Here is a 119,233-nt window from a genome sequence, read left to right on the forward strand (position 1 = left end):
TGCTCCAGCCACTTGGTTGCAAGAGTGCCTGTTTCTTTTTTATTTTTTTCTTCTTTTCCTTCTTTTTTTTTTCTTTTTTAAATTTTTCTCTTTTTTTTTTGGACATCTAAGACAGAAAAAAAACAAACCAAGCACCTTCCCAAAAAGAGGTTGTTCTTTTTTTTTTCTTTTTTTTTCTTTTACAGATTGTCCCACATTTCTATGGCTGGTAAAACACAGACAGGTCAGTGTAGCAGTTAATGGATGATGCCACTTCCACTTAAGTACACAGAAATGGTGGTTTGGGGTTTATTTTTCCCCCCAAACCAGAACAGACTTGTTTGATTTGTCCCCCTGAGTTGCCTAGAGGCGAGAAGATGCATATAGGTGGGGTAAGCAAGCTCGTGTCACTGTGAGCAGGAATCTCTCCCATTAAGACTGAATGAACAGCTCCAATGCTGTCTTTTATCCTTCCCTTCGTGCACAGGCTCCACTTCATTTCTCACTGAAGTCAGCAGCAAAAATAAAAGCCCCTTCAGCTGGCGTTAGGGCAGAGCTGGGGAGGGGGTGCAGCTCAGGCCGGCCCCCCCAGCACCCCGGGGTGGCAGAGACAGGGGAAGGGCCTGGGGGGGCCACAGGCAGCTGGGGCTGCAGCAGAGATTCCCTTGTCACCTGTGAGCCAAGGTTTGGGTACATTAAGACATCCTGGGCCAAATCCTCCCTGTGGGGTGGGCTGGGTCCAGCAGCCGTGGGCACCAGCTGAGCCTTTTGCATGGCAAGAGATGCTGGATCTGTAATTCTTTTTGTTTTGTTTTTTTTCCTTTTTAAATAACTGGGTTACTTAAGACTTACCTATTAAAAACAGCTACACTTTATGCTGTAAGAGTAATTTTCCCAACAATTTCACAAGCAATACAAGATAGGCATTGGAGAGATTGATGTAAAGACAGCTTTCCGTTATGCAGAAGATCATTTTTCCTCTCCAGTTATTTAAGCTAACCTCCTTTAACAATCTCAGAATAAATTAATAAATACTAGTTAAATTAGAAACAGTACATCAGGTCTGACTATCAACAGAAAACAGTTCTAAGGATCCCAGTTGGGAGAAGAAAAATGATCTTATGAAATATGTGCAGTAAGAACTGGCCATGAAGACACACGGAGCCTTTGATTTCCCAGCATTATGTGACATTCAAGTTAAGATCATTAGCAATGGTTTCTAATTGTCAGCTATCTAGCCTGGCCTCCTCCTCCTCCAAGCTAAAAGGTGAGTCTGTGTCCCTCCAGAAGAAGATTCAGTTGGCTACTGGTGGTGTATGAAATGCTCCAGTTCGTATCATCAGGTCTGAGTGGAATTTGTGGTAAGGGATGGGTGACAGTCAGAGGCTGAGCTGCTTCTGCTGTTGCTGTTGTCAGTATTTATGGATCAGTTGGACTTTTACCTATGCTTGTTATCAGGAAAGCAAGTGTGCATCACATCTTCATGCTAGACAGAAGTTATTCTTATGTGACTATCCGTATTTTCTATGGAGCTTTCCATTGTTGGTTAAAAAAATTCTGTCTAATATTTAAAAAAAAAATTGTCGGTAGCAACTGTTCACATTTAAAATTTCACATTCCCTTTAGAATGGAGTTTTAAAACGTGGAGCAGAGCTGACATTTCCCCCAGCCTTACACCGAGTACATTAGATGGAGAAGGAACAGGGCTTTTTATACCACGCTGTCAGAGCCTTTTCCTGAATTTTCTGCTTTTCCAATATCCATGTCTATAAAGTCATCTGGTAGTTCTGGTGGTGGCCCTGCCAGGCTCTCCTCCACCTGCTGCTGCTGTTGCTGCTGCTGCTGGTGGTGGTGGCAGAGCCCAGTCTTGCACGGCCTCACCAGGGCCAGGAACACGGCCCCCAGGACCATGCCAGCAGCACAGGAGTAGAAGGCTGAGCTGTAGTTCTTTGTCGTATCCACTAAGACACCTGGAAAAAAAAAACATTTACAGCAGTTAGCCACAGCCCACTCCCCCCCCGCCCTGCCCTGCCCTCCTGTAGGGCTTTAATCTGCATTTTATCTGCGGCCAAAACTCGGTGACAATCGGATGCCACGTTAAAAAAACAAACCCCATTGTGTTCTGGGGTACACAGTGTCACCTCCAGTGCTCCCCTGGGCACTGCAGGGATGCTGAGCCCGAGATGCAGCAGGCATCTGTTTGTTCTGCCAGCCTTCACCTTTCTGCAGAGCGTGGCACAGGCACAGCGAGAGGGATTCGCCTCTGCTTGTGCCTGAAGTGGTGCCAGCTTTGGGTTTCTAACAGGATCAGGGGAGCACTGCAGTATTTCCCTTCCCTCTGAGGTTCCTCAGTGCCTCATCCGTGGGACTCTGCAGAGCTGCATTGCAGTCTTCTGGCTCTGGGAGACTCCCAGTAGTGGTTGCAGGGCTGTGATTAGTGCTGCCAGAATACCTTCTAGACAGAGATCAGCACCCACAGCTGTCAAACACCTCCAAAACAAAACCAAGACCAAAGTCTGTGTTACCTGCGAGGGGTGGTCCAGCCAACCCAGCTAAGCTTTGAATGAAGACATAGACTCCAGCTGCAGAGGACATCCTCTCAATGCCAACCACGTCGTCTTCAGCCAGGAGGGGAATATGTGTGCCCGCCACCGTGCCGAGCATGAACCCAAAATAAACGCTACATATCATCAAGCCCCAGAATCCAGAGGCAAAAGGGAAGGCAACCAAGGCTACAGACAGCAGGATGACGCAGATGAGCTCGATGTAGATCTTGCGGATGGGCTTCTTGTTGAGGAGCCAGCCTGCAAAAATCCTCCCGAAGACCTCGGCGATGGCCATGGCCGACAGGATGTAGGCAGAGTGGTCCTTGCTGATGCCCAGGCTGCGGCTCAGGGGGATGATGTAGAGGGAGGGAGCGAAGAAGCCCAGGGTTGCAAACAGGCCAAAGAATGCATAACAGATAAAGCTATAGTCTCTCATCACAGAGAAGTCCAGTAGTTTGGTTTTTGGTTCTGGAGGGGTGCTGTTATTGTCAACGGGGTTCTGTCCGTGTTGCTTTGGTTCTTCACTTTTCGGCTCTGCTTTGGTTTTTCCAGGCACATTGCTGGGTGAGGTAGTTATATCGACTCCTGAGTCTATGGACTCTATTGAGGTGCATGTTTGTTCGTTTTCAAGCATGTACTTTGTCTCTGTGGACTCCTCTGGAGGCTGTGCTTTCACTTCTGGCTGCTCTCTGATGACGATGGGGCGCAGCAGCGAGCCGCAGGCCGTGATGCCCAGCTGCAGCACCCCGACAGAAAGCATGCTGTACCTCCAGCCAATCTGCTCCTTCAGGGCCGTGATTGCTGAGGGAAGAGGAGAAGTGTAACTGGGAAAGCCTGTAGTCACACCAAGGAACTGAATTTACAGCCAGGGAAGGGAGTGGAGATTCTCCACTGGAGGGTTCCTCTCAAAAAGGCTGAGCAGGGGTCTCTCTACCCAGGGGTCTGGCACCCACCTTCCTCCCCTCTGCTGCAGCAGACAGAAGCTAAGAGCTGCGGCTTTCACCACCTGCTAGCAGATGCCACCCTCTAGGTAAGTTTTTTGAGGTCTCAGCAGGTCTGGGGACAAAGGGGGTGTTGTTCACAGTGAAGGAGGGCAACCTCAGTGCTTGAGTGTCCTTTCTCAGCTGCCCCCACCCTGAAACCAGCTAGCAGAGGAAGTCTCTCAGCTCTGCTCAAAGGTGCACGTCACTGCCTAATTACCAGCCTTCCTTTGCACCCAAAGCAGCTTTGCAGCGGGGATTAGCCCAGAGCACACGAGCACAGCAGACCACAGAAACCTCCAAGGGCAGAGGTGACAGGGCTGTGACGCCTGGGCACAGCTCCCCAAAACGCTGGAGCACTTTGGCAGCCCGTGCTGAGCACAAGCCCAGTAACCTTTAGGAGCAGTTCTGGGCACTGTGTGTTTTAAATAGCTGAAGTTTCTCGGGCTTATTTTTAGCCTGCCAGATCTATATAGGGAGCCTGGCGGGCTGCATATCAGCCAGGCATGTCCTGCACTGGCACATGGCACCGGGGGGGCTCGGCAGTGTCACACCCGTCCCTGGCACTGTCACTCTGCCTGCTGGGTGCCACGGGCATGTGAGCAACCACTTGTGGGCACTGAGTTGGCCTCTGGCTGTCTGCTTGGGGAAAGGATTTGTGCCTTTGGCCCTCCCAGCACGCGGGCACCGTACCTGGTGCGAAGGAGAAGACGGCGAAACATTCCCCTGTGGATGCCACCGCTGTGACCAGCGAGCGCCTTTTGTCAAAATACTGTGATAAAATGGTGACAGTCGGGAGGAAGGAGAGGCAGTATCCGAGGCCTGTGAATAAATGCCAAAAATTGCCATAACAACAAGTAAAGGAGGGGGAAACACCGATGCAAGAACACGTTAAGTCGGCTTTCCCGGTGGTCATTACAGTATCATTTCGGCCAACTCAGCAAGTCACCCTGGAAGAAAATCATTGGGGAAACCAGAATGTTATTTTTTTGTAATTTGGAAGGGGGAAAAGAAAAGAAGAAAAAAGAAAAAAGGAGAGTAGAAACCCAAACCAAAAGACCCAGCCTCCCCAACCTGCTAGATAATGCCTTCTGCTCCCAAACAGCCAGTGGGGTCCACTTTGAGGACCTCATCTGCTTAAAGCATTTGAGCCTGTAGCAACTGCTCCCTTAAGCAAGGCAAGCTCCTGGCCATGGACATGAGCAGAACACCCAGGCCAGGCTGGAGAGAGGAAAAGCATCAGGAGAAGAAACCAGAGACAGAGGGAGCATTAGAGGATTTGATCCCGGGTGCAGCTTTGTTCTTCTCTGAGCTTTGTTCAGCTCATCAGAAGCCACCGGTGCCGCTGCACGAGCTCAGGGCCGAGCCCAGGGCGGTGCCCGGGGTGGCACAGGCACAAAGCCAAGCCTGGGGCCCATCCTCGCTGCGGGATCAGCTCAGGAGGGGCAGCAGCAGGGAGCAGGGGACAGGAGGGTGGCTCACCGGAGACGATGCCGATGGTGACGTACATGTGCACCACGCTGTGGGCGAAGGAGGCGATGACCATGCCAGCGCTGACCAGCAGCCCCCCGGCCATCACCACCAGCCGGTGGCCAAAGCGGTTGCTCAGGACCGTCGACAGAGGAGCTGCAGAGGGAGAGAGCTGTGGTCAGCACCCACCTCACCAACTTCACAGCCACCATCTCCTGCAGAGCTCTGCTCATGCTCCTGCCCAGGTTCCTCGAGGTGCCACCTCCCTGCACAGCGCAGCATCACCCTGGAGCCACGCTGGGGCACAGCTCACAGCGTTTAGGACGTGCTACAAAATCACCAGAAGGCACACGGCAGCCTGGGACAAATCTCCAGCCACATGTCCGGATACCACTGGATTTCAGCAAGGCTCAAGTTATTTCTAATCCTTTTCTAACTGCAGAGTTTGGTTTGAACACTCTGGGTTTTACCCCTTGCTGGTGAGACCTGAACAACTGGGTCAGGCTCAGTGACATGGACCCTGTCCCTGCACCACCCACAGACTCAAAGGGCTCAAAGGGACTGCCAGGCTGAGACAGACATTTCTTGGCATTTGAGGAGCAGCCTCTGAGCTTTATGGCCATGATTTAATTTATAATGGAGCCATTAGAGGCACAAAAGTCACAGGTGCCAGGTCCTTGCATGCTGAGTCAGCAGCAGGACTGCCCCTTGCACCTGGGCCGAGCGCCCGCTCCTCTTACCTGTGAAGGTCTGTACAAACACACATATGGATATTATCCAGGATATCCTGCTGTTGGTTTCATCAAAGCTTTCCATCAGGTCGTTGAAGAAGACTCCAAAGGATTTTATGATGCCGTATGTCAGGGCTTCCACAACAAAGAACGCAAAGGCGACCGTCCAGCCCCATCCTCCGTCAGGCACTTTAGTATAAACGTTTGCAGAGGTGCACGGCATCTTTACAGCTTTGACCGTCATTTTGGATCTGGGAAAAGAGGGGAGAGGCAGCCAGGCATCAGTTTAAACTGAATTCTGCTGGAAGAGGCACAGCCTGGGAGCTGTAGCACCCCTAAGGCACCGTGAGCAGGACCAAGTGTGGGAGCTGGGCTGGTGTTTCTGCCTCTGTCCCTCCGTGGGCTCCTTCCTGCTGCTGCCTTGTGAGCCCAGCACCAGAAACTCCCAGCTCAGCACCGGGGCGAGCTGTTCCCAGCAGCCAAGCCCGGGAGCTGGGAGCTGTCATCTGCCTGGCGGTGCACGGGGGTGGATGGATGCGGTTCGTGAAAGATCCACCGCGGGCTGGTGGAGCCGCAGGAGCCCCGGGGCACCCATGGTCCCCAGCCTGGCCGGCCCCAGAACGGCAGCTCAGGGCTGCCCACACCTCAGAACCAGGGGTGGGGACACCCCCAATATCACCAGCTCCTCTGCAGCCCTTGGCACCATTACCATCCCCCGGGGCAGGGGGGCTGGATGGGATCACCCCATACGATACAGGGTGTTCTCAGCCCTGCCCCGTGTCACCCGGGGGTGTGGGGGTGGCTTTGGTCCCCCATGGAACTCCCCATGGAACCCCAGCACTGCACAGGGGGGACAGCACCAGAGTCACAGTCGGGGGAGGACACTGTGCTGGGGTCACTGCCACACAGGGGGGACAATGTCAGGGTTACAGTCCTGGGCTTGCTGCCACACCTACAGGGGGGTCTACTGTGCCACAGTCACCGCCACACCTGTGCAGGGGGACAGTGCCAGGGGTGATCACCATATCTGTGTGGGGGGACAATCCTGGGGTCACTGCCACACCTGTGCAGGGGGACAGTGCCGGGGGTGATCATCATATCTGTGTGGGGGGACAGTCCTGGGGTCACTGCCACACCTGTGCAGGGGGACAGTGCCAGGGTCACCGCCACACCTGTGCAGGGCACAGTGCCGGGGTCACCGCCGCACGTGCGCTGCGGGGGACAGTGCCGGGGTCACCGCCCCACCCGCGTGGGGGTGCCAGTGCCGGGCTCAGCGCCGTGGGACACAGCGCCGGCTCCCGCAGCCGCCCGGCAGGACACGGAGCGGTGGCCGCGGTGGCCGCCCCGTCCCGCCCGGACCTGCGGCTCCCCCCGCGCCGCCGTCCCCGGCAGCCACCCGGCATTTCCCTCCTCCATTTTAGACTCGGCTCCTCGGCCCCGCGCTCCGAGCCCACCGCGGAACTTCGCCCGGCGGAGCAGGCGAGTGCGCGGGAGCCCGGCCGGGCTGCGAGCCCACGCCGGGGGTCCCCGAGCGGGGCGGGGGGGGGTCCCCAGGCCGGGCAGCCCCTCCTGCGGTGCCGCATGGCTCCCGGGGGATCCGCTCGGCAGGGATGGAGCGAGGCGGGGGCTCCCGCATCCCTCCCTGCGCTGCTGCCCGCGCCGGGCTCTGCCGCAGCCGGGCAGGGCGAGGGGCACGGGCGGGACCCCCGAACTTTGCGGGAAGTGCCTGGAGACCCCCGAGAGAGGGGATGGGGCTGCCGCGAATTCCTGTGTCACTGCAAGGGGGGAAAAAGCAGATCGGGAGAAAGCACGCTTAGGGAGCAGAAAAAAAAATGATAAGGAAAAACAACCCAGCGAACCCGCAAACCTGGGCGTGTGTTTTGTACATTTAAAGATTAAAAGAAATAATGGTGGTCGGGGAAAAAAATTGAAAATGAAGAAGCCGGAGCGCAGGGGCCCGGCGTGGCCCCCCCTTCCCTGCATCACTTTCCCAACATTTCAGCCCTGATTCCTGCATCGCCGGGGCCGCGGGCTAAAAATACAGGGATGCGGGCGAGGGGAGGTGGGGAAGGAAAACGCTGGAAAAAACGAAAAAATAACGTTAAAAAGCGCCCCAAAAGAAGGGGAAAAATTTTAAAAAGGGAAACAAAGCCCTCCCCCACCCATGTCCCCCGGAATCCCCGGGCGGGAGCCCCACTCACCGGTGCTGCGGCGGGGTCAGGGGCTGCCCATGGCCCGGGAGGGCGAGCGGGCGACCCTCGGCGAGGAGGCGGCCCCGCTGCCCGCCGGCCTCCGGCCGCTGCTGCTCCCGCTGCCCGCGGCGGCGGCTGCTGCTGCTCGGTGCTCGCTCGCAGCCCTTTTATACCGGCTGGAGCCGGTCTCCGCCGGCGGCTCCGCAGCGCCCATGTGCGCGGCGCCGGGCCCGGCTCGCCCAGCGGCGGCACCGCGTGTGCGGGAGGGGCGGTGCAGGGGCGGCCCCGCGGGGTCCCGAGCATCCCCGGCAGCACCGCAGCCCCCGCAGCCCCCGGCCCGCACTTGCCCCGCACGGGGCGCTCCGGCAGGTGCGGGGTCCGGAGCATCCCCAGGTGCGGGGTCTGGAGCATCCCCGGGGTGCGCGGTCTGGGGTCCGGTGCATCCCCCGGGGTGTGGGGTCCGGGGTATTCCCGGGGTCCGGAGCAACCCCAGGGTGCGGGGTCCGGAGCATCCCCGCGATTCGGGGTCCGGAGCATTCCTGGGGTGCAGGGTCCGGAACATCCCCATGATTCGGGGTCCGGAGCATCCCCACGATGCAGGGTCCGCATCATCCCCATGATTCAGGGTCCGCATCATCCCCATGATTTGGGGTCTGGAGCATCCCCGGGGTGTGGGGTCCGGAGCATCCCCACGATGCGGGGTCCGCATCATCCCCGCGATTTGGGGTCCGGAGCATCCCCCATGTGTGGGGTCCGCATCATCCCCGTGATTTGGGGTCCGGAGCATCCCCGGGTGCGGGTGGGATGCGGGGAGCACATGCTGGAGCCCCCTCGCCCCCCGTTTTTTTTGTCCCCTCCGAGGTTTGGGTGCTGCCCATATTTTCCCTAACGAGGAAATATGCCCCTTGTTTGTATTTTCCAGTACAAAACATCTCCTTTAGTTGTGTTTCTAGGGAAAAGCATTGTATTTTTAGGGGAAGCCACTTCCTTTAGTTGCATCTTTAGGGAAAACCTCCTTTCCTTTAGGGAAAATCTGGTTTTGTTGCAATTTTAGGGGAAAAAACATCTCCCTTGGTTGCATTTTTAGGGCAAACATTTTCCTTGCTTGAATTTTTAGGGGGAACCATCTCTCGTGGTTGTATTTTTAGAGGAAAACATCTCCCTTAGTTGCTTTTTTTTTTTTATTTTGGGGGGGGGGAACCCCTTCCCTTAGTTGTATTTTTATGGAATACATTTCCTTTAGTTGCATTCCTGGGGAAAAAACATCTCCCTCAGTTAAATTTTTAGGGGGAACTGTCTCTGTCAGTTGCATTTTTGGGGGAAACATCTCCCTTGGCTGTATTTTTTTTTGGGGGGGGGAAATCATCTCCTTTAGCTGGACTTTTAGGGACTTTTAGGGAAAAACATGCTCTTTTGTTGCATTTTTAGGGAAAAACATCTCATTTCATTGCATTTTTTTAGGGAAAAACATGTCCCTTGGTTGAATTATAAGGGGAAAACATTTGCATTGGTTGCATTTCCTAGGGGAAACCAACTCCTTAGCTGGATTTTTAAGGGAAAACATGTCCTTTATGTAGGGAGCTTAAAAAGTAGGGATTTGTGAGTCAAGCAGAGCAGGAGAGACCAGCTCACCACTTACAGGCATGGGGAAGGAAGGAGCAGGGATTCAGTCATCCTAAAATCACAGAACATCCTGAGCTGCAAGGGACCCACAGGGATCATTGAGTCCAACCCCTGGCTGTGCACAGACACCCCAGAAATCCCCCAGTGTCCTTGAGAGCGTTGTCCAAGCTCTCTTGGAGCTCTGGCAGCCTCAGAGCTGCTGCTGCTCCTGCTCTCCGTGTGCTGGGCACAGATGGATGCTGCCAGGAGGATTTGGAGTCTTGCACCATTCCTTGTGGGCCAGTGGCTTCTGCCTGCAGGGAACAGCAGAGGGGTCAGGGCGGGTGGGTGACCGCACTTTTCACCTCTCCTCACCTGGGATCTGCCCCCTGTGCTGGCCCAGGAGCCCACCACAGTGTGCTGGGTTACTGTGGAACCCGCTGCTCCTGGTTCATACCCCTGGAAAAAGCAGCCAGGTTAAAATATCCCTGCACTGCAGGGGCTGCTGTGTTTGGCTTGGCCACAGTCCCTTCTGCTGCTTTTCCCTTCCTTTGTCCCAGTGGGATTGCTGGTGGGACAACACAGCCAAGGGCAGCAGGTAGCTGGGGCAAAATTCTCCAGATTGCCCCAAATGAGGCAAATTGTTGGGAAAGCTGCTGCTGGTTTCTCTTGGCAATGCTGGCCCAACAGCAAGTGCTAGTGCTGTCAGGGGGGTTTCTGCAGTCCTCTCCTGAACCAGCTGAAATCCTTCTGAAATCCATCAGAAATCCATCAGAAATCTGGGTCCTCAGCCATGGGGGTGACCCTGTGTGTCCTTAAGAGCCTCCCATCTCCCTGTCCCGAAGGAAAACCCTTCCTCTGAGGGAGCCTTTGAGGTGGGCGCCCTTTACCCCTGCCCTGCCTTTCAGGGGTACAGATAAAGGGTGACCACCCTTTATGTGGCCCTGCAGAGCCAAGATCCCGTTATCCAAGCTTTTCCTTGGGAATGGGGCACCCTCCCCGTGCTGAAATTCTTCCTGGTAACGACAGTGCGAGTGCTTGTGGGACAACAAAAGAGGTTTGTGCCTCCAGGGGAGAAATAAGGACGCAAATATCTTTGGCATGAAAAACCCCAAAGCGATTTGCTCCTCGGTATTTCTTGTCAGTGCTCTGCATCTGTCTCTGCCTCACCTTGCCATTCCTTTCCTTTGGGCTTTCCAAGAGCAATAAGGCTCTGGGGAGCCAAGGGGGCTGCAGGGGCCCTGTGGGGGGACAGGGATGGTGGTTGTAGCTTCTCCAGCCTCACTGTAAAACCCTTTTCACCCCATATTTTTGGGGAATTTCCCTGCTGCTGGCTTGGCTTGGGATCCTTTTCCCTGGCACATCCATCCTGGGTCAGTCCCGTGCCTGGCAGCGCTCACAGCAGGACGTGCCTCTCCATCATCCCAGCAACTCCAGCAGCAGGGCTGGGGTAAAACCCTTTTCCCCCCATATTTTTGGGGTAATTTCTCAAATTTCCCAATTTGCTGCTTGGCTTGGCTGGGATCCTTTTCCCTGGCACATCCATCCTGGGTCAGTCCCGTGCCTGGCAGCGCTCACAGCAGGACGTGCCTCTCCATCATCCCAGCAACTCCAGCAGCGGGGCTGGGGGCTCTGTGGGGGGACAGGGATGGTGGCTGCAGCCTCTCCAGCCCCACTGTAAAACCCTTTTTCCCCCATATTTTTGGGGATTTTCCCCGCTGGTAGTTTGGCTGGGATCCTTTTCCATCCTGGGTCAGTCCCGTGCCTGGCAGCGCTCACAGCAGGACGTGCCTCTCCATCATCCCAGCAGCTCCAGCAGCAGGGCTGGGGGCTCTGAAATCCCCAGGGAAGCAGAGCAGGAGTGCTGGCTGTGGGCATAAATCAGAGAAATCAGCCAGGAGCTGGGAAAGAGGGCGGGCTGGGCAGAGAGGGGAGCGCGGGCCCCTGGCCGGGTGGCTCCGGCACTTCCAGTTCATTTATTCTGCCGGGGTTTGCCCAGCCCTGCTCGGCATGTGAAATGTTTGCTCTGAAAGACCCAGCAGTGAGATGGGTGAAAAACATTCTCCTGTCCCGGGAGCTGGCAGAAATCCTGGTAAATCTGCAGAAGTATGTTTTTGTCGGTGCTGCTTGTTCTGTGAGGAGAGCTAGTATAAACTATGCCAGCAGAAAACCTTTTTTTCCTGGAATGAAGTCCTGACTGTGTTCAGAGCATTGTCAGCACGGTTGTGCTGGGAATGGAGCTTTGCTGGTAAACATGTCAGCACCAGGGAGGCCCAAGGGGGCAGACACAGAGCTCCTGCCCCATGGGCAGACCCCTCACCAGGTACCTGCTGCCCTTCTCTGCTCAAATTAAAAATCTCTGGAATCTTAAACTGCAAAAAACAAAGCATAGATTTATTTTTCTGCCCCCTGAAAGCCCGTCTGCCCTGCCACCCATCCCCCCAGGCTGTGGTTGGGCATCCCCCAGTGGGGTCAGCACCATGGGGATATGTCCCCATCCCACAGCACTCAGCACAGCTGAGCCATCACTCCTGCTTGCCTGCCTCAGTTTCCCTGACCCCTGCTGGCACAAGGGGTGGCGCTGGGAGCTCCTGGATGACAGCAGGTACCCACTTCAGTCTGAATTGCTCATCCTTTGCTGTGTCCTTTCCTCCCTGCTCCTCGTGGCCGGGATGGGGGATCCTGCTGGGACTTTCAGCAGGGGCACTGGGTGGGTTTGGGCTGGAGATCAGAGCTGGGACCCCCCGGGTGGGTTGTGAGCCCCAGGAGCTGGCAGGGGGTAGCTCAGCACAGCTGGGTGTGCTTCAAAGGGCCGCAGGTTTTTCTGGGCTCCAGCCGCTGCTTTGCTCTCCAGGCAGGCGTGAAAATGTGAAAGAATGTGAAAAATGTGAAAATGATCATGCTGGCCCCAAGATTTGTGAACTTTCTGGTTAATGTGTAATAAATACATGACAGATAATGCCAGCACAGTGAGGGTGACCCCTCCGTGGTGGCACTGCCAGGGGTGCCATCCCAGAGAGGCATCTCCCCTCTTCTCCCCAGGGACGTGCTTGGAGAGGCTTTGGGGCTTTTCTAAACTGGTTTATCTGGTTTGGACTTCTCCAGGCTCCTGTGAGCTGCGTGCCTGGCTTGCAGAAGGCAGGTTGTTTGTTTGTTCAGGGCTGCCCTGGTCCAAGGTGCGTGCTGTGCCACCAGGTGTGCCGTGTCCAGCGCTGCCAACCCCACTCATCCCCAGGCCAGCGATCCCTCCCTGCCACTCCTCCAGCTGCAGCCACCTGGGCAGCATTTCCTGCTTGGCACAGGTGCCACGGTGTTCCTGCCAGCCTGGGGAATCTCTCCTGAGTCATTTGGATTTTTGCAGAAAGAGCTGAAAGTTGGTGGGGTCAGCTCTGGAGGCAGCAAAGCTGCAGGGGAGCAGAGGGGGGATCCCAGGGGGATGTGCACAGCCTGGTCTCACCGGGAATTGGAGCTGGAAAGGGTCAGAGAGGGCTCAGAGGGCAGAGTTGATGCCAGGGATGGCCTCACACTCATGGATGTGGTCTGGATGTGGGCATCCCACAGGCTGTGTTCCACCTCGCCTTCAAACAGCTCTGAGCATCAGGGATCAGCAAGTTTTGTTTGATGCTAATGCATGAATTTGAGCCCTGAAAGACCTTCCCTGTAATTTAGGGAGGAGAGAGTGTCCTTTGAAAATCGTTTGGGTTGTTTTTGTTCGCTGTGTCATCCTGGCATCCCTCCCCAGAGCAAATGGAAGGGACCGAGGTTTGTGGGTTCGGCTGCTTTGAGGTGGGCTGGGTTTTTCTGTGGGGCTGCAGGTGCAGCTGGGGGGGCCCGGGGCACTCTGGGGGTGCAGGGCAGCCCCTCAGGAGTGGGGCTGGGATGGGGCTGCCGGGAGGATGCTTGGAGAGGCTGGGATTTGGCACAGAGAGCAGCTCAGCCTGGGAGGGGCTGGGAGCTGCTGGATGCCAGTGGAGGTGCCAGAGGGCAGGATTAGCTGGTGTGTCTTCCCAGAAAGCCTGAACACCACCTGCCTGAGGAGATCAGCTCCACTTCTGGTGCTTTGCTTTTTGCCAAACCCCAGATCTGGCACAGGGTGATCGATGTCAGTGTGATTGATATCTCTGTTGTGGAGAGTCCCAAAGAGGGAACTGGGATGGGGCTGGGAAGGGGCTGGGAGGGGCTGGGATGGGGTTGGGATGGGGCTGGGATGGGGCTGGGATGGGGTTGGGATGGGGCTGGGATGGGGCTGGGATGAAGCTGGGATGGAGTTGGGATGAAGCTGGGATGGGGCTGGGATGGGGCTGGGATGAGGCTGGGATGGGGCTGGGATGGGGCTGGGATGGGGCTGGGATGGGGCGGGATGGGTTGGGATGGGGCTGGGATGGAGTTGGGATGGGGCTGGGATGGGGCTGGGATGAAGCTGGGATGGAGTTGGGATGAAGCTGGGATGGAGTTGGGATGGTGGGATGGGTGGGTGAGGCTGGGGGCTGGGATGGGGCTGGGATGGGGCTGGGAAGGGGCTGGGATGAAGCTGGGATGAAGCTTGGATGGAGTTGGGATGGGGCTGGGGTGGGCTGAGGTCCCCCTGACCGCTGTGAAGTTGGTGGCTCAGTTCTGTGCTGTCCTTGGCCCAGCTGGGCTCAGCCCCTGGGCAAGGGGTGCTGGAGCCAAGCAGAGCTGCTGCTCCTTTCAGGTCCCCATCCATGAGGATATCCAAGGAAATTGCAAAGGAATGTTTGTTTTGAAAGTAAAGGCAACTTAGCTGCCATCAAACATGTCCAGAGACCTGATCTGGATTGTTGGAGCTGCGGGGATGCAGAGGGTGCAGAACAGGACCTGAGCTTGTGGCTTTGTTGGGGCAGGGCTGAGCAGCCTTTCCCAGAGCTGAGCCCCCTCCCACAGCTCAGCCCCATTAGCTGATGTACTGAGAGCCTCCAGCCTCCAGAAATTAACACTCTGGGCTATGAATTATGAATGGAGCCACATCTCTGATCACTGCAATGCTCTGCTGACAGCCCAGGAGCTGCTGATCCAAGTGACAGCCCAAAGCTTTTAAAGATGTGAACAGCAAAACCTGGGAATAATTCCCTTTGCAAGCTACAAACCACTTGGCCTACAGATAGGGCTCATCCTATTCCCTCTCCTGCCTCCTCCTGTCCTGTTCTTCTCTTCTGATTCCCAGTATTGTCTTCTCTACTCTCCCTCTCTGTGTTAATGGGTGTTGAACTGCTTGGCCATCCCATGGGAGCTGCGTCCCTCCTGCCACGTTCCTGGTACCTCTGGGGACAGCTGGTCCTGGCCATCCCAGCCCAGCCCAGATCCCCACAGCCAGTGCAGAGCTCCTGGTGCAGGACCCAGCAGGATTTTGGCAGATCTCTGCAGCTCCATCCCCCTTTGGCCATAACTTCGTGTTCAAGACATTGTATTCCATATCTCCATCTGCTCCATGGAGCTCTGCCACAGCTCCCTCTCTGCCATCGCTCCTTGGAGGCTTTGTCCTTCAACCTTTCCATCTCTGGAGGCCAAATCCTGCCCTAAGCAGCTGGATGTGCTTAATCCTGGCTGTTCCTGGGGGTTTTTGCCTTCTGGATCTGGATTCCTGCCTCCTCACCGCTGGGGCAGCTCCCTCCAGCAGCCGGGCTGTGCTCCTGCTCTGGCAGCTGTGGGGCAGAGGGAGCGAGAACTAAATTCAGACAACGAGCTTCAGACACCTGCCAGTTGTCACAAACGAAGGCAGGGCCCTGTATGAACCCTTTGTGGGGCTGCAGCACTCGGGAGAAAGCCCTTGGTAAGCAGGAGGGAGCAGGGGATGGCAGGAGCGGGGCATGGCAGGAGCAGGGCATGGCAGGAACATGGGATGGCAGGAGCAGGGGATGGTAGGAACAGGGGATGGCAGGAGCTGGGTGGCGGCGGGCGCCAAGGGGATGCAGGACAGAATGTAAAGGGGATGGCGGGCGGGGCGGCAGGAGCGCACGGACGGGCTGCAGAATGGATGGAGAAGGGGATGGCAGGAGCACAGGAAACCATCCCAGTCTGAGCAGCGGGTGCAGGGAAGGGGCACTCTGCATTCCCATCCTTTCCAGTTGAGCCATTGTGAACCAGGCAGCAGAACAACTTCAAAGGCAAAGCCTTGGTGTCTGAGAACCTGCCCTGCCCTGGTCTCTGCAGAAGCTGCTCTGCCCTGGGCTGGGGTGCAGGAGCACTCCCCTGTCCTGACTATTTTCTTTCCCTTGCACAGGGGATGCTGTAACCAGGTGAAGGATGGGCTGACAGAGCCCCAGCAGTTTCTTCTCCACCCAAGGCTGAGGGGCTCAGCCTGCAGGGAAGGAGCCAGTTTTGGACACAAACATCGCTCGGGCTGCGGCGAGGGGAGAGGAGCTGAGAGGAGCTGCTGCGGATCGAACCCGCTCCTGGAGGGGAAAATACCGCTTTGGTTTGGTGTCTAATTAGATATTTACCAGGAAGGAAGGAAAGATATAAATAGGGTGACAGTGACTTCAAAGGGTGTTTTTTGACTTCTAAGAATAACACCTTTGCTGGCGCCGGTTTCGGGAATATCGGCTGTGCCTGGGTGTGAAAGGCGGAGGAGGTGTCGCAGCTCAGTCGGCAGCCAAGGGAGCAAACCCAGACCCCAGCCCTGCTCCAAACCCAGACCCCAGCCCTGCTCCAGCCCCACAGACCAGCTGAGGAAGGGACAGAGCCCCTGGAAAGCTCAGCTGCATCCGCAGGGACACAGCAGGGGCAGTTTGGGGAAGACCGACGGTGCTGCAACGCGGGCAGGAGGGGACGTGTGGCACCATGGGGACCCCACCCCTGTCCCCGTGGGCAGTGCTGGTGCCCACCCTGGTGCTGGTGGGGCTCTGGGCTCCCTGTGTGGTGAGCAGGCAGCCCAACTTCATCATCATCCTGGCTGATGATGTGGGCTGGGGGGATCTGGGCGCCAACTGGGCAGAGACGAAGGAGACCCCGCATTTGGATCAGTTGGCTGCTGAAGGAACAAGGTAATGTCTGTGCCCCTTCCCTGCCCTCACCCTGCACCCCTGGTTGCTCTGTCCTGCAGCACAGGGGATTCAGCCCTGTGGGACTGGCAGGTGAGGGATTTTTGTTGGTGTGGGTTTGGGTGCATGGGGAGGGCAGCCAGAGCCTGGCGTATTGGGGTGCAGCTCCATCCATCCCTGCTGGAGCCTTCATCTGCCACTCCTCACCCTCATCCACAGAGCAAAAGGGGGAGTGTCCAGGGGAGCAGGGAGGGGCAGGGCACACAGGATGTCATGAGTTGAAGGGTTTTTCATTTTGCAGGTTTGTGGATTTCCACTCAGCTGCCTCCACGTGCTCCCCGTCCCGCGCCTCGCTGCTCACGGGGCGCCTGGGGCTGCGCAACGGGGTCACCCACAACTTCGCCATCTCCTCTCTTGGGGGCCTCCCCCGCAACGAGACCACCCTGGCCGAGGTCCTGAGGGAGGCTGGCTACAGCACAGGGGCCATAGGTAATGCCCAGAGTGCCAGGGGCAGCTGGGGAGGTGCCAGGGGTGCTTGGCTGCAATGCTGGCAGTGAAAGGGAAATCTAAAGGATCACGTGAGAGAGATTTCACACATCCCCCCTGCATTTTGCAATGCCAAGCTTAAAATCTTCCTTTTCAAGGGTGCTGCCGGAAATCCAGACTTCTCCATTTAATCTCTCATTGCTTTATCTCCTGAGGAATGTGCTGGGTGTTCCTTAGCAAACAGGATTGGCTCTGCCATCCTGCATCCCGCACCACGGGCAGTGCTGCTGGCCCGGTGGCTTTGGGCACCCTCCTGTCACTGTGGGTCCCCCTCAGCCTGCACAAACCCTTTGCATCTGCAGCTCCTGCTGTTGTGCTGGCAGACATTCCCTCTGTTTCTCTACTCCCCCCCAGTTTTTGCAGTTTTCCCTCTTGGATCAGCGTGTTTGGTGGGAGCAAGCGCGTGCTGGAGGTCAGGGGATGAAGCTGGGTTTAGGGAGGGCTGAGGGAGCTGTCTGCTCAGAACACAAACACATGAAAGAGCCTTTTAAGGCTGGAAACACTCGCTTTGCACAGCCATGAGATACCTTATGCATTTTTTGCTGGGTTTTCTGCAAAAATAGATGGCATTCTGGAACGGCAGCCAGCACAAACAAGGAACCTTTTTTGTAGGTTGATTAAAGCCCCCAGCGCTGCGGGCACCTTGTGGGTGAGGGCTGCTGGTGGCTGTGCCACCTCTGAAATGATGTTCTGTGGCTTCCATGCAGGCAAATGGCACCTGGGACACCACGGCCACCATCACCCCAACTCCCGTGGTAAGGGCTGTGCCAGAGGGGATGGGCTGAGGGCCCTGTGGCCACCTGGACCCTGCTGACCCTCTCACTTTCCTCTCAGGCTTCGACTACTACTTTGGGATCCCCTACAGCCACGACATGGGCTGCACAGACACGCCTGGCTACAACCTGCCCCCCTGCCCGCCCTGCCCACAGCACAGCACCGCTGCCAGGTACGGGCACGGGGAGCTGGGTGTCTGCAGCAGTGTCCCCTGCCCTGGGCTGTGTCTGCAGCAGTGTCTCCTGCCCTGGGCTGTGTCTGCAGCAGTGTCCCCAGCCCTGGGCTGTGTCTGCAGCAGTGTCCCCTGCCCTGGGCTGTGTCTGCAGCAGTGCCCCCAGCCCTTAGCACTGCCCTGGCCTGTGGTCACCTCCCCTCATGCTCTGTGCACCCCCTTTCCCCCCGTGCCATGGGGACATTGGCACCACTCCCCTTGTTCTCCCTGCCTCCCTTGGCTTTCTGGAAGGCAGGAGATCAGCCAGGCTCTGTGCCTGCTCTGTGACAAGCCTGGGGTGGCTTTTCCCAGCAGGGTGGCGAGGAAGGACTGTTACACAGAGGTTGCCCTGCCTCTCTTGGAGAACGTCACCATCGTCCAGCAGCCCGTGGAGCTCGGCAGCCTGGCCAGGCGCTACGCAGAGGAGGCAGAGAGGTTCATCCAGAGGGCCAGGTGAGGCCACCCACTGTCCCCTGTCTGTCCCCTTAGCTAGGACAGCTCCTGGGTCACTGCAGGGCTCCTCTGCATCACCCTGGTGCAGTGCCAGGGGAGATGGGTGTTGCCCCATGGTTCAGATTTGGGGTGTCCATGGCTTGGCTTCCTGCTGGAGGAGGCACTGAGGCTCTTCTGGTGTCCTCTAAAGGGTTGCGTGTTTTTAAAACCATCGTTTTGGGGCAAAGTCAAAGCCTTTGAGTGGGGCTGTGCCTCCCTCCCGGGGGGAATGTGCACCAAGGTCTGTCCATCCCTGCATCCTGTGGATGGGGTGGCAATGGGGTGGTGGAGGTGCCTCCATGGGGGTGAAGTGCTGGCAGGGGCTGTCAACAGGCGCTGAGTGGTGTCAGGGTGGGACCAGAACAGCACCCAGAGGTGTTTGAACACGCCCCGTGTGTGAGATTGGATCCATTTTGGGGATAAAGCACCCAGAGATCGCTGGGCTTCAGGATCTGCCTCCCCCAGGCTCAGAGCACAGTGCCCGGCTCTGTTTGTCCCTGAGGAGCAAAGTGGCTCCTCCGAACGAGGCCCCCGAGCCCTGCTGACGGCTTGTGTAATTTTAATCCCCATTATTGGCGGATTACGAGCTGTGACTTTGCAAAATGCCTCCCTGCAGAGCGAGGAGAGGAAGCGCTGCCGGGCAGCCCTGCCCGAGCCCATCCCTGCCTGCATCCCGGGATAACGCAGGCCCGGGGAAGGCGGGTCCTGGGGTAAGGTTTGTGTAACACAGGTGAAAGAAGGGCTGGGCAGGGAGCAGCCCATGGGCAAATGGCTCTTTATAAACCTGGGCGCTGTTTTGTTGCATAAAACATGTGGTTTGTCCCTTTGGATACCAAGGGTTGGCCATGGGGTGGCTTGGCCACGTTTGGGATGCTGAGGATACCCAGGCTCTGGGCTGTGGGGCAGCACCAGCCCCTTCTCCTGCCAAACCCCCACCCCTCTGGACTGCCAGGGCTCTCTGTGGCTGTGAAACCCAGTGTGTAAGCTCCGGGTTAATAGGAAAAACCTTTAAACTCCCAGAAGTGTGCTGGGGTTATCTGTGTTCATGGAGAACAGGATTAGGCAGGTGCCTGCCTTTTCTTCCCTTCCCTTTGATGGCTTATTCCAGTTTTCCCCTGCCTGACTCACTCATTACAGGGCAACAAAAGAACACCGGATTTGCCATCTCGGTGTTTTTTTCACCAGTCAAGGTTGAGCAATGTGTGACAGTGAGACGTGGCACTGCTCAGCACAAGCCAGCGTGGGAGCAAAAGTCAGGGACTGCTGTCTTCAGTTATTGATTAAACGTTCGCCTGATCTTCAGGACAATTCCGAGGTGTCTGTGTGGCAAACGAGAGGGATGTTCAGCCGGGCATCACTGCCACGAGTCCATCTGGATGCTGGGGCCAGGGGAAGCAGCTTTCCCTGCTCCAGGGGCTCTGGCATCCTTTGGGAAGAGGTCTCACAGCGGCCGTTTGCAAGGGGCACATGAGCTCTCCTGACCCCCACGTCCTGCAGGGACAGGCAGGGTGCCAGGGGAGATGCCAAGGGAGATGCCAGGGGAGATAGATGCTGCCCCATGGCTCAGATTTGGGGTATCCATGGCTTGGCTTCCTGCTGGAGGAGGCACTGAGGCTCTTCTGGTGTCCCCTAAAAGGGTCGTGGTGTTTTTAAAATATCGTTTTTGAGGAAAGCCGGAGCGGGGGTTTTGAGAAAACCCTTCATGGGGCTCCAGCCCCCAGCAGCTCTGGGCAGGATGGGGTTTTTTACTCATTTTCCAGGCCAGGTGGGTGCCGGGCAGAGGAAGGAAGCGCAGACACGCACTGGGCAGGGCCGCAGAGCTGGCAGGAGGCAGAGATGGGGCCGGGCGCGTGCACGGCCGGGACACGGCCCCGGGATCCGGCCCCTCCTCAGCGCTGGCCATCCCACCCTTCCCCTCCGAGCTCCCTGAGGAAGAGCAGGCTCGTTGGAGCAGATAAATATAGCTGTAAACAAGCAAACAGGACGTGTCCTGTGCTGGTGCAGGGCAGTGCAGGGTGGTGAATGTGCTGCAGGGCTGGTGGCGCTGCCCGGGCTGTGCTGGGCTGTGTGCGTGCCCTGCTGTGCCACATCCTCTGCCCGCAGCACCACCAGGCTGGGCACCTGCTGGGGAGGGGGAAAAAGGGCCAAAATGGGCCCTCGGAGAGAGGGGAGGGACGTGTGTGGGTGCAGCAGTGTGGAAAGTTTGGAGATGGAGGAAGGGACAAATCCACCCCAAATGGGGGCACGGTTGACAGCAGGGGCACGGTGGGGAGAGGTTTAAGCAGCAGCAGGGGAGAAATGGCTCAGCTCAGCCAAGCTTCCTCCCTGTAAGGAGAGGGGTGCCCGGAGCTGGGTGATGTACGTGGGGTGGTTTTCCAGAGGCAGGAGTGGAAGGGTTTGTGTCCCCAGGCTCAGCAGTGCCACCACCCCAGTGACCTCCTGGAGGCTGAACACTGTCTGTCTGTCCCCTGTGCAGTGCCAAAGGACAGCCCTTCTTCCTGTACCTGGCTCTGGCCCATATGCACGTCCCGCTGGTGCCCCCGCTGCCCCCCGCCCCGGGCAGGGGCGTCTACGGAGCCTCCCTGGGGGAGATGGATGCGCTGGTGGGACGGGTGAAGGAGGCGGCTGACAGCCTGGGCAGGGGCAGCACGCTGCTCTGGTTCACAGGTACTGCAGGGACGCTGCAGGGCGGGGGGGTGTGGGGTTCTCTGTCCGGGAGGGGAGCAGTGAGAGAGGCAGAGGAAAGAATGATGGAAACAGTTGTGATCTCACTCGCTGCTCCTGTGTTGTGCCAAAGGGGGGTGACACTGGGGGCTGCACCTGGAGGTGGGGGCAGGATCTGTGCTTGTCCCCTGCCCTCGGTGTCCCCTGCCCTCGGTGTCCCCTGCTTTGATGTCCCCTGTCCTTGGTGTCCCCCTGCCCTCGGTGTCCTCTGCCCTCAATATCCCCTGCTTTGATGTCCCCTACCCTCGGTGTCCCCTGCCCTTGGTGTCCCCTGCCTTGATGTCCCCTGTCCTCCATGTCCCCCGTCCTTAGTGTGCCCTGCCCTCGTCCCCTTCCCTCGATGTCCCCTGCTCTCAATGTCCCCTGCTCTCAATGTCCCCTGCCCTCGGTGTCCCCTGCCCTCGGTGTCCCCCGCCCTCGGTGCTCCCACTGCTCGGTGGGTGGGGAGTGGTCCCACCGCGGGGCTGGGTGGGGGTCCCAGGCTGCCGTGCCCACCCTGCCATGGTGCCCACCCTGCCATGGTGCCCACCCTGCCGCGGGGCCCCGCTGACACTCCGGCTGGGGGCCGTGACTAATTAAGGCACAAATCCTCGTTCGTTAAGAAGCCCAAATCCGCTCTGTGTCGCCGAGCAGCCTCCCTAATGAGGATGTCTTGCTCCTGATGACAGGAACCGCTCGGCCGCTCATTAACACCCGGAGCTGGCGGCACCGAGCCCCCCCTGCCCTGCCCTGGCTGCCCTCCAGCCCCTGCAAACAAACTGCTAAAAACCAAAACCCATCAACCCTGCAAACAAACTGCTAAAAACCAAAACCCATCAACCAGCTGCTCCTGCTCGCTGGGGAGGCATCACAGGGGTGGCAGAGAGGGATGGAAGGGTCACTTGTCCTTGCCTACCCCATCACTCTGGGTGTCCCCTGTGGTCCTGGTGTCCCTCATGGGGACATTTCTTTCTCTTGCAGGTGACAATGGCCCCTGGACACAGAAGTGTGAGCTGGCAGGACGCCTAGGGCCATTCGTGGGTGCCTGGCAGAGGCAGAGAGGTAACCTGGCAGCGTGGGGGGGTCCCAGTTCCCGGGGGGCACAGGGGGGGCTGCTCCACAAAGCCCTCATTGCCCACCGAGGGGACACGGGCAGCATTCCATCAACCCCAGCCTCTCCCTGGCTGCTGCCCTGGGCTTGAACACACCCCAGCGCTAATTTTTTTCTTTCAAACAGTCAAATTTCCCCCAAAACTGCTGTGGGGGGGGTAAGTTTGGGTCCCCATTACCCCGGAGCTTGGGGTGACTGTGCTGGTTTGGAGATGGGATGTTGCTATCCGCCCCATCAGGGTCTCACAGCCCCCAGAGCAGAGCACCCACCACCCTCCCCACACCCCGGGACTTTGCTTTTCTTTCTCTCCACCGTTTTGTTGGGTTTTTATTTTGTTTTGTTTGGGTTTGTTTTTTTTTTTCACTCTTTCCTCCTTTTCCGGCCAAGCCATCTGCTTGGTGGGTTTATTTCGGCCGGGGCAGCCAGAAACATCCATGAGTCAGGCGTTTCCCACTTCTGCTTGTATTACGCGGAGTTAACGTGCCAGTCCCGGGGTCAGCACTGAGGCTCATCCTCCTCCTCTTCCTGACACCCTGGCCACGCCGCCGTGGCCATTCCCTGGGCAAACAGCTCTGGCTCAGTCCCATTCCCAGAGCCCTTCCTTCTCCTGGCCCCGGGGATGGAATCGTAACCTCAATTTTCTAGTAAACAAACCCCGCTGCCGGCCCCGGGTTGTTGCTCTTGAGCAACCCCCGGTCACAAGCCCGAGCAGATGGTGCAGAACAGGACGAGCAGAACTCAAACCACGGCCCCTTCCCGCCCCTGTGCCCTGCAGAGCCCCTGGCAGGGAGGGAGGAACTAGTATTTAAATTCCATTTTACGCATCCTTTTTTTTTTTTTTGTCAAATAATTAAACCATATATCCCTCCATTATCCAAATCACTTGTCATCAATACTTTCAATTAACCTTCCTCTGTATTTCCTAGTATCAAAAACAATAACCAACTGTCATCATCACTCCACAACCACCCCCAAACAAACACAGAATTAACCCCAGAACTTACCCCCAAAAAAAAACCCAAACAAAAATACAAACCGTGATGATAAATCATCAACCAATCACCCACCAAATTTTACGTTCTTGTAGCTTATAAAAAGCATGACACTGAAGATGTCAAGGTGGCTGCCAAACACACCCAAGGACAAAAGACTCAGTCCTAACCTTACTGTCAGTTTTTGCTGGGTATGTACATGCAAGTATCTGCATGGGGCTGGCAGAGCGCTCCGAGCTGGCTGCAAACACCCCGGGGCCAGGGTGGGTTGGAAATCCCTGTGCTGGTGGCTGCAGGATGTTTGCAGAGCTGGCCTGGGGATGCCAGGCTGGGCTGGCACTGCCCAGGGATGCCAGGCTGGGCTGGCACTGCCCAGGGATGCCAGGCTGGGATGCTCAGCCCTCCCAACCCAGGGGATTGTTCCTGGGCAGGGAAAAGCCCCTGAGGGGTGGGAGGGCAGGCAAGACAGGCTGCTCCCTGGCTAAAAAACCCCAAAAAGCCAGAAAACCAACCAAACCTATTTATTTCTATGTTTTCATGTGTTTCCATATGTTTCCATATGTCTCTATATGTTTCTATTTGTTTCTATGTTCCTGTAAGTTCCTATACATTCCCACATGTTCCTACTTTTCTGTATTTTCCTAACATGTTTCTATAAATTTCCAACATGTTTCTATACATTTCCAGCATGATTCTATACATTTCCAGCATGATTCTATACATTTCCAGCATGTTTCTGCATGTTACTACATGTTTCTACATGTTTCTATACATTTCCAACATGTTACTACGTTTCTGTATGTTTCTAACATGTTTCTATAAATTTCCAACATGATTCTATACATTTCCAGCATGATTCTATAAATTTCCAGCATGTTTCTGCATGCTACTACATGTTTCTACATGTTTCTATAAGTTTCCAATATGTTACTACATGTTTCTATATGTTTCTAACATGTTTCTATATGTTCCTACATGTTTATATGTTTCTACATGTTTCTACATGTTTCTAACATGTTTCTATACATTTCCAACATGATTCTATACATTTCCAGCATGTTTCTGCATGCTACTACATGTTTCTACATGTTTCTAACATGTTTCTATAAGTTTCCAATATGTTACTACATGTTTCTATATGTTTCTAACATGTTTCTATATGTTTCTACAAGTTTATATGTTTCTACATGTTTCTACATGTTTCTAACATGTTTCTCTACATTTCCAACATGTTACTACATGTTTCTATATGTTTCTAACATGTTTCTAACACGTTTCTATATGTTTCTACATGTTTATATGTTTCTACATGTTTATGTGTTTCTAGCATGTTTCTATACATTTCCAACATGTTTCTATATATTTCCAGCATGTTTCTCTATGTTTCTACATGGTTTTTATGTAGGTTTTTATGTTTCTGCATGTTTCTGTATGTTTCTAACATGTTTCTATATGTTCCACGTTTTTATATGTTTCTGCATGTTTCTATATATTTCTACAAGTTTCTACATGTATCTAGCATGTTTCTATGTGTTTCTAACCAGTTTCTATATGTTTCTACATGTTCCTATATGTTTCTACATGTTTATATGTTTCCAACATGTTTCTATACATTTCCAACATGGTTCTGCATGTTTCTACATGTTTCTATATGTTTCTACACATTTCTATATGTTTCCAAAGGTTTTCATATGTTTCTACAGGTTTTTATATGTTTCTAACATGTTTCTATACATTTCCAACATGTTTCTACATGTTTCTATGTTTCTACATGTGTCTATGTTTCTGCATGTTTCTATATGCTTCCTGTAGCTCCATCTTTTGTTTTAGGGTCCAGCCCTAAATTCCAGGGGTATTTTCCACTGATTTCAGGTGGTCACTGGAGATGGGAGAGAGCAGGAGATCCGTGTGTGCTGCCCCTTTCTCTGTGCTTCCCACAGCCCCCAAAAATTCCTCTCCCACCTTGGGGTCAAAAGTCCAGCAAGGGGAGGGATACTGGGAGAGAGAAAAACATTTAGGGGATGTGATGCTGGGCATGTTTTGAGGCAGGTTGGGGAAGTTCCAGAGCTGGTGTCCCTGTGCTGAGGACCTGCTGTGTGTGTGGTGGGACCAAAGTTTTCATCCCGCCACGGGAATGCACAGTTCAGCTTTCCTGGAAAGCCTGGAAAGTCCCCACAGCAGCAGGGCTGCATCATCCCCACTCTGGAGAAAATTCCCTGCTTGGGTTTGGGTGTTTCAGCCCTGTTTACTTCCCAAAGTGTTAATGTGACCTCATCCCAGGCTGCTCTGACCTGACCAGAGGTGCTGGGGTGGCTTGGTCAGGAAATATCCGTCTGATGTCCTTCCAGAGCCCCCTGACCATGCCTGGAAAAACCCTGCAAACGCATCCAGGAGCATGAGTTCTTTCATTTATGTGCAGAGATGGGGCTTGATATTAATTGCTGTGGTTTCCTGGGGTGTCTGGGGGAAACGCCAAAACTTTGGGTGGGGAATTTGGGAGTGTGCTCAGTCCGTGCCAGGGTCAGCAACTTTTCCTTGGGCTGGTCCTTGTGGCACCTGTGCCATTGGTGTCCTTGTGGGCAGGGCAGCATTGCCTGGGGGCGTGGATCAGCATGGGGCAGGGACTGGGGAGGCCAGCAGGGCTGGGGATAGCTCAGGGGACAGCCCAGGGGACAGCCGAGGGGACATCCCAGGGGCTCTCTTGGCCGTGCCCCCAGGAAATGGCTCGGGGTGAGCGCCGTTGCCATGTGCACGCTGAAAGGCAGCACACAAAGGCTGCTCCTGGGAAGTTCGCTCGGTGAATCGCCTCGGGATTTTCTCTTTGCCCCATTCCCACCCCTTGCCTCTCCAGCTGCCTGGGGCCCTTTGGGCTGCAGCCAAGGCTGAGGCTCTCCAATCCCCTTCCAGCCCTTTTGATGCTTGGGGCTCTCATTTTGGGGCTCAGCACCCCGATTTTGGCACTCAGCACCCCGATTTTAGTGCTCAGCACCCCGGTTTCTGTGCTCAGCACCCCAATTTTGGTGCTCAGAACCCCGATTTTAGTGCTCAGAACCCCAAATTTGGTGCTTAGCACCCCAATTCTAGTGCTCAGAACCCCGATTTTGGGGCTCAGAACCCAAATTTTGGGGCTCAGCACCCCAATTTTGGTGCTCAGCACCCCAATTTTTGTGCTCAGTCCCCCGATTTTGGTGCTCAGCACCCCAATTTTAGTGCTCAGGACCCCAATTTTGGTGCTCAGCACCCCGGTTTCTGTGCTCAGCACCCCAATTTTGGTGCTCAGAACCCCAATTTTGGTTCTCAGCACCCCGATTTTAGTACTCAGCACCCTGATTTTGGTGCTCAGCACCCCGATTTTAGTACTCAGCACTGCAGGTGGAGGAAGGGACTGGGCAGCATCTCAAACCCAAGGGCAGGGCTGAGTGCTTTGGGTGCTGTCAGGGAGAGGATGGATCAGTTCATTAATTGGCAGGAGGGTTATTAGCAGGATGGCATTTTTAATGAGGTTTCCAGCAGCCAGGGGAGGGGGAGCTGTTGGGGCTGAGCCCTGCAGGGGACAGGAGCCCCTGGAATAATTTCCTCCATCTCCTGCCTGCTCCATTCTCTCACCTGGCATCAGAAGGGGATGGAAATGCAATGGCTCTGGCAGCTGCTGCATTTCTCATCACTCACTGGAGCAGAGAAGCACAACCCAGTGCCCAGCTGAGACCCCTTTCTTTTCCCTTCCCCTTTGAACAGCTCCTGCAGTCCTTCTCCCTTGCCTGGCCCAGTGAAACCACCTCCTTTGGGGTAATTCACACCCCAAATTCTCCTTTGGGGTAATTCACCCCATCTCTGCCTCTGAACTGTCCCTTTCCATGGGGAACTCCGGCCTCAGGAGTTTTTCCAGCATCAGCAGGATGCTGAGCACTGCCCTGTTCTCCTGCAGGTGGGAGCTCAGCCAAGCAAACAACCTGGGAAGGAGGGCACAGGGTGCCAGCCCTGGTGTACTGGCCTGGCCATGTCCCTGCCAGCAGGACGAGCCAGGCTCTCCTCAGGTAAGAGCCCCTCTGGGATTGGGGTGGCCCCATTTGGAGGTGTGGGAACTCAGCACATCCCTTTGGATGTCCAGAGTTGCCGAGAACCCTGCCGGGGGCTCAGAGACCCTGGCACGCTGCCCAGAACACCTGGGGATTTGATTTTGACCCTTGGAGCAAGTTACCAGCTTTGTATGAGGACGTGAAAGTCACACAGGTTTGAATGGTGTAATAATAAGATATTCAGAGGGTGAAAATGTAGGTTTTGGGATTTTTGGTATGGGGGTTTTGGGGACAAGATGGAGGAATCAGGGTGTGTCTAGTTCTTCTTCTTCTTCTTGTTCTCCATTTGCTGCTGTGATGTTGGCACTTGGGGATTGGTTTAGAGTAGAAGTGCACTGTCTAACAGAGGTGATAGGTATTGGGAATTAAGAGTAAATATGATATACGTAGTTTGTAGTATAAAATACGATATCGCCTCAGAAGCAGCCAAAGTGCTCGTAGCTGCCCTGCTGAGCAGATCTCGGCTGGGCAGAAAGAAAATTTTATAGATAAGAATTAATAAACAACCTCAAGACCGAAAAGTGAAAAGTCCAAACTCGTTCTTCAGTTGCGCAGACTGAAGCAGAGACATCCTGCACATCTCAGAGCAGCGAATATCAACAGGTACCCGAAAGGAGGGACCCCCCCATCCCCACGCTGCCACCCAGGCCATCACCTGGATTTTGGCAGCAGCTGCCTGCTCTGGTTGTCCCCTGCCTTGTGCCAGGCTGTACTTTTGTCCTCTCCAAGACTGAATGCTTCAGCTGAGAGGAGCTGAAAGGGCTTTTTGTGAGGCTGGAGGGCTGGGGCTCGCAGCCACCACCGGGCTCCGTGTGCTGCTGGATAATTAACAAATGATGATGTTCTCCCTGCCCAGCACGGAGCAGGGGGCAGCTCTGCGGTCTGTGAATGGCTTTGTGTGGAGGAGGGAGTGGTTGTGAGGAGAGGAGTCCCTGCAGGAGGGCAAGGGGAGGGTCTGCACTGCCCCTCTCCCTGCAGCACCTGCAGCCCTTCATGTGCCAGCTGCACCCACCCTTACAGCCCTCCTGGGCAGCAGGTGTGGGGCACAGGCTGGGGCAGGGCAGGGGGAATGTCCCTGTGCGTCCCTGATGGGTCCCCACGGTGCTGGGGTCAGGCTGAGGGGGTTTTGGGGTCACTGGGCATTGGGATGTTCTGCCCCCTTTCATCCCTGATGGATCCTCATGATGCTGGGAGTAAGGCTGAGAAGGTTTGGGCTTAGTGGGCATTGGGATGACCTGTCCTCTTTCATCCCTGATGGATCCCCACGGTGCTGGGTCAGGCTGGGAGGGTTTGGGGTTACTGGGAACTGGGATACCCTGTCCCTGTTCATCCCTGATGGGTCCCCATGGTGCTGGGGTCTGGCTGGAGGGGTTTTGGGGTCACTGGGCATTGGGATGTTCTGCCCCCTTTCATCCTTGAGGCACACAGGGTGCTGAGGCTGGGAGGAGTTGCTGGGCATTGGGATGTCCTGTCCCTGTGCATCCCTGATGGGTCCCCATGGTGCTGGGGGTCAGGCTGAGGGGTTATTGGATGTTGGGGTGTCCTGTCCCCATCCCCTTGATGCACACAGGGTGGTGGGGCTGAGGGGTTACTGGGAATTGGGATATCCTGTCCCCATTCATCCCTGATGGGTCCCCATGGGGCTGGGGTCACACTGGGAGGGTTTGGGGGTCACTGGGAATTGGGATGCCCTGTCCCTGTTCGTCCTTGAGGCACACAGGGTGCTGGGGCTGAGGGGTTGCTGGCTCTTGGGAAAGAATGTCCCAGCTGCTGGGAGCAGGTCCTGACTGGTGGGCCCTGGGGCAGTGCTGGCTCTTTCCCAGGTCCCTGAGATGAGCAGGAGACACTCACTCGTTCCACAGCCCCAGGGCAGCTCTGCGTGTTTGCAGGCAGGGGAAGGTCTGAGCCATAACTGAGTCACTGGTGGCTGGTGGAGGGGATGGGGAGCACGTAGCACCCTGTGCTGGCCTCCACCCCCCCGCAGTTCCCCCCGGCGTGACTGGCCAGGGCCGTGGTCCCCTCCACATCCCCGGGCCGTGGGGCAGAGGCCTCCACATCCCGGGCTTGGGCATCTCCACATCCCCGGGCCGTGGGGCAGAGCTGTGGCCTCCCCACATCCCCGGGCCGTGGGGCAGAGCTGTGGCCTCCCCTCCACATCCCCGGGCCGTGGGGCAGAGCTGCCACCCCCTCGGGCAGCTGGGGCAGCATGAGCAGGATCAGTGCCCGTCCCATCCCCCTGGCCCTGCCTCCAAGCCCAGGAATTCTGATTATCTCCTCCAAGATCTTATCTCCTGCGTTTCCCAGCTCCAGCCTGGCAGGTTGGACAGCTGGGGATCGGGAAATGCAGCAGAGGCAGGTGCAGCGCTCCAGGTACTCGGGGAGCGGCTCTGTGGGAGTCACAGGAGTCACATTTTGTCCCCCCCGAGCAGAGGCTGGCACTGCCACGGGGCCATGCCAGCTGCGCAGGGGATGCTCTGGCACTGCCACCGTGCCCAGCTGTGCAGGGGGTGCTCTGGCATCAGGAAGGGGCACCCCCTCTTTGGGAGCAGCACAGGACCAGCCTGGGGGTGTGAGTGATGGGTCATGCTCAGGAAAGTGTCACCAGCCCTGGCCTGAGGTGGGACAGGGAGTGTGGAGGGACACAGAGGGACACGGAGGTGCTCACAGGACTGGTGGCTTTTCTCTGTGCCCCTGTCCCCTCGGGGACAGCCCCACAGGGACATTGAACCCCCCCAGGTGATGGGGAGGGAATGAAGCAGGAGGGGCTGGGAGCCCTGAGCACACAGAGGGATCCCCGGGAAGAGCCAGGGCTGGGCAGGGCAGGGCCTCTCCCATCTGCAGGGATCTCCTCCTCCCCTGGGGTTATGGAAACACCTGGCTGGGGCTCAGAGCCTGCTCAGGACCTGTGAGCGCAGGGGTGAGCGAGGGTGAGCGTGCCCTGGGGCCAGGGAGCTGCAGCCAGCACAGGAACGCTGATGCCTCACCCCAGACCAGCACCTGCACGCTGGGCTCTGCACAAAACTGCCTCAAAACTGCCTCGTCTGCTCTTCTTAATTATGGTTAATTATGGTCAGAGCCACCCACTGCGCTCCTGCCCTTCCCTGCCCCAACCCGAAGTAGGGCAGGGAAGAAGTAGGTCAGGAGGGTGCTGAGGGAGGAGATTGCACCATCCTGGCTGTGCTGGCAGTGTGGGGCTGGGCTGGGCTGGGCTGGGGGGTGAGGGCAGAGCTGCTGCAGGCCAGGCAGGGCAGGGATCTGTGCCCCATGGTGCCCGGGGTGCCCAGCACCACGGCAGGGCAGGGGTCTGTGCCCATAGTGCCCGGGGTGCCCAGCACCACGGCAGGGCAGGGTTCTGTGCCCCATGGTGCCCGGGGTGCCCAGCACATGGTGGGGCAGGGGAGGTGCGGGGGGCCACCAGCAGGGGGGGAGGGCGGGGGGTTCTGTGCCCCATGGTGCCCCAGGGCGCCCAGCACCATGTCAATCCCACCATGCCAATCCCACCATGTCAATCCCACCATGTCAATCCCACCACAGCAGGGCAGCGCTCCCAGCCCCTCCTGCCCAGGGGGATCAGGATGCCCATTGTCCCACAGGCAGGAGCTGCTGTCCCTGGGCACTGCCAGGCCCTTTTCCATGGTGTTCAGGTGGCAGCAGGATGCTGGAGTGGTTTTATGTGCCAAACCTCTCTTGCCAGGACAGGGTTGGCAGCGTGGCTTTCTCTTTCCCTCAAGTGCAGATGCCAGGATGTGCCTGCTGGTGCCTTTGCTTTGATGCCAACTTTGACCAAAATCCTATTTTTCGTGCTTTTTTCCATGGGTTACACCTGCCCATGGCTGGGGAGCACCTCTGCCCTCAGTCATGTTGCCCTCCCAGCCCAGCTTTGCTTTCCAGAGGTCCCATCCACTGGGGCAGGGCTGCCTGGGACCATCCACATCCAGCATTGAGCTGGGAGCTGCGGGTGCTGGGCACCCCTGGCACCAGGGCCAGGCTGCCCAGGTGGTGCTGCTGCTCTGGGGTTCCTGCTGTGCCCTCAGCAAGGTGCCTGCAGGGGCTGCAGGGCAGAGCCAGCGTTTTCTGGGCGCCTCCCTGCTCCCAGCAGTGTTTGTTCTTATTTGTTCTCTCTGTCTCTTAGCAGCTGAATGAAAACTCCTTCAGTGGGAGAGCAGGGGCTGGGGATCCCAGGGCTCTTCCCTCTCTCTGCTCACTCAGCTGCCACCACACTCGGCGCAGGAGAGACCCAGGGGCAGGAGCGTGGTGGTGGCAGGACCACGGTGGCAAGGCCACAGTGGCAGCACCCTGGTGACCCCAATTCCTGCTGCTTTTGCCTCCTGTAGCAATTTCCTTGCCCCAGCCAAGCCCCCTGAGCTGCTGGCATGGGCTTTTGTAGCCAGAGGTGTTGGGTTGAGCCCTGGCAGCAGTGCCAGCTGTCACTGTCACAGCCTCGTCCCCCAGGACACAGCTGGGATGTGTCACTTGGCCACTGTCCCACCCTGGTGTGGGTGGCTCCTTTTAGAGGTCTGGGGTCACCCTGTGACTGCATCTGTGAGGGACAGGTGCTGTTGGTGGCACTGGGGGGACAGAAAGTTGTGTCCCACAGGATGTGGAGGGTGAGGATTGGACATGGGGCTGTGAGCAGGACATTCCCATCCCACTGGGAGTCTGGACCCCTCTGGGACACGTGGCCAGAAGAGGGGAGTCTGTGCCCAGGCTGTGAAGGGCTGGGTGATCCCCATCCCACCCATGCTGCTCCTCACACCTCAGGATGTGCCAGGTGGGGACAGTCCTGTCCCAGGGCACAGGCAGCAGGTGACAAAGCTGGGACTGCCCCTCTCTGCATCCCCGGGGAGCCAGAGGGACTTTGGGTCACCTTCCCTGTGTCCCTCTGCCCTGGGAAGGACTGTGGCTGTGCCAGGCTGGGGCTGGCACAGGGGAGGCTGATGAGGCTGTTCCATCCTGGCAGCTCCTGCTGTGCCCTGAAACAGCCACTGTGCATTTCCTGGGCACCAGGAGCTGCTGGCACTGGCCTGGAAACCCCTGGATGGCACTTTCTGCAGAGGGTGACTGATCTGCTGCTGCTTTCCTACTGCCCAGGGCTTCAGTGCCCTGCTCCCCCCTGCCCCTGCCCCAGGGAGAGGCACATCCTGGCTGAATCTGGGGGTGGCAGGGCTGTGAAGCCAGGGCCAGAGCTGGGTTCAGCCTTTTCAGCTGTTGGGAGCTCTCTTGGGAGGGATGTGGGGCGCAGGTGAGGTTGGGGGAGCCTCCAGGGATGCTCACTCCTCGCTCTCATGGCTGTCCCCTCTTTCCCCAGCATCCTGGACATCTTCCCCACGCTGGTGGCCCTGGCTGGGGCAGCACTGCCCCCAAACAGGCGCTTTGATGGCTTGGATGTGTCCCCAGTTCTCTTTGGCTGGTCGGATGTGGGGCACAAGGTAAGGCAGAGACACCCCTGGTGTCATCCCCTCCTGACAGCAGGTAAAACAGGTAAGTGGTGCCTTGGTTTGAACAGCCAGGTTCCTGCTGAGGAAGGCAGAAATGGAAATTTCCACTTCCTTGAAATGGAAAATGCAAAACCCCTCCCTCCAAATTATTATAATTTTGAAATTAAGGAGCTCTCAGGCAAAGATATGGGAGCAGGAGTAACAGTTCTTTATTAAGGAAATTAAAAATACAAATGAAATAGTACAAAAAAAAAAAGAAAACAAACCATGCCAGAGTGAGACCATGCCCTGCCCCCCTGTGTGTCAGGGGGTGGCACAGCCCCATCCCATGGGGGCTCAGCCCTCCTGCAGTGCCAGCTGTGCTGCTGCTGCAGCAGGGATCCTGCACAAGGGGGGAGTTTTCCTCTGCAGCTCCAGGGCTGCTGCAGATGGGCCTGGGCTCCCTCTGGCAATGCAGGGCAGCAGAAAGCTGCTCCTCGGGCAATGCAGGGGGCAAAGGCTGCTGGGTGTCCCAAAGCTCAGATTGGATCCAGGTAGGAATGCTTGGCTCCTCCCCTGGGTGGAGCATCTCCCATGGGATGCTGGAATTGGATCAGCCATGCAGAGACACTCACTGGCCCAAAAGGGCTTTGGGTTCATGAGGATTGTTTTGTGCTTTGTTCACAAACCTGGGATCAGAGGTGGAAATGCCTGTGCCTGCAGCTTGGCACCTTCCTGTGCCTCAGAGCTGTGTCTGTGACCAGACAATTCCCACACAATCCTGTCATTCGTATCAATGAATCCACCCTCTAGCAAACCACCCATCGCTCCAAGCACTACCCCCTGAACCTGACCATGAACTTAAGCTTCTTTGACCAATTTTCAAGTCCATCCCTCCTAGGAATCCCACTAATCCTCATCTCAATAACATTCCCAGTTCTCCTACTACCATCCCTAGACAACTGATGAATTACTAATAAGTAATTATTAATAATAATTAATAATTGCTAACAATTAATAATTGATGAATTACTAACCGACTCTCAACCCTCCAACTATGATTTATTTACCTAGTTGCAAAACAACTAATAATGCCCCTAGACAAAAAAGGACCCAGGGACACCAGCTGGGGTGCTCAGGCTTGTGGCAGCCTGCAGTGCCCAGCACGGCACCTGTCTGACCTGTCTGACCCCAAAAGGAGCATCAGGGTGGGCAAGGGCAGCTCCCAGGGCTCCAGACCTGCGTATGCCCTTTTATTTATTGCACCACATCAAGACACAGCAAACCTGTGTTCTTGATCAAACAGATCAAACACAAACAAACACAAAAAGTGTTCCACTGGGAACTACCCCATATCCCACAGCTCCTTTCACCCCAAAAACCACAGTTTGCAGGACAAGCAGGGTGACCACGTGTTTGTCTCGGAGTTCACGGGATTTTTGCAGACCCAAAAAAAAAAAAGAAAAAGAAAAGAAAAGTGGCTTTAATAGCAGTCCCGTGGGTAAATCCTGATTTTGCTTTTAAAGTACACCCTCTGCAAGCACTGTGAGCCAGCTCCCAGCGGGATCCTGGATTTGTTCCGGTGTCCATCAGGGGTTTGGTATTTGCTTTGTATTTATGGAACCCTCTGCTGAACTGGGAGATGGAGCAGGGAAGGGGATGGGATGTGGCCAGCACGCTCTGCTCTGCTCTGCTCCTCAGATTAACCCTGCTGGGAGCAGGGCACTGGGACTGCTGGGAGCAATGGTTTGCTGGGAGCAATGGTTTACTGGGAATGAGGCTTTCCTGGGAGCAATGGTTTACTGGGAGCAATGGTTTGCTGGGCATGAGCCTTTCCTGGGAGCAATGGTTTACTGGGAATGAGGCTTTTCTGGGAGCAGTGGTTTGCTGGGAATGAATGAGCCTTTCCTGGGAATGAGGTTTTCCTGGGAGAAATGGTTTGTTGGGAGCAATGGTTTGCTGGGAATGGTGGTTTTTTTTTGGGAATGATGGCTTGCTGATACTGGTGGGTTTTTGGGAATGATGGCTTGCTGATAGTGGTGGTTCTTTGGGAATGATGGTTTACTGGGAATGAGGTTATCCTGGGAGCAATGGTTTGCTGGGAGCAATGGTTTGCTGATAGTGGTGTGTTTTGGGGAATGATGATTTGCTGGGAGCAATGGTTTACTGGGAATGAGCCTTTCCTGGGAGCAATGGTTTGCTGGTATTGATGGTTTGCTGGGAATGAGGCTTTCCTGGGAGTAATGGTTTGTTGGGAGCAATGGTTTACTGGGAATGATGGTTTGCTGATAGTGGTGTTTTTTTGGGAATGATGGTTTGCTGATAGTGGTTTTTTTTGGGAATGATGGTTTGCTGATAGTGGTTTTTTTTGGGAATGATGGTTTGCTGGGAGCAGTGGTTTGCTGGGTGTCGGGGTGCAGCCATTCATTCCTGTGTGGGACTCCCCCCAATGGGTGGGATCACCCTGCCATGGGGTGGGCTGCCCTTGGAAGGCCCCCCAGCCCCGTGGGGTGGGGGGAGCAGCCGTGTCCCCCTCCTGTCCCCCTCCCTCCCTCTCTCCCCTCCTGGCTCCTCGTGTCCCAGCCCCTGCCCGTGAGCGGCCGGCAGTGACCCCGTGCAGGGTTTCCCTTGACACAAATCCTCCTGAAAGCAGCTCCTTGCTCACTCCAATGCCCAATTTCCACACTTTCCTAATTGGGGTGGCTGGAGCTCCCAGTGTGGGCTGTCCCAGTGTCCCAGCCTGTGCTTGCTGCTGGCACAGGCAGGAATGGGGCTGGGGTGACACCAAGGTCCTGCTGAGAGCAAGGGCTGTTGGCAGGAAAAATAAACCACATCCTCCAAGGAGCACCGAGGGTACCAGGGGCTGTAAATCCCTCTGTCCATCAGCTCAATGTGAATAGCCCAGAGCACCAAGTTCAAGCAATGAATTTTCAGGAGAGAAAAGGCTTCCCCCCCACCCCTGCTTCTCTATTTTTTATTTATTAAAATAATAGCCATGGATTAATGGAAGTGTTCCAGGTCTGGGAATGTTTCTTGAATCAAAACAAGCTCCTTAATTATGCAGTAAATTATAACAGATTTTCTAAGTGTGGGATTTTAAGAGGTTTAGGAACGTGGTTGTTTGTAGGAAGGGAGATTTGAGTGCCCTTGGCAGCATCCCAGCTGTGCTGTTAAAGGTGCAGGCAAAGCTCTGAGGCTGGAGACAGATTAATTGGTTCAGTTCCTGGTCCCTTGGCTTCACAGGGCCTTGAATATTTGCTGATTCCTGCTTTGGAGCTCTTTTATCCTGCCCAAGGAGTGTCAGCAGAAGGACACTCTGCAGCAGAGCTTCCTCCTTGCACCAGGCTCACTCTGCACCACCTCCTCCACTTCACACCCTTCTTACATTTCCCCAAAAACACAAAAAGATCCAACCAAATTACAAAAGATGATTTTATAACAAATAATTTACCTTACAACTGAGAGCAATAAAAGAAAGTGAGAGCATTTGGAGATCACCCCCTGCCTGCCCTGAATCCTGGCGTTTCTTGCATGAGCTTCCAACCAGTCCCATGTGAGATAGTGGCTACATCCAGACCAGGCAGAGTGGATGGACACCTCTGGGTGCCTGGGGTGCCTGGAATGCTCTGCCAGGCAGTGTGGATGGGCATCTTGGTGTGCCTGGGATTCTCTGTGCCAGCCAGTGTGGATGGAGATTTTGGGGTGCCTGGAATTCCCTGTGCCAGGCAGTGTGAGATGGACATCTCAGGGTGCCCAGGGTGCCTGGAATGCTCTGCCAGGCAGTGTGGGATGGATATCTAGGGGTGCCCATTGGTGCTCTCTTTTAGACAACATGGGATGAACATCTCTGAGTGCCTGGAATTCTCTGTGCCAGCCAGTGTGGGATGGACATTTTGGGGTGCCCAGGGTGCCTGGAATGCTCTGTGCCAGGCAGGGTGGGATGGACAGGAATTCCCTGTGCCAGGCAGTGTAGGATGGACACCTCGGGGTGCCCGGGGTGCCCAGGGTGCCTGGAATGCTCGCTGAGGGGCAGGGCTCCGTGCCGGGCACCTGCTCAGGCACTGCTGCACTCATCAGCTGTGAGTGCTGTTACTAAACTTGGCACTGCAGCTGCCTACAACTCCAGCAGATGTTTCTAATTTTTTAGCACAGTGGAAATTTCTTGAATCACTTTTTAAACTCAAATCCCAGGGAGGAAACCTCAAGTGACTCATCCCTCAGCGAAGGCGCTGGCTCCGCGGCAGATGTTATCAGAGAGAGGAGCTGCTGGAGTGTCCAGCTCACTTGTCTCCTCACTCCCCAGTGCCAGAGCAGCCCTCCTGTGCGGATCAAGTGTCCTAAATACCAAAAGGGAGAGAGATTTGAGCCACCCCTCCCTCCTCTCCTCGCTGCTCACCCCGTTCCTGGCTGTTGTCAGGGAAGGGAGCCCTCGCACAGCGGGGTGAGTCAGACGGACGGGAGGGATGTGGGAGGGATGTTCCAGCACCTCACCTTCCCCTCTGCTCCATGAGCTCACCCTCAGCTCGTGGCTGGCTGCTGGCTCCAGCCTGGGGCTCAGCTCCCTTGGATGTCCCCACTGCTGGCTGAGCTGTGAGCACCCAGCGAGGCGCTGAGACCACCCTGGTTCCCAAATATTATTCAGGAATATAGTGGTGGGACAAGGGAAATGGTTTTAGAGTAAAAGATGGGAGATTTAGATTGGATGTTAGGAAGAAATTCTTAATTTTAAGGGTGGGAAGGCCCTGGCACTGGTTATCCCAAGAAGCTGTGGCTGCCCCATCCCTGGAAGTGTCCAAGGCCAGGTTGGATGGAGCTTGGAGCAGCCCAGGACAGTGGAAGGTGTCCCTGCCCATGGCAGGGGTGGCACTGGATGGGCTTTGGGGTCCTTTCCAACCCAAACCAGTCTGTGATTTTATGATAATCTGCCCTGCTCTGCTGAAAGCCCCAGAGCCTTTGTGATCCCTTTCTTGCCACAGAACTGGGAGGTAAATTCAGAGGGTCCTGCAGGGCCAGGAAAGTCCAAGGGAGGTGTTGGTGTTTCCTGGGGCCCTTCTGCCATCATCCCACTGTGGCGGTTTCAGCTTGAAACTGAGCAGAAACACCGATTTCATGTAGTGGTTTTTGTTCACCAATCTGAGATTTCCCAGCCAATGCACGAATTAATGTGGTGGGTTCAGTGTTGGCTAAATTCAGAATTATTTACTCATTTTCTTGCTGAGACAGAATCAGGAGAAGGCAAAGCAGCTTCAGCACTCACAGCTCTGCTGTTGCTCAGAGCCCAGGGCCTGAATGATGGCTGTGAATGTGTTCAGGGGGGGGATGTGGCTCCTGTGGGGAGGGAGTGGATTTCATGGGGCAGGTTTTCCCTGCCTTGGGCTGACAGGAACTGTCCTGTCCTTCCTGCAGGTTCTGCTGCACCCCAACAGCGGCGCAGCAGGGAAGGTGGGCGAGATCGAGGCGCTGCGGCTGGCCCAGTACAAGGCCTTCTACACCACAGGTACTGCATCCCTACCAGAGGGTCTAAAGTCTAGGAAGAGGCTTCTGGAATTCTCAGATCCCTGCAGATGCAGGTGAAAACCAGCTCAGGTTAATTCAGCCAAGAGCAGACCCAAGGATTGCCGAGCTGTGTCTGCAGGGTGGTGCTGCAGCCTGGGGTTGTGTGACCGTGTTCACAGGGGTCTGAGGTGAGGGAAGAGATGAGGATCTGACTCCATGATTCAGAAGGCTTGATTTATTATTTTATGATATATGTTACATTAAAACTATACTAAAAGAATAGAAAAAAAGGTTTCATCAGAAGGCTGGCTAAGCTAAGAATAGAAAGGAAAGAATGATAACAAAGGTTTGTGGCTCAGGCCCTGTGTTCAAGCCAGCTGACTGTGACTGGCCATTAATTAGAAACAACCACATGAGACCAATCACAGATCCACCTGTTGCATTCCACAGCAGCAGATAATCATTGTTTACATTTTGTTCCTGAGGCCTCTCAGCTTCTCAGGAGGAAAAAATCCTAAGGAAAGGATTTTTCATGAAAAGATGTCTGCGACAGGGTTGGTCTCAGGAATAAGAGCTGGGATGGGGTGGGAATGGGCCATCCTGGGTGGTGGGTGAGGAGTACAGAGGTGATCCCTGGACCTCTGTGACTCCAGGGTTTTTCTCCCATTTCCTTCCCAGGAGGGGCCTTGGCCTGTGATGGCAGCACTGGGCCGGCACAGCAGCACCACCCACCCCTCATTTTCAACCTGGACCGTGACATCCAGGAGCAGGAGCCTCTGGATGTGGCCTCCAGGGAGTACCAGGCAGTGCTGCCTGCCATCAGCAGGGCTTATGCCCAAGCCCTGCAGGACATTGCAGCAGACAATGTCTCAGTTGCAGATTATTCCCAGGATCCAGCTGCAATTCCCTGCTGCAACGTGCAGCACGTGGGCTGCCGGTGCCACGGAGCCACGCGGGATCCCCACGTGGAAAGCAGAACACCCTGGCTTTGTCTTTAAGCCAATAATTGCTCAGGCTGCTCCTTTCCCAAGGGTGGTGTCTGTGAATTGCAGGCTGGAGGTGGGATGGAGGCTGTGGTTCCCTTTGCTCCGTGCTGGGAAGAGGGAGGTGAGCTGGGTGTGGGTTTGGGGGAGCACACAGAGGGTCCCCTTTGGACCTTGGGCATGTGGAAGGCTTTTTGTAGAGCTCTTTATCTGGGAAAGAGACAGCTCTTGGATTAAAACTACCTTCTGCGAGAGTTGGCTTTGGGAGAGGATTCCTCAGGGAAATTTGCTTGGTTTTCCTCTAAACAGAAACCTTCCAGGAGCAGCTGTGGGAGCACAAGGCAGGGGAGGATGGGGCTCACAGCCTCGGGCAATCAGCCCTTCTGCTGCACACACCCTGCAAGTTTGGTGGCTGCAGAGAGAAAATTCCTGGCTGGCACAAGGGGAGTGCTCTGGGAAGGGAGCACCTGCCCCACCAGCTGCCTGCTGAGGTTCTTGAGAGGGGTCATGGCAACACCCAGATGTCTGTGGAAGGAAGGAAGGGGGTCCTGGGCTGTCCCAGGGCTGCCATCCGTGTGGGAAGGATGCTCAGCTTGTCCTGCCAGGGGGGAGCTCAGGACTGTGCTGGGACATCCAAGGGTTTGGGAGAGAACTGGGGCTGCTCCCCATCAGCTCTCAGCAAACAGAAGGGTGCAACTGTGGGGTTTTGGGAGGGCAGGGTTCCTGCTCTGGGGTCTCCCAGCAGATCAGGGCTCCAGGCAGAGGAGCTGCTGCCCATCCCAGTGCAGCACAGATGGAGTGGAACTGCTCCTGTGGGGCCATTCCTGGGCAGGTGCAAAGGCCTGGGGAGCTGCAAAGGCAGAAATGAAGGTGCAACTGAAACCTGAGAAACCACTGGGATTTCTCAGCAGCTGAGTGAGGGTGTTCTGAAACCATTCTGGATTCTGATTTACACACCCAGATCTTTCTTTGGCTGTAAGAGGACTTGTGTGGACTCACCCAGGTGTGCTGCCCTCACCCCAGCCCCAAAACCCCTCCTACTCCCCAAACTTAATCCAGACTGACACCTTTAGGGCCCCAAAAAGAACAGCAAGAGCTGCCAGGGACAGACTGTGACTTTATTCTGTCTTTGAACATAGCAAAGTGGCATCTTCTCTAATATCACTGCAAAAATACTTTGCCTGGGTTAAAATAGTCTGTATATACTGTACAAAGACATAAGTTTAATATCTCTTCCTATAAGTACATTTATACACATAAAACAGCATAAATTAGAAAAGGGACAAATGGGTATATAAAATTCTGGTTACATACAAATCTGATTAAATTAGCATTTACACTGTGGTTCTAACATAAGAGTTTGTTAAATAGAGCCATGTGCATACAGTACATTGACACCCCACCCAGACACAAATTAAAACAGGGGCTAACAGGGCCAGGTGTTCACTTACACAGAGGAAAAAGCCTGGCCCAAGCTTAATTTGTATATTTTTTTTTCTCATCTTGGGGACTCACAGATCTGTTCTTCGAAACTCCTGGCTTTTCCAGAGCACCTCCCAGCAGCTGTCCCGAGCATGGCTGTTTGGCTTCTCCTCACGACCTCTTCGCCTTGCCCGGCTGCCCTCCACGGCACAAGATTATCTACCAAAATCAAAACACAAGGGCCTTACTTTTCCCAGCACCAGGGAGCTTTTCCAGTTGGTTTTACGCACATGGGAGGAGCAGGGGGAGGGATCTCCCGCAGTGTTTTACTTTCCATTCAAAGGCAGATTGGGGAGAGGTTTATTTATTTGCTCTCCCCCTCCTCAAATTGACAGTCCTGGGAACAGGAACCATCTGGATCAGTGATAAGTGGGTCTGGCCTCTGGCTGGCACTGGGCTCAGCAGAGCCAGGCTTTGGGGAGTGCAGTTCCTGGGGGTGAGGTGCATTTGCCACTAAGTGATCCCAAAAAGCTCAGCTCCGGTGTGGCTGGAGGGAAAGGTTTGTGCTGGGCATCCCTGCATTGCTCTGGGGTCTCTGGATGGATCCCAGAGTTCAACTCCAACATGTGAGACAGGATTAGGGGAGGGGAAGCTCAGCCTAAACACCAGCAAAGCCTCTGAGTGAAAGAGTAAGGCAGGAGCAGAGAACAGGCAGCAGCAGGACCCTGATTCACCTCCATCAGCTACTCCTGCCACAGAGATCCTGGGTGAAATGTGCCCCTGCTCCTCCTAATGAAGCCTGGGCAGCCCTGGCACAGATCTGTCCCAGCTCCAGCCCTGCCAGACATGACCTGGAAGGGATGTGAACCCCACAGCTCCTGCTGCAGAGGCTCTCTGGAAGGGATGTGAACCCCACAACCTCACAGACCTGGAAGGGATGTGAACCCCACAGCTCCTGCTGCACAGGCTCTCTGCCAGCTCCTCCTCCCAGGTCTGCCTCTCCACCATCACTGGCCAGGTTTCCAGGCACAGGCATTGACACTGGATGGCACAACTCCCAGGGGACCTCAGATAATGTACTGATAAGCTGGGCTTAATCCTGCAAGCCCCAGCTGCCCAAAATGCCACTCTGAGCTACAAAGGCAGGAGCCAGGTTCTGCCAAACTCCCTCATCCCCTATGACACATTATTACAAGCAGAGCCTCAGTGGAAAGTCTGTGGCCTTTCCTCTGCTACCAGCCAGCTGTTAAAAAATAATCACTTTAATTAAGTGTCCATACCCATGCAACAGAATGAGGGAAACACCACTGAGTAAAGAGCCAGGAGGAATCTGGGCCAATACTGCTTCCACAGAGCCAGAGATGTATCTGCAGCCTGGCTGTATCAAGATCTGTGGTCTGGAGCAGCAGAGGGGTGTGGGGACCCCATGACAGGGCACTGATTTCTGCCCTGTTGTAGATTTTTTCCCTCCAACAGGCAGCAGCATCCTTTGGCAGCACAGGAGAGTGCCCAAACTGTTCTGGAGCATCCAAAAACTAATGGGAAAGAGATGGTTTTTAAGAGTGATGGAGTATCAGTGAGGGGAAGCTGCCTTTGAAGAGCTGATTGCAGTCTCACTTGACTTAATGAAATGGCTCTCCTGATAAAGCTTCACCTCTGGGCCCTGCAGCCAAATGCAGGATGGATCACCTCTGCCTGGAAAGCACTGAGCAATCTGCAGGAAGAAACCATCTTTCCTACTGAATCCCAGGAGTTTTGGGCAGATCCCCTGGTTGCACTCCCCAGCTGCTTGCAGAATCCTGTAGGATTTATTTTGCCAGATCCTGTAGGATTTCTTTTGGCAAACCTCACAGCAGTGCCTTGCCTGGCCCAAAACACACCCCAGCATCTCCCTGCACCACTGGAAACCTCACTCCCTGCTACACCCACAGAACAGGGGTGGCTGCTCAGGCAGGTGAGCAGAAAACTGCCCAAACTGCCAGTGTTTTGCAGCCAGAGCTGGCTTTGCTCTTTCCACCCTGTAAAATCTGCTGCTGCTGCAGGGTGAGGGCTCTGCAGCCTCCTCCCTGCACATCCAGCATGGCACCCAGGGCTCCAGCCCCCTGTCCCCCTCAGTAACACCTGAGTCCTTCCTGCCCAGGACCAGCAGTGACTTGGGAGTGCTCAATCCACCCCATCCATGCAGGGATTGTCACTGAACTGGTTTAACCTCCTTCTGCAATCCTGGCACCAGCAGCAGCAACATCCACGTCCCCTCTTGTGAGGCCACTTTTTATGAGTCCTCCTTGGGCTCCTCATCTCCTCTCTGATCTGTCCCTCCTTCCACTTAATGAACAGGCAGTGTTTGACAGATTTTATGTCAGGCTGAAGCTGGTTTTCCTCAGTCTTTAACAGCAGAGCCTCTGAAGTCTTGCTTGAGGTCAAGGGAAGACAAGAGGTTTCAAAATGGGGAGAAACTGTGGGGTTTGAGCACTGCTGTTTCTCCAGAACCATGTCTGAGTTCAAAGCCATACCGTGGGCTGCGGGTGAATATTCCATTTTGTCACAAGTTTTGAGGTTTTGAAAAGTCTTTTTGTTGCACACTGGAAAACAAACAAAACCCTTCCCATGTTTCCGCAAAGCCGAACGCTGTCAAAACATTTTTGTTGGATAAGGTCAGGTTTTCTCCCCCTCCTCCTCTGCACAGGAGTGACCGATGCCTGAAACCCCCTTCACTGAGACTGGAGATCTCAAGTGCTGAGAAAACAGCCAAGTTCAGTGAAATCCAGAGCATCCAAACATCCTGAGTGCTCCCACTGCGAGGGCAAACCCCAAACCCAGGAGCGGGGGCTTTATCTGGAAGCTCCATTTGCTCAGGCACCGTTATCAGGGAGTATTTTTGGAAAGCACCTTCCCTTCCCACACCACCTCCTCCCTAACAATACACATGTCACTGCTCTGTCAGGTCAATGACAGGATCTGGAGGGATCAAAGTTCATTTCATAAAGCACCTGCTGTGCTCCAGCAGGGGTTTGGGGCTGCTTTCATCCAGCCCAGTCCCAGCAGGAAGCCTCATTCAGGAGCAGCATGATCCCTGCCTGCTGGCATTTGCTTGTCCCCAAACCATGAGTTCAAGAGCAGGTTTAGCAGAAGGAAACAAAGGACTTCTCTCTGTCCCTGCTGCTCCTTCCAGGGGCTTGGGCCATCACCTTCTCTGTGGGCACAGCGAGGGAGACATTTTAAATATCCTTCTTGAGTAATGGAGTCGGACAAGTGGGAAATTCCTGCTCCCAGTTTGCAGCAGGGAATGGTGCAGGTAAGGAAAGAAATAATCTGAGGGTTGTGTGAGTTGAGCTGGGTTTAGGTGGTGCTGGCTCAAAGGAGTCATGAGCCAGCCTCCCTTTATCTAAGTAACACTTTGCCTCAGCTCAGAGGAAGGTGCCTCACAGAGGTCAGCTCAGCACATGGAATGAGTCCTGGAATAAGGTTTGTACTTCCTCCTTTTCAGGCAAAACTCCAGCAGCAGGATATGTAAAAATGAAGTAAGGAATTCCAAAAGCCTGCCAAGCCTGCAACCTGAAATCCATTACAGTATTCTGCTGCATTACTGCTATGAAGACACCACTGATTACAACCAGATCATAGCACAGACCAACATTTGTCCAATTAGGGGTTAGATACTTAATTAATGAGTGTGGAATAGGAAAAGGAGCCAGAAAGACACTGCCAGGCTGAAGTTAGATTGAAAAATTAATTAGCTCCTTCCAATGGTAACTGAGAAAGTGCCACACAAAAATCATAAAATGGTTTAAAACTCTGTTATTCCTTTCATCTTTGTACTTGGAAAAGGAGTTTCCTTCTCAGTTACCTTGGAAATGAAGAGACTGGTGAGGTTCAGGTATGTTCCAGTTGCATTCCATGAACTAACACAACTGACTGAAAATGCAACGGGGTATTAAGTTTTTATTTCTAAGTTGTTCCAATTAAAACTATTCCTGGTAATATTAGAAATCTGCTCAAGGCACAAAGGTTAGGTCTGGATCTGAACACCATTCAGCAAGTTTGTTCAGATCTATCTCTGCTTATGTTTGATCACTTTTGCCCCATCCCCAGCTGCTGTTAGTGGGGGTGTCATTTCCCTGGCACTGTCCCTAGAACCCATCCAATTATTTTAGGCTTCCCAGTGAGCTGGGACAAGGAGGGGACCATGGAATCTCTTCTGGGAAGAGGTTACTACTTCCTTCTCAGCATGAGGGCTGCACTGCAGGTTTAGGGGTCCCGAATGCTCACAGGAGGAAACTCATTCTCATCATCCAGACAGACTGGTCCAGTCGCAAACTCGTGCTCTGGGATAACCTCCCCCCGCAGGGCTCCGCCGTCCTCCGAGTAACCTGGCCAGGGGAAAACACCAAGGGTTAGGCAGGAAGGGATGGCACGAGGCTGCACACAGCAGCACACACTGTTACCACCTCTTTAGCACTGAGTTGCTTCCTCTGCCTTCATGGACTGAGGAAGAGGAAGGTGTCTCCATGGATACTATGGATTCTAGATGAACTACATGGTCAGCTCCTGTGGCAGCAGCTTTCCTCCTCCTACCATGAACCCAAGCACCAATTTCAGAGTAAGATCTGCATTTGGATGTGGATCTTACACTTGGGAATATAATGAGATAGTCACCAGTCACCCAGTCTTTTCCTGCAGCAGTTTAGTGCAAGGTGTACCAGCTTCAGGGACTCTGTGGCAATCTCACCACAAAAACAGTGACTGACTGTGTCAGTGACTGACACAAAACCAGTGAGCCTGACTCCTACACCCATGGTCACAACCCCTGGAAACCACCTGGCAGCAGCTGCTGTCTGCCAAAGAGTGGTTCCTGCTCTGCCCTGGGCCTGTCTGTGGCACAGGGAGCAGAGCAGAAAACTCGTGCCCTGTTTTTGTGGCAGGGGATGAACCCGGTGAGCTCCAAAGTCCTGCTGCCCCAGAGTGCAGTGCACCTGTGGTGATCCTGGATGAGCCCTTGGAATGTGGGACACTTTCCCCTTTGCCCCAGGTGGTTTTGTGGCTTCTGCCTGAGGAAGGGCACACGTGGTGCTCACCTGGCATGGTCGAAGTTGAAGGCACTGTACTTTGTCTGGCTACAGTTGCTGCATAAGATTGAGGTACTGGAGGCTGAAGGTCGTTTTCTTTGTTCTCCTCCATCCTTCCTGAGCCAAGCAGACTAATTGTACAGATCAAGAGAGAGCAGAAGAGTTAGTTCTGATCCTGGCTGTTCCTCCCCAGCTCCAGCTAAGACAAGCCCATGCATCCACATCTCCTCGAAGCACATCACCCATCCCCATCACCGCATGCAGCAGCCCCAGCAGTGCTGTGGACAGGGGAGCATTGTGCTCCACAAGGAAAGCAGGGGGTGAAGAAGGAGATAGGGGAAGCACCACTTCAACTGGAGGACAATGCTGGCATGGAAACAGAAGGGAACAGACTGACCACAAAAGCTTTAGGTTACAAAGGCAAACAGTGTTTCTAATCACAGAGGGGGCTCCGAAGGGCTTCCAACAGGAGCAGACTAGATGGGAAAAGCAGCCCTGGCTAGTTTAGGACGGAGTTTGAGCAGAGATATCGTATGATGTAATGTAACTCATGACCCAAGGGCCCTTTTCAGCCCTCTGATGCTCAGAGGAGCCCACATGACAAGGCTGGGGGCTGCGGGCGGCGCGCGCTGGACAGCGCAGCTTTGAAGTGCTTTTGTTTTGTGGCTTTTCCAAAAGCTGCTGGCACTTTCCTGGCTGGCAGCCACCTCCCAGCCTGGAGCACATGTTACATCTCACCCCACCCCAAAGGCTTCACATCTGGAGCCAAGCAGCCCAGATGTGTGCGGGGGGGTTCCGTGCTTAATGGGATTTGCATATGGCCTGAAGAGCGGCGGGGGAGGCTCTGTTTTCACAGGATCCCAGAATGATTTCGGTTGGAAAAGACCTCTGAGATCATCGAGGCCAACCTTTGACTGATCACCACCAGCCTGTCACCACACCAGGGCACTGAGGGCCACATCCAGTCATTCCTTGAACAACTCCAGGAATGGTGACCCCACCACCTCCCTGGGCAGCCCCTTCCAACGCTTAACAACCCCTTCCACAAAGAAATCCCTCTACTTTGTCCACAGAAGCTCAATGTCACTCCACACCATCCTAGCCCCAGTCAGCTCTCCAGCACCCACTCCAAGCTGGAGAAGGTGCTCTGCTCTCCTGCCACCACGAAGGTCAGAGCTCTGCTGCTGGGGCATCTCCTAAAGCGCAGCCTGCCCAGCCTAAGCTGGGATGTCCCACAGCTGCCATGGCATCTGAGATGTCTCAGGTTTCTCCTGCAAGAAGCCCTGTGTCCCTGTGTCCCTGCCTGCTGCTGTGCTTCCCAGCCATGCCTGTCAGATCAAGGGAGCTCCAATCACAAACTCAGTTCTAATTTTCTTGCTCCTACAGCTCCATTTTGTGCTGCCAGGTGAGATTTCCCTTAATTTCTTAAAATATCAGCCTCTGTATGAGGTGTGAGTGGAGGTAGAGTTACCTGTGATTTTTAATTAGGACACACTCCCCTCCATCCTGGGGGTCCAGGTTATAGATGTAGAGATGTCCATCCGACGTCGTCACCAACAGCCGAGGCAGCTTCTGAATCCTGCTGGGAAAAGCATCCTGAGGCCAAAACCCTCACCCACAGACACAGCAGCACCCACCCCAGTGCTCTGCAGGCAGGGGATGAGGTCAGGCTGGCCTGGCCAGGGCTCAGCAGGGTCAGCACGATACGTGGACAGGGCACAGATGTTCCTCTGGCCAGAGATGTTCAGCCGGACGGTGGCAAAGGCTCGGTCCTGGCTCATCATGCCGGACACCTGGGCAGGGAGGTAGTTGGTGGCAGCCTGGAACATCTTCCCCATGTAACCACTCCAGGTTGGAGGCTCCTCTGGCCGGCTGAGGGGGTCACAAAGCAGTTACAGTGGGGTTAGCATGATCAGTGTGACCGAACGTCAGGAACAGACCTGATTTCACATGGGTGAAGGGTTTTCTGGAGCACCTTCACATTGTGCACCAGCCTGGCTGGAGGTCACAGGGGACAGTGGCACCTAATAAAGCCAGGGAGGCCTGGAGGGGCTGACAGCAGGGCTGCAGTGTGTGGCTTTCCAAAGAGTCCCTGGGGACACAAGGACACCATACACCTGGAATTGCTCATGGAGAGTACATGGTGAGGACGTGGAGAGCAGCTTTGTAAACAGAGCTTTGAAGCAGACCCAGCCCTGGGGCAGGCAGGTTAAGCCAGGCTAAGCCCTCACCTGTCTGTGAGATGCTCCAGTTTGAAGATGTGCACGGTCTCCGTGTTGCTGGAAGCACAGAGGAACTGGGAATCCATGCTGAACACCAGGGAGCTGATGTTCACATACCTAGAGCCAAGGACAGCACTGTCACTCCCACAGCAACCCACTCAAGGGGAACTGCTGGGTTTGCCTCACAGAGGAGGGGATGGGCAGGAAGGAGACCCCTCCATGGTGAGGATCACCCTGCACAGCTGCTGCTGAGCCTGTGGGCTCACTGATGAGCCATTCCCTAATCCCTTTGCTCAGCAGGGCTGGGGGTAGCCCCGAGCTAATCACAAACAGCCAGAGAGGTGGAAATGTCCTTGCTCACAGAGCTGCCTGTGGAGGCAACATCTGTGCCAGCCTCACTGCAGCTTCTGGTGCTGCAGAGACCAGGGAGGATAGCCAAAGTGCTGAACAGTGGGACACAAACAGCATCTCCTGCACAGGTTCAGCAAGAATGAGGTCTCTGACAATGCTGGGGACTTCACTATTTCAAATAAGAGAAAAGAAAGGACACAGTAAATGGAGTGACTCCATGTCTGTTCCCTGCCATCGCCCTGTTCTGTGACACACTGGAAGGAATCAATGAGCTGGGCACAGCCTGGCACAGTGACATTTCCAGCTGATACGTTTGCTCTTGTTTTCCTTCTGCAGAAGATGCCAAAGCCACCAGGATCTGACGCTGCCCTGGGTCCCTGTGTTTACACTCTGGCTCCGGGAGCCCTCTGTGTACTTGTCACTGCCAGAAGAACGAACTGACCTTTTCATCCCTCGCCGGAATTCATAGAGTTTTTGCCCCCCAGGAATGGAAAATACACGAATGACTGTGCCCTGCAAAAAATGCAAATGGAAATACCACGTAGGAGCAGGCCAAGGAACCCAAGCCCTTTCCCTGACACACCCAGGAAACTCAGGATGTGCAAAGGCTCCTCCTGTTTGCCAGCTGGGCTCAATCTGATCCCATACACTGACCAGTCAGCGGCCCTTCTGTGCTGGCTGTGATTGAGAGGGGCAGCTCAGGGGTGCTGATGCAGCCCTGGGCAGAGGGAGGGTACTTGCAGGCACACTCACTCACTTTTTCAGAAGCACTGGCCAGCTTGGAGCCGGTGGAGTTGAAGGTGAGAGCAGCCAGAGGCCCATCGTGGGCAGGAATGGTGCAGGCTGTTTTCTGTAGGGCACAAGGGAACGTGAGAGCAAAGGCACACACTGGTCCTTGGACTGTGTGGGCAAAGGGACACGCTGGTCCTTGGACTGTGTGGGCAAAGGGACATGCTGGTCCTTGGACTGTGTGAGGGCAGGGCGTTCCTGCCCTGCAGCTATCCACACCTGCTGATATGGATTCACAGGATCATCATGTGCTCATGGGATCCCTTCAACATCCTCAGCACTTTACCTCTGCCCTGCCTTGAGTTCATTCCTCTGCTATTATGGCCATTGTGATTACAGGACACTCACCCCAGGGGCAGAGAACCTCAGCTCTCCACCTCTCCAGGGTTCAGCATTGTGCCTGCACCCTCTCCAAAGTCTGGCCCTGTCCTGCAATTCCCTGTGCTGCACAGCAAGTCCTGCTGCAGTGACACCACCCTGGCACCTGCAGGGAGCCCCAGCCCTTGCAGCACCTGTTGGAGCAGCAGCATTTTCCCTGTGCTCTGCTCCTCCCCTGCTGCAGATCCTCAGCTCTGGCTGCACGTACGGAGCCACCAGCCTTATGTAACTCAAAGCCCTGGCATAAACAGCAGATAATCATGACCCTGCATCCAGCCAGGGACAGATTTCCTAAGGGGACTTTGGACACTTTGCCCTCTCTGTGATTTTGGGTCAGGCATCCCTTCCAGCCCATGGTGTGGCAAAGCTGCTCCAGCTCCTGTGCTGTGCCTGGAGCAGCTCCAACCCCCTGACCCACGCTGGCCACATCATTCCCCTGGGATCTGCTGCTGACGCTCCCACAGCAACCCCAGTGTGAGCCTGGCAGTGGCCCTGGGGCTGCAGGGCAGTGGGTCACATTTCCCTGAATATCCTGTGCTGGGAGATGCACGTCCTGATCTCAGAGCTGTCTGCTCCGAGCAAGGGGGATCCGTCCAGATGTGCCTGCCAGGCAATTCCCTCGCACTCCAGCTCGGTGGAGTGGATTTATTCATCCTTCCCAAGGGCCCCGTTGGCTTTGCTGTGGCTCTGTTTGTTTTCAGCCCGTCGGTATCCAAAGGCTGAGCCTCGCACTTACCAAAGTATTTCCGTCGTAAAGCGCGATCTCTCCGCTGGTCGCGCTGCCGGGATAAGCCAAGTAGGAGTTGGCGTGGTTGATGGAGAGAGCACACAGACCTGGCAGGGGGACAGGGACACGGCTGAGGCTGTGACTGGGGGAGCACAGCACGGGGCACGGCGGGGGTTCGGGCTCTGGCTCCTGACACTGCTCGGCCCCGGCGCTGGGAACACCTCGGCCGTGGGGACATCTGCTGGTACGGGACAGAACGGCGGCTGTGCCCTGCCACCCTCCCCGAGCACAGGGAACCCAGATCCGGCTTTTCAGCACGCCCTGGGCTCTCCCCCTGCATTACCTCCCTGGAGAAGGCAGGAATAGGTGCATGAGACAGCACATGTGGGTCTGAGTGCTCACAGCACTTCCTGTCCAGCCACATCTGGACACATCCAGATGTGCACAGGGTGTAGGTGCTGGGTTGGAAGCTCAGAGGAGCACCCCAGTGTGGGTGCAGCTCTGTTGCAGCCTGGCTGAAGGCAGTGCCATTTCCTTCTGCTCTGAATGGAAAAGGGAAGCAGAGAAAGACAAAGGAAATGCGCCGGCTGTGCAGGGAGTTTCTGGCTGACAAGGAACTTGAACATAGTGAAATCTCCAGCACAGGGGGAATTCTTCCCCATAAGAGCCATCTGGTTTTGTGCAACACGAGCACAAAGGTTCCCAAATGCTCCTTTCGAAGTGGGCAGGAATTACGGGATGAGACAGGGACGGATGGATACGTGTGTGGGTACATCCATCCGCTGTCCCCCAGGTGACCTCGGAAAAGAGCATCTCTTCCTGCCTCCTTCCCGCTGCTGGCTGAGGATGCAGCCCAGTGAATCCTGTCACACACCAAACGTGCCTCACTCGCTTCCTGCCCCACATCCGTGTGCTCACAGCCCTCCCAAACCCCACTCCAGGCTCCAGCACGACCTGAGCTTCCTGACCCGTGGCGGGAGTCCCACCTAATCCCACGTGCGGAGGAAGCCGCGGGGTTAAAGGCAGCGGGGACACCCGAAGGGGCCAGCAGGACATCCACAGACTGCACGTAGATGGGATGGGATGGGACTGAAGGGGCCAGCAGGACAGCCACACACTGCACGTAGATGGAATGGGATTGAAAGCGACAGCAGGACAGTCACACACCAGCAGGACAGTCACACACTGCACATACATGGATGGGATGGGATGGGATGGGATGGGATGGGATGGGATGGGATGGGATGGGTTGGGATGGGATGGGATGGGATGGGATGGGATGGGATGGGATGGGATGGGATGGGACTGAAGGGGCCAGCAGGACAGCCACATACCAGCAGGACAGCCACACACTGCATGTAGATGGGACAGGACTGAAGGGGCCAGCAGGACAGTCACACACTGCACGTAGATATGAGATGGGATGGGACTGAAGGGGCCAGCAGGACAGCCACATACCAGCAGGACAGCCACACACTGCACGTAGATATGAGATGGGACAGGACTGAAGGGGCCAGCAGGACAGTCACACACTGCACATACATGGGAAGGGATGAACTGGCCAGCAGGACAGCCACACACTGCACGTAGATGGGATGGGATGGGGTGGGATGGGATGAGATGGGACTGAAGGGGCCAGCAGGACAGCCACACAGCAGCAGGACAGCCACACACTGCACGTAGATGGGACAGGACGTGCCGTGCTGTGCCGTGCAAGCCCCGTGTCAGGACACGGCCCTGGCCCCCGCCCAGCAGCAGCAGGGAAGGATCGGCCGGAGCTCTCGTTTTAGGTCATTGTTTATAACCAAACAAAGACAGCACAGCACAGCCAGGAGCTGCAGGATCGGCCAGAGGCCCCAGGGATCCGCTCCCCATCCATCCAGAGGCGTGCACATCATCCAGGAATGGCGCACCGGGAGAGGCACGAGGAGCATGCACGGCAGCAGCAAAGGCAGGCAATTAAAAGGCAATTAAGGAGGGAGGGATGGGAGGAAGGCAAAGATAGCCCAGAGACTTCGGCTGTGATGAGCATCCTGCCCCCTCTGGATGGTGATTCCCCAGCCCAGGCAGCACGGGGGGATCAGCAGAGCCCTTTCAGACACGATCAGGGAAGGCTGGAGCTGAACAAAGCCAGCTCTGAGCCGGGTGAGTCACCCGCTCCCTGCGCTCCTCTGGCCGGCAGAGCAGCCGGAAAACCAGGCCAGGGGAAAACACAGATGTGAGTGTACTGGGCTGACCTCGGGGACACACAAAGAACAAGGATCACAGGGCCACGGGCAGCCTCTGAAGATGCTCCTCTCCCCTCAGCAGCAGCCCCCCAGCCATGGTGAGGGTTGGTGCTGCAGTGATGGGCTCAGGCAGGCTGGCACGGCTCAGATGGCACCTCTGCGAGTGCCACGTCACAGGTGGCTTCCTCAAGCAGCATGGAAAAATGCTACTGTGCCAATGAAGCCTGGCCTTGCCCTCAGGCCAGCAGGTCCAGGCACATCCAGGGCTTGGGGGGAGCCATAAGGTGGTTTCCAAAGCTGCAGTCACTCCCAAGATGTGCCCACACAGCACACAAGTCACCCCAAGCACTGTGACCTCCTTGGTTCAAATCCTGCCCCTGATGTGAATCACATGAAAAACAACTGTCTTGGACACCGTGGGCATTTTCCTCTCCTACGTGGAGGAGGCTGGATCAGGAACCAGGTGCTGGCCAGGAACAGGCAGAGATCTCACTGCGACGGGCCAGTGTGGCTGCAGCAAACCCTGGTCCTGCCTGTGCTGCTGCCACCGTGCCCAGGGCACACACTTTAGGGGGGTGGCACATTCTCCATGTGCTCCTAAACCCCCCAGCACAGATTCCCACTCCTAAACAAGCTGCACTGAGGCTGGACTGCCCTGACCTACTGGACACACCGTCCTTGGGGTCACACTTGGGACCAAAGCAGGTGGCCCAGGGACAACAGGGACACTGCACTTGCCACTCAGCTCATTTCAATGACAGCTGCTGCAGTAAAAGGGGTTTAAAACACTAAGCCCATATGAAGCCTGTGATCTGCAGCCTCCCAGTCCTGCCCTGCTGCTCTTAAACCATGACCTGATCCTCCAGCCACTCTGCAGAACAGCTCCAGGCCTGGGTATCCCTGCCCACCCTGCTGCTGGGCCTTCTCAGGAAGGTTTTAAACTTTAATTATATTTGCAGCATTCAGCATGTTTAATCCACACAGACAGCCCATCTGGTGAGACCTGAAGTAGGTCAGGGGAGCTGCTGGCAGAGCATCCCTTGAAAGCCCCGAGGCCAAGCGTGAGCCCATCAGCAGCTTCCCAAGCACCCAGCCATGAAAGGATGCTGCAGGACAGCACAGCATCGTGGGCACCCAGCCAAGCTTCCCTCTCTGCTGCTAAAAATAGCCTCTCCCAGCAGCAGGAAAGCCGGATTCCCCCTGTGCCACACCCACAGGATCTGTGCTGCAGCCACCTGCCCTGCCCCTGGCCTTTGCAGTAACAGCAGGTGGCAGCTCCTGGGAACTCCCTGGCAGGGACTGGGGCTGGGCCTGGCTGTGTGCTCTGTCCCCAGTGATCACTTTGGGAGCTGACCCCAAAAGGAAGTCAGACCCTTCTGCCCATCTCTGCTCTCCTTTGATGCATCAGCTCTGGGTAGAGCAGGGGATTGCTCCAGACAGGGCAGGGCTTTGCTCAGGACAGAGCTGGGTCACAGCCCAGGCCTGGCAGAGCTCAAGGAGAGTCTGGACAATGCTCTGGGATGTTGGGATGCTGCTGTGCAGGGCAAGGAGTTGGATTCAGTGATCCTTGTGGGTCCCTTCACCCTCTGCTCCATGCATTTCTGACTTCCCAGTGCTGGGTGAGCATGCACAGGCCACAGGCTGGCTTAAATTCTAACAAAGCTGTGGCTCTCCAAAGCTCCCTTTCACACAGTTCTGCCATGCTCACCTGTTGTGTTGGGAGGTGTATCCATAATAGTCTTCAGAAGCTTCATGTCCTTGATGTTATGGATGTAGATGGATTCTTCCAGGCACACCACCAGCCTCTGCAAGGACACAGGGGACATGCACAGTGTCTGGGTGCTGCTCCCACACTTCCCAAACCCAAACCTTTGCTGTCAGACAAACCCAACAGGAATTTCCCACACAATGAAATGGAACAGAAACGTGATCTCTTCTGCTTCTCCATCCCCTCTCACATTAGGGTTTGTACAACTCTTGTTTTGAGAGTTTTTGCATCCAGTCTTGCTTTAGAGAGATGAAAAAACACCATGGCTTCTCTGCTCCTCTGCATCTTCCACACCCACAGCAACAGAAGGCCCACCAGGGTCACACCCCACTCAGGCCTTGACTGCCATCCATCCCTACCCCAACTTTGCTCTGCAGTTCTTATCAAATTACTCTGATCACAAAGACCTGGCAGCAGAGAGGCTGCAGTCCTGCTTGTCAGTGTGCCTCCAGGTGGGAATGCAGGCCCTTTGCCTTGACTGCTTCCTCATCTGGGACACAAATGGAGCTGCTGCCTCTGCCACTGCTCCTAAGCTTAATGCACCTGCCCAGCACATCAGTGTTTCTTTTCCCCTTGGGTGTCAGCAGGGAAGACTCTGCTTTCTGTGCCCTGCAGAACTGCACAGACACAGAGCTGAGGCACATTTGTTAGGGACAGTCACCCTTGCACCATCTTGGCTGAGGGGCTGGGATTTCCCAAGTTCAGGTGCTCGTACCTCTTCTGCTGACCCTGCCAGGAACATCCACCCAGCCAGGAGGAGCTGCCAAGCCAAGGGGAGGCAGGGCAGAAAGGCAAAGGGAAGCCTGATGCTGCAACCTCAGCCCTGGCCCACCACCTCTGTGGCCACTCAGCTTTGTGTCACCACTCAGCTTTGTGTCACCACAGAGGCTTTTTGCACAGAGGCTTTTTTTGGGACCAGGCTTTGGGTCTGGCTGAAGGGCTGAGCTTTGTAAGTCCAGCAAGTGCACAGCTTCACCTCCTTTGGTGCCAAGAGTCCAGAAGCACTACAAACATCCCAATAAAAGCCTAAGCCCAGACCCCATCCATCCTGAAGCTGGAGCACCCAAATCCATGTCCAGGAAGCCTCCACCTCTTCAGAAATGAGGCCACTTATTTAGCATCTAAATGTGGAGCTTAGTCACTAACTTGAAACACCCACATTAAAAATCTCTGCCTTGCTCCACCATTACTCTCAGATCAAACTCTTTCCCACTTCTATTCCTGCTAACCACAGCATCTGGGGCTGTGTCAGAGCCATTTTGCATTTCCAGGAAGACTTTGCCTTTTCTACAGTAAGAGCCATCCACTTGCAAGCAGAGGAATATTTATACAGCTGATTTGGGCAAAGCCACCATGTGCTTTCCCAGAACGGGCTGCTCTTGATGTCCAGGTGAAGGGGAGGTCTCCAGATGATGGCAAAGCAGCAGCCAGAGATGCTGGTGCCCACAGGGACAAAATCCAAGAAAGTTTGGGATGTGAAGAGGCAGAGGAGGTCTGGACAAGCTCAGCAGGAGCTGGAGAGGGCTGGTTCACCCCTGCTGGCCTCCATGCAGCCCTGTGGGCATGTGAGGGGCACTGGGATGGGCTTTATCCTCACTGTGCACACAGACAGAGCCTCAGAGAAGGTGCTGTGATTGCTACACGGGGTCAAGGCACTGCTAATTGTCCAAAATGTCACTGCCCACCAGCTCGTTCTGTAGTTTGGATGGATCAGGTCAGATAGCTGAGCTGTGTTTGGGGGCTGAAATGGGTTTGGACACAGCCAGATAAACACCTCAAACCTCTCCAAAGAGCTCAGCAGGGTTTCAGCAGTGAATGAAAACCCAGCAGCTTCCCAGCAGTCCCAGAGCCCAGCCTGACTGCCCACTCTGAGACAAATCAGGATTTACCTCCACACATTCAGAGCTATCATGGAGCTTGGAACTAAGAATTGCCACAACAACAACAACAACTGAGGGGTTTGCTTGTTTGCACAAGGAGGACTTCTTCACAGAGAGAACAGATTGAAACATGCACCTTTTGTTTGAGACCTGTTCCTGGTTAATTTGTCACATTTCCCTGAGTAAATGCCTTGTCTGGGATTTGTCCTTCTGTGAACTTCCAGGGGAGTGCAGCTTTCCTACAGGAGCTCAGGCAAGAGCTCAAGTGTCACGCGCAGAATCTGATGGGCACCAGTTTAACTCCTGAATGTACACTGAAATAATGATTCCTCTTCAACCCACCCAAATTGGGAAGGTTCAGATGGGATTTGAGGAAAAAGTTCTTTGTGAAAAGGGTTATTAAGCATTGAACATGTTCAGGGCAGTGGTGGGGTCACCATCCCTGGAGGGATTTAAAAAATATGTGGAAGTGGCACTTTGGAGCAGGGTTTAGTGGTGGATTTGGCAGTGCTGGGGAATGGTTGGACTCGATGTTTTATTGGTCTTTTCCAACCTAAATGACTCTGTGATTCTGTGTTTCTAAACATCTGTAGCATCTCCAAATCCCTCCAGGTGTGTCTGTGGCACAGCCAGAGGATGAGCTCAGCCCAGGATTTGAACTCCAGCTTATAATGCAGCCAAGAAATGTGGATTCGAGGCTGGGACTGTGCATCACCTTCAGGCAGCCCAAGGGGAGTAGCCTGAATGTATTTTATTCACACCAATCTCCTAGAGCTGCTCAGCAGAACCTCCCAGTTTATTTTTATACACACACATCTATCTGCAATTCAAAGGAAGTCTCTCTTTTGCCAGTTTTGCTGTAAGCTTAAGTGAAAAAAATCAATTTAGGACAGATTTAATTGTAGAGCAGCAACTCCTGGTCAAAGACAGCTTTACTGGAAGCTCAGCCCAGAGAGCTCACTGCAGGTCTCACTGTTGCTAACTGAGGAGAGGCTGATTATATACAATTACCCAGACTGCTTATTTCTTCATTGTAAAATGTCCTCTGCTTCTTAGGGCATATACTTGGAAAATAATTATGGACAAAAAGAAAAGATGACTTAAAATCCTCAGAAAGAGCTCAGGGCTGCACGAGGCTGTGTCACATCAGAGAATAACACTCTAAAACTCTCATTGTAAGTGGCCTGAGTGGGTTTTATACCTTTAAAACAAAATCAAGGCTGCTGGCAGCACTTGGAAAGCAGCTTTTTGCCTTATCCACAGATAAGTGTGGAAAAGTTACTCCTGGGTTACAGATAAATTACTCCTGGGTTTTTGTAACCAACTTTGAAGGTCTCATTTTCAACCAGGATGGCAGAGGTGGGCCTGAAGTCAGGATGTGGAATCCAAGGGAGGGAGGAACATGAAAAGGTGTTTTTTTGGCAGAGCTGTGTCCTGAACAGGCAAGGAGGCAGATGACAAAAAGCCTTTGTGTAACTGCCACCAAACCAAGGCCTTGGCTTCATTTTCCTGAAGGAAACAGTGGGGGCAGCTGATAGCAGAGCCCTGCAGCTCCTGCCAGAGGCCTCCCATGTGGGGCTGGGAGGAGAGCACAGGCACCCACCCCTCCAACCCCACTCACAAACCTCCCAGGCTGCTCCCAGCTGGAAAAGCAAAAGCAGCACAGAGCCAGAGCGGGCTGAGTGTGGGTAACCCCTCTCACCTGCCGGTTCAGGCGGATGGACAGGATTTTACTGGAATAGCTGTAGTTGCAGATCTCTGTCCCTTTCTTGAAGTGGTAGACATTCATTTGCTGTGGCTTGGCATGGCTGACCACAACCACAAGGCTGCTGGAGAACAGACGCTCCACGATGTAAACATCTGGGATTTCATCTGGGCACACAAGGAGAGCAAGGCAGAGCCTTCAGCTGGGCTGCACTGCAGCAACAGGACTCAGCTCAAGGGGATGGCGTTGGGAGGCTCTGTGCTAAGGTGTTAACACCATTTTTGTGAAAAATTCCCCATGCCTGGCACAAAGCAATTAGGTTGGAGCAGGAAAGGGTAAGAGAACCTTTCCCTGAAGGCAGAAATGAAGCACCAGAGAACATATCCACTGGATGAACATACCCAGCTCTCTTTGACAGGGCTGCTGTGCCTCTCTCCCCTGAGCAGGGCCCAGCTGAAGCTAATCCTCAGGCCCCCCAGCTGCACTAGATCCTTGGGAAGGGGATATAAAGGGAGGAGCTCCCCCACTTTGGTGAGGGGAGTTTTCTGGGGATGTGAGGGGTTTGTTGAGGTAAGGCAGGAGCTGGCTGTGGCTTGGTGTTTCTTCTGTGTGGTGTCTGGTTTCTCCCAGCCTCCCTGGGGAAGCAAGCAGTGGCTGCAGTGACTGTGTTTGGGGTGGCTCCTGCTGTGTGGACAAGGCACCAGGTAATGGTGTTGTTGGCCCTGCACCTAAATCCCCAGGGACTGCAATTTCCAGCCTGTCCAGCCCTGAGTGATGCTCACTTTGGGCTGGGCTGCACTGGAGGAACAAAGGCTGCCCCACAACTGCCATGTGGGCCTGGCTGTGTCCCAGCCCATCGCCCTGAGTGTGTCACAGCAGGGACCTGTCACAGACATCTTTTATGAAAAATCTTTTCCTCAAGATTTTTCCTCCTGAGAAGCTGAGAGGCCTCAGGAACACAATGTAACCAATGGTTATCTGCTGCTGTGGAATGCAACAGGTGCATCTGTGATTGGCTCATGTGGTTGTTTCTAATTAATGGCCAATCACAGTCAGCTGGTTCAGACTTTCTGTCTGAGACACAAACCTTTGTTATCATTCCTTCTTTTTCTATTCTTAGCTAGCCTTCTGATGAAATCCTTTCTTCTATTCTTTTAGTATAGTTTTAATATAATATATATCATAAAATAATAAATCAAGCCTTCTGAAACATGGAGTCAGATCCTTGTCCCTTCCCTCATCCTAAGACCCCTGTGAACACGGTCACAGGGACCTGTTTCTCTTTGCCTGGCTCTGGGGAAGGAGCCTGGACCCTGCTCCAGATGAGGCAGCTGTGTCTGATTGCTGAGACTCCTCCTGCAGCCACTGAGAACATAACCACTGATGAACAGACCCATCATTGGGAAGTGTTATCCTCAGGGCAGCTCAGCTGAAGCAGCCTGGAGTCCCTGCTCCATGAGGCCAGGCTTGTTTTGGGCTGCTCAGTGTGTGCTACACGCTGCTGTGAGCACAGCTAAGAGCTGCAGGCCTGCTGGGAGTGACCTTCTCTACATGGAAAACCTGTTAAAAGCATCTTGCTTGTAAATACCACAGTGGATTAAAGGCCTGGGAGCTCTCCAGCAGCTGGGCTGGAAGCCTGTGGGCTGCTGCTCATGTACCTGAAACATTCCAGTGGGGAACTGCCTCTGAGTGCTGGGCTGCAGCACAGACTGTCAGCATGGCAGCAGTGGGAAAGAACTGGGCTCTAACAAAGGTGAAGGACTCCCACAAACTGAAGGTGCTGCTGGTCAATGTTCCTCCCCAGGGAAACAGGAGACTTACTGCTTTCATGGACCTGGTCCAGTTGCTCCACAGAACTTAAGGAGAAGAGTCTGTATCCAGTTGTGGTTCCAATGGCCAGGGAGCTGCAGAGACAAAGCAAAAGCCCTACTGGTTCAGAGCTGAAACCCTCCAGGTGACAGCAAGAGTCCCTGCAGGGGTGGTGTACTGGTTTGGACTGGGATGGGGATTTTTTGCCATATTAGCTCATACAGGGCTGGGTTTGGGGTTTGTGCTGAGCACAGGGTTGATAATCTGGGATGTTTTTGTTATTGTTGAGCTGTGCTTGCACAGTCAAGGCTTTTTCTGCTCCTCACCCCTCCAGTGAGGACACAAGGAGCTGGGAAGGGACACAGCCAGGACAGCTGACCCCAAGTGACCCCAGGGACAGCCCAGGCCATCCATGCCAGGCTCAGGGGATGAAGGAGGAGGAAGGGGAGGACATTTGGAGTGGTGGCCTTTGTCCTCCCTGCTGTCCTGGGGATGGCTGAGCCCCTGCTGGCCATGGGAAGTGGGGAATGAATTCCTTGTTCTGCTTTGTTTGCATGTGTGGCTCTTGCTTTAATTATTAATCTGTCTTTATCTCAGCCTGTAAGTTTTCTCACTTTCACCCTTTTGGTTCTCTTTCCACCTCACTGAGTGAGGAGTTGGCTGGGGTTAAACCCTGACATTGAGGAAATGAGTAGTTCCTGGCACAGTGCTCTGTGAAGGAACAACTTCAGATTCCAACCTAAATAATACAGAGTAACAAACTCAGGAATTCAGTTCTCCATCTGAGGCTGTTGCAGCCTACAGAAGGCAAGCACTCCTCTGAGAGGGCAAAATAATCTCTCCTATGGCCCTGTGGCTGCTGGAGGAACAAACAGGTCCAGATCTATCTGGGAGGATGCAGATAGGACCTGTGGGACACAGAAGGGGCTGTTTCCTCAGCCAGGGCCTGATCCACCTGTACTGACACAGGCTGGGGAAGCTCAGCTCTCACTGTTAAGGGTGGTGGGCAGTTTTGCCAAGCGCTGTCTCTGCCCAGTTCCAGATGCAGTAAGCAGCGAGACCTAGGTCTTAAACCAGCAGCCAGCCCATAACAGCAATGCACAGCGTTTGCACTGGGGACAGCGACCAGCAGGTTCACGTCAGCAGCGCATCCACATCCCTCAAAGCACCCTTTGTTCGGGCACACCAATGCAAAGCAGGGCTGCAAAGGAAAGGGCATTTCCAGGTGTGAGTGAGGCCGCTATCTCTGATTCTTATCTCCGGCCCGATCCTGGCTCCGGGCTGCCACATCCGTGTGTGCCTCGCTGCTCCGGCCGGGATTTGCTGTCCCGGTTGGGAATGGTTCTTAAACGGGATCAGGTAAAGCACAGGAGGGCAGGAAGGCTGCGAGGAGCGCGGCTGTAATTTATCCCGAGCGGGGCGGTGCTCTGGCACCGCTGCTCACCGGGAGCCTCCGGGAGGTGCTGGTGGCCCTGGGCAACGCCGCCACCTCCCAGTGCCCACACAGCGCCCGCAGACAAAGCCCTGCGAGCGCCGCTGCCCTGCCCGTCCCCAGGCGCTCCCCGGGCTGCGGGGGAGGCAAAGCCCGGCCATCGCTCTCCATTCGCCTCCCCCGGGGCCGTGCTCACCGACAGCCGCCGGGGCCGGGGCCGCTCGGCCGGGCTGGAGCAGCCCGAGCCCGGCCCGTGAGTGCGCGGTGAACGGGGGGCTCCGCCGGGCTGGAGCAGCCCGACCCCGGCCCGTGAGCGCGCAGTGAAGGGGGGGCTCCGCCGGGCCATCCCTGTGGGGACCCGCCCCGCTCCGGGCCGCGGGGCCGGACCGACCCCGCCCGGCGCGGCCCGGCCGCCGTCCCCCCGCCCCGCGGCGGCCGCCCCGCTTACGTGCAGTCCTGGTTGTAGGAGAAGCAGCTGAGCGCCGCGGGCGCCCCCGGGGCCTCGGCCGCGGCCTCCATGGAGCGGGCGCGGCGCCTCGGCCGCTGCGGCCCCGCGCCCGCCCCGGCCCCGCTCCGCCGCCGCACGGGCGGTGCCGCCGCCCATTGGCTCGCTCGCCGCTGATGGACGCACAGGGTGACCTATGGGGTGAGGAGCAGGCGGGGCGGGCCCGCCCCCCGGAGTGGCGGAACGGGCTGCCATTGGCTGGCGGCGCGGAACAGCTGCGCGTGGCCACGTGGTGATGTTGTGGTTGCATCAGACGGGCGCGGGCAGATGTTGGGAGCGCATCTGGCGGAGCGCGGCTGCACCGGTGCTGCGAGGGGGACACGGCGACAAGGGGCTGCTGGGGGGCCGGGGGTGGCCCTAGGGAAGGCGTGGGCGAGGGGATGGGGCGGGGAAAAGTGATGGTGGCACCGCTGACCGGGAAACAAGTCAGTCCGCCTCTCAGCTTCCTTGGCTAAAGAGTGCTTTGAAGAGTTGTTTTTGTCTTTTTACAGCATGGCATCCTAAAGCTAACGGCATTTGTGCATCGTTCCTGTGCTTAACACCGCTGCTGCCGTGGGGGGTCAGATCCACCGGGGGAAACACAAAGGAAAACAAACCTCCGAGCCAGTCGCTAAATCAGAAATATTCCAGGAGTCAGTGCAATGACATTACCGGTGCACAGAAACTCTGCCGGGGCAGAGCCTACAAACCCCATAATTAGATGAGTAATCCTCATGTGAGTGCTGAAGTCATTGGGCCCAGATCACTTGATGCGTGCACCACAGGACTTTTGGAAAAAGAGCCACATGCAATACCATCCCTGTGAGGCAGACTCCATGTCGACACATTTATCTGCCTGGATTGATCCCCCTCTGCTGCATGGGGGCCTTGGAGTGCCCGTAATATTCCCCTGTGAGGGAGCTGGAAGCCTGCAGCAGTGAAGATAGATTGATTTTGGGGAGGAAGTAGGAAAAGACACATCTTCAAAACACCATTTTGGAGGGAGGTGGATGGTGGATCATTCCTAGGACTCAAAACACATGAGTGATGCTGCAGGGGGATAATTTTCAAGACATCATGTTTGGGGGGAAAACATCTTCTTTTCCAAGGGGCCTAGTGGGAAGTTCTAATAAAACCCAAACATGAACTAGAAAAGCTGTTTTTGAATGTCCTGAAACTGTCCCTGAGGATCAGCAAAGTTTGATTTTGAAACAGGGATGTCAGACAGGAAGTGGGGTTGTGGAGCAGGAAAAAATTTAAAAACAAAACAAAGCCCTTCAATAAACAAAGCCAGGGAGACATTGCCTTGTGTTTCAAAAAAACAGTTTCTGAGCAACAGCAACAGCTGGATGTTTGCTGCTTGGGCAATCACCATGGTTTTAAAATGAAACCTTGATAAAGCACCCGAGACTTGGGTAACACAATTATTTTTGCAGTTTGACTGATGCAACCATGTTGGTCAATCCTCCTTTGAGCTCACTGCCTGCAAAGGCTGTTTGATCAGCAGAAGTGGGAGAAACAGGGAGTTCTTGTCCTCTGCAGCAGCATTAAAAAAGTGTGGGTGGCCTTTGGAGCAGGTTGGGCACAGCTGTGTCACCATGATGGGGGTGAGGTCAGGACAAGCTGCTCCTCGGACTGGAAAAGCTGCTGTGTGTTGGTGAAGCCCTTGGAAATCTCAGGATCTGTGCTCTGGAATGTTGGAGCAGTTGGGTGCTGGGTGTGAAACAGAAGCTGGGGTGCTCTGTGTGGAAACTGAGTCTGATGGCTCAGGTTTTAGATTTTCTATTTTTCAGGTTCTGTGCTGCTTCAGTGTGTGGCTCTGGGCTCACATCAGGGGATGCTGAGCTCTGTGCACAGAGCAGGGAGACAAAACAATTCCTGCTCCAGCTGGGCACCAAGGACAAATGATCCAAATCTCAGCCCAGGAGCACAAACACCGTGGGCTGCAGAGAGAAAAACAAGCAGGGTGGGACTGGATGGGCTAAAGCTGGAATGGGACAATGAACTGCAAGATGCAAATGGAGCAGAACTGATCCCAGGGAGAGACCCCGTGCCCGGCCGTGCATTTTGGGGCCATTTTGGTTCATCTTGGGTGCAGCCCTGGCTGGGCTCTTGTGCTGCCCAAGGTGGATCCATGGAGGAGATGCTTTGAATAAATCCCTGCTTTATTCTGTAACTCTGCCCAGCCTCTGCTCCAGCTCAGCCTTCTCAAGGCATCATTTCTGGTAAGAGACGAGGTGTGTCAGGTACCTCAAACATAAAGAAATAGCTGAAGTGATTTTTCAGGAATACAGCTTTGGAGGGAGCTGGTAATTAGGGTAGTAGTTAAATCCCAAGATATTTCCTGGGATCTGAGTATATGTCACACCTGGGGAAAATGGTCTGGCCAGGCCAGCAGAGAGCCCTGCCAGGCACCAGAAGGACAGTCCCTGTGCTGATGCATGTGTTTGCTGGGAAGAATATATCAGGAATTGGCCTCCCTTTCCTGACAATCCTGTGACTGCAGTAACTATTGACAGTAACAACCTCAACTCAGTCATTAACTCCAAACCCAGTCCAGAGTGTTACCATTTGATCTTAAATGTTTTCCAGTGCAGAAAACATGGTGTGAGGGATGTTGGTTTGTGATCTCCACCCTGGGTGTTTGTACTGAAGCCTTAAAGAGGAAACAGAGGTGAAGAAGCTGGGAAACCAGTGCTGTGCCCAGAAGGGCCTCTCCCAGCCACGGCATCCTGTGTGCTGCCATTCCACATGGGATGGGTTTTGAGAGCTTTTAGGCTTTTCCCTGGCTCAGAGTTTAAATTCCAGCTCAGTTCTTCCCTCTCAGATAAAGCCTGCTCCTACTGATATGTCTGGTATTTTAAATCTGCTACAGGAAAATAAAAAGGTCTTGGCAGAACTAAATCTGTTAAATATCTTTACATCCTTCACTGGAATTCCTGATAACCAGAAGCCTGTTCAGGGACTACAGCCTTGCAGGGGATAAACAGGCAAAAGGTGAATGTGTAATAAGGTGAGCAAGTGTTTCTAAGAGCAAGGAAACCACTTTTTCCTGTGGAAGGAGCAGGAAGGTGTGGCACAGACATTGCTTTGCTCTTTTTTGTCACCCTTCCCGAGTGCATCGAGCAGGTGGAGGAGGAAGAAGGAGCTGCATCCCGACCTTCAGGAGCTTGAATACACGAAGTGTCGAGCACTGAAGTGCCGGTGGCGGCTGCTTTAGGCTCTCGGACAATAAATGCTGCCCTCTGGTGCCCCGAGCAGGCTGCACACAGCCGGGCCAGCATCGCACCGCACATGGCAGTGCCTCCACACTGGGCTCGTTAGATCCTGCTCCTTGGAGTATCCAGTGGGTTACACCAGGCTTGTTAAATCCTGCTCCTTGGATTATCCAATGGGTCACACCGGGCCTGCTAAATCCTGCTCCTTGGAGTATCCAGTGGGTTACACCGGGTTTGTTCAATCCTGCTCCTTGGAGTATCCCATGGGTTACACTGGGTTTGTTAAATCCTGCTCCTTGGAATATCCAATGGGTTACACTGGGTTTGTTAAATCCTGCTCCTTGGATTATCCAATGGGTTACACCAGGCTTGTTAAATCCTGCTCCTTGGAGTATCCAGTGGGTTACACTGGGGTTGTTCAATCCTGCTCCTTGGAGTATCCAGTGGGTTACACTGGGTTTGTTCAATCCTGCTCTTTGGAATATCCAGTGGGTTACACTGGGGTTGTTCAATCCTGCTCCTTGGAGTGTCCAATGCAATTATCTTCCTCCACTGCAGGAAGAAGCACTGACATCAGAGAGGGTGGAGCAGCCCTGCTAATGGAGTGCTAGAGAAGGGAAAATGGAGTTTATACCTGCACTTTCCTCATGCTTTGATGAGTTTACTCGTTGTTTCTGTCAGGGCAGATAAAGAGATTTTTCCTCTTATGCAATGAAAAAATGAGAAGAAAGCAGAGAGCTGGATTGGTTGTCAGAGGCCATTCTTAGTTTGGAATAATTCTGATCACAAGATGCAGGTACCACAGAAGCCCTCACTTCAAAGCTGTTTTTTAAAATATTGTGATTCCTGTATTAAATATAAAAATGTGGGAAAGTAAAAAACAATGGACAGAACACATTTGTGAGAGTCACCAGCAGACTAACTTGTCTTGCTAAATTGCCTGGACAGGTTCTAATGTGGAGTGGGGAGGGGAAGGGGGACACAGGGGAGACGAGTGTGCCATGAGCACAGGGGATTCATTGCCCTCAGTTTAAGGTACAGAAATTGGGAAAGATTCATGGGGACCCTGAGAGCCATGTGTGTACTGGCATCATCCAGGGTGAGGGAAGAACAGCAGCAGTCATGGCAGACTCCACAGCCAGTCTGGAGTCACCAAGGCTTTGTGAGCTTTGCTTTTGATGCTTTTCCTTCTCTGTTTTAGGTGCTGACTTTGTCCCTGATCCTGCCAGGGAGGGAGCTGTGCTTGGGAGCAGCCCTTGCAGACGTGCTTGATGGGGTCAGGGGAGAGCTCACAACTGGATGTTGCATTTCCTTGTCAGCTGGATTAATGTTCCTTATCTTGTCCTCACTCTGGAAATGCTCCATTCCCTAAGTAGCATTAGGACATCACACGTGCCCTGGTCATGGATTATCTCCCTGGGGGCCTGACACTGCTCACAGGAGTGACACAGGCCAAGGGTGGCTCATGTTCCTGGCTCTCTGGGGTGCACACTGGACTCTTGAGTCTTGGAGTGTTTTCAGCTGAGAATCATAAGACTTGTACCACAGAGAGCAAAGGGGTTAAAACTGGGAGAGAGGAACTTATCCCTTCCTTTTAACTCTTGGATACAGCACAAATTGTAACTCCCCTGTAATTATCTAAAGATCAAAAAATGTTCTGACGTGAGAGATCAGAACAAGCTGCATTGTGAGAGGGAGACTGGGAACACATGGAGGTCCCGACAGCCAGAGGAACGTTGGGTTCCCACAGCCTGCTGTGAGCAGAGCAGGGAGCAGCTGGGAGGGAGAACTTTGGGAGAGGCACGCTCACTGCCCAAGCTCTTAGCACAGAAGATTTATCACCTGGGGGACTTTCTCCTCTTCCATGCTAGAGGAGACAAGGAGGGGTTTGGAGAAGAAGTGGCACAAAATGTTGGTGTAATAAATGCATTAATAGCAGAGTGCAAAGAGAGAATGCAGGACAGCACCTACACTCTGTGGTGCCCACAGAGCCAAGGGAGCCTCCATCCATGTGGATGCCATGCCCTGACTTCTTTTGCCAACCACACTGGATCAGTTCTCCTGTGCTTGGCTTAAAGCTTGTTCAAGCAGTTCAATTACTGATCCCCATTACTGGAGCATGCAAACCTCTCATGAGCTTGGCTCCGTGCTCAGCCCAGAAAGTGCTTTTATCCTCATTGTGCTAGAGATAGACTGGGGCTAAATGACTTCCACAGGAGAGGCTGGAAATCAGTAGGAGAGCAGGAATCTAGAGCTGCAATTCTTAACCATCTTGCTGCTTCAGATGTAAGTGTTACAGCTGGAAAATGAAAAAAGGCTCTATCGTTTTCCTGTGGGCACACAGTGCAGGCCAAGCAAGCCTGAGCTGACATTTCAAAGACCTTTTGTTTTTCAAGTGGGTTCCTTCCATCTGGGAAAATGCTCTATTATCTTGGGGGGAGGGAGGCAGCAACTTGCAGAAATGGCTCGGTTCTGTAGCCAGTTTGTTAGATGTTGGTCCAGACATTGTTTGGATGTCAGTCCAGACCAAGGAGAGTGGATCTGACCAATGTGTTTACTTTGCCACCTGCTTTCAGAGAAAAGCACGTAAGCAAATTCAAATGTTTTGAATGCTTTTATGTGTGCATTTATCTTGCAGGAGGACTGTGTCCCAGATGATACTCAGAGAGGGAGCTCTCCCCAGACTGTGTTACAAGCACAAGAACTGAGCATTCATTTCAATGGGGGTATTTACATTCTGTTACAAAAGAAACACTGGGAATATTTCACAGGCATTCCCGGAAAAGAAGTGGGCAGTAGCTGCACACTATCTCAGTGCTCTTCAATTTGGTTTGTGTCAGAGAGATCTCAAAGAATCACATTTGCAGATGCTTGGGCAGTTCATGAACTGCTGAGCTGCCCAGAGTTGTATAAAGTTAATGATGCAGAACAAAGCCTGCTGACATCCAAACTGCAGGAGGCACAGACCTGCTGCTCTCCCACCTCCTTCCTTCTCTCTGGAGGCAAGAGGTTTTTTTTGCCCCACTTCAGGCGCTGTTTTCTATCTCCCAGGTCTTGTGGGGCAGACCTAGAACTGTTTCCCACTGCATTAATGCCTGTCCTCATTGGAGCTGGGGAGAGTCCTTGAAGTGCAGAGACACCTGAGCAAGGAGTTCCCAATAAATATTGTCAGGGGGGTGCTTAAAAACTTCTTGCTCTGCTGTTGAGGTGGAGGTTAATCACTGATCTAGGACAGAACTCCCTAGGCTAGAAAAGAGACTGCTGAGTTCAAGTTCAGCCTGGCAGGGTGGCAGGAAAAGCACCATTATCAATGTCAGAATTTAACCAGGGTATCCTGGCTTTTTCAAAACGTGGAGCCTGTGGTTCAGCCAGCACAGGAGAGCTGTGTGACAGAGTTCTGCTAATCACAGCCTCCCTCACGCTGAGCTCGTCAGCATTGACTCAGGAGGTGAAATGTTCCCAGTGTTGCCCCTTGGGTGTTGGGAGCCTTCCAGCTGGGAGTTTGAAGGGCTGTGCTGCAGCAGGCACGTCTGGCAGATGGAGATGGATTCCCCCACTGGTCTATCTGTTAGATCTGGCCACTTCAGGGCATTTTTTTCTTGGCACTTGCTTCCTCTGTTTTGAGTCTTAGCAGTCATTTTCTTCTTCAAAGTAACATATGGAAATGGTTTGGGATCTGCCCATAGCAAACTGGTTCTGCACTGGGGACTGTTCCACAGAGCTGATGTCAGGCAGACCAAAGCACACAGCACCTCTCAGGGTCCACGGGGGTTCTGAGCTCATGACTCATGCTGGGCTCACAGCAGGAAGTTCAAGCACTGTCTTTCAGGCTCTTTTTGGATCATATCAATTCCTTGCTCTGTTTCTTTATCACTTTCATGTGGCAAAATTACAGATTTTACACTGTAAAACTCATCCAGAGGCTCAGACTCCCTGGCAAACACTGCATTGCTGAGGGACAAGTGTCCTTCTGTCCCTTCATGCAGGGACACTGAAGTGTCACACTGAAAGCCGTCAACATCCAGAGTTTGACCTGGAGCCCAGACGTCCTCAAATAATCTATTGTTAAAAGAGAATATATTTTTGTGTGTTTGGGTTTCTAATCTATGGATCTTCCTATGAATCACTGCGTGGTGCTGTGAGCCGAGGTGTGCAGCAGTAAGAGAGGGTTGTTCTCAATGCTAGTTAAAGCTTAAACAAAATACAAGGAGCTGTGGCCAAAGGATACAGTGTGAGCTCTACCTCTGGCACCTCATGGTCCACAGAGAGCTCACAGGTTTTTAATTCCTGATTTTCTGATGTAGATTTCAGGACTGTTTGGGATAATGGCAGCTTCTGTTTGTGGATGAAACCTTTCTGTGCCACTAAAACTTCTTCTTTCCCCATTCAGTCCACCCCAAGACAGCACACATGCTGCAGTCACTGACCAGGCGTGTTCCAGGTTGTGCTCTGCCCATTTGAAACCCCGTTTTTACCTCAAGGGTGATGGGCATGCCTGATTTAACACCTAAATCTGTGTGTGTATGACAAAACCACTGGCTGCTTCAATCTGCCACTCGTTTGATTCACTTGGTTTCAACCCCAGAGGCTGCTCCAGGACTCTGCTCACAGAACATGGTCCTGAGTTGGGTGGTACCTTCAGTAGAAGCCCCTGGCACTGTAGCTCCTGTGCAGCACCCCAGCTCCCCACTGTTAATTTGGCTGTCACTGTTAATTGGGCTGTCATTGTTAATTGGGCTGTCACTGACCTTTCAGGCAGCTCTTTCTGTTCCACGCACACAGCAGGGCTGGGTGACGTCTGTGCTCTTATTTCCCACCTTGGCTCACACGTTCCTTCCCCCTGAGCTCTCCAGCAGCCACAGCCCCGGGCAGCAGATTGCTCCATGAGAAATTGATGCATGAAGTAGTTTGAAACCAAAGTTGTGGGAATAGCGCTGACGGTAATGCCAGTTATTTACTCAGGAATGTTTAATTAGATGGTTAAGACCAGGATCTGACTTTAATTCAGACCAGACCAAACGGAACAGGGCTTTGTTTGTTTTTAATTTCCCTTACGTCTTTGGCGGTGTGAGAATTAACACGTGGGGACGTAGGAGCATCAGCTCATGGAAGTGTGATTTCACTTTGAGAAGTGTGATTTAACTTTGAGAGATAACCAGTGCTGACTCACTCACTGTGTCCAGTGGCTTCACAAGACTCCTCCTGGAAGCTGGTTCTGTTCCCCTTCTCCTGGCTCCAGGACTCCAGCAGGGATTGCATCAAGCACAAGGGAATACTTGTTTCCCTAAGAAAGAGGATGTTACAGAACAGGTTTTACACAGGGGCAGAGCTTTGTTCCAGATGGGATCTATCCCAAAACAGCACCGGGACTTGTCCAAACAAGGAGTGAGATGTGACACTAGCATAAAGAAAAAAGGGGAGGTAAAAAGCTGAGAAAGAAATGTGTAGGTGGGAATGCAGATGACTTTTTGTGGTGTACAGAAACTTTCAGTAGTTTTGAGTTACAGAAGGAACTGTTCTATAACCAGGCGAGCAAGTAATTTGGTATTTCAACACTGTACTCTGACACTGTTTCACAAATATTAATTACTCTTATTTATATTTTTCATAAAAGTATCAGCTTTGAGCTCAATGTCAGAAAATCCTGGACCCTGTCTTCTAATTAACCCAGATCAGAAATTATCAAAGATTTGGGGAATGTGAGCTCAGGGGCTGGACTGGGTCTGTCGGAATTGCAGGTCCAAGATCTACACCCTGTTATTACCCTTTATTTCTTTAATATAAGAGCTAATAAACAAGAAACCCCTCAGCAGGTAGTTCCTGATGGCTTGTGTGTCACTGCAGAAACACCACTATCTTCTTATATCAAAATATGCATTAAACTGTTGCTATTGAGAGTAAGTGTCACTGTACATTACATGATTCTCCCATATGGTTGAAGTACAAGCGAGTGCTGGCTGAAATGATGTAACATTAGAGCAAAAAGCTGAGTTATGTTTTGTGTTGCAAGATCAGCAAATGCACAGTTCAGGGTTCATTTTTAGGGCTCATTTCTCCTCCCCAAGCTCTGCCCATGCCAGCACAGCCCGGATATAAAAATAATGTAAATTATTTCTTATGGCTTGGAGTAGACAAAGTGAATGGAGTCAAAGGGCTCATCTCGGCTATAAAGACACGTGAAATAATCCCCACACAGATTTACATCGATTATAACGAAATATTTGCCAAGCTTGAATATCGTTTATTTCCCTCCACCTGTAACAATCTCTGATTTTTTAACCAAGCCTTTTCAGACCGGGGACCGCTGCGGCCGTGTCAGTGTGGAGTTGATGCTCTGACAGATCCCACTAACCCCAGGGGAATCCACTTCTCTCGCCATTCCCGCTCCCCTCAGGGTTTCCCACCCCTCTCGGCCATTCCCGTTCCCCTCATGGGGATCCCGTTCCCCTCAGGGCACCTCTCTCCTCTCGCCATTCTCGCTCCCCTCAGGGTTTCCCAGTCTTCTCGCCATTCCTACTCTCCTCAGGGGATCCCACTCCTCTCGCCATTCCCGTTTCCCTCAGGGCACCCCACTCATTTCGTCATTCCCTCTCCCCTCAGAGTTTCCCACTCCTCTCAGGGGATCCCGCTCCTCTCGCCATTCCCTCTCCCCTCAGAGTTTCCTGCTCCTCTCTGGGTTTCCCTGTCCCATCTCGCTATTCCCTTTCCCCTCAGGGCATCCCACTCGTCTCGCCATTCCCTCTCCTCTCCGGGTTTCCCACTCCTCTCGCCACCCCTCTCCCATCAGGGTTTCCCACTGCTCTCGCCATTCCCGCTCCCCTCAGGGGATCCCACACCCCTCAACGAACCCACCCCCCACCCCGTTCCCACCAGCCCCGCGCGCCTTAAAGCCGCAGGCTCCTTCCGCGCCGCTCCCCGGCCTGTGCCCGCCCCGCGCCCACCGTTGCCCCTTTAAGGTTACCGCGGCGACGGGCCCGGGCGAGAGCGAGGCGCATTGACGTCAGGGCGGGCGGGGCCCGTCCGGCCGGTCGGTTTCCGGTGCCGCCGCTGCAGCGAGGCCGCGGCCGGGCCGGGACGGGCGGGGGGTCCCGGCGGAGCCGCCGCAGGTGAGCGGGGCGGGGGCAGCGGCCGGGCGGCCCCGGGGCGGCGGCGGGGCCGGGGGCGATGAGAACCGCGCGGGATGGGCGCGGAGCGGGACGCTGCGGCCTTGGGGCGGGGCCGGCCCGGCCCGGCTGAGGGAGCGGGGCCGGGGCCGCGGCTCCGGGGCTGCTGCGGGGCCAGCGGCGCCTTCTCGGGCCGGTGTCCGAGGGGGCCCCGCGGGCTGTGGGGCCGGGCCCGGCGGCGTTTCCGGGCCTTTGGGCCGGTTTGCCCCCGCGGCTCCGTGTCCCCCGCCCCGGGGGTACCGGCTCGGTGCCGCCCCGGTGCCTCCGGGTGTGAAGCAGCCGCAGCCCCGCGCTGCGTGAGGGGCTGGGATGGGCTGGGCAGGGCGGGGCAGCCACGCCTTGGGCAGCTCGGGGAAGCTTTGGGATTGTGCAGAAAAAATGGCTTGTGGAAATAAATAGCGGAGTTTTCATTTTGCCCGTGATGCCGCATTTCCTGCCCCGCTCTTGCCCTTCTCGCGTGGCCCGTGTCCCCTCACGGAGCCGCCGGGGCCGCTCAGTTAGCGCTGACCTTCACCGTGCGGGCTGGCAGAACAAAAGGAGTGACTGGAGAACTTCTCGGCGCTTTCTCAGCCCGTGGGAAGGCCACGCTTTGTGTTTATGCAACGCACAATACACGTGTGTGTGTGTGTGTCCTTGAGCAGGGATTAAGTGTGACAGTCACGGCACCTGGGTGAAGTGTTGGTAATTCCATATTAACTCGAAGCCTTCTGTAATCTCCAGCAGCAGAATTCATAGGGGCACGTTGTTGTGTTGCTTCTGTGTCCTGGGTTTTTCTGCTGCTGCATAAACCCCATGATGTGACTTCAGCGACTTGTCATTTCTCAAAATTATTTTGACTGAATCCGTTTTTTCCCTTTCAAAAGCTGATCCTGGGATCACCATATCTTACTGCATATAAATAAGCTGTTGCCACACTCCCTGTACCAGGTAACTTTCTTTATATTTCATCCGAAAATGCCCTGAGAAATCCTTTCCTATTCCTTTAACTCACATAGTGTTAATTTTCTTATGAAAAAAATGACATGAAATGTGTGTCTATATACATGCATACGTAAAAAATGTATTTTAAAATGGTTTTATAACCTTGTGGTGGGCTGAGCCAGGCTACATGCTAAGCACCCACGAAAACTGCTCCATCACTGCCCTCTTCAACTCAACAACAGAAGGAAAATATAAGGAAAGGTTCCTGGACTGAGATAAGGGAGAGATCACTCACCACTTGCCATCATGGGCAAAACAGACTCTTCTCGGGGAAATTGGTAATAAATTAAACTAATTAAATTTGAGTAGGATAATGAGAAATAAAGCCAAATCTTACAAACATCTTCCTGGCCCTCTCCCTTCTTTCCAGCCTTACTCCTGATGTTCTCTGCCTCCCCTCAGAGGATGGGGATTGCAGTCAGTTCCTTGCACTCTGCTGCTCCATCCTGCTCGGGGGAAGGTCCTCACACCTTCCCCATGGGAGACAGTCCTCCATGGACTTCTCCAACGTGAGTCCTTCCTGCAGGCTGCTCTCCAGCCTGCTTTCCCTTCCTTGGTCACAACTCCTGCCAGCAAACCACCCCAGCACAGGATTCCTGGGGGTCACACTGTGATTTCCTCTGCTCCGGTTCTCCACAGGGTGTAGGTGGATCTCTGCTCCCCTTTCAACCTCCAGGGGTTGTGGGTGGATCTCTGCTACCCCATGGACCTCCAGGGCCTGCAGGTGATCTCTACTCCCCTTTGGATCTCCAGAGGCTGTGGGTGGATCTCTGCTCCCCCATGGACCTCCAGGGTCTTCAGGTGGATCTCTGCTCCCTTGTGGATCTTCAGGAGCTGTGGGTGGATCTCTGCTCCTCCATGGCTCCCCAAGGGCTGTGGATGGATCTCTGCTCCTCCATGGCTCCCCAGGGGCTTTGGGTGGATCTCTGCCCCCCCATGGATCTCCAGGGGCTGTGGATGGATCTCTGCTCCCCTGTGGATCTCCAGAGGCTGTGGGTGGATCTCTGTTCCCCCGTGGATCTCCAGGGGCTGTGGGTGGATCTCTGCTCCCCCGTGGATCTCCAGGGGCTGTGGGTGGATCTCTGTTCCCCCGTGGATCTCCAGAGGCTGTGGGTGGATCTCTGCTCCCCCGTGGATCTCCAGGGGCTGTGGATGGATCTCTGCTCCCCTGTGGATCTCCAGGGGCTGTGGATGGATCTCTGCTCCCCTGTGGATCTCCAGGGGCTGTGGATGGATCTCTGCTCCCCTGTGGATCTCCAGGGGCTGTGGGTGGATCTCTGCTCCCCGGGCTGCAGGGCACAGCTGCCTCACCAGGGCTGTATCACAGGCTGCCAGGGGATCCATGCTTCAGTGCCTGAAGCCCCTCCTGCCCTGACCCTGGGGGCTGCAGTGCTGTTTTTCCCAGTTTTCCCAGTTTTTCCCCATTTATTCCCGCTCCTCTGTCTGTCTGGAGTTGCCATCTCTCCTGCCTCCTTAGAGCCATTGTCCCAAAGGCTGTGTCACTGTCACTGATGGGCCCAGCCTCTGCCAGTGGCAGTTTCATGTTGGAGCTCTCTGGCATTGGCTCTGTTGGGCATGGAGGAAGCAGCCAGCAGCTTCTCACAGAACCCTCCTGTACCCCAAAATCTGGAAGTGGAAACCCAGTATAAACTTGAAAGGGGAGAAAAATCTCCTTAAGAACATTTTTGAAAGTGTCATAGCTGAAGTCTTTAGAAAACCTGGCGTCAGATGTTTAAAGCTGTACCCTTCATTATCTACAGTTGCAGAGGTATTTTGGGATTGCAGTGTATCCATGAAATAAGTGATGAGCTATGAGCAGGTTTAAATTACACAGGAGCTTTTTAGGAGCTATGCCTGTAATCCATAACTTCCGATAGCAAACCCTGCCCTGACATTTTGGCTTCAACCTGAGCATGTTTCACTTCCGAATGCTGGTCATGCCTGGCCTCTCACATTTCCAGCTCCCACCCACCTCTCTCCTGGCCCTCATCCATCCCCATGACCCCACACAGCTCCTGACAGGAGCCTCCAGTCCTACAAAACCCTCAGTTCAAGCAGCAGGAAGTTCAGGTGGGATCTTCCCTGACTTGGAGCTCTCTCAGGGCTTGAGTTGTTGAAGCTTTCTCAGCTTTTCCTTTTCTGCCTGTGGCTGTGGAGCCCCCAGAGTTTTGATTTCTGATTTCTTTCCAGGTGCTAAATAAGTTCCCAGCATTTTCTTTAGCTTAGTTACTGCTCTGGTAGGTAAAGGTGGTTTTTTGCTGTGGTGTCAGTAAGATAATGCAGCATAACTTTGTTTTAGGCAGTAGCATCTTTGTTTCCAAAGTAGTTTCCAGTAGTTATGTATTATTTAACCTTCTCCTTCTGTTCCCTTCAGCCATGGCAGCTTCCAGCAGCAGCAGCAGCGAGGAGGAGCGGAGCCTTCGGGAGTGTGAGCTTTACATCCAAAAACACAACATCCAGCAGCTGCTGAAGGATTGCATTGTGCAGTTATGCACAGTGAGACCTGAGCGACCCATGGGATTCATCAGAGAGTACTTTGAGAGATTGGAGAAGGTAAAAACACACAATGGGAGGGAAGGAGGGTGGAACAGCTTCTATTGAAATGTATCTTTGTCATTTAGGAGCTGAGCTGCAGATTTGACCGGTTGTGTTGACTGTTTGAAATTGGAAGTGGTGCTTTTGGAAAACAGATCCTGTTTTCCAGTAGTCTGTGCACCTCTGTCACACCAAAGCCTGTAGGACAGACCATAAGGTGACAAGGAGACTTATCCAGGTGTGATCCCAGCCCAGTGCTTACTCATGGAGGATACACAGCATACATGGGTGTGTCTGGAGCTGGAGAACTCTGGAGATTGACCTTGCTGGACGCTGCTGAGGGCATTTGGATTCTTATATTGATTTCCAGCAATGTGGGCAGAGCACAGAAGTGGTGCCAGTGGTATTATCCAGGCCTGGTTGAAGAGAAATGAATATTTGCATTGCAGATCTCTGGAAGAGCAAGCCTGTTTGTGCCTTCTCTTGGGAGTTCAGTGTTGCTGTCCCTCTTGTGTTTGCCCTGAGGTCTCTTTGGTGTTTTTGTTGTTGCTGGAAGCATTCTAGGATCTTGGGAATGGAAAGCATTCAGAGTTGAAACAGTGATTTCACACTCTTCTGACCTGTTAATTTTGTATATTGATCACTGAGCAGGTGGGGAAAGGAGCTGCAATGGGAAATGGGAAGGTTAAAGGCTTGTGCAGAGGAAAGGTTGGATGCAACTGTACTCAGAACACGGAATTGGTAAATAATGCAGCTGTGACCTTGTGCAGCACTTGTTTGCAGGTGCTGCTCTCAGTACTTGTATAAGGCAGTTAGATATTTATCTTTTTTTTTTACTGAGTTACTAATTGCTGATATAAAGAAGAACGAAATTAACACTGGAGATCATAAAAATGTCTTTTAGAAATTGTATTTTAATGGAAGTGTTCAGGATAAGTACTAAAAATCACCAAGGGATGCAGACTACCTGCTATAACTCTTGATTTATTTGGGGAACATTTTGCTTATGAAATTAAGAGCTCTGACTTTTTTTGGTTGTGTGTATCAGCAACAAATCAGTGAATAATGAGGTTCTTAAAAATCCCTTGTCCCTGCCTGTTACAATGACTCCTTCCCCTCCTTGGATTCTTGAGTTTTGAGGTACTGCTAGGTACCAAAGGTATCTACAGACAAAATTTTACCAAGTAAACCACATTACTGTGCTTAGAATAAATCCTAAACCAATCCATATGTGGGGATGTAAAATGGGATTATTTGGGTGCTTTTGTGCAGTGGATTTATGGCCAACATGCAGTATTTAGGAACTTAATTTGTTTTTTAGCAAGATAACAAGTCCAGCTCTGAATTTAATGACACGAATGTTGGAATTGAATAAGTTGATGATTTTATTCTGGTGCACATTGGCTCTTTGTGTACTTGGTCAGCCTACACTGAAGCTGAAAATAAAGCTGGTTAGGTAATGTTTTTCCCCTTAAATTGCTCTCACAATTTTGGTCAGGGTCTTTTCTCATGGTTTCCAAGTGCCCTCTAGTGCAGCTGTAGCTACAGGTGAAACTGGAGCCTTTTTTGTTGCCTCCTATGGTTTAAACTTGCTGCAGCTTCCCCTGGGTGGTTTCCCCCCTCAGCTGGGCTGGGCTGAGTTTCCCCAGGTGCTGTGGCACCTGCCCAGCTCTCAGGTAACAGAGCACTGAGCATCCTGTGCTGGGCAGGAAACTCCTGACGTCCCTGTCTGGAGAGCACCAATGCTCAGTAATGTTATTAACCAGCTCCAGCCCAGTTCTCAGCTCTGCTACAGCAAAAATGCCTAAAACTCACTCTGCTTTACCTCCCAAATCATGTCTGTTACACCTGTAATAAAGCAGAGCAACTTTTCAATGTGCTTTCTGAATTTTCCTCTCTCTGACTGTGTCTCAACCTGAGGTTTTTCTTAATAAGATTGATTTTTGAAGGAACACCATTGAAGACTGAAGTGAGCTTGCTATTTTCTCTCTCATTCTTTTGACAAGTCATCTCTTCCACTGCACACAAACAGAGCTGATTCACTGTCATGTTATTAAAATATGTTGAAGAAATTTAAACATGCTTTAGAATTTCTGCTCAGAAACATTAAAATTGCTGCCTCTGAGATGGTTACAGCTACTACAGGAATGCAAATGTCCTCCTCTGGGTTCTGAAAGCTGTTAGATGAATCTAATTACTACTCATTGATTGTATAAATGGTTTTCTTTTATCTGTTTGTGGTGTGCTAAGGCCTCTGTTCTCTTTGCTGTGCAAACATGTGTGGTAATACCAATACCTGCTAAAAGCTGTAATGGCTCTCCAGTGCAGGGATGGGCTGTGTAGTGCAGCTTGAGCTATGGAAATTCAATGTAGAGATCATTATTGCAGCCTGCCAGGGGAATCCTGGCTCTTGGACATGCCTGCCCTCTGGAGTAAGTGCATTGAAATATTGTGTGTGATGCAGTTATGTGCACATCAGGCTTTACAGAGAGCTGGAATTAGGAAGTGTGATGGACATGTAGTCACTGCCCCTGTTCCCCCCCACCTGCCCTGCTCAGATATTATATATATTATATATATTATATTAAAATATATATAATATATGTATTTATACATAATATATATAATATATACACTATATATATATTAATATATATATATTAAAATATATGAATATTTTCCCATTTTCCTAAGTGTTTCTTTTGCAAAACTAGCTAGTTTAGGAGGATATACTGTGCAGTTGTGAACTTAGGGCAGAGCTTTTTTAAAAATGCTTTTATAGCTTCTGAATGTTTGGGGTTTTTTAAATATGATATAAATGAAATACTAATTACCAGAAGAAGTTGAGATTGTGTCTGGTGCAATGATAATTAGCAGGTTTTGCAGTGTACATCATTCTGAAATTGTGAAGGTCTTCTTCAGTAGCTGATAGACTTAAATCTGAGTATGTGAAGTGTCATCACTTCAGTATTACTTGGAATAATTGAAATGGAGTTAAAAAACATTGGTTATTTGTCAGGAAAAATAAGGCTTGCAGTTCGTGACTGACACTGATAATTGTGAACTGCTTCATCAGCTGAAAGACCAGATCAACACTTGGATGTAATAAATAAATTATTCCTAAATCTTTCTCAAATCCTGGGAATGTTTATACTGATGAGTAGAGAACAAACTGAGTGTGTTTATTCATGACATGTTTAATGTGAGCAGCTTCTAGACTTGAACAAACAGGTTTTCCTCAGAAACACTGGCTAAATCCAAAGGTATCTGGGAATAACCACTGCCAGTCTTTCTTTAGGTCCTGCTGTAATTATTCTCTGATCTATTGGTTTAATAAATGGGGGTTAGTGTCAGAAATTGTAAAAGGTGTCTATTAAAAAGATGAAACAGATTATAGGATGTTGTGGCACAGGGTTGTCTGGCAGTGTAATATGAATATCTGGAGATTTATAGTTTAGTTGATACAGTGATGTTTGGAGCTGTTGGTCTTGGACATCTTTTTAAATCTCATTCTATGGTTCTATTCTGTGATTTGTCTCAGGGAGAATCTTATTGGTGAATGTGTGTATGGACTGTTTAGAGAAACTGGTGTATTTTAAATTAATACATTATTTTACCCATATGTAACTTGTTTCTGTGTCCATCCCCTACTTACTATTCTAAAAATAATATGCTAATATTAAATTTTGGGTCAGACAGAAGTTACCAGTTATAATTTTTTGTGTTAGTTCAGTTTCCTTCTCCCTGAGTGGGGCATTGCCCTGAGGGGTCTCTTGAAGAGTGTTTTGATAACAACTCCCTCACTAAATGCTGCTGAGTGCTTCAGTCTCTGATCACAATATTTAATATTTTATGTGATACTGGAGAAAACCCAGCAGCTGGTGTTCACTTATTTAAAAAAATGTCTTTTTTAATGGTTAAGTATTTTGTATGTGAACAAACATGTTCTGTGGTTGATGGTGAGGCACTTTACACCAAACACTTATTACTGCTCAGGCTATTTTTAATTTCATCTCTGTTGAGACTCGTTCCTCTAAAATCAAAGGACAGAAATGAGTTTTAAATACATTTTGTTCCCATGGTTGGGAAATGTGGCACCATTTGATCAATGGGCAAAGAGCAGGAAGTGAAACGTGAGGCTGTGGAGCTCCTTGGCTCTGGGAGAGGGGCAGTGCAAACTCCCAGGAATGGGTGTCCCATGGCCCTTCCCTCAGGCTGATGCTGCTATCCAGAGCCTCTGCCCAGCTGGGATCAAGGACACTGGGACAAACCCAGCTTTCACAAGGGCTGGAGCTCTGGGAGAACACATGAGTCCTTGTTCTTTTACAGAACGTCCCAAACCCTTGTTTCCTAATGCTGGGAAAGTCATTTGAGCTGTAATGATGTCAATGCTCTGACTCCAGGGTTGGCTGTTTTGTTTTTAATCTGATTTTAGTTGATTGAGGTGAATCTTTCGAAGAATCAAATTTCTGTGTGTTAATTAGAATTTGTGTTATTGTAAGTACCCTGCTCTTCTAGAGTATCACTCCAACACAATAAGTAACTGAAGGAAATAAGGAAAACAAGTAACCTTGTGCAAGGTTTGCATGTGGTTTGCATAAAAAAATCCCACTTTGGCCTCCAGCATCCTTCCTCCAGCTCTTTTGAAAGCAGTGTTCATGTTTCTTTCTCCCAAAATAAATGCTGGTTAATGAGTGTCAAGTTGGTCCATGACTGAACCTCTTTCAAAAGCTTCTCATGTAGCATGGATTTCTGAGGAATTGCTCCTCTGTCTTTCAACTCCAAAAAGGCTTTAACACCTCGCAGCTGAGGGGAGGAATTGAGGGTTTGCAGCTGGGGAAGTGCCTTCAGCATCTGAGGAATGTCCTCTTCACCTGTTGAATACACTGGCAGAAACCAGAATCAACTTGTTCACACCAATAGTTTATTAAATGAAGAATAACTCAATAAAATAAACAGCATTGTGACGTGAGTGGTAGGAATGAAAGGCACATCTACCACGTGGTTTTGAAAGGGCTTTGATCTCGGATGCTGCAGTCTCCTGTTTGCCTTAATGTGGGAATAATGGTACACAGGAAGCTCCCTGGTGTTGGCAGGCTGGGCTGGAACATGATACATCACTGCTTGTTTTTTTCCCTTTGGATTATGTGACACAAACATGTCTTCCTGTTTAGGAGGAAACAAAGCAGTTGTTGAATCAGCTGAAGTCTGGTTCTCGCTCCGACTCCCGAGAGGACGAGATCTCCCCTCCTCCCCCCCTGAACCCTGTGGTTAAATACCGATCACGACGTGGGGCCATCAGTGCAGAAGTCTACACAGAAGAGGATGCTGCCTCTTATGTTAGAAAGGTGCTCTGACTCTTAAACCTCGCTCAAAATTACATCCACAATCCAAGAGTGTATCTGAACCCACCTTCTGTCCAGGGCATTAAATAACACCAAGCTCCTGGAGCCTGTTATGTCCTAATTGCTGTAAAAAGCAGACCTGTGTGTGTGTCTGCTTAACTGGAGGACAAAATAACCCATCATGCAATTAAACCATTCATGCATTACTTAGACCTGTTCCCTTTGAAGTCATGTATATTTAGATGTGCATATATTTAGATATATAGAATGTGCTTCCAGTTATTTGGCAGCTGCAACAACATTTGGCCTAATGGCAGAGCAGGCTTGCTGCTGTTCCCAGGAAAACACAGGTTGAACAGCTACTCATCCTCCTGCAAAATAACTTACAAACTGAGCATGGAATTATGCTTTTCAGTTGCATAAAATAATACAAGATTATATTTTCCTTGTGTTCAAACTGTCTGTAAACATTTACTATATTTGGGGTTATATTTATAGTGCTTGAAAGAAAATGGAAAAACTCAGCCAGTGTTTTGTAGCAATTTAAGTTGTTTATTTACCATGGGAAATGCAGAAATTTTTCATGAGAAAAATTAACTATTTGCTTTCTTTGATCCTCTCCTAGGTTATTCCAAAAGATTATAAAACCATGGCTGCTTTGGCAAAAGCAATTGAGAAGAATGTGTTGTTTACCCATCTTGATGATAATGAGAGGAGGTAGGAGGAAGTCTTGGTGGGGTTAAGCTTTGTGGAAGGGCCAAGTTCAGAAGAGCTAAATGTGTCACAAATCTGCAGTGACTCTGCAGCGGTCAGTGGAACACACAGCGCTCCAGGAGCAGTGTGGATAGGTTGGGGGTACAGATGTGTGGAGTTGTGCAGGTTTTTGTCTGATTTTGGTGTCCTCTCCTTCAGTGACATCTTCGATGCGATGTTCCCCGTCACTTACATCGCAGGAGAGACTGTCATCCAGCAAGGCAAGTGACACTGTTTGCTCTGGGGAGGCATTTGAGCATGGGGAGCTGGCCTCTTAGTTTGTTTATTTTTTACTATAAAAGCAGGCTCACTGCAGCCACACCATTTCTTGTTGTGTTCCCTGAAGCACTTCATACTGAAGTGAGGAGTCGGAGCCACTGGAGGAGGATGAGGCTTCCTTGCAGAGATTATCTGTTGGGAATATTGTCCCTTGATGACCCTGGAGAAATGTTATGTTATGGATCTGGTTGGCCTTTCCAGTAATCCTGGAGTTGCTGCTGATCTCCTGAGTGCCAGTAGATGTCCCCTTTCATGGGCTGAGAGGAGTGTAAAATCAGCAAAATGTGATGTTTCACCCTGCAAACTGTGGGAAAATTTGCCAACATTGTTGGAGTCTAAACATCAAAGTTGGCAGAGATGCCAATTCTATATTAGTATACTTAGTTTAGTGTATAATCAATTTTTTTTCTCTTCTTTAGGTGATGAAGGTGATAACTTCTATGTTGTTGATCAAGGAGAAATGGATGTAAGCATTCCTGGTAGTTTATTAATGATCTGTTCATTCCTAGAAGAAGAATACTCTGATATTTGTAGGCCTCTTCTACAGACCCTGCCTTTAGCAGCTTTGCTCATTTAAAGTTCTTATAGAAGTTTGTTTTGCCCCTTAAGAGCTCAGTCTGGTTGCACAGACTGAGTTTGAAAATGAATGATTTGGACACAATATAGATGTTTTAAGCATGCAGGGTGGAGTTGAGGTGTGGGGCAGGCTTTAAGAACAACCAGACTTTTTATTTTCCAGCCCAGCTCATTCATAGCTCTTTATGACACAGACCTTGTTGAGGGGTTATTTCTCAGGAGTCTGTGTAGAGCCTGTGCATGAGATGTAAAAGAGAATCCTTTTGTTAACAAAAATTCAAATTATGCTGGGGTTGGAAGCATTGATAAAACCCTGAAATTATCAACCTTAGTACAGATGTGAGAATTTCCTTGTACTCCCAATGGAATAGAGGGCAGCAGAAAGCTGAGGGGTGTCTGACCATGCTCTGCCTTGCAGGTTTATGTGAACAGTGAGTGGGCCACCAGTGTGGGTGAGGGTGGCAGCTTTGGAGAGCTCGCCCTCATCTACGGCACCCCCCGAGCTGCCACCGTCAAAGCCAAGACCAACGTCAAGTTGTGGGGCATTGACAGGGACAGCTACAGAAGGATCCTGATGGCAAGTAGCCCTCAAAACCTGGGTTTGTGCTTTGTGGGTTATGTATCCTGGGTGTCTGTCCTTCTGCCTGTCCTTTGCTGGAGTTATTTATTCCAAATCCTGCTGTCTCTTCAGTAATCAGAAAGCTGATTACTCAACATGCATCTCTCAGGCACAGGGCAAGGGGGAATCTTGCATTAGTGAGCAAAACAATGCCAGTATTAAACTGAGCTGAGGGTGAAATAAGGCTGCAATAACTGCTGAGTACTTTAGGAATGTTGCTCAACTGGAATATTATTGAAAGAACTCAATTTCAAAACATTCCATCTTGTGGGCTTGGGGTCTGTGAGACAGAACACTGTGTGTCTGGTTAAATTTGTTTGTGTCTGGAGTTTTATTTAGAGTAGAAAGAAAACTCACTTTTTGTCCTTTCCTTTTTTTATAGGGAAATACTTTGAGAAAGAGAAATATGTATGAGAAATTCCTTAGTAAAGTATCTATATTGGGTAAGTGAGCAGATTTTTGTTCTGGAGTGGAATCAGTTGCCACATTGTAATGAAGCTGTTACTCTGCATTATGATGATTACAGGCTGTTGTGGTAACTCATCACAACTGCTTCTCTGCATCAATCCAAAATAACCCTAATTCAGGTCTTGATCACTGATGCACAAATGCAGGCAGAAATACACTGACCTCTGTATAAATACAGAGCAGAAGGTGTAATTTGTGCCTTGAGAAGACACTCCAGTAATGAACTCTTAACTCTGCAGAATCTCTGGACAAGTGGGAGCGTCTCACTGTGGCTGATGCCTTGGAACCGGTACAATTTGAGGATGGGCAGAAGATTGTGGTCCAGGGAGAGCCAGGAGATGAGTTCTTCATTATCTTGGAGGTAAGCAAGCTCAAAATTACAAGCTCAGAACTTGACTTTTTTTGGTTGTGTCCCTAAGCAGGCACTTGGAGAAGAACAAAACGTAAGAATGTACTTCCAGAGAATCACTAAAGAAACATCATCTTGCTGGACATGAAGTAACTTGGATTTAGTTTTGCTATTTTCACAAATGATACTTCCAGGGAAAAAGGAACAAGTTTCTGACTGAAAGCAGTTTATCTTTCTGAGAGTAGAGACCTGTTCTAGATAGCTGGTAATGCCTTACTAGTATTCTGTCTGGTGGTTTGTGTTTTTTTCTGGCTTTTTTTGCTAGTCATACTATAATATTTCTACTGTTCTGAAGAAAACCAGAAAGAAGTCACTGTTGTAATATGTAAATGTTCAAGATGTTTAATGCTTAGAGAGGAGAGGAGCAGTTGTTCTTGTACAGCAGTTAGGTGAACTGTGCAAGGACTGCGAAGTGGCTTTTGAACTGAGGCATCCTAACAGTTATTTGTGCAAAGCAGCTGATTCTGTGTGAAATTCAGTGTTTGGTGTGATGCTGGAAATTGCAGTTGTTTGACTGCTGTCGTTTATTGAAGGGCACAGCTGCAGTGTTACAGCGCCGGTCAGAAAATGAGGAATTTGTTGAAGTGGGCAGACTGGGACCTTCTGATTACTTTGGTGAGTTATGTTGTGACAACTGTGGCTACAGACACCACTGTCACCATTTTGTCTGTGCTGTGTCAGTGGTGGAGATGAGATGGATTTGCTTAATTACTGTTTTGGACTGCTATGGTTGCTCTCAGTGTCGGGTGAGTATCAGAGTCACTTGGCACTCAGGTGTGCACACAGGATGTGATTGTTCCACACTGCTTTACTGTAAAATATGATTTGGCCTGACCTCCCTGCCCTGAGCAGAGCTAAATTTTTAAATGACATTTTATTCCTCAGGGCTGTGTCCAGTTGAGATTCTTGTGTCTCCTGGGATGGAGATCCCACAGCCTCTCTGGGCAATTTCATTCTCTGTCTAACCAGCCTTGTTGTGCGGAGTTTTTTTCCTTCATGCCTGACAAGAATTTCCTGTTCTGCAGCCTGTTGCTTTCTCTCTGTCTTTCCCTGTGCAGCCTGGGTTTGTCTTTGTAGTCACTCATTACACAGCTGAAGACAGCAGTAAGATAAGAAAATTCCTTCCTTGGCCTTCTGTTCTCCAGGTCAGACAGGAACCTGGTCAGAACCTGCTCTTTAATGGTTAAATACAGCCCTCTCCCCCTCAAAACCCCTAACATTTTTCTCATGTTTTGGGTAGTTCCTCTCTTTCCTCTTGCTAAAACCTTTTGGTTGTCCAGGTTTTCAGGTCGGTAGATGATGTAAGCAGCAAATCTTCTGTTGCAAGGCCTGAATTGGGATGGACTTGATGCATGGGCTCTGCCCAAAGGACTGCTTGGCTCAGGATCTAGGACTAGACTTCATTCCGTGTCATTTCATATTTTCTAATATTTCCCTCTGTGTTCTCTTGAGTTTCCCACTCTAAAACTAAATATTGTTACAGTCATTGTGTTAGGTGCTGCAAAACTTTCCTTCAGGGGTTTAGCTCTCCCTTAGAAGCTCCTTTATTCTTTAGCAAGCCTCTCTTTAGGAGGCTGCTGAGTTCAGGAGTTTTAATTGGGCACAGAGGAAAAGTTTTCCTCATTTCTTTGGAACATCCCTTCTGATAGTGCAGGCAGAAGTGTTCTCCAAGGAACACTGAGTTCTTTCCTCAGTCCTGAACATGGAAAGAACTCAAGTCCAAAACCAAGCAAACAAACCCCAGAGTTGCTGCTCCGATTTCTTCCATGCTTGTTGTAGAAATGTTAGGGGTTGTTTCTGTTGTTGATAACAGGGGCTTGTTGAAAATTTCATTTGCAAACATGTTGTTCAGCTGTTGAAACAAAGCTTCTAGCATGTCTGTGCAAAACATTAGAAATGGGATCCAGTGGGACTACAAAATGCTCGTTTTCCACAGCCCCATGACAAAGTCAGAGTTTTGATTCTGGCCAGCAATGGGTCAAAGGCTTCTATCTGGTGCATGAATGTTTTATTTGTTTGTTTACTTCAAAACCATGCTCTTGTTGTCCTGAGTTTCCTAGAAACACCAGAATTGAGCAGTACTATTAGAAAAATAACTACTTGTTGGCTAGGAAAATTACACTGTGCATTGAAACATGGCCTTTCCTCAAAGAGACACAGTATAGAAAATTTTTTAGGCTTTTTTCAGAGAGACTTGAATGTGGACACGCTTTTTAATAACAATCCACAAGTAGGTTTTTTTTAAACTACTTTCACAGTTGCTTTTAGTGTAATTACTTAGGTACTTGTTCTGAGCAGTGCTAAAACCTGAATTACCTTCTCTGCAATTTCAAGTGGAGAAATGTTGTTATTTGCAGGGACCCCTGTGGCAGGGAGGAATGATGAATCTGACTCCATGTTCTCAGAAGATTAATTTATTATTTTATGATCCTATAATATATTAAAGAATGCTGTAGATATGTAAATGTTCAAGATGTTTAATGCTTAGAGAGGAGTGGAGAGGAGCAGTTGTTCTTACAGTTAGGTGAACTGTGCAAGGACTGTGAAGTGGCTTTTGAACTGAGGCATCCTAACAGTTATTTGTGCAAAGCAGCTGATTCTGTGTGAAATGAACTAAACTATACTAAAGAATACAGAAAGGATACTTACAGAAGGCTAAAAAGATAATAATGAAAACCTGTGACTCTCTCCAGAGAGACAGCTTGGCCCTGATTGGCCAAAGAGTGTAAACAACTCACAGCAGAAACCAATGAAACAATCTCCAAACACATTCAACATGTGAGCACAACACAGGAGAAGCAAATGAGATAATTATTGTTTTCATTTTTCTCTTAAGGCTTCTTATCTTCCCAGGAGAAAAACCCTGGGCGAAGGAATTTTTTAAAAAACATGAATACCGCAGAGAAGGGTCATTTCTTTGCCTCTTTTTCCCATTGATTGGTAACTCTGTTTCCTGTTCTGCTGTCCCAGGTGAGATTGCTCTGCTGATGAACCGTCCTCGTGCTGCCACCGTCGTGGCTCGTGGCCCCTTGAAATGTGTGAAGCTGGACCGGCCCCGGTTCGAGCGCGTACTGGGCCCCTGCTCGGATATCCTCAAGAGGAACATCCAGCAGTACAACAGTTTTGTATCACTGTCTGTCTGAAACCTTCCTCCCTGTCCAAGCCATGCTTCACAAATGCAGACTGCTTCCTTCCCCTTGTGCAGAGCCACATCGCCACTGGCATTTGCAGCTTCCTGTCCGGTTAAAAAAAAAGAAAAAGAAACAAAAAAAAAAAAAAAGGAAAAAAAAAAAAAAAAAACTGCTTATCATGGCACTGTCATTAATTTAGAGCATATTATTTCTGTGCTCTCTGTCCCATTAAATTAATAGAAAAAGTTCAGTGGAGACGTTTGCTTCTCTCTGTGCACCAGTGTCCAACTCAGGCCAGTGCTCAGCGAGGGAGAGACCTCCTGGCACCATGCCATTGCCATAGAGTGAGGATGTGACAGTAAAGGGGGGGAAAACAGTTCTTTTAAAGGTGTTTCTCAAATTATTGGACGGATTTTAAGGCTGTGGTCATCACCTGCTCTATTTCTTTTCACATGAGAGCTACCCTTGTAATTGAGCTTCTTGGGGCCTGGGGTTTCCTGGGTTTCGTTTTCATTTTCTGGGTACTGTAATCCTAGGTTCAATCGTGAGGCATCAGCTGCTAAGAAAGCCACAGTTGGAATTTACCAGTATAATTGTTCCTGTGTCTGCTGGTTTAAGATTGCTTAGTTCTGTTCTTGTCAAGTGTAAATCAAAAGCTTTCCAGGTTAATAGTTCTGGTGAACTACTTCAGCTGTTGATCCATTTGCTGACTTGCCGCAACTGATCTTTTCCACTTGTTCTTTCTCCAGCCATAGATTTGCCATTTAAAACTCTTCCTGTTCCAAGTGGCAAGAACCAAATGCTCCATGAAATGCCTGACTGTGGTCTCTAGTACATAGATTGGTGTAAGAATGGTGCAGCTGTCCAGCTGTTAGTACTCTTTGAGTGCTTAGATTGGCGTAGAAGTCGAAAGCAAACATTTGATTTTCCCTGTGAATTGTTTTGTTAATACTCAGTCGACTTTTAAAAAATCACCATCAGTTCAAGTGACCCTTTGTTACCAGGGAAAATAAATGCTGAGTGTTTTGGCCAGTATCAGTTGCAGGTGACAAGATTGCTGGTCTGTAGAGCTCCATTATTAGTAGAGAATGTGAGGCAAAAAAACTGAGTGCTTGAAATTTCCTGCAACACTCAGTTGTTTTAAGTTTTTAGAGCTGTCAGTTCATCATTTTAAAAATGGTTCACTATAAATCTAGTTCAAAGCCAAACGGTGCATTCTCTTTTCTTGCTTATGGAATTTCCACCACACTTATTTAATCCTTTTTTTTTCCCCCCCAAGTTCAATCTGTTGCGGAGTCTTAAATGTATTTCAGTATTTCCCAGCTTTGTGTTCCATTACTCTGTGCTCACCAAGACTTCCCAAAAGTTTTTACTGAATTCCACGGTTCAATAATTGTAGGCAATTTTTAAGGTTTCCTTTAAACTGTAATTTATATCAAGTAGCATAGGTTTGTATTTGGGAGTGACAGCAAGCAGTTTGGCATTTGTTGTGCAACTACTTTAATGATGGAGCCCTTGTTTTATTTCCTTTCTGAGGTGGAGTGGATGCAAATCCAACATTTTTCCAGGCATGGACAGAATCAGGAAGAGTCTGCTAATTCATGCAGAATAATACTGAAGGTATCAAGCCTTTACAAAAGGTTTCAGGGTATTTCTGAAACTGAAATCCCAGGAAGGGGATTGAAATGCTTGTGGTTTGAGTTCTCTATTCAAGAGATGTTGAATAGAGGATTTCTGCCAGAGTCCTTAAGGAATAAGCAAATGCTACCTTTTTTTTGGTTCTTTTTGTTTTCCCCTTTTTTTTTTTGGTAAAACTTTTTTCTTAAGTTTTGACTCTGCAGGTTTTTTTTCTTCATATGTGTTTTGTGTTACATTAAGGCACCAAAAACTGTGTAAACCAGTTAGAGCTCCACAAAAAAATGCACATTTTTTTTATATAAGGCTTTCTAATCAAGTTTCACTACTGCATCTTTTTAGCTTGCTGTTTACTCCCTTTTGTAGTTTTACCTACAAGATTTTAAGATAAATCAGCTAAGTCTGAGTTAAATATTAAACACAGTTATAGCTTTACCTTTGTGTGCAATTTCAATATGTTTGAAACCACAATTGGCATAGTTTTGCCTTAGCTAACATTCAGGGCTTTAGAAGTAATTTTTTGCTAGTCTATCTTCAGCAAATTGATGAAGTCTATTGCCCTAGGAAGCTATAGTCAACCAGAGGACCATTTTTGTATTGTTACCTGACTCTATAAGTCTGATTTACTGTATGTGCTAATATATTATATTATATTCCTTTTGTTATAGATTGTCCTAATGGCAGGTAAAGCAATAAAATGATTTAAATTCTTAAATGCAATCAGCCTCTTTTATTTTATTCCCCGCCCCTACGTGGTGTTGTCCTTCGGCTTTAGAGGATGTGTTATGAATGAGGCAGCAGAAAGTAAGCAGCTTAATGGATTAGCTTGGTGTAAACTCCAGAGGGGTGAGTTCAGGTCCTGGCTTCCCCCTGGAGCCTGGGGAGAGCTCAGCCTCCACGTGCCAGCCTGGGAATTCCTCTGCACTTGGACCTGAGTCCTGTTGGCTCCTGGCAACTTTGATCTCTCCCAAGGTGTTCATTCCCAGCCCAGCCATGATTTTTGGATTTCTAAGCTTGCTGCTCCCATCTCTGCAACCCCTTCATGAGCATGTGATGGATAATCATGAATAAGTTGTGGTGGGAAATGGAAAAGGGGGATTTTCAGCTGTGATGAAGCAGGAAAACAATTTGAAGAGTGACCTGAAGCAGCTCAGGCTTGGATGTGTTTTACAGCCAGCTCCAAGAAAGCTGAGTGACCCAGATTTGAAGTCCAGTAAAAATTTACCTGTCATGTCCAGCAGAATAAAAGAGAAGAACCCTGTACCAGCCATTTAAATATCCATGGGTTACCTTCCTTCACCTGCCCTCCCTTTCCCAATCCCCTCCACTGAAAAAACCAGGCTGAAACCAGAACTTCTATTACCTAAAGTGAAACCTTATGCCCTCCACGTCCAGCCTTATAACTATAAATACACACTTTATAATTACAACTTAAATTTAAGCTTATCTTCTGTTGCCATGTGCTTCCTGTTGAAGCAGCAGTCACCATTCCGTGGCAAAAGATGGAATTAATTCTGGGTTTGTCCTGTGTGAGGAAAGCACAAAAAGTCACCGGTAGAGGGAGATAAAACTTCGGGAATTCACTGTTCTGGACGGGAATAACCAACAGAGCAAACGTGCTGAGAGGGAGACAAATCCTCTTATTTTCATCTGTTCTCTGTCCACAAGAGTAAAAACCTCTCTAAGTCCCAAGAGTAAAAAGGTCAAGAATCTGCTTGAGATTGTTGAAAAGTTGGAAATGCAAGGATTTGTCTGAACAACAATTTGGGAGAGACTAAAGGAGCCTGGAATGGGGTTTTTGGTGGGGTTTGTGTGGGATTTTGGTGGTTTTATGTGGGGATTTTGGTGGATTTATGTAGGGTTTTGGTGGGTTTATATGAGGTTTTTGGTGGGGTTTATGTGGGGTTTTGGTGGGGTTTATGTGGGGTTTTGGTGGGCTTATATGGGATTTTTGGTGGGTTTATATGGGTTTTTTGTGGGGTTTATATGGGGTTTTGGTGGGTTTATATGGGGTTTTGGTGGGGTTTATGGGTTTATATGGGGTTTCAGTGGGTTTATATGGGGTTTCAGTGGGTTTATATGGGTTTTAGTGGGTTTATGTGGGGTTTTGGTGGTTTATATGGGGTTTTTGGTGGGGTTTATTGTGGGGTTTTTGCTCACCTCTGTGACCTCAGAATACTGGAGGAATTTCTTCACTGTGAAACACTCCAAACTTCCTCCAACACACAAATGGGCACCTGTAGGACACAGAGCAGAACTGCCCCTCTCCTGTGGCTTTGCAGTTTGGAGCCAGGTGCATTATCAGAATATTTTGGAGTTAAATTAAGGCACCAGCACAATCCCCTGGACAAACAGCTGTGGCCAAGTGAGCTTTGTTCCTTCCTTGCATCATCCAGGCACTTGTTGGTGTCACTGAGCTCCCTTTAAGTCAGGCAAAGCTCCAGTCCATGGCACAATGAGCTGGTGGTGCTGGATCCTGTCCAAATCCTGCCTGGCAGCTTTTGTGCAGGGATTTGGGATCTTCTGGAAGGTCTGCAGTGCTGTAGGTGGCTTTTGTTTAACTTAAAGGTTTCTTTAGAATGAGTTTCTGGTAGATTGGTTATGGTGTGGGGTTTTTTGTTGGCTTTCTTTTCCCTCTTAAGGATGATAAATTATCAACAAACTCCTCAACTGCTTTCCCCAGGCTGCCAAAAGGCTCAGTGTAATAATTCCTAATAGTTAAAGGGAAAAGCTATTTAAGAGAGCTTCACTAATCCAGTTATTCTTAAACCTTGTTGGGAGGTGAAGGGTCAGCTGGGAACTGAAATACCCATAAAAACGCCTTCCCCATGCTTTGTTTTGGTCCCCAATTTCTGTTGCATCTCCTCAAAATGCACAGACTTGGAGAGGAGGGAGGAACTGGGATACCATTTGTATTTTCCAGCTAATTATGACAACCTAAATGATTTTAAGAGGTATGAGGAGAAAAATATTTTAAAATACATGAGGAGATGACCTGAGATAGATTTCCCCCACTTTGACAAAATGTTTTCCCCAGAAATGGGTGGGTTCTTGAATTGTAAATACAGTCCTGTGTGTCAGAGTGGTTTGATTTTCAGCATGGTTTTTTTAGTTTGAGTTTTTTCCCTTGGGGTCTAAGGCAACACAGACCTGCCTGTGTTCTATATCCAAGCTGGCTCTTCAGGCAGGGCAGAGAAGTGGTTTCAGTGCCCGTGAGGCTTTGTGAGACGTGCACAGGTCAGTGTGGGCTGGGGTGACACTGCTCCTGACACTGAGCACGTGCAGTGCCTTAAGGTCTCTCTTGGCCAAGCCTAAAACTCAAACTATTGTTTCATGTCCTTGCTCGCTGTACTGCTGTAACTTTTCTGCTTTCAGACTCTGCAGCTGCAGCCAGCTCTGAGTTCTCTGCTCTTTCTGTTTCTGAGCCTGCTGTCACAGTTTTCTGAAATTCTGACCTTTACTGTGTTTCTCACAAAGCCCTCTGGTCTGACCAGGGTAAAATAAACAATGCAGTAAACCAAAACAACACGGACAGAGTCAGAATGGACCAATGCCCTGTCTTGTGCCAGGGGCAGGTATTTCTCAAATATACACTCCTGGCCACAGAACAAAGACTGACTAAGAGGAAAATGCTCTTGGCATCTCTTTATTCAACCCTCACCCCCGGGTTGAGTTCATGTCCTTCTCTAGCAAGGCCAAACCCCTGTGGAGGTTGAGCAAACCAAGGTCAGGTGTTCCTTCAGCCTCTCAAGGGCATGGCCAACTCCAGACCTGGAGATCACAGCTTTTCCACCCCAGAGCTGTGTTTGCTTACTGGAGAGGCCCCATGTTGGGCGCCAAATTTTGTCCTGGTTTAGGGCAAATTTGGGAGAGAATCTCCAAAGATGCGTAGAGATCAGCTGAAGCCACAGTCACTGCCCGAGCACAGGAGCTCTGCTTAAACACCAGCAGAGGAACCCAGTGTGACTCTTGATCTTCTGCCATCTCCGCTCTGAGTCTCTGTGAGTGTTTGTGGGTGGAAATGAGCCGTGCTGGAGCTGCCACTTGCCTGGCAGGGTTCTCCTGGCTCTGAGCCTAAGTGTCCAGCTTGGCTCTGTGCACTGCAGGGCTCTGGGGCTGCGTGGTGTCGTTGGCCACCACCGTGGCCTCTCCAAAGGTGTCAATGCACTTCCCCACGGCATCCAGGATGAGCTGGAGGCGCCTGTCCAGGGCCAGCAGGTGGGGCTCGGTGAGCACAGGGGCCAGGGGGTCCTGCAGGAGGGATTCCCTCATCACCTCGCTGAGCCGGTACTCGGGCTCCGCCAAGAGCTGCAGGCGCAGCCACGTCGATCTCTTTATTCTGGAAAAAAATAAATCAACAATTTAATGCCTCCCAGCAAGAGCAGCTGAGCTCCTTGGCAGCAGCAGGGTAGGGATGGGTGAAGGAATTTAAAGAATTTTGGAACAGAAGTTCTGTAATTTTAATTTTGGAAGGTAATGATTTTTTTTTTTTGCAGAAATCTCTACTTCTCCCTTTGTTTTCCCAGAGTATTTGTACTGCAAATTTCTGTCAGCAGAGAGAAAAAACATGAGTGAAGTTCTCAGTAGTGAGTGAGTCAGAGATGACCCAGTTCCCCAGGTTCCTGCAGGGTGGTGCCATCTCCCCAAGGATGACATTGATGAGATGGGAGCAGAGGGGGAGGTAAATGAAAAGACATGAATGAGAAAATATCTTCTGTCAAAACTCTGAGCAAAAAGAGGGAATATTTCCTGGAGCTGATGTAACTGTGACTTTTCACCTCAGGGGGTACTGAGGTTCAAATGTGATTTGCTTTGACAGAAAATGGGATGAAAAGCTGCAATCTTGGAATGCTTCTGGGCATGAAATGAAGTGTTCTGAAATCATTTGTTTAATCCTCAGCAGAAATGTGTTGACTTCAGCATGTATAATACTGAAATAAATCAGTGGCTGTAGTTATTGCCCTTTGAATCTTGGAAACAAAGTGGTCCATGTTTATGGAACCATTTGGATTCAGCTCAATCAGAATTTTCAGGTGGAAAAAGGTGAAGTCAGATCCATTTTAGGCAGCTCAGGAATTTGTATTTTTAGGCTGTTGTTTATCCAGGGCATCCATTGGGAATGTTGATCTGGATCTCTGCAGCTCCAACAGGCCATGTGCTGTTTGGGAAAAGCTTGTGGCTGTTCCAGGTGCTGGGGACAATCACTAAGGTTGGAAAGGTTCTTTAGAATCATCAAGTCCAGCTGCTGCCCCAGCACCATCAAACCACGTCCCCAAGTGCCACATCCACACATCACTCGAAGAATTCCAGGGATGGTGACTCCATGATTTCCCTGGGCAGCCCGTGCCAATGTTTTACTACCCTACTAGTATGGTTTACTACCCTTTCCAGGAAAAACTTTTCCTAATATCCAGTCTAAATCAGGAGTGTGTGTGGAGGGAGGTGTGTGTGGGGAGCAGCACAAGGGCAGGAGGATGCTGCTGCCACAGGGCCAGGCATCACCTTCCTGCATTAATATCCCTGAAAAAACTAAAATAATCAATTGATCAAGTGTGAGGGCTGACAAGGAAGCTTTAAACCCCAGCTGTGAGGTGCTGCTGCTGCTGCTGCCAGGGGAAGCTGTGCCCAGAGCAGATGTGAACGAGAATCTGTGCGCTGTCCTTCGAGGCAGGGCTGGCCGGGAGCTGCTGTGGGTAAACACCAGCTGTGTTTGCTCTGGTCCCAGCAGTGCTTGGAGGTGGAGAGAGGGCTGCTGTGACCCGTGGGGAGCAGCTGATGGAGTGCTGGAACAGTTACACAACAAACAAACAGAGCACAGACAGGGCTGAGATGGAAACGCTGCCGCCAGCCCCGCTCCGCTCCCACGGGGGCTGTGACCCTGCGGCTGGGCTGGACTGCTGAACCTTTCACCCCGAGCCTTCCAGGGACTCCAGCAGCCTGCCCGGGGCTGCTTCAGGCCTGGCTGTGCCTCCAGGAAGGGTTTGGATGCTTTCAGGGAAAGGACCACCTCACGGCATGGCTGTATTTGTGCCACTTGTGGTCTGGGAGAGACCTGCAGGCTTCAGAGTATGGGACACGCTGGGGGCTGGGGGGGGCAAATAAAACAGACTCAAATGTGCTGGAAGCCAGGCTTGGAGCAGAACTCAGCTGGGAATGAGGTGGATGTGTTTAACAGCCTGCTCTCAGCATCCCTGTGCTCCTGGCTGGAGTGGCTGGGGGAGCTTTCCTGCTCTCATGGCTCAGCTTGGTGTCAGAGCAAGGAGGAAACTCGGTGGGCTGAGTCCAGGCTGGTGGTCAGGGCAGGCTGAAATTTGTGGCCTCTGCGTGCTTACTCAAGTAAAACCTCTTCCCTTCCTTCCCAAGTGGTTTTAGATGCTCTCCCACTCCAAATGGATTGGCGCTCGTGGGAAATGAGGGTTTGTGTGTCTCCCTCAGGCAGCACAAGTTGTTTTCATGCTGTTCCTGGCCCTTGTTTGCTTATGACAAGGTGTTCAAGTCCTGCCTTTTACAATTATTAAATTAAGAGGAGTTTCTGGGAGGTGGATCTGGAAGAATAGGATTGCTGTGACCTGTGGATATTATGGTATGAAGGTCAAATTAAGAGGCAGAGTTAATTTCAAGCTGCACAAAATTTCAAGTGAAGGATTCCCTGCAAGCCTGCAATTAGAAATGAAAATACTTGCTGAGTGCAAATAACAATTCTTGAAATTAAAGGTGTGTGAGGAGAGTGCAGTTTCCACCCCAAGGGGGAGAAGGAGCAGGTAGAGCAAGGAAAAAGGCTCCACATCTCCTGAAGACAAACCCTAGGAAAGAGCAGCTGCTTCTGCCTCTTAAATTTAACTTGCAGCTGCTGATTTATGTGCATTAATGAAGGGGGAACACAGGGTTAAAATTATGAGCTTCTCCATGCCATGAGAAGAGGAAGCTTGGTGAAGTGCATCAAAGCTCCACCAGGATTGAGCATGGAGATTCCTGTGCTTCCTGAGAGCACCTTGTGCTGATGGGCTGGGAAAGGCTGTTAGAACTTTCTGGAAGGGTTTGATCCATTGGACAGCATTTCCTGGTGCACCAGTGGATGTTTTTCCACTCGTGATTCCCCTGCTCCAGCATCCAGCCCCCTTTGGCTGGGATTAGCAGGGTCCTCCTTGAGCTGCTGGGGGGAGCCAGGCCAGGGTGACCTCCCCAGTGACAGCAGGAGCTCAGACATTCCTGGGATGGAATCTGCAGCTGGAACTTACACACAGCACTGGGAGAGCGGGGCCAGGATGGAGATTTCATCGTGGGAATGCCGCCCAAACCTGGGGGGTGAAGCAGAGTTCAGAGCCTGCCCTCCTCCTCCTCCTCCTCTTCCTCCTCCCCCCACTCCTCCCCCTGCTGCCTCACCCTCTGGCGTTGTCCAGGTGCAGGAGGAAGCCATCGTCCCCAAACTTGGTGAACATCTCGTAGTGGTGCCTGTCCATGTTCCCTGCAAAGGCCACACAGAGGGACACAGTTTGCCTTGCAGGGAATTTGCTGAATTATCCCAAGATTTCTTTCAGATCTGCGTGGAGTATTTGTTGCCGTGCTGGAAGTGCCCAAGGTGCTGCTTTCCCTTTGTTGGGGTGGGTCTGGGGGCTCCCCTGTGCCCCCAGAGTGGAGGGGCTGTGGGGACACAGCAGCCCCTCTAAAGAAGGAAAGGAAAAGGGAGGAAAAGGAAAGGGAAAGGGAAAGGGAAAGGGAAAGGAGGAAAGGGAAAAGAAAGGGCCTTTCCCTCCATCATTACCTATCAGGAAGTCGAATATGGCCATGTCCACGATGTTGAGCAGCCGGTTGCTGTTGCTGTAGGGGTAGATCTCCCTCACTGTGTTGCAGTAGAGTGGATTCACTTCCCACCTGCAGGAGATGGAGAAAAGGAGACACCCTCAGCTGCTTCTGCCATGTCCCAAAAATACCCCAAAAGCCATCCCCCATGTGAAGATGTACAGGAGGAGGAAATAAATCTCCCCTGGTGCATGCAGGAGACTGGGATTGAAACACAGCCAATGGAGCAGCATATGTGGGAAAGGCTGTTAGAACTTTCTGGAAGGGTTTGATCCATTGGACAGCATCTCCTGGTGTGACAGTGGATGTTTTTTATGACTGTATTTGATTGGTCCTTTACTTAAAACACCATCACCACTGGTTAATTAAGAAACCACCCTTTGGTAAACAAATCTCTGTAACACATTTTACGTGCTCACAATACCAGGTGCAGCAAGTTAGGAATTGTTTCTCATTCTTTTCTCTGCTCTTCTCACAGCAAATGGCTTTAAGGGTTATTACACTAATTATTACACTAATTATGCTCTCCCTGAACCCTGGCCTGGGTTATTTCTGCAGCTCTGTCCGTGTGTCTGTGCCCTGCAGTGCAGATGTGGGGAGCAGCCTCATTTACCCACTTACTCCTCTTTTCCCTCGAAGGAGTAGGAGCGGATCCAGGGGTTGGGGATGGAGAGCCGTGGGGCCAGGTTGAGGGAGGGCAGGAAGGCAGAGAGGGAGCCCTCCAGGAGGTGGGGGCTCCCACACACGGCGTACTCTGTCTTGCACATGTACGGGCACTTGGCGAAGAAGCAGACGTTGCTGGCTGGGAGGAGAGCAGAAAACAGGGTGAACCAGATTGCAAGGCAAGATATGTTCTATTTGTTCTATTTGCCATCTAGATGGCAGTTGTTTTCTGTTCAGTGGGCAGTTTCCTTATCTCTTCCACAACCACTCCTCCCTCAGGGGAAGATATCTGCTGATAAGAGGCCATTGAATGTCACTGCACGGCTGATAAGAACTACAGCATCCCACTGAGAGATGTGAGCTCAGAGGGAGGAGCCAAGCATTCCTGCCTGGATAGAATCTGGAGATTCTGGAACACCAGCCAAGCATTCCTACCTGGATAGAATCTGGAGATCCTGGAACACCAACCCAGCATTCCTACCTGGATAGAATCTGGAGGTTCTGGAACACCAGCCAAGCATTCCTACCTGGATAGAATCTGGAGATCCTGGAACACCAGCACAGCTTCTCCACTGGATTGCCCAGAGGAACAGCAGCTGCCTCTTCCACTGGCTCTTCAGAGGCAGAGACTGCACCTTTCTGCAGGATCCCTGCTCCAGGAGGGCTGCAGCCACAATTCCAATGGGGCTGCTGCCAACACCCTGACCCACAGGGTGTCAGGTTGTGTTCTGACTCTGTCAGTGTTGGTTTGGTTTACTGCATTGTTTATTTTATCCTTTTATTTTCTTCCCTAATAAAGAACTGTTATTTCCTGCTCCCATATTTTTTACCTGAGAGCCCCTTAATTTAAAATTTATAGCAATTTGGGGGGGGGTGGGGGTGTTCACATTCTCCATTTCAGGAGAGGCTCCTGCCTTCTTTAGCAAGCACCTGTCTTTCCAAACCAAGACACAGGGAAAAGGGGCTGTGGTCTCCAGGAAGGTGCTATTGTGGCAGCAAACCCTAAAATGGGGAATAATGCGCATTGACTCCATGAGTGCAGAAGGCTGAGTAATTGCTTTATTGCAATTGATTGCTTTATTATTTTATACTATGCTATACTCCTAAGAAAAACCCATTGCCCTTGCCAGACAGCTCAGTACAGCTTTGACCTAATTGTCAATCAAATTGTCAATCAATCAATCAAAACACCATCACCAGAGTCCAGGTAAGAAATCTCTCTTTGGTGAACAATTTCCATAACACATTCCGCGTGTGCATAACAACGGGTGCAGCAAATGAAGAGCAGAATTGTTTTAATTCATTAATTGAATTTAATTCTTCTTTAATTCTTTCTCACAGCCTTCCCCAGGAAAATCCTGGGAAAGTCTCTCTCTGTTCAGAGGATGTGTGATTATCACAGAGTGCAAGGTGGCCTGGGCTGAGCCTTTCCCTACCATTGTAGCAGGTCTGGTTGGGTAAGAAGTTACATAGACTCTGGATCACAGAAGGCTGATGATCTTTCTTTATTAAGAAACCCATTGCTTTTATAGACTAGCTCACTACAGGTGTATTTGATTGGTCCTTTACTTAAAACACCATCACCATTGGCTAATTAAGAAACCACCCTTTGGTAAACAAATCTCCATAACACATTCTACATGCTCACAATACTAGGTGTGGGAAGTGAAGATAAGGATTGCTTCTCATTCTTTTCTCTGATCTTCTCACAGCCTTTCCCAGGACAACGCCTGGGAAAGCTGTGTTTCTCTCTGTGCCCACAGAGCTGCTGCCACATTTCCCTACTGTGGCACAGTGATTATTTCTTGTGGCAGGGATGGAGTGAGGGAGAGCAGATGGGAAGAGGCCCAAGGGGATGAAAATGAGTGCAGAGCAATTATAACCCCCTGTTTGATGGCTGTTTCATGGAAACACGCTGGGGAATCCAAGGAAAAAAGAAGGTAAACCCCAAAGCATCCATGGCATGGATGTCAACCTGCCAAATCACAGACTGGGGTCCTGTGCTAAGGGAAAGGTTAAGGAAAAAAGGCCAAATATAGGGAAAGGTTAAGAAAAAAAGGCCAATCACCTACCAAATCTGGTAGATGATTCCAGCTGGAGGGAGCCTCTGCAGCAGCCATATCTTTGTGCAGGTTTAACCCAAGAATTTAATTTCTGCACCACAGCACGAGTCCTGCAGCCCCTGTCCTTCCCCCCACCGTGGAGCACCACAGCTTTGGGCCAGCTGTGAAGGGACCTTAAAGACAATTGGGGCCATAATTTGCCCCATCCTGAGCCAGCCTTTGCCCACCTGGTGACACGAAGAAGACGCTCTGCAGGACCTCGTTCTTGGTGACCTCCAGGATCTCCTTGGTGACGTTGATCAGCCTCCCCACGGTGGGTGGCACCCTCCTGAAGTCCAGGATCCTGCTCAGAGGGGACAGGGCTGCTGCTGCTGCACGCTGGGGTGGCAGGTGCCGCCCCTGCCCCTTCCAGCAGTGACCCAGGAGCCTTTGGATGGCAGCACCCAGACTCTTTCCAGCAAAACCCCCTCTGGGCCAAAATACATCTCTGTTTGGATTTTGGTATTTTAATAGCTGCTGTCTGGAACAAGCTGGATGTTCTCCAGCACTCCTGTCTTTTTCCCTAACGTTGCCTTGGTTTCTCCCACCCTTTGCACACAAACAGGGTCCTCCAAGGGCCAGAGCAGCCCTTCAGGCCCCTCTACAATGTTGGTTTGGCACGGGGTGAAGAGGTTGATCCTGGTACAATGTGGCTGAGGAGGCACCCCCTCCTCCAGAGGCACACATGCCCAGCTAATTCCTCAAAAATACTCTTAAAAACCTCAGGGCCTGGGGCAGGAAAGCATTCCTGGCAGTCAATGGGAAGCTGCTGCTGATTGCTGAGTCAGTAAATGGGGAGAGCTGGCTCTGCTTGGCTCCTTGGGTAATGCCCCCTGCTCCTGGGAATTGGGCACAGAACAGGATTTAGCCTGCTACTTATTGAGCAATGTTCAGAGAGAAGAAAATATTTGCTTTTATCCAGCATCTTTCAGCTCTAAAAACCACGAAGCGCTTCACAAAAGCAGTCTGGCCTCATTTTTGTGGCAGTGGAGCTGCAGGGGCGAGGTGGTGGTGGCTGAGTCAAGCAGAGTCACTGTGAGGATGCTGGGGCAGAACTGGGAAGGGAATTCAGCTCCCTTTGTTCCCTTTTAGAGTCTGAGCTACAGGACTTAATTTAGTCCTGCTTATCCTATGGAAACTGGAGATCTCCACCCACCCTGACCATCAGAGATCTGGTGTTCAGAGGAGGGAAAGGCTGCTGCCCTCATCTTTTTAGAAGGGCATTTTTGATTTTATTAAAAACACACCCTGCTGGGAAGAGGTGCCAGGTTAATTGCTCATTATCTGAGAGCTTAAAACTGCATTGCTGCAGTTTATCAACCCAAAGCACACCTTGATTGCTGAGGGAGTGTGTGCCTCCCCCACCAGCAGGGCACCCGGGCTGTGCCCAGGGCTCAGATTGGCACCTGGATGCAGGGGAGGGACAACGTGTGACAGCCAGGTGAGAATCCGGCCTGTTCCCACCTGGACTGCGCCTGCTGTCATGCAGGCCAAGGCAAAGCTGGCTCTGGGGTGTCAGATGAGAACCAGGAGGATCTCCTGGAGGATTCCTTTCCCTTTTCCTTTTCCATTTCCTTTTTCCATTTCCCTTTTCCTTTTTCCATTTCCCTTTTCCTTTTTCCATTTCCCTTTTCCTTTTTCCATTTCCTTTTTCCATTTCCCTTTTCCTTTTTCCTTTCCCTATACTTTTCCCCTTTCCCTTTTTCCTTTTCCTTTCCCCTTCCCTTTATCCTTTCCTTTCCTTTCCTTTTTCCTTTTTTCTTTTTCCTTTTTCCTTTTTCCTTCCCTTTTCTCTCTCCTTTTTCTTCCCCCCCCCCCCCCCCCTCCCCCCCCCCCCCCCCTCCCCCCCCCCCCCCCCCCCCCCCCCCCCCCCCTCCCCCCCCTCTCTCCTCTCCTCTCCTCTCCCCTCCTCTCTCCTTTTCTTCTCTCTTCTCCTCTCCTCTCCTCTCCTCTCCCTCCTCTCCTCTCCTCTCCTCTCCTCTCCTCTCCTCTCCTCTCCTCTCCTCTCCTCTCCTCTCCTCTCCTCTCCTCTCCTCTCCTCTCCTCTCCTCTCCTCTCCTCTCCTCTCCTCTCCTCCTTTTCCTTTTTTCTTTCCTGGAAATTTCCTGAAATTTTCCTTTCCCTGAGCCCTGCAGGGCTTTCCCCAGAGCCCTGGTGGCCAGAGGAGCAGCAGGAGTGCCAGGGCCGTGCCAGGGCCGTGCCAGGGCAGTGCCTGCCCTACCTGTCCAGGTGGAAGGCAGCGATCTCGGCGTTGTGCCGCTGGAAATCCACGAAGTAGAAGAAATCCTCAGGAGTCTCCTCCTCACGTTTCTGCCTGGGAGAAAGCAGGGGGTGAGCCCTGGGCAGCCTGGACACTGAGGGGTGGCACGGGGACAGCTGGGGGGCTCGGGGACAGCCCCTGTGTGGCCAGGCTGGGGACAGGGTCAGAGCCCAAGGGCTCCGTGCCCAGCTGGAGCCAGCGAGCAGCACTTGCACCCTGGGGGAGGCAGGAGAGCTGACTGGGGCTTTAAATCTGCTTCAGCAAGAGCTCAGATCCCCCTCAGGACAAAGTTTCAGGTGGTGTTTGTCACATCCCCTGGAGGCAGAGGAGGGCTCAGGTCTGATGCTCTCCTGTCCCTGAGGTGGGAGCTCCACTTAATTCCATTTTCTGGCTGACACACAGTGGGAAAGGGGGGGGTTAACTCCTGGGAAAGGGGGTGTTAACTCCTGGGAATAGGGGGTGTTAACTCCTGGACATGAGGTGTTAACTCTGCTCTCCTATCCCTGAGGTGGGAGCTCCACTTAATTCCATTTTCTGGCTGGCACCCAGCGCCCCAGTAGGCGCAGCATGGGAATTTGATGCTCAGCCTTAACTCCTGGGAAAATGGGATGTTAACTCCTGAGAAAGAGGATGTTACCTCCTGGAAAATGGGATGTTAATTCCTGGGAAATGGGGTGTTAATTCCTGGGAAATGGGATGTTACCTCCTGGGAAATGGGGTGTTACCTCCTGGGAAATGGGGTGTTAATTTTTGGAAATGGGGTGTTAACTTTTGGAAATGGGGTGTTAACTCCTAGGAAAGGGGACAGGACACAGGAAATCCCTCCTGGCTCAGCAGGCCATGGATGCTCTCCTTCCCCTCCAGGACCTGGTGGACACTGGCAGAGGTGGATGGAAAGCCAGGGGAGAGGAGCTGGCTCCTCCTGGGTGAGGATTTATTGTCCCAGCCCACGTGCTGCCAGCTGCTCTGTCACACATGGACAGTAAAGTGAGAGGGAATTGATGTGGAGGGTCCCAAGGGGCTGCAAATAAGAGCAGAAGCAATTTAAATCCCCTGTTTGATGGCTGTTCCTTGGGAACACTCTGTGGAATCCACGGAACAACAAGGCAAACCCTGCTGGGGAAGAGCAGTCCCTCGTGGCAAGGATCTCAGGAGAACAAGTGTGCCAAGGTCCTTCTCCACCTGGCACCCGTGAACTGAGACATTTCCAACACCAACAGCACTGTGGGGACGCTGGTGTTTACCCACGTGTGCTCCTGGCGTGGTGTGAGCAGCCAAGGGAAATGACAAATAATGGAACCTTTTCACTGCCCAGGTAGGGAGGGCAGGGAGGGAAGGTGTGGCTGGGACCTTCTCGTGCCAAGGAGGGTCCCAGCCCACCCTGCAGGGGCTCAGGGGGGCTCTGCTGGCCTTACCTCATGGGCTTGAACATGGCTTTCCCAAAATCCTGGAACCTGAGGACCAGCTTCAGGTGCACACCGCTGGGCTTCACCACTTGGGGAGGAAAGGGGGTGTTAGCTCCTGGAAATGGGGGTGTTAACTTGTGGGAAATGGGGGTGTTAGCTGCTGGGAAATGGGGGGTTAATTGCTGGAAATGGGATGTTAACCTCTGGGAAATGGGATGTTAACTCCTGGAAAATGGGGGTTAACAGCTGGAAATGGGGGATTAGCTCCTGGGAAATGGGATGTTAACTCCTGGGAAATGGGATGTTAACTGCCTGGAAATGGGGTGTTAATTCGTGGGAAATGGGGTATTAACTCTTGGGAAATGGGGTGTTAACTCCTGGAAATGGGATGTTAACTTCTAGGAAAGGGGATGTTAACTCCTGGGAAATGGGGTATTAATTCCTGGGAAAGGGGTTGATAACTGCCTGGAAAGGGGGCATTAACTCCTGGGAAAGGGGTTGTTAACTTCTAGGAAATGGGGTGTTACCTCTGGGAAATGGGGTAATAACTCTTGGGAAATGGGATGCTAACTTTTGGGAAAAGAGGTGTTAACTCCTGGAAATGGGACATTAGCTTTTGGGAAAGGGGTTGTTAATTCCTGGGAAATGGGATGATAACTGCCTGTAAACACCCCAGTTACACCCCCAGCACAACCTGGCTTTCCAGGCCTGTGAGTGCATCCCCTCACTCCTTCCAGACACTCCCCTCTCTCTCTTCCCATTTATTTTCCTCTCCCCCTCGTGCCACAGAGCAGATTTCCCTCCAGCCCCTCTGTCACATCCCCTTGGGGACTTTTTCTCCCTCCCCAGCAGAAACCAGTGCTGTCCTGGTGTCCTGACACCCACATTGAACAGGCTGCTCATGGAAATGGTGGAATTATCACCCCTGGGTGTTAAAAAAAGCCTGGACGTGCCCCTTGGGTTGGACTCCACCACTTCGGAGGGTTTTTCCAACTGGAATAATTCCATGCTCTGTGATCCCAGCCTCTGCTGGGTTAATGGGAGGGAGCAGAGCCTGGCTCGGCGTTTCCCTGGCCGAGCTGAGGATGGAGCACTGGGGATGGCAGGTGGGGACCCCGGGGGCCACACTCACCCTGGCTGCAGTCACAGGCTCCCAGCAGTGCCTTCTCATCCTGGCTGTAGTCTGCAAGGCAGGAGGAGCAGTGAGACCACACCAGCATCCGCAGGCATCCCCAACGACGGGAGAGAATGATGCATCTGACTCCATCTTATCACAAGGCTAATCAATTACTTCATTATACTATATTGTTCTATATTACATTACACTGTGTTACATTACATCTAAACTGAATCTGCCAAGCACTCAACTCTGCACACAAATGCACAGATCTCATGACTGTCATGCAACAGACATATCACTGGCTGGGGGCTCTGTACAAATCACAAATGGGATGGGACTGCTGGGAACAACCTTGAGCTCTTTTATTTTCCAGCATCAGCCTCATTACATGGTTATGACAGTGGGAAGATGCCACCAGCTCACATCCCTGCCAGCAGACAAAAAACTTAATGTTACAACTCACTTTATAAGTTTTTTGACCAATCACACCAAGCAGAAGCACATTGACAGTAGCTCCATCCAACCACTATAAGCACACGTACCTTCAGTTAAAACAATGTTTGCTTATTTCAAATACAATACCTGCTTGTGAGCCTTAAAACACAATGCACAGAGCTCCATTATTAAGCTTAGCACTTCCTAATATCTCACTAGATAAACTTTTCTGCAGCTTAGGGAGTTATTCTAGACAAGCGTTAATACACAGACCATTGCTCTATTTGTCCTTACTTTTCTACTTTTCAAATAATTTTTCTGCTGACCAATCTCATGGCTGCTGCTTAGCTCCAGTCACAGTTCTGCTGTCTCTAAGGCCTGCCTTTTGCAGCTTTCCCAAACCCCTCTGATTTATGGATTCCCACACTGACACACAAACACCATCACTTTGGGTAAACAATCCCCATATTGCATTCTACCTTTGCACAAACACAGGCACAGCAAATGAGATACGAATTGTTCGTCCTTTCTCTGAGGCTCAGAGAACGTGAATCTCAGAAATATTCTTGGGAAGAATTGTGCCTTGCTTTTCTCTGTGAAGAGAAATGTGGGGCTACACACCAGGCTCCATCTCTCACTGCTGACCCCCTTGTTAGTGTTCAGGAACACATAATCACAGAATGATTAAATGCAGGTGCTTTTATTGGAGAGCTCTGGGTGTCAGGGGTACAGACCCAAATCTGACCTGACATGGGTTCGGGATGTATATGTTTTTATATTCTATCATTATATAACTTACATATTAATTATTAAACTGACATTGTTCTATTTTACACATGGATTTCATTCTAGCATGGGTTTCTCGTGATCCCCCTCAAACCCTTGAACACAGTTTCTCATGATTCTTCTTATGATTAAACAGTAATTATATCTAATTACTAAACAATCATCACATCTAACAATAATATCATTTATCATATACTGGTTACACAGGTCCAATTTCACATGATCTGGCAAACACAAGACCTAACACTGCCCAGAGCCTACTTTTAACATTTTCCCAGCGTCGCAGACATCTTTTATGAAAAATCCTTTCCTTAGGATTTTCCTCCTGAGAAGCTGAGAGGCCTCAGGAACAAAATGTAAACAATGATTATCTGCTGCTGTGGAATGCAACAGGTGCATCTGTGATTGGTCTCATGTGGTTGTTTCTAATTAATGGACAATCACATTCAGCTGGCTCGGACAGAGAGTCTGAGCCACAAACCTTTGTTATCATTCCTTCTTTTTCTATTCTTAGCTAGCCTTCTGAGGAAATTCTTTCTTCTATTCTTCTATTTAATATAATATGTATCATAAAATAATAAATCAAGCCTTCTGAAACATGGAGTCAGATCCTCGCCTCTTCCCTCATCCTCAGACCCCTGTGAACACCATCACACCCCAGGTCCTACTAATCCTGGGATTAGTTTTCTTTCTAACTCCCCGAATTCTCTGTGACTTTAAAATCTTTTGCCATCACCCTGGCAGGCTCCAAGGAGCCACTCCCCATCCCCATCCCAGCCCGTGCGTTCTCACCGGCGCTGATGGTGGGCAGGTCCCGCAGGTCCCGCAGCAGCCGGGGCACGGCAGCGCTGGAGCGGGGGTAGAGCCCATCCCGGCTGATGCCCAGCTGGAACTGCAGCCAGGCGGCCTCGGGACGCAGGGGCAGAGGGGCTGGCAGGGTCAGGTTCAGCTCCTCCCGGTACAGCTTGTGTCTCCTGCAATAGGGAGAGAGGAGAGACGGGGAAAAGGGAGAGGTTCAGCTCCTCCTGGTACAGCTTGTGTCTCTGCAAGAGAGGAGGGATGGGGATGTGGAAAAGGGAGCAGCTTGTGTCTCCTGCAAGAGAGGAGAGAGGGGAAAAGGGAGAGGTTCAGTTCCTCTTAGTACAGCTTGTATCTCCTGCAAGAGAGGAGGGATGGGGATGAGGATAAGGGAGACGTTCAGTTCCTCCCGGTACAGTTTGCATTTCCTGCAAGAGAGGAGGGATGCACACGAAGATGTGAAAAAGGGAGAGGTTCAGCTCCTCCCGGTACAGCTTGTGCCTCCTGCAAGAGGAGGGATGGAGATGAGGATGTGGAAATGGGAGAGGTTCAGCTCCTCTCAGTACAGCCTCTATTTCCTGCAAGAGAGGAGGGATGGGGATGAGGATAAGGGAGAGGTTCAGTTCTTTTTGGTACAGTTCGTGTCTCCTGCAAGAGAGAGATTCTGGGGATGAGGATGTGGAAATGGGAGAGGTTCAGCTCCTTCCAGCAGAGCTTGTGCCTCCTGCAAGAGGGAGAGAGGAGGGATGGAGATGAGGATGTGGAAATGGGAGAGGTTCAGCTCCTCCCGGTACAGTTCGTGTCTCCTGCAAGAGAGACATTCTGGAGATGGGGATGTGGAAAAGGGAACAGATTGTGTCTCCTGCAAGAGAGGAGAGATGGGGATGTGGAAATGGGAGAGGTTCAGCTCCTCTCAGTACAGCCTCTATTTCCTGCAAGAGAGGAGGGATGGAGATGAGGATGTGGAAAAGGGAGAGGTTCAGCTCCTCCATGATCTCTAAAAATCAAAGTTCAACCCCCCCCCTTTTTGGCAGGTGGAACTGAAGGAGCCTCCCAAGTTCAGGAATAACCCAAAAGCATCTCCCCACTCAATCAGCATTTCCCTCAGCCTCGAGACCTGTGGATGCAACAGCCTGCTCAGAGAGTGAGAAAATGGGCTTTGTTTTCTCACAGCGGACTTGTGAGGCTTTTTTAGGGAGTTGTAGAAAAACGACGATAACTTGTTGGTATGAACAACCTGCAGGTGGTGCCTTCCTACTCTGCTTTTCTGTTCTTCTCAAGGGCTGTTTGTGAGAAAGATGTTTCTGTTAGTGAGCCAATCAAGTAGAATGTGTCGAATCTGTCCATAAAAGAGAGGATTTTTTTGTATTAAATGCTCTTCTCATGCAAACCAGCCTTGGAGAGACTCTGTGTCATTTCTTGCTCAGCGGTGACAGAGACTCCAAGGCTGGGGCTGTGGAACTGAGAGGTCACTGACTGCAGCCAGCAGAGGACAGAGCTTTGGTTTCTCATTAACAGTGTCCAGCCCATGCGTGGAGCAGCCAGTCCTGATAAAGGGAAAATGAAGCTCAGTTTGCACTGAAAGTGCCAGGATCCATGCAGGAAAGCAAACAGGAGCTGGGGGCTGATAAGGAGTAGGACATTAACCAAGGCTGATGGAGTGGCTGGACAGGGGAAGTGCCACATGCCCGGCCAGACCCCATCCAGAGCCTGAGCACTGAGGTCTGGCCATGCCCCAGGACATTTATCAGCCAAGGAATGGCACTGGGGCTGCAAAGGGCTTCTCCCTGCTGGGGGTTTCTTTATTTCCCTGCTCAGCCCAGCAGCTGGGGCTTGGTTGGGATTTTTCCATCAATTTTCCATCACCCTTCTCCATCCAAGCAGGCTGAGCAGGGTGGTTGATCTGGCTGTGAGCAGGGCTTGAACCCTCCCAGAGGTGTTCCAGCGGTGTAGGAAATGAATTTGCAGAAAATTCTCAAAATGTGATAGAAGGTTTACATAGTGTGAGTGTGTATGTAAACTTTGAGACAAGAAATGTTAGAAATATTATGGAATAAGACATGATTGAGAGAAAAATGGAACTAAAAAGAAGTTTTAAAGGACAGCCATGCAAATAAAAGTAGATACTTCAGAAAAACAGAAGTATGAAAAATGCATTGTAGTAAGACTTGTGAAGAGTAATTTTAGATTATTAGCTTTAAAACATTTATAACATAGTGTATCAATACTATCCTTTGAAACGTGTTTTTAGTTCTATTTGAAACTTGTTTTTAGTTCTATTTTTCTCTCAATAATATCTTATTCCACAGTATTTCTAAGTCAGCATTTCTTATCTCAAGGCTTACATACACATACACACGATGCGAGCCTTCTGTCAGGCTTTGAGGATTTTCCACAAATTCATTTCCTGCGCAGTGGTATCCTGGGAGACCTCTAGGAGCTGGAGAGACAGGCTGGATGTGCCTGTTCCCTCTCCCAGTCTGTTTGTCTTTCCATTGGACTGGGCCAGCCACAGCATGAAAAATCCACGTGTGCATGGTCAGAGGGAGCTGGAGCACTTCCCTCCCTGACCAGGGCTTTGCTCAGGGGGCAGAAAATTCCCTGTGCACAAGGAAGTGGCCCTGGAGTGCCATCAGCCTACAGAGGAGGCAGAAAATTCCCTGTGCACATGGAAATGGCCCTTGAGTGCCATCAGCACTACCATGCAGAGGAGGCAGAAAATTCCCTGTGCTCATGGAAGTGGCCCTGGAACGCCATCAGCTCCTCCTCCTGCACAGGAGGCAGAAAATTCCCTGGGAACAAGGAAATGGCCCTGGAATGACATCAGCCCCAGCCTGTACAGGAGGCAGAAAATTCCCTGAGCACAAGGAAGTGGCCCTGGAATGCCATCAGCCTGCACAGGAGGCAGAAAATTCCCTGTGCCCTGGAATGCCATCAGCTCCAGCAGAAATGCCTTGACCCCCAGCCTGCTCCCTTCCCGTGGATAAGTGAGGCACAACCTTAATGAACTGTGAGGCATTAATAAAGCATTAATTAATAAATGAGGTATTAACCCTGCCACAGCCAGGGACGACAAGCCCCAGTGCCATGGGCAGGAGTGACTCAGGATTTTTCCCTAGGGAAGCTGCCCAAATATTTTACCATATTTGCTCTCCTGCCTGCCATACACACAGGCTGTTCCCCCAGGGTGAGCAAGGCATTACTGAGGGAGAAAAAAATGCAGTGGTTATGCAAGGAGAGGCAGATCCCAGCCCTGCATCCACATGGTCCCTGCCCAGGCTGAGCCTGTCCTTTCCCAGCCTTTCAACCCAAAATACAGCTCTCTCTGCTTCCTTCGGGATTCCTGAAATACTTCCCTGGAAAAAGCCAGATCTCTGCGAGAGGCATAATGATATAAAACCAGGGTTCATTTCTACCCTGCTATAAATAGCCCTGGGGCTGCCCTGGCTTTCAGCTCTCTGCTGGGCTGGGAGGGAGGCACAGCGTGGGGTGACACTGCTCAGGCCACCACCATCCTGAGTTTGGGGTTTTGAAGCTGCTCCTTCAAGGATAAAAATAAGCTCCAGAGTTTTTGAGGGATTTTTTGTTGTTGTTTTGAAGAGATGTGGATGTTTTCTTGTTTTTCTGTTTCCTTCCTGCATCCCCATCAGTCTCTCCAGCTGGTTCTGCAGGCTGCAGTCAAAGTGCTGGTGCTGATTGAGGTGCGGGGAGCACACAGGGCTGGTTTGGAGGAGGACACGCTCTGGCCATGGGTGTCCCAACAGGATGTCCTGGGGCTGCTCCAGCTGGCAGAGCCCCTGGACAGAGCAGATGGACAGAGCTCCAGCTGATGTCCAGCTGCCTGCAGAAATGAAGGCAGACACGCTGTGCTGGAGGAGCAGGGTGAAACTGCAGCTTGTTGCACTCAGGGGAGAGTCCTGCTGCTCCCAAAGCTGCTCTGCCAGCACCCACACCCAGGGGGGATGGAGAAATGTGAGAAACGTGCTGTCATCCTGTCATGCTGAGGAGAGGATCCCATGGACAGCCAGCCCTGAGCCTCTGCTGCTGGCTCTGCACGTGGAGCTGCTGTGGAGTTTTTGCTCTTCAGTCCTCATCAGCAGCTTGGTTGAGCCCATGCAGCAGGAGAGAAAGCCATGGAGGATTCCTGAGTCCCACCAGGACCCACATCAGAGAGGACACGGGCTCTGCAGATGAGGCAGGAATTCCTCTGTGCCCACAGCAAATGAACTATTTTATAAAATCCATCAGCTCTGGTGAGTGCCCCCTGTTTAATGTTCAATTTGCAGCACTGGTGGTTGTTGCCAGGTTTTTGCAGGAGCAGTTGTGTCACCTCAGCCTGCGCTCTCTGGAGGTTTCACGCACTTATGAGCATCAAATATTTTATTTCAGAGTGAGGAATAATCAATAGTCTGCCTTCTTCCCTTCCTGGAGGTGCAGAGTGAAGTCAGTCAAGGACAAAAGGCATCACAGTGTCCTCCCAGTCGCAGCACAGCCAAACCTTGGGGCAGGAGGCAAAGTGCAGCACAAATTCCAGCTTTTAACAAATTCCATCTTTTAACAAATTCCGTATTTTAACAGCGTGGTGAATGAAACTGGGGAGTGCAGACTTCTCACTGTCCTGCAAGAGAGGCTGCAGCAAGTGCCCAGGGTTTCTGATGGTGCCACCAAGCTGGGAGCTGCTTTGGTTGAAATCCCCATTTCCCACTGGGATTTTGCTGGGGAAACATCCACCTTGGAACCCAAATCCTCGTGGCTTCAGCAGGCAGTGCTCAGCTCTGAGATGCACCCAGGATGGGTCTGTGGCAGAGCCAGGGGTACTCAAACCCACCAGCCCTGGATTTCAAGTGCTGTGACAAAGGATTCAACAGGATCCAGACTGGAGACAGGGAGGAGCCTGGCTGGGGTGGCCCTGGCTGAGCACTGAGGTGGCTCCAGACCCTGGTGCTGCTCAGGCCATGAAGGACATTCTCTGTTCCTTCCATTATCGCTTCCCATCATCTCCTGCTGCAAATCTCACGTGGAGCCAGCACTGGGAGAGTCCCACAGGAGCAGGAGGAGCAGGCATGGAGGTGGAGAGAGCACTTGGGAATCCTGCTGTGCAGCCCCAAAACCCAAACCTGGGCAGCGGGGAAGTGCCAGGACAGGGGTCCCTGGTGTCCCCAGGACATGCTGTCACCCCCTTGCAGGTATCCTGTCCCACAGAGGGGACAGTGGGTGAGGTGATGCCACGAGGAGCTCTGTGCTCTGCTGTATCCAGGTTTGTGCACGAGTGGAGGAGTTCTGGGGTGCAGGGAGCAGCTGGGGGGTGCTGTATGCTCACGGAAGGGGGTTAGATCAGGGATTCCAGGTACAGACAATCAATGCTTGCAGCTGGCACTGAGGGTCGCTGTGCCCACCCAGGGCAGTGACCGCAGAGCAGGGACAGTCCCGCCCCAGAGCAGGGGACGAGGGAGTTTCCTCCTGGCTGGGCTGGGAGAGGCAGCACGAGGAGGGCTCTGAGCTGGGGGTGCCTTTCTCTGGGGCTCTGGGAGACACCCCAGGAAGGAGATCCCAGCAGAGCCCCTCACCCAGCCCACGGGGGCTGGGGGAGGGCACAGAGCCAGACTGGGGGGACAAGCTGGGCTGGGGATGCCAGGGGACACCCAAGGGACAGAGTGCCCAGGAGAGCTGCCCAGAAAGGGAAGGGTACCTGAGAAGGGGGTGTCCAGAAAGGGGGTGCCCATGCAGGGAGTGCCTGGCCAGAGTGTGCCCAGGGGATGCCAGGGCAGGAGGTGCCCAGAAAGGGGGTGCCCAGGAGATGCAGGAGGTGCAGTCACAGAGGGTGCCTGGGAAGGGGGTGCTCGAGAGATCTCAATGCATGGGGGGTCCAAAAAAGGGGTGCCCAGGTGATGCCAGGGAAGGGGGTGCCCATGCAGGGGGTGCCCAGGTGATGCCAGGGAAGGGGGTGCCCATGCAGGGGGTACCCAGGAAATGACAGAGAAATGTGTCCCCATGCTAGGGGTGCCCAGAAAAGGGGTGTGCAGGAGATATCCGGGAAAGGGGTGCCTATGCAGGGGTGCTCAGAAAACACCCGGGAAGGGGGTGTCCAGGAGATGCCCGTGCAGTGGGTGGTCAAGAATGGGGTGCCCAGGAGATGCCCAGGAAAAGAGTGCCCAGGAGATACTAGGGAAGGGGGAACTGAGGAAGGACGTGCCCAGGAGATGTCCGGGAAGGGAAGGGAGTGCCAGCAGCTGCTGGTGCACGGAGTGCTCAAGAAAGGGATGCCCAGGAAAGAGCCAGGAAAGGGGTGCCAGGGAAGGAGGTGCCCAGGAGACACCCGGGAAGGGGGTGCCCAAGAGATGCCCGGAAAAAGAGTGCCCAGGAGATGCCCGGAAAGGGGGTGCCGGGGAAGGAGGTGCCCAGGAAATAGCCAGGAAAAGGGTGCCAGGCAAGGAGGTGCCCAGGAGATGCCCAGAAAGGGGGTGCCGGGGAAGGAGGAGATGCCCAGGAAGGGGGCGTCGGGCAAGGAGGTGCCCAGGAAACAGCCAGGAAAAGGGAGTCAGGCAAGGAGGTGCCCAGGAGATGCTCGGGAAGGGGGTGCCGGGGAAGGAGGAGATGCCCAGAAAAGGGGTGCTGGGAAGGAGGAAATGCCTGGGAAGGGGGTGCCGGGGAAGGAGGAGATGCCCGGGAAGGAGGTGCCCAGGGGATGCCCAGCAAGGGGGTGCCGAGGCGCTGCGCGGTGCGGGGTGCCTGGAGCCGGCGGCGCGGGCGCTGCGCGGTGCGGGGCGCGGGGGATCCGCGGCTGCGGGACGCACCTGTTCCATCGAGCCGCCTTCCGCCGGTAGTAGCGCAGGGCTTCGCGGGCGCCCAGCAGCGGCTCGGCGGGGCCCGGCGGGGCGGCGCGGTACAGCGGGTGGGCGAAGAGGCGGCGCAGCGCGGGGGCGGCGCGGGAGAGCGGCGGGCGCGGCGGAGCGGGGGCCGCGGGGCACGGGCAGCCCGGGGAGACCCTGCCCAGCTCCCAGCGCGCCCGCGGCCAGAGGTGGAAGTAAAGATCGGCGGCCAGCAGCGCCCCGAGCAGCAGCAGCACGGCCGGGCGGTCCCGCCGCGGGCCCGGCATGGCCGGTGCGGGCTGGGGACGGGGACAGGGACGGGGACAGGGACGGGGACAGCGGCGGCTCCCGGGGCAGAGCGCACGGCGGAGCTCGAGCGGCGGAGCCGGGGGGTGCGGGCACCTCGGGGCGGGGACCGGGCAGGGCGCTCGGGGCCCGGCGAGGGGGAGCGGGGGGTGGGGGCACGGCGGCCTGGGAGCCTCCCCCGGACACGGGCCCGGTCCCGCTGCGGACCGAGCTGTCCCGGGCTGCGCCGCCCCCCGCCCGGCGCAGCCCCCGCGCAGGTGGCGCGTCCCCCGCCAGCTCCTTCGGGGGCTTCGTCCCCTCTCCCGAAGGCGGAAAATCGGCCCGGGAGGGCTTTGGCAGCAGCTGGAGGGTGCTGGGTGTTGCTGGGGTGCCGGAGGGCTGGGCGGGAACGGGGAGGATGGAGGGGATGCTGGAGCCCCTCTGGTGTTTGCGGGCAGGGCTCGGGTGGGCTCTGTCCCTCCCGTCCTGGGGCTGGCGGATGGGTCAGAGGCCGCTTTTATTTCAAAATAAATAGAAATAATATTATTTAAAAAGAAATATAAATTACTATTTATATAATAATATAATATATTAATTATAAATATTATTGTGCGAGGTGCCCGGGCATTTTATATATATATAAAAAATAAATAATATATACATATTATATATATAAAAATAATATATACATTATATATATACACACATATAATATATACATATAATATATAATATATATAATATATATTACATATATTATATAATAATATATATAAAATTTATTTTAAAAGAAATATAGATTACTGTCTACATAATAATATAATATATTAATGATATAGATTATTATATAATTATATATATATATTCTATATAAAATAACTACATATAAATATATAATTTTTAATTATTAAAAAAATTTATTTTCTTAATTCCTTAGAAAAAAACCCTATAGTTGAGGGAACTCCTCCCTGCCGTTTGCTGGGAGCGGCCGGGCCGTGGGGATGAGCCTGGGCTGGGAGCATCCTGCGGGATGCAGAGCGGGGCAGGGACGGGCTGAGAGAGCGGCCAAGGAGGGGAGAGCAGGAGAAACCGGAGGAGCGTGACCAGACTGGGCTGGCTCCGGCTCTGTGCTGAAGGGAGAACAGAAAATAAACTGCAGAAAGAAGGAGAAGTCGGTTTTGTTTTCAGCTGGCCGGAGCAGCACGGCGAGGGGAGGCTCTGGGAAGTGCCAGGGGTTGGACTGAGCAAAACATCGCAGGGGCTGCTGGCAGAGCATGTCCTGGTGTCCGAGATGCTCCTTTGATCCAGGAGGGATAAAACAATCCCCTGGGCTGTGTGGTGGCTGCAGGGACCTCAAACAGACCTGTCCCCTCGGTATTCTGGTCTTTGGCAGATGGTTCTTACTCTCCTTTAGAAATGCAATTTCAAAATTGCTCAGTCTTTTGATATTTGAAGAGTTTGGCGTTCAGGTTTAGGGTTTTTTGCTCTGAACTTCTTTTTCTTTTTATTATTTTTAATAATACCAAATTTTATGTGTTTTCCACTGAAGATTTTGTAAGCACAAAGTGCAGCTGGTGCTGCTGTGGCCAGCAAGGATCAGTGGGAGGAAAGGATGTGCTCCCCACACTCTTGCCTTTTGGGGACACCAGCTGCGCCCCCCTTCTGTGCCCTTTGGGGACAAAATTGGTAAAATGATTGCACTTGGATCCCTTCAGGCTCCAGAGCAGACATGAGGTGTCGAGGGGGGGAGTTTTCGGGTGTGGGGCAGGGCAGACAGGGGCTCTGCTCAGAGATGCTGGTTTGGGGTCTGTAGGATGGGAAGCCACAGAGCTGATCCTTCTCAGGAGGAGAGAAGGAGCTTTCAGGAGGAGAGAAGGAGTTTCCAGGACATGAAGCTGGATGTAAACAGGGGGAAATGAGTGCCAGCTCACTGCCAGGTGGCTCAGGGGAGAGCAGAGGGTGTGTGTGCAGCTGCACACCCTGCCTGGGGACACCCTGCTCCTCAGCCCTCCCAGGCCAGGTGACCTGGCAGCTCCCCCAAACAGTGACATCATAGACCCAGGATGAAGCAACACCCTGGGACTAACAATAGGATCCTTCTTTTTCTATTTTTAAACTTATTTTTCAAAAGATTTCCCCAGGATTCAGCAAACCCAGATGAATCCCCAGCCCTGCTCCGTGGCTACCAGCCTGTTGAAGGACACCCACTTCAAACTCAAAGAACAACTTGTGACAAACACTCCACCAAAAACTGGCTGATACCTGCTTGGCTCCTAATCCTCCCTGAGCTGTTTCCCCGTTGCTAATCTCTCCCAGGAACCATTAATAAATCTTCTCTGGTTTGCAACGCTAATTCTGGACAAAGGCACCAGGAACCAGCAGTGCCTGGGCCCGTGCCCCTGTTTGTTTGGAAGATTGTTTGGCTTTTAATGAGGCTAATTAAAAAGAAACAAAAAAATAATAAATCAGTCCCATTAATGTGTAATAAACTGAAGTGCTACAATCCTTCCCAAAGCAGTTGGGACTGCCAGCTCCCAGCTGGCTGCAATGCAAAAATCGCTGTTGGTATTATTTAGAACAACTCAGTGGTGTTTCCATAATGCCACAGTGCTGCTTCCCTGCTCATCCATGGCTTGGGGTCCCTTGGAGCAGGGGGATCCTGCTGGAGCTTGTCCCACACACATCTCCTCATGTTCTGCTTTCTTGGCTCCTCCTGCCCAGCCTGGGCTGCAGGTGAGCATCACTTCCCACCCCAGGGCTCAGCAGAACCCATCCCAGCCCTCTGGAAAGGGTGGATGTGTTCCTAAAATTAACCTGGAAATACTATTTTGATAGGCCACTGACAGCTCCAGCGGAGCCTAATTACCATTTGGAATTACCATGAGATAATTTGCCTCATTTACTATTTAAGGATGGAGGGGAAAAAAAAAGCTCCTTCTTCCAGACAACTGCAGTGGAGAAATGTTCAGGCGTAGATGATGTCCCAAAACATATAATTAAAGCTTTAAATAAATGTATGATGACATCTCAGAGTAAGAAATACTTCCTTTGTATTTCAGATAGGAGCCAGCCAGGGCCTTTTCAAAGTCATTTTTTAATAAACAAAGGATATTCCTCTTGTTTTTCCAGACACACAGCTTACAATATTTGGAGTTTTAAGTACGTAATTTAAATTCTTTCACACAGTATGGATTTAAAACCCATCTTCCTTAGAGATGCCTTTGGCTTGCCAAAAGGTAAATGCCTCTGTCTGCTGCTTTTTGTCTTTTTAACTTGAAATGCTGCAGAGCTGCCCTGGTCCCACCCTGCAGATTGTCATGTTTGCAAAAGGGAGGAGATGAGAATTATCCCTTTCTCACTGCCCTTAATTAGGAGGATTAAACACCAAGGCAGCTACACAGCATCACAAAGGAGAGGAAAAGATCAGCTGGAGGAGCCAAGTTCTGCATTTGCTGCTTCACTGACAAGGGCACAGACGTGCCAGGAGCAATCCTGTGACTCAGAGCAGCAGGGCCATCTTCTCCCTGCACGGTGCTGGTTGTGGTGGTGATGGTGGTGATGGTGGTGATGGTGGTGACGATGGTGATGGTGGTGATGATGATGGTGATAGTGGTGATGGTGATGGTGGTGATGATGGTGGTGATGGTGGTGATGATGGTGGTGGTGGTGATGTTGATGATGGTGGTGATGATGGTGGTGATGGTGATGATGGTGGTGATGATGGTGATTGTGGGATTCACATTCTCTGAACATGAGAGGAGCAGAGAAAAGAATGGTCAAAGCAATTCTTATCTCATTGGCTGCTCCTGTGTTGTGCCAATTAAAATGCAATATGGAGATTATTTACCCAAAGTGATGGTGTTTAATTTCCTTGGCCTATCAGGGCCAGGTGTGTGTGCAGGTTGTGGGTCAGCAGAGAGTCACAAAATTCTGAGCAGTTGAGTTAAATTAAATATTTGTACAGATTCAGTTTAAATGCAATGTAATATAAAATAATATATTATAATAAAGTAATTAATTAACCTTCTAATAAAATAAAGTCCTCCTTGACATTTCCTGCCTTCATCGGCATTGACCTGCTTTTACAATAGGTGATGATGGTGATGGTGGTGATGATGATGATGATGGTGGTGATGGTGATGGTCGTGATAATGGTGATGGTGGTGATGGTGATGGTGATGATGATGGTGGTGATGGTGATGATGGTGTGATGGTGGTGATGATGATGATGGTGATGGTGGTGATGATGATGGTGGTGATGGTGGTGATGATGGTGATGATGGTGATGATGATGGTGGTGATGGTGATGCTGGTTTTTTGGTTTTCCTCATGGTCCCCAAAGAGCACCAGCCCCACACCAGGGCTGTTTTTGGTTTCCCAGGAGGATGGTGTCTCTCACAGGGGGTTCCCCTCTGCCTGACCCCCCCAGGGCTGGGTTTCCCCCCAGGATGGTGTGGGAGCCCTTCCCAGTCTCTGCTGGTTTGCTGGGAGGAGCTCTCGCTTTGCTCTGGGCTGTCTCACGCTCTGTCTCAGCTTGTAATTAAAAATGAAATATTTGGGCCAAGTGCTCAAATTAAGAACACATTTTTGATAGCTAACAACACCGAGGAGAGCCCTGGAGACCCTGACAGGGCAATTAGTGCCTCTCTGCTTGCATTGGAGAGGAGTCTGGAGAGAAGAAGCGTGTTCACTCCAGAGGGTTTTTGGTACAAAAGTGCAATTATAGGGTATAAAAGGAAATGTTTAGAAACACACAGAGTGGGAATGAGTCAGGAGCCTCCTCCACCGCAGGACAGGGAAGGCAGAAGGGAAGAGGTGCCCCAGACATGACACCTCTAACACTTCCCCATCCCTGGCAGCAGCTCCCAACAGTGGTTTCATTTCCCTCCTCCCATCCACCTCTCCTGGCTGCTGCTCCACGCTCATGCCTTGGCCTCAGCGAGCTCCCAGCTGCTCAGGGCTGGGGAATCTGGGTGGATCCTCTCCCTCTTGGCAGTGAACTTGCACAGCTAAGCACAAACAAGAGGAAAGCACCTCCGTGGTCCGAGCGAGCTGCTCTTGTGTGCCGGGGCCTCCAGCACAGCTTTGCTGCCCTCCTCCCTCTCTCCCTCCCTCTGAGCATCCCTGCAGCTGGCTTAGAGCAAAATCCACGGTCAATCCCAACGCCAAACCATCCTCTTCCAGGAGGGTGGGGTGAGCCATGAACCCCTGTGTGGTGAGTGGGGCTGGGAAGGCTGTCAGTGCTCCTCTCCGAAATCCAACGGGTGGAATGTGACCGTGTTCACAGGGGTCCAGGATGAGGGAAGAGACGAGGATCTGACTCCATGTTTCAGAAGGCTTGAGTTATTATTTTATGATATATATTGCATTAAAACTATACTCAAAGAATAAAAGAAAAGGTTTCATCAGAAGGCTAGCTAAGCTAAGAATAGAATAGCAAAGAATGATAACAAAGGTTTGTGGCTCGGCTCTCTGTCCGAGCCAGCTGGGCTGTGATTGGCCATTAACTACAAACAAGCACATGAGACCAATCACAGATCCACCTGTTGCATTCCACAGCAGCAGATAATCATTGTTTATATTTTGTTCCTGAGGCCTCTCAGCTTCTCAGGAGGAAAATCCTAAGGAAAGGATTTCTCATGAAAAGATGTCTGCGACAGTGGGCAGCAAGCCTGGGAGCCTGGAGAAGCTCCGTGCAGGCAGAGCTGGTGCAGAAGGGTGACCTGCACGTCCCTGAAGGGCTGGGGTGACGTGGAGCCCAGATGACACAGGGCTGTTTGTCTTGGACACGCTGGGATTGACCGGAAAGCGGCGCCGACCTCTTGAGCAACGCCGGGGTTTGGCCGGCCGGGCAGGGGCTCAGCCTGCGCTCAGTTTATGGGATCTGATTTCCAAGATAGCACAAACAAAACAATCCCATGGGCTCCTGCCATGGAGATGGGAACAGCCTGCTGGTGCCATTAAAGGTTAAATCACAGCAAATCCCATCCCTCGTCCGCCGGGCTCTGCGCACGCGTTATTTAATGGGTATTTACTTTGTGCAATTGCTTTTATTGGTAGTTAACTGCATAGTGGTCTCTGTGGGACAGCTGGTGCA

At 51.9% G+C, this 119,233-nt stretch overlaps 5 protein-coding genes across 7 annotated transcripts; 2 read left to right on the top strand and 3 right to left on the bottom strand.

Moving 5' to 3' along the window:
• Window positions 1-805: 805 nt before the first annotated feature.
• On the bottom strand, window positions 806-8,050 carry SLC16A6 (solute carrier family 16 member 6). The gene is made up of 6 exons (XM_030962276.1): window positions 7,908-8,050; window positions 5,716-5,957; window positions 4,988-5,131; window positions 4,199-4,327; window positions 2,505-3,326; window positions 806-1,949 (listed from the first exon to the last, which is right to left on the bottom strand). Exons 2-6 carry the CDS (start codon window positions 5,948-5,950, stop codon window positions 1,690-1,692), a joined length of 1,590 nt encoding a protein of 529 aa, XP_030818136.1. The 5' UTR covers window positions 5,951-5,957; window positions 7,908-8,050; the 3' UTR covers window positions 806-1,689.
• A 7,700-nt stretch (window positions 8,051-15,750) lies between these two features.
• Window positions 15,751-39,415, top strand: ARSG (arylsulfatase G). 2 transcript variants are annotated; one of them, XM_030962274.1, is made up of 11 exons: window positions 15,751-16,501; window positions 16,800-16,987; window positions 17,752-17,799; window positions 17,879-17,990; window positions 18,342-18,482; window positions 20,998-21,188; window positions 22,206-22,286; window positions 27,253-27,361; window positions 32,712-32,832; window positions 38,227-38,317; window positions 38,995-39,415. In XM_030962274.1, the coding sequence occupies exons 1-11, from the start codon at window positions 16,299-16,301 to the stop codon at window positions 39,312-39,314; spliced, it is 1,605 nt and encodes a 534-aa protein (XP_030818134.1). In that variant the 5' UTR covers window positions 15,751-16,298; the 3' UTR covers window positions 39,315-39,415. The 2 variants fall into 2 exon arrangements, with proteins under 2 accessions (XP_030818134.1, XP_030818135.1); XM_030962275.1 differs by having other exon boundaries at window positions 18,345-18,482.
• A 981-nt stretch (window positions 39,416-40,396) lies between these two features.
• WIPI1 (WD repeat domain, phosphoinositide interacting 1) lies at window positions 40,397-61,634 on the bottom strand. Its single transcript, XM_030961845.1, has 13 exons — window positions 61,525-61,634; window positions 59,657-59,739; window positions 57,833-58,002; window positions 54,191-54,287; window positions 50,264-50,361; window positions 49,118-49,210; window positions 48,803-48,873; window positions 48,019-48,126; window positions 47,495-47,659; window positions 47,259-47,366; window positions 45,797-45,918; window positions 44,991-45,091; window positions 40,397-40,940 (listed from the first exon to the last, which is right to left on the bottom strand). The coding sequence occupies exons 1-13, from the start codon at window positions 61,593-61,595 to the stop codon at window positions 40,893-40,895; spliced, it is 1,335 nt and encodes a 444-aa protein (XP_030817705.1). The 5' UTR covers window positions 61,596-61,634; the 3' UTR covers window positions 40,397-40,892.
• Window positions 61,635-71,783: 10,149 nt separating this feature from the next.
• On the top strand, window positions 71,784-89,392 carry PRKAR1A (protein kinase cAMP-dependent type I regulatory subunit alpha). 2 transcript variants are annotated; one of them, XM_030961847.1, is made up of 12 exons: window positions 71,784-71,884; window positions 72,805-72,868; window positions 75,297-75,475; window positions 80,632-80,805; window positions 81,428-81,519; window positions 81,715-81,776; window positions 82,254-82,300; window positions 82,829-82,987; window positions 83,412-83,472; window positions 83,737-83,858; window positions 84,440-84,521; window positions 86,877-89,392. In XM_030961847.1, exons 3-12 carry the CDS (start codon window positions 75,299-75,301, stop codon window positions 87,047-87,049), a joined length of 1,149 nt encoding a protein of 382 aa, XP_030817707.1. In that variant the 5' UTR covers window positions 71,784-71,884; window positions 72,805-72,868; window positions 75,297-75,298; the 3' UTR covers window positions 87,050-89,392. The 2 variants fall into 2 exon arrangements, with proteins under 2 accessions (XP_030817707.1, XP_030817706.1); XM_030961846.1 differs by lacking the exon at window positions 72,805-72,868 and having other exon boundaries at window positions 71,789-71,884.
• A 2,920-nt stretch (window positions 89,393-92,312) lies between these two features.
• FAM20A (FAM20A golgi associated secretory pathway pseudokinase) lies at window positions 92,313-113,184 on the bottom strand. Its single transcript, XM_030962048.1, has 11 exons — window positions 112,837-113,184; window positions 106,037-106,218; window positions 104,036-104,086; window positions 102,913-102,991; window positions 101,459-101,551; window positions 99,426-99,541; window positions 97,094-97,274; window positions 96,435-96,544; window positions 96,056-96,137; window positions 95,911-95,970; window positions 92,313-93,011 (listed from the first exon to the last, which is right to left on the bottom strand). The coding sequence occupies exons 1-11, from the start codon at window positions 113,136-113,138 to the stop codon at window positions 92,747-92,749; spliced, it is 1,521 nt and encodes a 506-aa protein (XP_030817908.1). The 5' UTR covers window positions 113,139-113,184; the 3' UTR covers window positions 92,313-92,746.
• Window positions 113,185-119,233: the final 6,049 nt, after the last annotated feature.

The sequence above is a fragment of the Camarhynchus parvulus genome, chromosome 18, assembly GCF_901933205.1.
Source record: "Camarhynchus parvulus chromosome 18, STF_HiC, whole genome shotgun sequence".
Classification (NCBI taxonomy): Eukaryota; Metazoa; Chordata; class Aves; order Passeriformes; family Thraupidae; genus Camarhynchus; species Camarhynchus parvulus.

Excerpts from the sequence above, each read along its gene's own strand:
- SLC16A6 (XM_030962276.1), bottom strand. The coding sequence starts at position 5,950 with ATGACGGTCAAAGCTGTAAAGATGCCGTGCACCTCTGCAAACGTTTAT. Across the intron at positions 4,328-4,987 it reads CACCATCGGCATCGTCTCCG|GCCTCGGATACTGCCTCTCC; the intron begins GTGAGCCACCCT and ends ATTTATTCACAG. Across the intron at positions 3,327-4,198 it reads CGTCTTCTCCTTCGCACCAG|CAATCACGGCCCTGAAGGAG; the intron begins GTACGGTGCCCG and ends CTCTTCCCTCAG.
- ARSG (XM_030962274.1), top strand. The coding sequence starts at position 16,299 with ATGGGGACCCCACCCCTGTCCCCGTGGGCAGTGCTGGTGCCCACCCTG. Across the intron at positions 17,800-17,878 it reads CCATCACCCCAACTCCCGTG|GCTTCGACTACTACTTTGGG; the intron begins GTAAGGGCTGTG and ends CTTTCCTCTCAG. Across the intron at positions 22,287-27,252 it reads TGCCTGGCAGAGGCAGAGAG|GTGGGAGCTCAGCCAAGCAA; the intron begins GTAACCTGGCAG and ends GTTCTCCTGCAG.
- WIPI1 (XM_030961845.1), bottom strand. The coding sequence starts at position 61,595 with ATGGAGGCCGCGGCCGAGGCCCCGGGGGCGCCCGCGGCGCTCAGCTGC. Across the intron at positions 58,003-59,656 it reads GGACCAGGTCCATGAAAGCA|ATGAAATCCCAGATGTTTAC; the intron begins GTAAGTCTCCTG and ends TTGTGTGCCCAG. Across the intron at positions 45,919-47,258 it reads GTCCTAATTAAAAATCACAG|TCTGCTTGGCTCAGGAAGGA; the intron begins GTAACTCTACCT and ends CTGTACAATTAG.
- PRKAR1A (XM_030961847.1), top strand. The coding sequence starts at position 75,299 with ATGGCAGCTTCCAGCAGCAGCAGCAGCGAGGAGGAGCGGAGCCTTCGG. Across the intron at positions 81,520-81,714 it reads CTTGATGATAATGAGAGGAG|TGACATCTTCGATGCGATGT; the intron begins GTAGGAGGAAGT and ends CCTCTCCTTCAG. Across the intron at positions 82,988-83,411 it reads GCTACAGAAGGATCCTGATG|GGAAATACTTTGAGAAAGAG; the intron begins GCAAGTAGCCCT and ends CTTTTTTTATAG.
- FAM20A (XM_030962048.1), bottom strand. The coding sequence starts at position 113,138 with ATGCCGGGCCCGCGGCGGGACCGCCCGGCCGTGCTGCTGCTGCTCGGG. Across the intron at positions 106,219-112,836 it reads AAGGCGGCTCGATGGAACAG|GAGACACAAGCTGTACCGGG; the intron begins GTGCGTCCCGCA and ends TCCCTATTGCAG. Across the intron at positions 101,552-102,912 it reads GCCATGTTCAAGCCCATGAG|GCAGAAACGTGAGGAGGAGA; the intron begins GTAAGGCCAGCA and ends GCTTTCTCCCAG.